The 137,902-nt window shown below is 33.2% G+C and overlaps 10 protein-coding genes, 2 long non-coding RNA genes and 1 other non-coding gene across 29 annotated transcripts in view; 6 read left to right on the top strand and 7 right to left on the bottom strand.

Moving 5' to 3' along the window:
• Window positions 1-7,446, top strand: part of LOC146914106 (uncharacterized) — an 11,621-nt gene extending 4,175 nt beyond the window's left edge. For all 4 annotated transcript variants that reach the window (XM_085717017.1, XM_085717019.1, XM_085717018.1 and 1 more), the window contains exons 5-6: window positions 1-125; window positions 4,939-7,446. The exon at window positions 1-125 is cut by the window's left edge. In XM_085717017.1, the coding sequence (XP_085573143.1) occupies window positions 1-125; window positions 4,939-7,232 (2,419 nt within the window). In that variant the 3' untranslated portion in view covers window positions 7,233-7,446. The remainder of the gene's footprint in view (window positions 126-4,938) is intronic.
• A 21,465-nt stretch (window positions 7,447-28,911) lies between these two features.
• Window positions 28,912-32,847, bottom strand: LOC146914107 (uncharacterized). Its single transcript, XM_085717021.1, has 6 exons — window positions 32,557-32,847; window positions 31,694-31,802; window positions 30,706-30,836; window positions 30,532-30,609; window positions 29,962-30,111; window positions 28,912-29,435 (listed from the first exon to the last, which is right to left on the bottom strand). The coding sequence occupies exons 1-6, from the start codon at window positions 32,803-32,805 to the stop codon at window positions 29,331-29,333; spliced, it is 822 nt and encodes a 273-aa protein (XP_085573147.1). The 5' UTR covers window positions 32,806-32,847; the 3' UTR covers window positions 28,912-29,330.
• A 1,479-nt stretch (window positions 32,848-34,326) lies between these two features.
• GTE6 (general transcription factor group E6) lies at window positions 34,327-40,579 on the bottom strand. The gene is made up of 8 exons (XM_085717022.1): window positions 40,426-40,579; window positions 38,279-38,494; window positions 36,950-37,027; window positions 35,788-36,012; window positions 35,513-35,611; window positions 35,370-35,428; window positions 34,932-35,082; window positions 34,327-34,797 (listed from the first exon to the last, which is right to left on the bottom strand). Exons 1-8 carry the CDS (start codon window positions 40,480-40,482, stop codon window positions 34,627-34,629), a joined length of 1,056 nt encoding a protein of 351 aa, XP_085573148.1. The 5' UTR covers window positions 40,483-40,579; the 3' UTR covers window positions 34,327-34,626.
• A 22,889-nt stretch (window positions 40,580-63,468) lies between these two features.
• Window positions 63,469-63,540, bottom strand: TRNAP-AGG (transfer RNA proline (anticodon AGG)). The gene has a single exon. It is a non-coding gene; the product is annotated as a tRNA-Pro (tRNA).
• A 104-nt stretch (window positions 63,541-63,644) lies between these two features.
• Window positions 63,645-68,655, top strand: LOC146914110 (uncharacterized). The gene is made up of 2 exons (XM_085717023.1): window positions 63,645-63,745; window positions 67,708-68,655. Exons 1-2 carry the CDS (start codon window positions 63,676-63,678, stop codon window positions 68,388-68,390), a joined length of 753 nt encoding a protein of 250 aa, XP_085573149.1. The 5' UTR covers window positions 63,645-63,675; the 3' UTR covers window positions 68,391-68,655.
• A 2,472-nt stretch (window positions 68,656-71,127) lies between these two features.
• Window positions 71,128-78,088, bottom strand: RBL (Noc2p family). Its single transcript, XM_085717024.1, has 12 exons — window positions 77,884-78,088; window positions 77,616-77,788; window positions 76,758-76,815; window positions 76,566-76,660; window positions 76,379-76,450; window positions 74,873-75,379; window positions 74,291-74,575; window positions 73,870-74,199; window positions 73,552-73,758; window positions 72,314-72,403; window positions 72,094-72,189; window positions 71,128-71,625 (listed from the first exon to the last, which is right to left on the bottom strand). The coding sequence occupies exons 1-12, from the start codon at window positions 77,990-77,992 to the stop codon at window positions 71,482-71,484; spliced, it is 2,166 nt and encodes a 721-aa protein (XP_085573150.1). The 5' UTR covers window positions 77,993-78,088; the 3' UTR covers window positions 71,128-71,481.
• Window positions 78,089-79,413: 1,325 nt separating this feature from the next.
• On the bottom strand, window positions 79,414-82,968 carry LOC146914112 (protein IQ-DOMAIN 3-like). 7 transcript variants are annotated; one of them, XM_085717029.1, is made up of 6 exons: window positions 82,772-82,968; window positions 81,929-82,012; window positions 81,176-81,469; window positions 80,630-80,857; window positions 80,435-80,554; window positions 79,414-80,356 (listed from the first exon to the last, which is right to left on the bottom strand). In XM_085717029.1, the coding sequence occupies exons 2-6, from the start codon at window positions 81,995-81,997 to the stop codon at window positions 79,784-79,786; spliced, it is 1,284 nt and encodes a 427-aa protein (XP_085573155.1). In that variant the 5' UTR covers window positions 81,998-82,012; window positions 82,772-82,968; the 3' UTR covers window positions 79,414-79,783. The 7 variants fall into 7 exon arrangements, with proteins under 7 accessions (XP_085573155.1, XP_085573156.1, XP_085573157.1 ...); XM_085717030.1 differs by having other exon boundaries at window positions 81,929-82,006; window positions 82,772-82,887; XM_085717031.1 differs by lacking the exon at window positions 82,772-82,968 and adding an exon at window positions 82,100-82,761.
• A 9,491-nt stretch (window positions 82,969-92,459) lies between these two features.
• Window positions 92,460-96,010, bottom strand: LOC146914113 (uncharacterized). Of its 4 annotated transcripts, XM_085717035.1 has the most exons (5): window positions 95,412-96,009; window positions 94,884-95,001; window positions 94,182-94,250; window positions 93,423-93,579; window positions 92,460-93,303 (listed from the first exon to the last, which is right to left on the bottom strand). In XM_085717035.1, the coding sequence occupies exons 1-4, from the start codon at window positions 95,650-95,652 to the stop codon at window positions 93,573-93,575; spliced, it is 435 nt and encodes a 144-aa protein (XP_085573161.1). In that variant the 5' UTR covers window positions 95,653-96,009; the 3' UTR covers window positions 92,460-93,303; window positions 93,423-93,572. The 4 variants fall into 4 exon arrangements, with proteins under 4 accessions (XP_085573161.1, XP_085573158.1, XP_085573159.1 ...); XM_085717032.1 differs by lacking the exon at window positions 94,884-95,001 and having other exon boundaries at window positions 92,460-92,881; window positions 95,412-96,010; XM_085717033.1 differs by lacking the exon at window positions 94,884-95,001.
• A 6,869-nt stretch (window positions 96,011-102,879) lies between these two features.
• On the top strand, window positions 102,880-103,418 carry LOC146914114 (uncharacterized). The gene is made up of 2 exons (XM_085721002.1): window positions 102,880-103,255; window positions 103,411-103,418. Exons 1-2 carry the CDS (start codon window positions 102,880-102,882, stop codon window positions 103,416-103,418), a joined length of 384 nt encoding a protein of 127 aa, XP_085577128.1.
• Window positions 103,419-107,040: 3,622 nt separating this feature from the next.
• LOC146914115 (uncharacterized) lies at window positions 107,041-112,744 on the bottom strand. Its single transcript, XM_085721003.1, has 9 exons — window positions 112,711-112,744; window positions 112,549-112,582; window positions 110,068-110,133; window positions 109,900-109,961; window positions 109,725-109,785; window positions 108,439-108,843; window positions 108,009-108,119; window positions 107,843-107,908; window positions 107,041-107,739 (listed from the first exon to the last, which is right to left on the bottom strand). The coding sequence occupies exons 1-9, from the start codon at window positions 112,742-112,744 to the stop codon at window positions 107,358-107,360; spliced, it is 1,221 nt and encodes a 406-aa protein (XP_085577129.1). The 3' UTR covers window positions 107,041-107,357.
• Window positions 112,745-114,340: 1,596 nt separating this feature from the next.
• On the top strand, window positions 114,341-116,630 carry LOC146914116 (uncharacterized). Its single transcript, XM_085717036.1, has 4 exons — window positions 114,341-114,599; window positions 114,707-114,796; window positions 115,534-115,536; window positions 116,236-116,630. The coding sequence occupies exons 1-4, from the start codon at window positions 114,450-114,452 to the stop codon at window positions 116,566-116,568; spliced, it is 576 nt and encodes a 191-aa protein (XP_085573162.1). The 5' UTR covers window positions 114,341-114,449; the 3' UTR covers window positions 116,569-116,630.
• A 247-nt stretch (window positions 116,631-116,877) lies between these two features.
• LOC146914117 (uncharacterized) lies at window positions 116,878-121,433 on the top strand. 5 transcript variants are annotated; one of them, XR_015013905.1, is made up of 6 exons: window positions 116,896-117,212; window positions 117,641-117,741; window positions 118,421-118,452; window positions 119,675-119,826; window positions 120,945-121,047; window positions 121,162-121,433. It is a non-coding gene; the product is annotated as an uncharacterized LOC146914117 (long non-coding RNA). The 5 variants fall into 5 exon arrangements; XR_015013906.1 differs by lacking the exon at window positions 117,641-117,741; XR_015013904.1 differs by lacking the exons at window positions 117,641-117,741; window positions 118,421-118,452 and having other exon boundaries at window positions 116,878-117,212.
• Window positions 121,434-132,228: 10,795 nt separating this feature from the next.
• On the top strand, window positions 132,229-136,555 carry LOC146914118 (uncharacterized). The gene is made up of 3 exons (XR_015016459.1): window positions 132,229-132,610; window positions 133,089-133,132; window positions 136,234-136,555. It is a non-coding gene; the product is annotated as an uncharacterized LOC146914118 (long non-coding RNA).
• Window positions 136,556-137,902: the final 1,347 nt, after the last annotated feature.

The following is a 137,902-nucleotide window of genomic DNA, read 5'->3' on the forward strand; positions in this document are numbered from 1 at the left end:
AGACACAAGCTTACTGTCTACTAGGAAACACCGCCCAAAATCTCACAAGAAACTTGAATCAGATCTACGCACCACCAATAATAGTCATCAGAAGAAGCGGTCTTCTTTTCGTTTTCCTTCCCCTGGTATGGACACTTCTTAATAATTGTCACATTTACATTGATTTTGCTATGTTTTTTATTACATGGATTTGTTGTTGTTATGGACAGAACTTAATGCCATTATTTAATTCATGTAACCCATCATAGTTAGTGGGAAACAACTTCAATTGTCACTGTTGCTATTTTATTTAATCATATATTCAGACAATTACGACATTATGCTTTACCTTGGTTTCATAAGGCCTTTGGTGCTTTGTATGGCTTGATTGTTAATTCTTTGATGATGGTGATATGTTTTGGCGCTTCATATCTGTATACTCTGTGTGGTCTATTAACCTTCTGGTGACATCAACAAGACATATTTAGGACTGTGTAGAATAACAATCTAATATATTTCATTTTTAGTTTACTTAATTTTGTATTAGGTGTCAACCTTGCTAAGTAAGTGACATGCTTGTAAATTATTAGGTCATCATATAAATACCATGTAATGAATGAAATCCTAGGTCTTGCAGCATTGCACTGATGTTTATGTCTATTAGGCAGTAGTTTTAGAATTTACGTGTTTAATATGGACAAGAACAATTGAAATAATGGCTTGATAATAATTAGTGTTAATAAAGTTAATAAAGTAGTTTGTTGATGTAAAGTTGTGTGTACTTTACTCCCTAAGCCAGAGAACGTAATTTTCCAGAACCCTTTTGAAAGTTTTTCGTGTTAATTTAGAATCTTGGAGAATCAATAATTAGCTCCTTGAGTTACTATAAGATAAAAATGTTTTTTAACGTCCCATTTTGTGAACTACATGGATTTATCGCTCATTAATTTCACACATCCTTTTCATCAACAAAATTTATTCTTTTATGAGATATGTGAGAGACCGGTAAAATAAAGAAAAGAAGACAGCGCAGCTTATGCGAGTGTGTACTGTTTCTCTAGTGCTTTACCCTTGTTTGTACTAATTGAAAAGACCCACATCCCACATCGAATAGAGAAATGACCTCTAAAGAGGTTATTATAAAGAGAGACAACCTTCACCTCACAAGCCTGTTTTATAAGAATGCGTTAGACCCAATATAAAACCTAGCATAGTATCAAATTCTATCTTGGGCCGCCTACCATTTATATCACATAACAAACACAATAGTGTTAGGCATGGGGTTGTGTTGTTAATAATGGCGCAATTGCGGTGCGGAAAGGACCTATGGTGTGATGCTTTTTACTAGATATATGCGTTCAACGGTTGTGGTGTTTGCAGCCATGAATTGCAGAAAAATCACAGTCGAATAGCCCTTTCTCAGCCGCATCTTCATTAGGGAGGCCACAATCTTCCATTTTCACTTTCCTGGCCACAATCATCCGTTTTCCAGCTATTAGCCTCACATGTCGAGAAGAAATAAAAAAGACACATGAAAGAAAAAAAAAGAAGATATAGGAAGAGAGAAAGGCTGATGACTAAAAGATGCAGTGCGCGGCAGAAACAATTGGGTGGCAGCAGAGAAGAGGCTGCATACCTTTTGGAGAAGATGAGTTTCGCTTTAGGGTTTAGGGAGTGGACATCTCAGTTTTAGGGTTTGTTTCACATAATGGGTCTACAATAAACCAAACAATGGGCCGTATATTTCCTAATATCTAAAAATATTCCCATGGGGGTATAAAAGTGTAAAAACGTAGGTAGCCAATCCCGGATAGCGGCGCGAAGAGGCTGACCCCGAAAGTGGGATATCGGGATGACCACTATGATAATTTTTTGGACAAATTGCATGAATAAGACTATAAATATAGATTCAATGTAAAATTAAACAAATTACTCAAAACTTACGAAACATTTATAAATAGAAATAAAAATCCACGAGTCTTGGTCAAAACATACATTAAATACCAACAAAACTTAAATGAATGTTCTAGCATGGGAATAGAAAAAGAGGAAACAGAAGAAGAAATAGAACAAATGGAGGGAATGAAACAATATCATAACAGAGTACAAACAACAAAGTAAAGAAAAAAATGAAAGGAGGAAACAGTAGATGGTGGGCTGCGCGGCGGCTGGTTAGCAGAGCTGGCTTGCAGATTATGGAAGAGAAGTCTGGAAAATATGATGTTCTTGCACTGAAAGAGTTCACAGGAAAAGGAAGATAAGAAAAGGAGTTCTCATGTCTAAAAAAATTAATAGTACTCTGGGGTTTTCTTAACAAAATCACTTCCACATTTCAAAAGCACAACGCACTCAGCGTTCCGGGGACCCGCAGACACAAAACAGCCGCGACCTTAATAGGCGCTGCACCAGACCCTATCGCTGCAGCCAGTCAGTGCGCTGCCATGCTCCGGCGTGATTGCGCTGTGAACTGCTGCTATTGACTACCTAGATGAAAACCCAATGATATATGGGCCAACCAATTGGACAGACATTTCCCGACTAAAACAGTGTAGAAAAAACTGCAAATTAAATCAGAGACAAAAATACTTTCAAAATACCAACATATCTAATCTAATAAATATAAAACTGAAATGAGAAAAAAATAATTCTATACATATACAGTAAAGATGACTTAGAATATAACATTTAGTATATTTAGTAGTAATTATTAATGAATATAAAAATATATCAGAATAGCAGCTTTCCCGCTTTCCGATTAACGGCTATCCCAGTTTTAGCGTCGGCCAATCCATGCCGCTATATGAAATTAACACATAGAAACTGTTTTGTTCAGTTTCTCTTCATTTGGGCTTTGCTCTTATTACTGTGTTCTATCTCAGTGTGTATCCAAGCTCGTGTTGCTGCAACTTCTGCATTATGCTCAGCTATTTCTCTTTTGTGGTTCACATTTCTTCTCCTGCTTTTGGTCTTCCTTGTTCCGGATCATGTGCCCTTAGCGATATATGTACAGTGCCACTGGTGCCATCTTACTGGTCATACCTTCTTGGGATCCTGAATTCTAGATTCACAAAAACATCTCACAACATTAAGCTCGGTAATGATTTTAAAGGGAAATTAATTTAAATTAACAAGGTATGAGTGGTGGTGTTAAGAAGATGGTGATGATTTTTTCCTTAATATCATTCTGCTGTGGTTGTGTGGACAACTAAAGTGATGAATCATACATTTAGATGACGTAACAGATTTGAATGAGTTAGAAAAATATTCCTTACGTTATTACTCAAAATGAATCAAGATGCCAAACTTGGTAGAAATTTCATTGTAAAAATTCTTAAATATTTCAAACAATTAAGATCGATTTTTCATTAAATAGAGTTAAGTGCATCTTGAAAAGTCATAAATGAAGATTATTATGAAATAACAAAATCCTAGGATTGAACTGATACAACTAGGACTCAAATTGTAGTTAACAGAACAAATTATAGTGAACGGAACAAATTATGATGGTTACCAGAAAAGTTGCGGGAAAATTCTGATGGTGGCAGAGAAAGTTCCTGAACTTCTGATGTTGATCCCTTTTCCGTTTTCTATGCTATCCGACATAACCATAGCTTGGTCCCGGAGAGAACCAGACCTATCAGAACTGTACTAGACACCTACATTACCATCCCTGCCCAGTTTAAACTCACCACCAATCACAGATGCATTAGAAACTATATTTACATCTTCATGATCTACTTTCCCATTAATTTCCTCTGATTCATCTAAGTCAGCTGACAGATTCCTGGCTTCCATAGGCATAGAGTCATCATGATACAAGTTCTTATCAGATGCTGGCTGGTCCACATCTGTTTTAGTGCCTGATGTATCAGAGTCATTAACTGAACCTGTCTCTGCAATGCATGCATTATCTGCGTCGCTCCTGCCACCATCCACATCATCATCCCCCGGTAATCCAACAATTTCTGCCCTTTGACCTATGAGATCCATTCTAATGTGTTTGTGAGTCTTGCTAAAAAATCCTCTGCATTGGTATTGGGATCTTGTTCCAACATACTGTGCAATCATTGCAAAATCCTTACCATAAGATGATAAAGCATGAAGGAATGCTGCCTTCTCCACATCTGTCCGATCAGTAACCTCCATTTCACCGCAGCTCTCGTCGGAACAAATTTCAGGATCAATACTTTGAGTCATGACTGGCATCGGAGGTTGATTGCATATGGCCCTCGCTTTCACCGACTTCCTGACCCTTTTGCCTTTCACAGGATCAGCTGAACTAGTTATGGAGGAACTCACTGCCTCGGGTAAAAGAAAACCACCACATATACTAGCCAATGCATCAGCAGCTGCATTAGTCTTTCTTTCATCTTAAATACTGGCATGACCGTTTGACTTCTATGTAATGATGCTGACCCCCTTTGACATGGCCTTATTATCATATCCCCTCCATAGGGCACGTCCTGAACACATTTTCCGATTACATGCAATGTCATATGCCATCACTGAGCTGCACTCAAAATATCAAGTGAAGAAGTGTTCGCTACAGAATTCCATTTTATACCCGACACCATCAAGTCAGTTTTCGCTTTCAAAAACTTCCCTAGTTTGTTATCTTTTTTCTTAATTTTCTCAAAACAATCAAACTTGCGATTTTTGTAGTAGAATTCAACACAGTCCGCTGTTGTCTTGTGGTCAAGGAAAGTAGAACATTTATAGAACTACAGTGCTACTATAACTGCTGTTTAATAACTTCATTTTAGGAGGAACATTAATTCTAAATCTAGGTTTCACAGTAGCTATGTCCTAATTTAGGTTTGTTTTGTGCTGCTCTTTGCTGGGTTCTGCTATTGACTACTTGTTTATTTGATGAATTGAGACATTTACATTTCATAGTAGCTATGTTCTAATTTAGGTTTGTTTTGTGCTGATAAATGTACTCTTTTGTCTATTTTGCAGCTGCAAACAAACTAAGATTGGTTCCAACATCTGAGATGATCAAGTATACAAGCCAACTACTCTCAGAATCCAAACATGACATTCACAGAAGCACCTTGAAGATGCCAGCATTAATTTTGGATCAAAAAGAAAAAATGAATTCAATGTTTTTATCTAGTAATGGGCTGGTTGATGATCCTCTGGCTATTGAGAAAGAAAGGGCCATGATTAACCCTTGGACTTCAGAAGAGAAAGAGGTTTTCTTGGAGAAATTTGCTGCCTTTGGAAAAGATTTTCGAAAGATTTCTACTTTCCTTGACCACAAGACAACAGCGGATTGTGTTGAATTCTACTACAAAAATCACAAGTCTGTTTGTTTTGAGAAAATCAAGAAAAAGGACGACGACAAGCTAGGGAAGTTTTTTAACGCGAAAACTGACCTGATACCGTCAAGTATGAAATGGAATTCTGAAGCGAACACTTCTTCGCTTGAGGTTTTGAGAGCAGCTTCAGTGACGGCAGATGGCATTGCGCTTAATCGGAAAATGCGTTCAGGACGTTCCCTATGGAGGGGTTATGATAAGAAGGCCATGTCAAAGGGAGACAAAATCATTGCAGAGAAGCCAAACAGTCATGCCGTTATTCAAGAGGAAAGAGAGACTAATGCAGCTGCTGATACATTGGCTAGTATATGCGGTGCTTTTCATTTACCTGAGGCAGCGAGTTCCTCCATAACTAGTTCAGCTGATCCTGTGAAAGGCAAAAGGGTCAGGAAGTCGGGGAAAGCGAGGGCCATATGCAAGCAACCTCCGATGCCAGTCATGACTCAAAGTATTGATCCTGAAAGTTGTTCCGACGAGAGCTGCGGTGAAATGGAGCTTACCGATTGGACAGATGTGGAGAAGGCAGCATTTCTTCATGCTCTATCATCTTTCGGTAAGGATTTTGCGATGATTGCTCAGTGTGTTGGAACAAGATCCCAATTCCAATGCAGAGCGTTTTTTTGCAAGACTCACAAACGCATTGGAATGGATCTCATGGGTGAAATAGCTGGAGTCGTCGGATCACCGGGGGATGATGTGGATGGTGGCAGGAGTGATGCAGATAATGCATGCATTCCAGAAACAGGTTCAGCCAATGGCTCTGATACGTCAGGCTCCAAAACAGCTGTTGACCAGCCTGCATCTGATAAGAAGCTGTATCAGGAGGAATCTAATCCTGTGGAAGCCAGGAACCTGTCAGCTGACTCAGATGAATCGGAGAAAATTAACAGGAAAGTAGAGAATGAAGATGTAAATAATTTCTCCTATGCATCTGGGAATGGTGGCAAATCTAAACTGGCCACGGATGATAATGTTGGCGTGTTGTATAGTTCTGACAGGACAGGTTCTGTCCGGCACCAGAGTGCTATAGTTATCTCGGATAGCACAGAAATTGGAAAAGATAAGCCGAGTGAAGGTGGAGGTGCTGTTACAGAATTGGTGTCTGATATGGGGACAATTGAACCATGCTACTCTAATTCTGCTGCTGCGGATAGACTGGTTTCTGATGGTTCTTCTGGCCTTCAGGGAAATGAATTGGAGGCTTCAACTGTATGTCGAGTTGATAGAGATGAAGCTGGTACAGATGTTGTAATTGAATTGGAAGACAACGTCCAAGATTCAAGAACTTCGATGAATACTTCACTATCACCCTTGGAAGCATCTTGTTCAAGATTGAGTGCTGATGCTGAAAATGAGCCCGAACCATGCCTTGAAAAACCTCAATTCTCAGGTTTGTCAGAGGGTCCTGTCAATGTGAATATGAGCTGCAGCAGTTCAGCAACTGAGTTGCCGCTTTTGTCACAAAAGGTTGAACAACACGATCATCACAAAAGCCTGCAGTGTTTGCCAAATTCAGAAGAAACACCCAATGTGAAAATATTCGGGAAGGTACTAACCATTCCTTCATCCACTCAGAAGCCTAATTCAAGTGCCAAGAGAAATGAAGAAAATGGTACCCATGACAATGCTGGAACAAAATCAGCGAAGCTGAAGGTTTATGACAATGATTTCCGGGGCATTGATTTCAATGCCCCCATCATGAGTTCTAGTCATGGGAGCACAGTACAGCCTGCATTCTCACCACTTCCAGATTTCAATGTTCCCTATACGGGTGATGGGAACACAATACAGTCTGGTTTCTCATCACTTCCTGCTTCTTCCATTTTGCTCGCAAAGTATCCTGCTGCATTTGGTCTGAATGCGCAGCCATTTATAGATGACGACATGCGGAGAGCAAATGGTTCAGAAGAGAAAAAGGATCCGAGTAGTTAGATGTGTTCGGAGGCAACAACTCATTGTAATATAGCTTTTCTTTATCCTGATTTATTTTTTTAGATTATGTAATTGGTGACTGGTAATAATTTAAATATGGCAGCAGCCATGTCATTGTTGTATTTTATAGGAATTCTTGAATAATTTTTGAAGATATTTAAGGGCAATTGCCCATTTTGGGTCCCTTAACCCTATACACTGCCCATTTCTACAATGGTTTTGCTGTTTTGATACTATTTACTGTTTTTTATAACTTCTTGATCAGATGAATATGTTTTGATAGGGATGGCCAATTTGACTTTTGGTTCAGTGGATTTTACCTTAAAATGGAGGGTTTTAACCTTAAAATCTGCCCTCTGAATGGAGGATTAGTGGACTTCTTGAAAAACCACCTTCTTGTGGGCCACCCCATCAAATCCATCCAGCAAGTGAAAAACTGGTTAATGGATTGGATTCAATCCATCCGATTTATTGTTTGTTTGTTTCAGATTAAAAAAAAAAAGAATGTGTTAAAAAAAATTTGTAGATTTTTTTACTAGAGATTTTTAAAAAAATTTGAAACTAGTCCTATTTGTTTATTACCCATAAAAATAACTTTTATAATTTTTTTTTTTACTAGTTCATGTGTATTATTTTTAAGTCATAATGATTATACTACAATGTTTAAGTTATAATTTTTTTTTTACTAGTCCTATTAGTTTCATTTTTTTGATCAAATGACTTTTTTTAAAAATTCTAAAAAACACTTTAAAATGACAAAATTGGTCCTTTTTTTTTATAATTTTTTCCTTAAAAAATCTAAAATACATGCACCCTTATTTTAAATTTAGGCTTAAATATGTAAATCGTTCATGTAAGTTTTTATTTTCCTCCATGTATCTTTTTTTTGTTCTAAAACAACCTCTGTAAGTTATAAACGTTTTGGTTTTGGTCTCTACCGTCATCTATTACAAAACGTCTATGTGGCAAATAGAGGATGACGTGCCACACAGTTAAAGGGACCAAATTCAAAAAATAAAATTTGCAGAGGGACCAAACTTAAAAATTTATAGAAAACTTCAACTTCTTCCTTTATTTCCTCTTCTTCATGATCTATGGGTTGTCATCCTCATCATCATATACATCCCACACTTGGTTATAACCAGGTGTGCGCTGTATATGATGATGACGATGACATTCCATAGATCATGAAGAAGAGGAAATGAAACAAGAAGATGAAGTTTTCTATGCATTTTTGGGTTTGGTCCTTCTGTGAATTTTGTTTTTTGATTTTGGTCCCTCTAACTTTGTCCCTTTAACATGTCTGCTGCCATACTAAAATCATTATTACAATCACCTATTACATAATTTCAAAAAATAAATCAGGCTTAAGAAAAGCTATAATACCGTGTATTGTTGCCATTGAACACATCTAACTTTCCAAATCCTCTTTCGCTCCCAAAGATTCAACCTCTTCCATTTTCTTCGTTTCCCTTAAATAAGCAACACTCATGCAATTCCTGCAAGAAAAAAAATGGTGTTTTATAATCATGTTGATGAATCTTCTTGAGAATGGCATTATGGTTTAATAGTGGATGTGTATTTATAAAATGTTAAATAAGTTTTTGTCCATAAAAAAAATTAAATTTATTTTTTCGTACTCATAAAAAAAGTGACATGTTTGCTTGCATCTTACAAAGTTTTCAAGCACACGGTTTTAGATCTAGCCAACTTCAAATTAGTTTAATTATCCTTAAACTTTTCAATTTTTATCTTGATATTTTGGTATTTTAAAAATTCATATTTGATACATTCCATGTTAAAAAATTATAATTTTTTTGTAAAAGTTATTTTTATATTATTCTAAACATGTTTAGGAAAAGATTTTCAAAATTTTTAAATCTTTTAAAAAATTAAACAAATTTGAATTTAGTGGAGACTAAAATTGTGTTATTGAAAATTGTATAGAGAAATAACATGTCACTTTTTTTCGTACTACAAATGAAATTTGGTAAAGTTTTAGGGAAAAAACTTATTTAAGCCTTTTATAAATTCAAATGGTTCGAAACTCTTACAATGAAGTCAAAATTATGAATTTTGAATTCATTTACATTGGGCTATCTATCAAGAAACATTCACAAATCTAGGTTGCATGCAGTCTAATTAGCTTGAAGTCATGCAATCAAAACTGATTTGGCTGTTCGATTAAGATTAGATAGTCGAGATTTAAAACAGTTTAAATCAAGAAAAATATTCCTTAAACATGAATTGTCCAATCTTAATTGGATGACCAGATCTGCACTGAAATTGCACAAGAGATCGATGCTAACATTTGGATCTAATAAACTTTTCAAAACTGCTTAAAATCAGGAAATCAAAGTAGATCTGGACGTCTGATTGAGATTAGACAATCTATATTTAAAGCAGATTAAATAAAGAAAAATCATGCTTTAAATCTGAATTGTCTGATCATAGTCAGATGTCCATATTTGCTTTGGAATTTCACAAGCGATCAATGCTAACATTTGGATCTAATAAACTTTGCAAAACGGCTTGAAGTCATGCAATCAAAGTAGATCTGGCCTTTTGATTAAGATTAGACGGTCTTGATTCAAAGCGGTTTAAATAAAGAAAAATCATGCTTTGGATCTAAATTGTCCGATCTTAATTAGATGTTCAGATCTGCTTTGGAATTGCATAAGAAATTGATGCTAACATTTGGATCTTATGCGTAATTACAACCATAGTGATTCATCGAGGATCCAAACACATAAATCTATGGTGATATCATTAATTGGGAATATTTGAATTTTAAAGCTCTATTAAATTTCAATTAAATAAGTGTAAACATATCGAATTTAATAAAGATTTTATTGTGCATACCTAAAGCTTGATATAATTCGTACAAGTAGCGTTGGAAGCGACGATTTAGACAAGGCAGCCGATGTGTCATACAATACAAAATTTGTCAAGATCTGGCCGATGGAAGACTGTAGAGGAGTTAAAACGATTAACATTAGGGTAGGTAGTTGAGAGTGGTGCCGAAGAACATGAGCGGTGGCCGAAGAAGGATGGATGGTCGATTTGAATTTAAGTTGGGGTGGGAAGGGTTTAGGGTGAGCGGCGTGAAAAGGCGAAGGGGATGAGTTAGGGTGACAAAGGGATCTAGGGTTTGAAGCAAAATATGACAAAGGTCTAGGATTATGCAAGTTATGATAACATATAAATGAGGCGTAAACGGTAAAAAATTGAGTGTCTATGCGCCTACAAATATTTTTTTTTACTTATCTATCATGTAACTCTTCAAAGATAATTTTTTTTATGGATTCGCATAATATTAAATTATTGAATTTGATGGCAAAATATGAAATCAATTAAACAAAAAAAAAACATATAAAAGGAAATTGCAACCAAATTTTTAGATCGATAAGATAATAATTTTAACCGATTTAGGTTGGTATATTGGTATTGATTTGAGACCTTAAAGTGTGCCCCTCTCAAAGTCTTAGGTTCGATTTCCCACGATGTTAATTTCAATTGGTAAGTCCATACAAAGTTTTATCCCGGCTTTAAATGAGGCTACCCACAAATGGACGGTGGGATTGGACCCCTTAGTTTAGTCCGTCCTTAAGCTGAATATTGTTTTTCTTTTATTTTTTTTAAAAGGATATAGTTTATGCAAATGAGGAAAAGGGTCAAAACAAGGCACCCGACCCAACCAGGCAGGGTTAAAATTTGAATTAAATTTGGACTTTAAATTTGGTACCCAACCCCAATGACACTTGACCGATTGGACCGTCTCGAAAATAGGTAACTTGACCCTAACCGCGATCTGCCGGTAGAACCAAAGTTATCAAATAAGGAACTTGACCCTAACCGCGACATGTCGGTAGAACCAAAGTTATCAAACAAAGTGCGACCCTAACCGCGACCTGCCGGTAGAACCAACACTATAAAAGTTCTTATCCCAAGAACAAAGGAAAAGTTCTCAAATTAGAGAAAACTCAAATATATTAATCTTCAAATTGTGATTTGAGAAGTACATGAGCTTCTTATTTATAGCCTGGTTTGAAATACTAGTAATAAATTCTCACTACCAAGCATTTATCAAATACAATGATAAGTGCATGTTTATTACCTAGAAAATAGACACTAACATGATTAAAATTTCCACTAGCCACTATAATGACTTAGAACACTACTTTGAGGCATTTGAAGAGGCTAGGAGTATACAAAAGACCATCTAAAAATTCACCCAAAATAAAAAACGAAAATTGCTTATTAAAATGATGAAAATTGGATTTTTAATGTTTCTTGTCATGTGAATTTTTTATAGGTTTCCTTCCACATGCTTAGTGAACTCTTGATCTCATCATTCTCCCCCTCTTCAAGAGGATTTGTCCTCAAATCCAAACCAGTATAAAATGGAAGTGAATTATGTGGAAATTGTTCTCCTTTTGATTCTTGGACATAAGCATATTTCCAAATCTCATAATTGTTTCCTATACTTTGAGGAAGTTCTTCTTCATTCACTTGATTGCCTTCATGACTTAGAGAAGAAAGGTTAGTATATTGAAAATTACCAGAAGAATTCCAACACTTAACCACACAAAACAATCTAGATGAAGGTACAAGTGTAATAGTAGGCCAAAAATTTCCAACATTTTTATCTCTCTTTTCATTCACCTTATTCTCTTCATTTTCCAAACAATCTTTTTTCCCCTCTACTTTTTTCTCTTCATGAATTTCTTTTTTCTCTTTTTTGTTATCGCTCTCTTTTTTCTCGATCACTCTCTCTTGCTTTTCCTCATTGACCAAACTCTCAACCATTTCTTTCTTGGTCTCTCTTTTCATGATTTGATCTTGTTTCGTCACGAGAACATCGACCATATCTTTAAACTCCGGATCCTCAAGACTATAAAGAATATATGGTTTTGGATGCTCAAGTATCGGAAGTTTGCACTTCTCCACCATAGTTGCACTTGCCATGTTAATCCAATATTTTCTATCAATGTGCAAACCACAAACTTTATCATTCACAAGACATCTTGTAAAGAAAATACCTTTCTTTTGATTGGCTTCCATGAAATAGCACTAAGAAAATAAAAATTGAAAATTTTGATTTTTTCCCCTCTTTTTTTATTTTTTTGCGTAAAGCTTCTTTTTCCTTTTATTTTTTTTATCTTTTTCTTTCAATTGTTTTTCTTTTTGGGTATAAAAAGATTAGGCAAAATAAATTGATTCTAGATAGTACAATTGAGAAAATAGTGTTGACACTTGACACAATAAACATAACAAGAAAGACAGCACGATATTAAAAGAACAGGAACAGGAATCACAAACAACAATAAACAAATTCTTTAATTTTTTTTTTTTAAGCTTTTAGGAAAGAAGACGCAATATATATAAAGCAACAGCGGAACAGAGACCTCTTTTTTTTTTTTAACAAGATAAAGTGATAGATGGTAGGATAACACCTGATTTCAAGAGCCGAAGCTCTGATACCAACTGATACGTGACCGTTAGGACCGTCTTGAAAAAAGGTAACTTGACCCTAACCGCGACTTGCCGGTAGAACCAAAGTTATCAAATAAAGTGTGACCCCAACCGCGACCTGCCGGTAGAACCAACACTATAAAAGTTCTTGACCCAAGAACAAAGGAAAAGTTCTCACAATAGAGAAAACTCAAATTGATTAATCTTCAAATTGTGTTTTGTGAATTACATGAGCTTCTTATTTATAGTCTAGGATTGAAATACTAGAGAATTCCCACTACCATGCATTTATCAAATACATTGATAAGTGCATGTTTATTACCTAGAAAATAGGCACCAACATGATTAAAATTCCCACTAGCCACTGTAATAACTTAGAGCACTACTTTGAAGCATTTGGAGAGGCTTGGAGAATACAAAACACCATCTAAAAATTCACCCAAAAATAAAAACGAAAATTACTTATTAAATGGAGAAACAAGGGTCTTTGTGTCCAAATGAAAAGGCGCTGGTTGCTAAAATAGACCTTCATGAAAATGAATGGGTCTATTGTAACAAACCCCATATATATATATATATATATATATATATATATATATATATATATATAATATTTAAATTATTGAGAAATTTACATGAAAACAAAAATAAATTAAACCTAAATGTGTCTGCGTAATTAAATTTTTGTGATACCGATAAACTATACTTAATAAGTAGAAGTGCAAATAAAGATATGACAAAATTACACAATTCGTCATTCAACTTAATTTTAGATAACACTCTCATCCTTTATTATTTTTTCCCAATTCAATTCTCTATGTTATAGAATGTCAACATTGTTATCCTTTTTAAAAAAAAAAATCTAAAATCCATAAAATTCATCAAAAATACAGAAAATTAATCACAAAACTCATAACTTCATAAAAATGCGCATAATTTTCTGAAAACATTATTTTATTCATTTGCTCCCTCAACAACCAACCTAACAGTCCAACAACATAAACAAATCATCGTCTCTTTTCAGCCTTTCTTCAATTTTTCTTTTGTTTCTTTTGTTTGGTACTAAGTTGGAATTTGGTTAAGATTTTTTTGCTTGTTTTGGTTATGGTTGATTATTTTGATGAGTGCGAAAAAGATGATTAACGTTATGTAGAAAAATGAATTTATGGGTTTTTGGGTTTATGAGATTTTTTTAATGAAATATGGATTTCTAAGGTTGTATAACGAAGATCTGCGTTTGTTTGAGTTTGATGAGTTTTTGATTTCTTTTAACAAAAAGGATTTTTTTTGACAAGTTTTAATAAAAAGGATAACGACCTTGACATTTTATAATTTAAAGGATTAAATAAAAAATAAAGATAAAAGATGAAAGTGTTATATGAAATTAAGCTGGGCGCATGCGATTAGTGGATTTTTGCTAGGATAGATTAAAGTTGATCCACATGGACTGGTTTATCAGGTTGTATTTGTTGGAACAAAGTGTATTTAACATTACCACCTTAACTTTTGATGATAACAAAATATTAAAATGCCAATTGGATATGCTAATATTTGTTCAAGTGTCCAGGACCATAGATAAAAATTGATAAGTCAATCATTGGTTCTTAAAGAACAAAAGAGAGCAAAGGAATTCACAAAGGAATCTTATGTTCCAAGACAGAATCTGAAAACAAAGAGAGTCTGAAGACCATCAGAAGCTGACGTCATCGGAGTGTCTGAAGATCCTCAGAAGCTGAAGTTCATCAGAGTCTGAAGACTGGAAGCTGCAGTTAGTTAAAATTTGTTATTCTGAAGACATATCATTGCAGAAGGAATAGAAGCCTGGAGCAACGACTATTTCAGAGGAATTAGAAGGCATTGGATGCTCATCCATTGAAGAGCGCGGGAAAAAGGGCATAGTACAATTGTACAACCACTACTCCACTCTTCATGTATGCAATAGTACAAGCAACAACTATGTCTACGCTGGTTATTCTCTATTCAAGGAATGAATTTGAAATTGTTCCCTCCTAGGACAATAACCAAATCAAGCAACAAATCATTGGTGATGATCAAACTTCAACAACGACTCCTTTTGATGTGCTCGCAATCAACAACGTCTCTTTCACACCTCTATATAAAGGAGTGAAGACTTGAAGATTGTAAGAGACTCACAACAATTTTACTAGTGTCAAAACTCTGCTGAAATTGTTTAACATCAAAGTTCACTTAGAATTTCTTAACAACTTTCATATCTTAGAAATTATAGAGTCTTAAGAGTCTGTATTTGATTTGTATTGTGAACACCATTGATTGTATATCAAGTGTTCAACCTCAAATATTTTTCTGTGTAATTCTGTTTGATTAGAAGTCTCTTGCTTTTGTGCTTGAGCATAGGAAGTCTCTTGCGTGTGTGCTTGAGCATAGGAAATCTCTTGCTTTTGTGCAGTAGTTTGAAGTCTTTTGCTTTTGTGTTTGAGTATTTGTAATCAGATATTGATTTTAATGAACTTTCTTTGGAAGTGCAAGGGGGACAGGACTACTTACAGATTGTGGAAAGAACCTGTATAATTGCTTTGTGTCTTTCTCTTCTTTCTCTCTATTTACTTTATCCGTTGCATAAGACTCTGAACGATGTTCCAGACTCTGAACTCTATCAGACCCTGAACACTGGATTTAGTTTTAAAAAGGAGAAAAAAACTAACACAATTCAACCCCCCTTATTTTTTTGCTTTGCCTAAAAAAAAAAGTTAAAGGACGAATCATGTAATTTTTCCTAAATAACGCCTGCGATTAATGTATTTTTCCTAGGATAGATTAGAGTTGATCCACTTGGACTGATTTATCACATTGTAATTTTTCCTAAAGTTGTAAATATCAATAAATAATCAATAAAATTACTATTCAATTTGTAATAACTATTATTTAATGGTTGTTTAAATAAATATTTAATTTGTTAATATAAAAATGAAGATAAATATATGAAAGTTTATTGAATTTTACATTATTTGATTTTCGTTAATATCTTTTGCTATACTTAATTGAATTTTTATTATTTAGAGATTTTAATTTATCTATTTTCAAAATATGAAAGTATTTTTTTTTAGACAAAATTAAATATGAAAGTTAATTACCACCAAAAAGAACCCATGACTGTAGGATTGAGAAAATACGAGAAGTAAATAAGTGAGATGTCTGGGTCCAAATGTTGATCCCTATATGCATCATCGCTTCCAAGTGACCTTTATATTACCATTTTCTATGTTATCTAATAGAACAAAACCTATCTTGAAATGTGTCATTTTCCAAACCCTAGCTAAGATTCACCGTCTTCATCTTTCACACCACCTGATGAACGTCTGCATAAATGGTTAAGGAAGAAGCATTTTCATATTTACTTGAAGAATGTTGGGAATGCGTCTTCAGATTCATCATCAACAAGAGTGAAGAAAACTTGAGTTCTCTCTCCCTCGTCTCAAACTCCCAGATCGATGTTGCTTTCCAGAACATGGGTTGCAAGCTTTTGCGGCGTGGATGCCGACTTTGCTAGTATTATGAAATATTTATGCACAAGTTTCAACACTGTAAGTTCTTTTTATTTTAAGATTTACCTCTCTGAGAAATTTCATTTTTAAAATGTCATCGTACAAATTCGCATTGTATTCACTAAGTGATAGTGTAACATGTTTGTATAATGTACAATGTAAAACAAATAGTTGGCTGCAGCGTTGTTAAATGGCTACGCCATGGCGGAGTGACAGATCTTTATCAACCATTGTAGTCAGTTTGTAAAGGAATGCCGATGCCCGCCATGTCGGCGCCATAAGTCACATTTCATCTGTCAAACTTAATATATATTTTGATTCAACTTGCAAGCTAATATGAAGTAAATAAGGCATATAGTTTATGAATCGAATAATGATAAGTGTTTGAAGTATAATAACTTGATAATATGTGTACCTACGTGTGTTTTGTATGGTTTTGTTCTGCATAACTTGCTATTGTAGTCATTAAGATTTATATTTTGAAGACAATGCATATAAAAATATCAGAAACATATTTTTGTGTGTGGTAATATGTTTGGGATCGACATAACTTATTTTAGCATCAATTAGTGTGAATTCAATGAATTTATCTTTAATCCGAGTGTTCTGTTTTGACTTTTGAACAATTGCTTCTCCAATTGAATTAAGAAAATAAGAAATAATAAGAGTGAATCTCTCCTTCAAATTTCTACTCTATTCAAAGCTCAACCTCCTAAGTACCTGGACTACTCTAATACCTGAAGGAAAATGCCTAGACATTCTAATGGAGTGATTGCATATGAGCTGCTATACACTGATATGTGCCACTAATTTTTTGTTTTGTTTCATGATTTGTGAATGTGAAAATGAGGAGTTTATTGGGGATTGAAAAGATAATAATCGTCATTGAGACTGTACTTGCAAAAGTACAATAATCAAAATCAGGGTTTAGTATTGTATTGGTTATGCCTTGAGCAGGCTCTCAAGGGTCGTATTTATAGCCCTCTATGGGCCTGATTTATCATGACTTAAGCCATAAGTAATGAGGGTAGTTAGTGTTGAAACAAAATTTTTTTGACGAATGTTTTAATGATAACAAACCTTATGGAAATAAACAATAAGTTTTATGAATTGTGATCTACTGATATTTGCACTTAAGTCTTTTCACAGAAGTTGACAAGAAAGAAGTCTCTTACAAGTGCATATATATACTCATTGAAAGAATACCAAAACAGTAGTATCACAAGCTCAAAAAGTTTGGCAAAGATTGCGCCATGTTTTTTTGGGGAAGGTGGTGATATTAACCACATAGATGCAATATTCGTAAGGCTTGATCCGACACATGGCTTCATGTTGGAAAAATGAAGTCTTCAAGATAAAAGATCTGATTCCTCATTCGGGAAGAATGCTCAGGACGATGATCATGTCTGAGTAAAATACTTGAGACAAGATTACGACTCACTTAGCCGAAAAGAAGTGTTAGAAGCTAAGTTCCAAACAAAGATGGTTATGCGAACCATTTAAAAGATGTTGTCAAGGCATTTGGTAAAAACCAAAAGGAATAATGGTTGAAAGACCAAACAACTCGATTACACATGTGTGATTCAAACACGAGTTGGTCTCAGAATGTATAATTTCTGAACGGAGACTACAGGATTAGAGATGAGTTGGTTCGCACTGGGTGATTTCAAACGAAACAGTTAGTGTCAAGGCCTGTGGGGCAGAAGATGTTCGCAAAGTGCTCAAATGCTTCAAATCCTAGTGAGCCATCTTTTATATCATGTTTATTTGTATCTCAAAGTCTTGATCGTCCCAAGTGGTATATATTTTGAGACTTCTCATGTGCTAAAACGTTCAAATTTTTTTCCTTTACCAATTTGTCAAAGGAATCATCTTTATGACAATACAATGTCTTAACATAAAAACGGCAAAAGTTTGAGAAATGCAAGTTTGTTGCGAAACAAATAAAACGATGAAAGAGTAATCTTTTATCGAGAATCAAAACTTGGTGTTAAATTTAAAATTAATGCTGAGAAACAAATTGCTAAATCATTAGTGATTATCTAAAGTATTACAAAATGATACTTCATCATTAATATTGAAATCCAACCAACGGGCCAAGTTACAAAGTGTCGGAACATGGGTGCATCCATTTAAACTATTACCACATTATGAGAATAATTTTGGCCCTAGGAAGAGGGTGAAACTCAATACCCCACTTTTTCTATGAAACGGAAACGGACGAGAAACCAAGTGATTTCAATGTCGAGACGACAAAGGAGACAAAGATTTGTCGTTGAATATTCTTCGTCCGCTCCCGGAAGTGGCCAAACAATGTATAGAATCTGATGGCAAAATATGAAATCAATTAAACAAAAAAGAAACATATAAAAGGAAATTGCAACCAAATTTTTGGATCAATAAGATAATAATTTTAACCCATTTAGGTTGGTATATTGGTATTGGTTTGAGACCTTGAAGTGTGATCCTCTCAAGATCTTAGGTTCGATTTCCCACGCTGCTAATTTCGATGGATTAGTCCATACATCGTTTTATTCCGCCTTTAAATGAGGCTACCCACAAATGGATGGTGGGATTGGACCCCTTAAATTAGTCCGTCATTAAACTGGATATTTTTTTTTCTTTTCTTTTATTACAAGGAAAATAGTTTATGCAAATGAGGCAGAGGGTCAAAACAAGGCACCCGACCCAACCAGGTAGGGCTAAAATTCGAATTAAATCTGGACTTTAACTTTGGTGCCCAACGCCAACCATACGCCATCTACCGACCTTTTGAATGGGTTGCATTTTTAACTTATATTTTTTTAAATTATTTAGAAATATACATAATTCCTCATTATTTGAATTTTCACTGAACAAAACTTACATGAAAACAAAAATAAATTAAACCTAAATGTGTCTACGTAATTAAATTTAAAGTTGTGATACAGATAATCTAGACTTAATAAGTAGAGGTGCAAATAAAGACATGACAAAATTACATAATTCGTCCCTCAACTTAATTTTAGATAACACTTTCGTTCTTTATTTATTTCCCGATCCAATTATCTAAGTTATAAAATGTCAACATCGTTATCCTTTAAAAAAAAAATTCCATAAAATTCATCAAAAATACAGAAAATTAATCACAAAACTCTTAACATTCTTAAAAATGCGCATAATTTTATGAAAACATCATTTTCTTCATTTGCTCCCTCATCAACCAACCTAACACTCCAACAACATAAACAAATCTTCGTCTCTTTTCAGCCTTTCTTCAATTTTTCTTTTGTTTTTTTTTTTGTTTGGGTACTAAGTTGGAATTTGGTTATGATTTTTTTGTTTGTTTTGGTTATGGTTGATAACAATAAACCTATCCATGTCAATTCAATTCACTCTCTGTTATCCAAGTGTCCATGTATAAAACTTGGAGGAAATGCACACAATTAGAAAATACCATAATATGCCATTTGTATGTTCTTTGTTCATCTACAGAATATTTGTTTGACACTAACAGTCTAACATATGTTTGTCATTTATGATACAGTTTAAGATGTTAAAAAAGCAGATAAATTAGTTGGAGAACACTAGAGGGGAGGAAGATGACATACATCATTGGAGGAAGATATGCAGAAGAGATTAGAGACTCATCGAAGAACTATTGTCGAGTTTTGTTTAGGATATGAAACTATGAAAGTCAAAATTATTTAGGTCTTTGGCTCTTTCGAGTTAGGAAAAGATATCTTCTGCCTTATATGTATTTTGGAGGAAAGAAGTTTTATCCGTTTAAAAGAATTGCCTTAGTCTTGAATTAAACAATGCAAAACTGAAGTTTTATCATGAGAATTAACCAGTACGGTTATTGAATTATGGATAAACTAATAATACACGGATACACAGATTTCTAGCTAATACAACAATTTTGTACAAATATAGGAGTTTTTCGATAACCCTATTACATCATATATATATATATATATATGCTCGAATCCTATGTGAATGTCCTACAAAACTGAAGTCAGATATAGTGATCCGGAAATTAGATGGTTGCAAATGTGATGATGGCTGCATGAATGAATATTCCTCCAGCATTTGTGATGCTTTCTATACATGATTAGCCGAAAGCAAATATATTACTCAAATCTTACACTTTTGACACGGGGAGTAGATTTTTCTTATCTGCTAAAATAGTTTTCTCCATCACGGCCAAACCTTCTCCACTTCTCAGAGAAATCATAGAATAGCATAGTTTCAAAATCTTGGATACAAAAACACAAGTAAACGACAACTGTAGTTGTAGTTTGTACAAACACATTAAGTGCAGCAAGAGATTAACCTTTAAAAAATGCAAAGCAGTTCCAATGTACGACAATATCACAAAAGATTTTGGGTTGATTTGGAAAGTCAGACGGAAATGATGTTCCGAGAACTCAAATTTCTCTTGGTGGAGATATAACATTCCGAGTCCTTACCATGCGTTATAGTGCCTTGAGATCCAAAAATATTGTATTAGTCTCATTTTGTACTTTCTATAGTATAGTTGTTCTTCTTTTCCATTGATACTACGGTTCTATTGATAATATTCCTGTTCATTTCATCCAGTTTCTATCATAATACTTGACAGATTAGTTACATTTCGGAAAATGTTCAAAAATTTCAAACGAATAAGCACAATTTGACCCTAACATTACCATTTTCTATGCTATCCGACATAACCGTAGCTTACTTGTCAAGGACAGAACGAAACCTATCACAATTGTACAAGACACCTACATTAACAAACCTATGAGTGGCGTCAAGAAGATGATGTTGATTTTTTTCTTCAATATCATTCAATTGTGGTTGTGTGGACAACTGAAGTGATGAACCATACATTAAGATGACATAACAGATTCGAATGAGTTAGAAAAATATTGCTCAAAAATGAATTAAGAGACCAAACTAGATAGAATTTTCAATGTAAAAATTCTTAAATATTTCAAAACAAACTATCGATTTACATTAAATAGATTTAAGTGCTTATTGCAAAGTCATCAATGAATATATTATGAAATAACAAAAGTCAAGAATAGAACTGATATGGCTAGGACTCAAATTGTAGTTAACAGAACAAATTATGATGGTCGCCATAAAAGTTGCGGGAGAATTCTGATGGTGACAGAGAAAGTTCCTGAACTTCCGATGTTGATCCCTTTTCCGTTTTCTATGCTATCCGACATAACCATAGCTTGGTCCCGAAGAGAACCAGACCTATCAGGATTGTACAAGACACCTATATTACCATTCGTGCTCAGTTTAAACTCACCACCTATCAAAGATGCATTAGAAACCATATATACATTTTCATGATCTACTTTCCATTAATTTCCTCTGATTCATCGAAGTCAGCTGACAGATTCCTAGCTTCCACAAGAATAGATTCATCATGATACAAGTTCTTATCAGACGCTGGCTGGTCCATACATGTTTTGGTGCCCAATTATCCAACACTTTCACCTCTTTGACCCATAAGCTCCATTCCAATGCGTTTGTGAGTCTTGCTAAAAAAATACTCTTCACTGGTATTAGGATCTTCATTCAAAGAAAATAGAAAGCATACAAAAAAGAAAAGTGGGATATACCCCAAACCTTTTCAAAAGGTAATGAACCTAAAGTTGGGGAGACCCAACATTGTTGCTAATTCGATGAAAAACTCACACCAATAACAACTTGATGTGTGGAGTAAGGGATAATTAAGCAACCAAAATCAAAGTGTATGGAACAGTTATAATCACAAGCCAAAATTAGAAAACAACAGCGAGAGAAAAGGAAAGAGAGAACACAAAAGAATCTGTTTACCCAGTTCGGTCCAAATTGACTGGGGGAGAGAGCAGCCCTCCGTTCCACTATATGATGAGTAACGTTACAAAGAGGTATTGAGTTACAAGAATCAGTCTCCCGCCTAATTCTACCCAAATCCCAGCCTCTTCCCGTAACCAAGAGACTCAATCCTAATAGTGTTTCCCAAGGTGAATCAACCCTCAAGCCCTAGTGTTTGTTCCAAAGAGACAAACTCTATACAAACCCTAGTTTGATTTCTAAACCCTTGTTTCAGCCCCCTCTATCTCAAGGTTTACACTGATACAACGCCTATATTTATAGTAAAAGTAACTCCCATAAAATTGGAACAAATCTGGCCCAAAAATACGTTTCCAAAAAAAATCTTCACGCAAAATCGGGCCCCGATTTTTACCATTCGGGCGCCGATTTTTCCAGCACCAAACTGCTCCCAAAGACAGCCAAAATCGGGCCCCGATTTTGCCATTCGGACCCCGATTTGTACTTTCAGCAAACATCAATTTTGGCCTCCAAACTCCAATTTTGAGTCACTTTCACAACAAACATATTACTGATAGTGGCCTGTCTAATACAACTAGGAGCATCCTGCCACCAAACAAAACCGGAAATATCTAACCCTAGATTGGCCAAACCGTCAGCGCAAACATTTCCCTCCCTAAGAATATGATTCTCCACATGGCTCCTTGGCACACGGGTGATAACATCAATTTTTGGCTAGACTCTTGGTGTGGCGAACCTCTGGCCAATAGACTCAATCTTCCAGCAAATGCAACTTTGCATCTTTCTGCTAATGTCAAAGACTTCATTGCTGACTTCAACTGGTGTATCCCTCCCTCGGTTCAGATGATGTTTCCTCAATTGCAGAGCATTCTAATGACAACAACCATTCCTAGGGTTCATATGGAAGATAAATTGGTCTGGAAAAATTCTACCACTGGTGGTCTATCTCTAAAAGATGCTTATGCCCACAAATCTAATCCTGGTAACAACTTGCATTGGGCAAAGAAGATTTGGAGTCCGGACATCCCCCCTTCCAAATCTTTGCTAGCTTGGAGAATTATGCACGACAGAATGCCAACGGATGAGAAATTGATGGACAGAGGTTGTCAAATGGCCTCAGTCTGTAGTAATTGTTTCTCCACCGCTGAATCCACTTTTCATCTCTATTTTCAGTGCAGTTTTGCTAACAGTATTTGGTCTTGGCTCTTCTCTATTCTTAACATCAACTTGCAGATTAATGATATTAATGAGATTTGGAATATTTGTGATAGAGGATGGACTCCTCAATGCAAAGTTGCGATCACTGCTTCCTATGTCTAATTGGTGGAAGGTCAACACTGATGGCTCTCTTGTTAAGAACCCACAAAAGTCAGCTTGTGGTGGTATTTTCAGAAATTCCCATGGATTTACTGTTGGCTGTTTTGCCCAAAGCTTGTGGTGCATTTTGGACCTTTTACCTGTCATAGGAACACCTGAGCTAGTTATGTTGGAACTTGTTGCCTTGGACAAAAGACAACCACCATATATACCAGTGAATACACCAACTACAATCGCCTTTTCGTTTCGAATAATGTCAAAATTGTTTTCCTTCTTTGTAATGATGTTGAACACATTTTTTTATTATGTGCAATTTCATCCACCATCACTAAAGCTGCACTCAAAATATGAGGATGCTCCCTTTGGAGAGGATATGATAATGAAGTCAAGTCAAAGGGGGACATCATCATTACAAAGAAGCCAAACAGTTTTTGACATTATTCAAGATGAAGGAGAGACTTTTGCAGATGGTGTATTGACAAGTATATGAGGTGGTTGTCCTTTGTTCGAGGCAGCAAGTTCCAGCATAACTACCTTAGCTGATCCTATGAAAGGTAAAAGAGTCGGGAAATATGTGAAAGCAAGGTCTGTTTGGAACAACCTTTGATTTCAATCATTACATAGGATATTAACCAAAGAAACTTGTTCAAATGAGAGTTGTGGAGAAATGGAGCTTATTGATTGGTTAGATGTGGAGAAGGCAGCATTTCTTCATGCTTTGTCATATTTCAGTAAGGATTTTGCAATGATTGCACAGTTTGTCGGAACAAGATCCCAATTCCAATGCAGAATATTATTTTTTGCAAGACTCACAAACACATTGGAATGAATTTCATGGGTCAAAAAGCTAAAATTGTTGGATCACTACGAGATGATGATGTGGATGATGGCAGGAGCGATGCAGATAATGCTTGCATCGTAGAGACAGGTTCAACCAATGGCTCTGATACGTCAGGCTCTAAAACATATGTTGACCAACTTGCATCTGATAAAAATTTGTATTAGGTTGAATCTAATCATGTGAAATTTAGGAGCCTATCAGCCGAGTAAGATGAACTAAAGGATATTAACGGGAAAGCAGATCATGAAGATGTAAATATAGTTTCTATTGCATCCGCGAGTGGCGGTGAATCTAAACTGGACAAGGATGGTAATGAAGGTGCCTTGTACAGTTCTGATAGGTCTGGTATTGTCTTGGACCAGAGTTCTATAGTTATCTCGGATAGCATTGAAATTGGAAAAGATAAGCCAGAGCACTTTTGGTCCGTTTACGTTTGATTTTCGACAGAATTTCGTTTGTTAATTTTGAGAAGTTGTTTCTTTCGCTTCTTCCTTCACCTTCATGACCATGTTGAGTATCCATGTTAGAACGCTTCATACTTCTGCCTTTAGTGTTAAGTGAGTCAAAAACATACGTTACCTATCCTTCTCAAGCGTAATTGTATTTCACACAACACACATCTACATGTGATAAAAGGATAAAAGCCAAACAATAATAGAAAGAAAAGTAGTTAGATTTGGATAGAGGTATTATGGCTTTTCTTAAGCTTGTGAAAAGAAATCACTTTGTCATTGGTCAAGACAACACATACCTCTTTTTTATTAGCCAAGACATTCATGCCTCTTTTCTATTGGTCAAGACAACATATGTCTCTTTCTCGTTGGCGACACCGCATCATCTACCTCTTTCTTTCACAAAAGTAGTTCTATAAATTTACTTTCCATCAAACCGATATCACTCAGATGTTTCTCTCCACACACTCTTAAACCCATACCACTTTCACCATCACTACCATATGAACAAGATGATGGTAGTGATGGTGAAAGTGGTAATGGTTTGAGTGTGTGTGGAGAGAAACATTTGAGTGATATCGGTTTGATGGAAAGTAAATTTATAGAACTACTTTTGTGAAAGAAAGAGGTAGATGATGCGGTGTCGCCAACGAGAAAGAGACATATGTTGTCTTGATCAATAGAAAAGAGGCATGAATTGTCTTGGCTAATGAAAAAGAGGTATGTGTTGTCTTGACCAATGACAAAGTGATTTATTTTCTTAGGCATAAGAAAATCCATAATACCTCTATCCAAATCTAACTACTTTTGTTTATATTATTGTTGCCGCTTAACACATCTAACTATTCAAATCCTCTTTTGCTCCCAAAGATTTAACCTCGTTCATTTTCTTCATTTCCCTTAAATAAAGCAACACTCTTGTGATTGCAATGTAGAGAGTAGAATCTGAAGCAATGCCTGCAAGAAAAACAATGGTGTTTTATAGTCGTGTCGTTGAATCTTATTGGGAATTGCATTATGGTTTTACAGTGGATGTGTATTTATAAAGGGTTAAATAAGTTTTTCGTCCACAAAAAAAAAAAACTTAAATTCCGTTTATCGTACTCATAAAAAAAGTGGCATGTTTGCATCCATACAAAGTTTTCCAGCATGCAGTTTTAGTTCCTGCCAAATTCAAATTAGCTTAATTATCCTTAAACTTTTCAATTTATTTTGAAATTTTTGTATTTTAAAAAATTCATATTTGATACATTCCATGTTAAAAAATTATAATTTTTTCGTAAAAGGTATTTTTATAATATTCTAAACATGCTTAGGAAAAATCATTTAAAAATTTAAAATTTCAAGAAAAATTAAACAAATTTGAAGTTAGTGGAGACTAAATCTTTGTTATGAAAAATTGCAAAGGGAGATAGCATGGCACTTTTTTTTAGTACTACAAATGAAATTCAGTAATTGTTTAAGGACATATACTTATTTAACCCTTTTAAAAATTAAATGGTTCGAAACTATTACAATGAAGTCAAAAATTATGATTTTCAATTTCATTTAAAGTGGGATATCTATCAAGAAACATTCACAAATCTAAGTTACATGCACTCAAAATAGCTTGAAGTTGTGCAATCAAAACATATTTGGTTGTCTGATTAAGATTAGACGGTCTAGATTTGAAACAGTTTAAATAAAGAAAAATATTCTTTAAATATGAATTGTCCGATCTTAATTGGATGACTAGATCTACACTGAAATTGCACAAGAGATCGATGCTACCATTTGGATCCAATAAACTTTTCAAAACATTCGGATCCAATAAACTTTTCAAAACTGCTGAAGTTAGGAAATTAAAGTAGATCTGGACTTCGCATTAAGATTAGATGGTCTATATTTAAAGCAGATTAAATAAAGAAAAATCATGCTTTAAATCTGAATTGTCTTATCATAATCAGATGTCCCGATTTGCTTTGGAATTGCACAAGAGATCGATGCTAGCATTTGGATCTAGTAAACTTTTCAAAACTGCTTGAAGTCATACAATCAAAGTAGATCTGGCCTTTTGATTAAGATTAGATGGTCTTGATTCAAAGTGGTTTAAATAAAGAAAATCATGCGTTGGATTTGAATTATCCAATCTTAATCAGATGTCCAGATCTGCTTGGGAATTGCACAAGAGATTGATGCTAATATCTATGTGTAACTACATCCGTAGTGATCCGTTGACGATCCAAACATATAGACCTAGATTTCATTAATTGGGAATATTTGGATTGTAAAGCTCTATTAAAATTCAATTATATCGGTGTAAACATAATGAATTAAATAAAGATTTTGTTGTGCATACCTAAAGTATGATATTATTCGCACAAGTAGCGTTGGAGGTGATGATTTGGACAAGGCAGTCGATGCGTCATACAATGCAAAAGCTTGTTAAGATATGGCCGATGGAAGACTGTAGAGGAGTTAAAACGAATAACATTAGGGTTGGTAGTTGAGAGTGATGCCGAACAACATGAGCGGTGGCCGAAGAAGGATGGATGATCGAGTTGAATTTAAGTGGGGTGGGAAGGGTTTAGGGTGAGCGGCGTGGAAAGGCGTATGGGATGAGGTAGGGTGACAAAGGGATCTAGGGTTTGAAGAAAAATATGACAGGGGTCTAGGATTATGCAAGTTATGACAACATATAAATGAGACGTAAACGGTAAAAAATCGAGTGATTGTATATGTATATATATTTTTGTTTACTTTTCTATCAAATAACTCCTCAAATGTAATTTTTTTTGTGGGGTTGCATAATATTAAATTATGGAATCTGATAGCAAAATAAGAAATCAATTAAAAAAAAAAGAAACATATAGAAGAAAATTACAACGAAATTTATAGCTCTGTAGATCAATATTATAATAATTTTAACCCATTTGGGTTGGTATGTTGTTGTTAGTTTGAGACCTTGAAGAGTGATCCTCTCAAGGTCTTAGGTTCGATTTCCCATGATGGTAATTTCATGGACTGGTCTATATAAAGTTTTCTTCCGGCTTAAAATGAGGCTCCCCACAGATGGACGGTGGGATTGAACCCCTTAAATTACTTCGTCCATAAGCTGGATACCCTTTTTCTTTTATTTTCTTAAAAGGAAAATAGTTTATGCAAAGGGGTACAACAAGCTATCCGACCCAACCAAGTAGGGCTAAAATTCGAATTAAATTTGGAATTTAAATTTGGTGTCCAACCCCCAACCATATGCCATCTACTGACCTTTTGGATGAGTTGCATTTTTTATTTTTATATTTTTTAAAAAATTATTGAAATTATTTAGAAATTTACATAATTCCCCATCATTTGAATTTTCACTAAACAAAACTTAAATGAAAACAAAAATAAACTAAACCTGCGTAATTAAATTTAGTTGTGATACAAATAATCTAGAATTTATAAGTGGAAGTGCAAATAAACGTCCTCGTGAGCTTAGCTCAGTTGGTTGGACAATGCATAAAATATGCAAGGTCCGGGGTTCAAACTTAATTTTAGGTAACACTTTTGTTCTTTATTTTTTTTCCCCAATTCAATTCTCTATTTTATAAAATGTCAACATCATTATCAATTTTTAATAAAAAAATCCAAAATCAATAAAATTCATCAAAAATCCATAAAATTCATTACAAAACTCATAACTTCATAAAAAAAAGAGCATAATTGTTTCACTTGAAGGGAATGGAAAAATGTATTAAGAATTTCATATGCAGTGGGGACATCTAAAAGAGAAAACTTGTAATTGTTTCTTGGAAAAACTATGTAACCCTTATAAGGAGGGATGGTTAGGTTTAAGATCTCTAATTAGCTTGAATGAAGCTTTTAATCTGAAATTATGCTGAAATATGTTGCATTTTGATGAAGTTTGGGCACTAATTCTCAAAAGCATCGCTATTAAGAATAAAGAAGAAATCAATCATCAAATTTTCTCATCCATATGGAGCAGCATTAAGTCAGAATACATGGTGATTGTGGAAAACTTAAACTGGCTGGTTGGAAATGGCTGCTAGAAACCTTGAATATCAATATCAATGAGGCAAAAACTTTCCCAAATCTGTTAGTGATTTCATTCTTAATTTCCATTGGAATTTCCCTAAGAATTTAATTATTCTATTCCACGCTTTGAGGTTACTTGTCAGACAAGTAACTATCCATGTTAAAGACTTCCTAGCATGAAGACACACTACATATTTAAAACTCAATAAATACAAACTATGAAACAAATCAGATGGCTGAGATCATCCTGCAGGGAATCCTACATGCTAATATTCCTTTTCATTTCGTTCATTTCATCCAGTGTCTATCAAAATACTAGACAAAGATTATTTACATTTGGGAAAATGTTCAAACTTCCAAATGAAATAAGCACGATTTAACCCTTTTTCTTGTACAACTTGCCACCTTCATTTTTATCAACTAAGATAGAAAGGATGCAAATAATGAAGTTGCAAAATCGGCAAATCCAACATTATGTGATGAAATCGGCAAATCCAACATTATGTGATGATACAGTCATTAAAAACATCAGTTAGTAAAAATGATTTGAAAACATAGACCAATAAAATGCACGCTGCTTCATTTCGCAACTCGAGCAAAGTAAATGAAAAAATGATTTGAATTAGTATTTGATGAGCATTTGTATTTGCAGCTAATCGCCAGTTTTTCTGTATTCAGGTTTCAGCTCATAGGTGCCTTGATTAGTTCCTTTGTTATTGTAAACACAAAGATCTTTCAGTATATCTTTCAGAAATTGCTGCACAGAAAAGTATAATCCGTTAGATGTAACACATTACTAGTTAAACACAGGCACAGCTGAATATATACAAACAAATGTTCAATAACCAAGTATGTAATACAGTAAGGTATATACATATATGTATAAACTATAATAGCCATCATCATATCATACTAGTTGAAAATCTCCCAAAAATTCTCTGAATGATAGATTGCATAAATATAATCAAATAGGTCTATGAGCGTTAACCATAGATTCATGTTTACGTATACTTGAAGCAATTGGAGTCTATGAAGCACTAACACAGACATAGATACCGAAATGTTGACACCAACAATAATTTGAGAAAATGAAAGTGATTTATGTAACAACGATATTTTTTAGAGTCATGCCGGTGACGGACACCGAACACACCTTTGATCTGAAGTGTCGATGCTACATAGATTAAAATTCATTTTGTAATTTAAATGCTCAATGACCACATAATTAAACTAAAGCTGGATTTTGAGAGAAAGATATTAGTCAACGCAGTAGAAGCACTTACTTCAGGTTGGTCAGTTTCTTGTATGAGGTTTCTCAAACTCCAATTTTGCTTTTCTTCAAATTTCTTAAACAGAGACTCTTCTACTTCTCCACGGTTTCCTCTTGTTCTCTTCGTATCTGTTCCTCGCCCTTGAGGTTTCTTCTTATTATCCTAATGCAATAAATCTACTTCTTTTACATCTCAAGCATAAAAAAAGATAACATAATTAAGCTATTTATTGTCTTTTTATCTCATTATCAAAGTTTAAAATTGTTATCCGCAACCACAATTGCAACCGCAATATAAAGGTTTTAGAGATCTCCGCAAGGAAATCGCTGCAATTGCGGCCATATTTGCGTGCATTTTGTCGCAATATCAAAGTTCACAGAGGAACAACAACTGCAGCCAAAATTTAGAAGCATGCTCATTATTAAACTGAAAACAATGATATGATGGTAAGTTATAAAACTGCTCAAGAGAAGCACATGATGATGCCAAAAGAAGGAAAGTTTCTTTTGGCATGCAAATGCAATCATCGAGACAGAAATCAGTCACAATAGGAAGACGAAGAAGAATAAGGAATTTATTTACCTTAGTAGGTCCAGAAGAAACTGAAAAAGTGATCCCTGGCATTGGTCTCATATGAGCTCCATTATCATTGCCAATAACCTGAAAATAGAGTTCAGGTGAAGTCAAAGGTAAATAAAATGTTAGCCAAAATCATTGGATCAAATCATATAAAGAGAATGAAAGCCATCCGAAAACCTGTATCTGTCTGTTTTTGACCATGTACTTTTTTGTCCTTTCACGACAAAGTTTCCCGTAGACTTCAAGGTTTTGATCATGTGGCTTCATGTCAAACTTGTTCACTATTTTCCCCTCCACAGATACCTTTCCTACAATATGCCAAATATCTTAGCGGCTTCATTTACGTTTTTCTTAATTAGAGACTTCCTATCCAGTTATATCCCTATTATGGTTTACTATGTAAAAATCAAAGATCAAATATCATTAAAAAAAACAATAAAATATGAAAGGAACACAGAAATAAATCGATAAAATAAAAAGGATAGCTTCTTGTATAGTAAAGTAAGTCTATCTACAATAGACCCTTAAAGGATTCGACCCTTCCCTTGACTTTGTGGTGAAGAGAGGTTCACAACTCCAGGATGCTGATAGGAAACTTGTTCAATAATTTTAGGTTATGTGTTAATGAGCTTGAGTTAAGGTTGAATTGATCGAGAGTATCCGAGTTTGACTTTGGACCGAAACAATATTTTGTCACACTTTACTTATCTTCCGACTTAACTCCAAATTACCAAGGCCATTTCCCCTAACAACTGGGGGGTTAAGACCGAAATGAAAAACAGTTAGCGTATACTGTACATTGTACATAAATAACAGGAAGGAATGAGACGGGAGCTAGCTAGTCATCTGGGATAGTACATTGTCAGAACTGGTATAACATAATTAATAAAAACTACATAAATAATTCTTTTATTGATGAATTACAAGGAACACTGCCATAGAACTATTGAACAAAACATTAAAACAGAGAGTCCTCTGTTTCATTTAGAATAATAAAATAACTTTTGCTCACATTCAATCTGTCCTTTTCATCTTAAACTCTAAACTCAGAATCTCTCATTTGTTTGGATCGTTGATTGTTGAAGTCTGATATTATCAATTCATATAAAACAAAATTCACCACATGTAATAATTGAAAAGAAGGAAAATATATTGAGGTAAGTACCTTGCGTTGAGTCGGAAAAGACAGACATAGGAACGAAGGCTGTGGACATATCCATATCAAAGCATCTTGGTGCATCTCCAACTTGATTTCCACCCAACTCCATTGTAAACTGCCCAGTAATTTAGCTCATAAGAGGAGTGCTAATACACACAGAAACACACACATTTCAACACAATATCTTTTTTCGATTAAGACCCTGTTTGGATAAACAACTTATTTGATGCTCATAGAAAAAACGCTTATCATGATGAACACTTAAGTATAAGTGATGCTCATAGCAAAAACGCTTATCATGATGAACACTTAAGTATAAGCTATTTCTAAAGCAAAAGATAAAATAAAGTCAAATTGTTTTCGTATAAGCTATACGTTTTTCATAAGTTATCTCAAAGAACTTATGAAACTAAGTTGTTTTCATGAGTTATCCAAAACAGTCTCTCAAACCTTATGCTAGTATATAAACCTCAGTTTGTAGCTCAGTGACATTTGGTCTGTTGGGGTGTGGGTTTGAACCCTCAATATATATGTGTATGTATAATTCTCGCCACCAAACTATTATTTTCATGGGATAGCCTAGTGGCTAAACTCACACACTATATAAGTGTGGAGAAGTAAGGAATTTAGGGTTCGAACCCAACCTCTGCGTAATAATGTTCATGTAGCTACAGGCTACAGGACAATGCTGACATTATTCTTAACCCTAAAAATTAACAATTTTGATATGATATGATATATTATGAAACACCCTTTTGATATTAAAAGGGAACAAGTGATGAATCATGAATGTAACAATACAAGAAAAAACACGTGCATGCATGAAAATTGAAAACAACGACGACGATGACGATGAAGAAAATGCGAACCTCGGGATGAGAATCCTTGAGAGGATCAATGGAGACGACGACCTTAGCAACAGGAAGAGAAGAGTCAGACGATTGTTGACCCCGTAAAGATTGAGCCACAACCGGCGGACATTTCATCAACCAAACCGGTGCATCTGCCTTTGAAGTGTCGACGTAACCACCGACACGTCCACCACCACCACCACCGCCGCCGTTGTTGTTCTTCTCTTTGGTTCCGCCGTATTCGTCCACATGTTCCTCTTTTATCATTGTCGCAAAATTCGTTCTTGTTTGTTCTTCTCGTTACTGTAATATTCAGAAAAGATGCTAAGCCTTCAGTCCCTCGGGTATTTTTATATAGGGAAAAGGACAAATTAGTCCTTCACCGAATCGTTATTTTTGTCCGACGCAGAGCAAAAATAACGATTCAGACTCGGTTGAGTTTATTTTTCGTCATGACTAAATTAGATTTAAGGATAATTGTGACGGACCAAATTAGGTTTTTATTTTTATTTTTATTTATATTATATTAATACTTTGAAAATTGAGTTACTCTGTGAGACTTTGAATCGTGTTTTTTTTTTTTGTTAACTATGTGATTACTAGGAACTTTTTTTTTTAAAGGAATGTGATTACTAGGGATTTGGGTATTGCTTTGACTAATATCTTTCTTTCAAAATCCAGCTTCAGTTTTATTATGTAGTCATTGAACAATTAAATTACAAAATAAATTTTAATCTATATAGCACCAACACTTCTAGATTAAAGATGTGTTCGGTGTCTGATAGTAATATGACTCTAACAAATATGTTCTGTTACATCTATTAATTTCATTTTTTCAAATTATTGTTGGTGTCAACATAGCAATATTTGTGTTTGTGTCGATGCTTCATTGATTCTAATTGCTTTAAGTAGATGTAGACATGAATATATCTTTAATGTTTATAGACTCATTTAATTATATTTTTCCAATTGAACTATTATATACAAAATGGGTCTATCCTTCGGAGAAATTTTGGGTGATTTTAAACTATTATGATATTGATTATGCCTATATTGTATACATGATAATGGGTGGTGGTGCAAACTCGTCGCAACCGAACGTTGCTCATTCGTCAAAAAATGGGTTTGGAATTAACTGGGTTTGAAGAAAGAGGCAATATCAAAAAATATATCTTTCTCCATGGGATTTAAGCTCTCATAGCTAGGTTTGGAATTAACTCCAGCTATAATAAGCATGTGTCATGTGGGACCCACTCAAAAAAAATTTAAGAATCCAAAATAAGGAGCAATGTATTGGAGATGCTCTTAGCCTTATTGCATGTGAGACAAATGGAAGTTGCATGTGCTTAAAGTGACGAGTAACATTAAGGATTGTTGCATGCAATACACTTGTCTTCTTGCATATGCATGTAACCATTTTGGCAGTCTTTCACCTATAAATAAGGTTCATGTCAATGTATTCAACCACCATTCAAGTAGGACACTTGTTAAGGATTCAAAAACGGAAACAATTCACAAGTTTTAGATAGAAAAAGTTGCTTACCATTTCCAAAATAAAATTTCTATTTTCGACTTTTTAACAGTTCCCTTAAATCAAAGTTTGTGTTTACCATTAATAGAAAAATAATGCTTAGGGAAAAAAAACATTTCTTGATTAATTTTTTTTTTTTACTGTTCTTTGTTTTTATCCCTGTGTCTAGTTTCTTGTTTGGTTTGTTGTTACTGTTTGATTTTATCTAACAGCATTGTTATACAAGTAGGTCTTTATGAAATACTTACAAAATTGGGTGAGATTATTAATTGTGTAATAGAAACAAAATACCAAAATGTAATACTACACTTTTATCAGTCAAACATTGGAAATGATCAAATGAATAATACATGATCAAGGAGAACCAAAGGACAACAAAAACAAGGTCTTCAAAATCAAAACTAGGTTACATTTCAAGGATTTCTTTGAAAGCAAAAATGAGCCACCTTAAAAAAAAAACTATGTTTGACATAAGGATGTCTTCATCAAACAAGGTGGTTGGCTATCATCACTAACTCAAGACAACCTAAGAGTAGCATGTTATCTCCAAATGACCTTCAAGTAGGCTTCTTGGTCTTCTTCTTCGAAACATTTGCAACAGCATCGCATAATTCTTTTTTTCGTTTGTTGTTCAGGTTTTCATCGCCATCCATACTTTCTGAATTCTTGCTCTGGACTTCAAGAGCATCCCTGACAAAAAAGTTTAATCTCCACAAGGTAGACTCACTCTGCATAGAAAACCAATATACTCGTTAGCATATGGATTATATATCCATTATACAAACCGAAGTAATTCAACCCAAGGAACAACAATTCTATTTGTGTTACGACACTTTGAATGAATGAAATATATTCTAATGACCTGAGCATCGATGTCAAGATCCACCTCGTCAGCATTTGCTTGGAAGTTTGGATTAGTTTGGGCAACAATATCCAATGCTCTTCTAAGATCGTCAGGAGACAGTTTCGTGAGAGCAATTCCAAGATTTCTCTTTTCTTCAGTTGACATTTTTCTGCAACAAGTTTTCTCAAATTTAGCTTTGTGGGAGTGACGGTATTTTAGATGATGAGACAGGGGCACTGAGGAATGTACAAAATGAAGGGCAAAACTATTCGAAAAGTTAATTGTGTTTAGTGATTAGACTTTAAACCTAGTAAATATTAGTCAAGTATTAAGATTCAAGTAAAATATAACGTGTCTCCTAGAACAATAAAACATCCCTCTAAGAACAGAAAAATGTATAGGCAAAAATATATGATAGGTTTTTTATTAATAGGAAAGACATATGTAACTGCTAACCTGCATTTTTTAACAACCATCTCCCGGAGCTCTTCTAAATGTACATCAACTTCATCCAGCTGAAAAAATCAATAGATTTTTTATCAAATTCACATGGCCCCATATTGAACAGCTCAATGAAGTTGTAAATCCCTAATGAATACCTCATTACTCAAGTCTCTAGCCATTTTAGCATGAACTGCTTCTTGAGCAAATTGCATGGCTAACCGTGCTTCAGCTTCTTCCTCTTCTCGTCTAGTTTCCTACAATTCAATAACCCCAGATGATAACAAGTAAGTGCCAAGAGGTTGTTTTTAAGACAATATTTAAGAAATTTTGAACATGAAATAAGACCACAATATTGATCAATTTGTAATCAAATTCCATCCAACAGAACGAACAATTGGTCAAAGGAAACAAATAGTTGGAATTAAGTTACCTCTTCAGCAACTCTAGGCAGAAATTGCAACCATTTCTCCTCAAACTTTTCCAGTAAAGTTTTTGCCATCACATGAACATCACTTCTTTCGTCATTATATTTCATAGCATTTTTGAAAACCAACCTCACATCAGCATAAGCTTCCCGAACATGCTTATATCCAGTTCCGTCGTTAGCCTCTATTTGGTTCTTAATGGTATTGAAGTCCATGGGCTTGTCAATGATCTAGCATGCATCATATTACAACAGATCAGTCAAAAATCGAAAGATTCAGTCACTTAATGAAGGGCATGTTTTTTACACACAAAAAAAATTATTAGAGCTTTTAATTGCCTTTCAGTTTTATAAACAGAACAGCACAAAGAGACCGTAAGTGTCTATTAATTGAGTAATGATATTTTGACATCCATTTGATGACAACTTTGTTGACAACCTTGTTTTTCTCACTTCTTATTGGTCAAAAACAATGGAGAGAGAAAAAGGAAGAGAGAGAATAACAACATCATGTGAGTATGAGAGAAAAAGTTGTCCAAAAGTTGTCAAAAAGTGGTTGTCAAAATATCATTTCTCCTATTAATTAATCCAATACAAAAAATATATGCCAATTGTTTCAAAAAATTTACTTTCTTTCATTAGTATTTATTAGGAGAAGAGAGTGAGTTTCATGACAAGATAAAAATAGAAGAAAAGAGAAGCAAAGGTTCTTGTTGAGAGTCTCGCATTAGATGTGACATGGCCTAAAAAAGGTGGGCATCCTACAACTTAAAAGCCAGTTTTGTAATGATGAGTTGGGCCCAACCCAAATTCTAAGATGGTACAGGCCAAACCACTAGGCAGAATATGGCTGCCCAAAAGAAAAGACGGACATTATCGAATGGAAAAGTCATGAGCTATTTTGCATATTTCAAACTGATCCTGGTAGCAGGCATTGTCCACGAGGTTGTCTCAAGAAGTTTCTATCAATCCACATTGTTTTCTTCTATGTTCCGACCTAGAACTTACCATAAGGTCATTACTAATGTAAATGTAACATTGGAAAACTTGCATGCATATATCAACCATAACTCATAATAATCATGTAAGCTAATCAAATGCCTCAACGAAGTTCATTAACAATGCAAAGCCTAACATTGGAGAACTTGCATGCATATATGAACCATACCTCATAATAATCATTTAAGCCGAGGCCCTCTACATCCACTGGTTGCATAAAAGGCCAAGCCCATTTGTGTTGTGTCATCTGACAGAAAAAGAGCATTAGAGATTTAGTTTATAATTCAAAAACATACAGAGCTATTCACTATCGTAACCTCATCTGTCATATCTACAACTCGGACAACTTTCACCTAATGGGCTCAATCAATGTACAAAGGGTACATAAAAAAAATATTTAGATTTAAATCAGGAGGGAAAATGCAAGTAATCACAGCATGTGACGTGACGAAATGAAATATTAACAATATTTTATGATGATTGTTCTAGCGGCCGAAATTTTCTTAAATAGAAGTTCGTCGCGGATGAATGTTTTTTTAACAAATGATTCAAAATAGAAGCACAATAAAATTCAGTTATCCATCTTATCAGCCAAAAATACAGAACGAAATTGAAGTCAACAAGCACTTCATTTTGAATATTTATCACATAATTCCAAATGAGGGCAATCGCCAGCATCAGTGTGGAAAAAGAAAAAAAAAACTTGAAAGTTGGTTTGGTAATGAGGCTCTTGTTTACAGACGAACAAGATCCTTCATACAAACATTCAACTATTTGAGTATCCCCAATCAAAATTTAATGGAATCCCCTGAAGATATTTTATAATCCATTCAATAATACCTATGTCACTACTCCGACTTGTCCTATAGCAAGCTTCTCATTTTTCTGTGATCCATTTATCTATAACTGCTATACTTCTTTCAACAACAAAAAAAACTGCTATACTTGGTTCTAAACCCCTTTCATGAATATAAATAAGGCACTTGCAGCTATCTATATCTTTCAAATAATGAAAGTTATTAATACAAATAGCATTTTGAAAATATCAGGGTAAAAGGAATTGCCACTTCACAAAGTACTTATGCAAGGAATTGTCCATGCTACATAGTACATATCATTGTATTGTTATCTGCGCTAAAAGTTCTTACAAAGAACAGAAAGGGAAATAAAAACACAAAAAAAAAAAAAAAAAAAAAAAAATTTAAACGAAAAGAAAAAGATTAAAAGCTAGAACATGAAGGAAAGAGAAACAGTTTATAATCATAGACTGGTCATTGAAACTTCTATTATCATGAACAGAAATAGATGGTGCAAAACCAATTCAAAATTACATGACCATGTGTAAAAGGAACAAAGGTTATATATTACTCGAAATAAGCAAAACACATATTCAAACAAATAGACGATTAACACATTGGTAATGGTGCACACAGATGTCATATTTTCCACGACCAATGCACACCCCCACAAACAAAAACAATAAATGAAAAATAGCTACCTGGCGTAATATTGGGCCAAACTGGCGTATAAGATCTTGCATTCTTTTCTGAGCAGCCGCTTCTTTACGTGATGCATCCTGCTGTAGCTTCTTAATACTTGGAACATGTTTCTCCTTATCTTTGTCCTTCGAAGTTGAGTTACCTTTTGACGTGCCAGTATGCTTTTTATTCGTGCTGGAGAAAAAACTATCTATCTCATTCCCTTTCTGCTCAAGCTGCAGGAAAAGAAGCATATTACATATTTGAGATAACTTCTTGGGCTGTAAAATTAAAGAAGAGAAATCATAAACAGACACACAAACGAAGCAGCAATGATTGTCCATACAAAATAAAACAATCGTAAAAGCCTCTTAAAAGCTAAAACCACACAGACAAGTTGATATGATATATGTCCTTGCTGCTAGCAATAATTGCAAAATTTCAGTGAACAATCTTTTGCAATACGGCCAAATCTTTTACAGCTATAACATTGCACAGCACGCATATCTCAGCAAGTGTTCCGAACTTGAGCAGAATAAGCCAAATCAACAGGACAACAGGAATGCTTGTATTAGCTTTATGTTCCATTGCTGCTTAAGTAGTCATGTGTTGATCTTCTCAGATTTTCACTTAAGCAAGTGTCCAGAGAAGCTACAGGGACACGGTTCGTCAGACGAGCATGATTAGTCTCAAACGCATATCGCAATTTCAACAAGAACGGATCTATTCTGCTGGTTTCATGGACCTTGTTGTTGACAGCTGAGAGTGCTTCTTTAGGAACATCAGCAGTAGCAATGTCAGAGTATTCAGTCCATAGGCTTTGAAAACCAGATCTGTTATCCTCAATTAAGAGATTCCCTTGTGTTAAATTACCCAATTCCTACTCAAGCAGAAATCTCTTTGCGATATTGTCTTAATTGTAGTATACCTTTTTCAAAAAACTGCAAACAATAAATATGAAGACAAGAAGGCTACCGAGATCAAGAACCCACCAAGAGCAAGAAATCAAGTGCACAAAACGAATCCACAGGTTCATAGTTGAGACTCTGATAAAATGTCGAATATCAAAAGAGACTCTGATACTCTGTATGGCTCTATGTAGTCCTTTCCTTTCTTAAATAGAACGAAATTTACAGTTAAACCAACAAGACCTAGAGACCGGCATGCGATGTTATGGTTGTTCAAATTCCGCTACGCTATAGTGCTATAGCGCTGTTGCATTGCCTATTTGACAATACTTAAAACTAAATTGTATATATCAAAACTATATAACATCAACTAAGCCTTATCCCATTAAGTGTTAAATTCTACTACACTACAGCGCCGCTATAGCTTCGATTTGACAACACTAACAATATCATAAACGGCTATAAATAAACACGATAAACATGTGATAAAATCATAATTACATCCGGCAACAAACTCGCATAAGAATGTTGCAAAAGCAAAATCACAACATTACATCCAGCAACAAATCGACACAACACAGTTCCATGAACTCGTGTCATATGGCATTGATTGACTTATTTAAGCTTATCCCCCGGCATAACCACTTGCGAGACTGTTTGAAAAAACTTATGAAAACAACTAATTGCAAATTCATAACCTGTTTTCAGCTTATTACCATAAACTATCCAAGATAACCTATGAAAACAGTTTACAGCTTATCCGAAAACACTCTAGCTTTATTTTTTCTTTTGTTATAAAAATAGCTTATATATAATAAGGGTACAAATTAAGTTGTTTATCCTAATAGTATTTGAAACTATGAAACACTCACACAGACACCAAACACATGTGTCAGGTGTGGAATTGTATCAGCTGTGTTCCACACTAGACACGCATTCAATCAGAAGTGTTGGTGTTACATAGTCACGTACACGAAGCACATGTGTCGGTGTCGGTGTTGTGTCAGGTGTGGGACACTGAACACGCATTCAATCAGAAGTGTGGGTGTTACAAAATCACACATGTAATGTAAGACACGCGTGTCAGTGTGTGTTCCACACCGAATACGCTTTCAATCACAAATGTCAGTGTTACAAAGTCACAGACACCAGACACATGTGTCAGTGTTGTGTCAGGTGTGGGACAACGAACACGCATTCGATCAGACGTGTCGGTGTTACAGAGATAGTAGAATTGAGTAGTAATAAAGAAAACTTGCCTGATCAACTTTTGAAACTAACTCATCAACACGATGCTTGAAGTTGAAACTCTCCATTAACACGGCTGGAAGGGAAAGGCGGACCTACGAGTTTCTAAAACGTTTGTGACGGCGGATGTGTTGGGTTTAATGGAAGTTTCTCAACTTGTTCATTCTCTCTCTCATACACATTTTAGGTTGTAATTATTAACGACGATGATCAACGTTGAAATAAAAAAAATTGTTAGATAATTTCATGTTTATTCTGTTTTATTTTGGTTACTTTAACTTATAAATATTAGATATTTTGATATTTAATTTACAAAATTTAAACATTTTAGATTTTTTTTTGTCAAGTAGTCTTTAATTCACAAAATTTAAACATTTTAGTTTTTTTTGTCAAGTAGTCTAGTGGTTAAAGCTCGCACAATTTAATTGTGAAGAAGTAAAGTGTCCGGGGTTCGAACCCCGGCCCCTGCATATAAAATGCAACTGCATATAAAATGTAATATCCCTATCAACTGAGCTAAACTCATGGGATCATTTTAGTTCTTTCAATCAGAGATCAAAAAGAATTGATAATTGTAATTTAAAAGATCAAAATGTTAAATGTTTATATTATTATTTTTATTTTTTTTTGAAATAGTCTAAACGTTCGTAATTTAAAAGTCAAAAATATAACCCAAAAAAAACTTTATTAAATTTGTAAAATATTTGTAATCTAAAGGACAAAAATGAAATGTAACGAATTTGAGAGATCCAAATGAAATTTAAAAATAATTTAACGGGACAAGTGCAATTTTGCCTTTCTTTTAATAAGAGAACAAAATTAAAAAAAAAAAAAAAAGACTAAGGAATAATCTGGAGATACTACTTTCCATTACATCAAAGTAAAGCTTGAGGGTTAAAGAAGAACAGGGAGATTGAAGAATCGTCAAAGAGAAAGAATCATGGTGACCCAAGTTGGTAAGAAAATCTACGCAAACGTTGACATTCCAGTAAATATGCTTCATCGAGAAGAATATCAGGTGAATAAAAGGAGCTAAAGAGCCGCAATATAAGTTGAAGTGCTCTGAACAATCTGAATAACAGATTGAGAATCACATTCCACAAGAAGAGCAATAATATCATGATCATGTGCGAGCTTAAAAACCAAGAAACGACCTCCAAATTAATGTTTAGCGAAAATACCAATAGAGGTTTCAATATTACAAGGAAATCCTCTTATGAAATTGTCAAACAGATATCAAATTAAACAAATGCAAGGCATGGAACACTACGAGATGTGTTTTGCATAATAAGATGAACCATATTATTTATGGATTCAAGAAGACTGCTATCAATAATAGCTTTACTCTAAAAAAAAAAATAAGATTGTTTATGTCGTTCAACAAATTCCAAACTATATCAGCAAAGAAAATAATTTATCTAGCTAGTTATAGAAACATTGTATCATTTAAGGAGAGATTCCAATGTAACTAATCATAGAGACGTAGGCTAAAGAATTTAGCTCAATGCTCCTCTTTAATAAGTTTCTAAAATTCTAAATAAACATGAAATAGATGATTTAGGCCATGCAATCACTCAATACATTATAAAATTAGGGGGAGAAGAACAAGGTAATAACGAATTTTTTCTTGGTTATCATATACATAATTTCTTGATCATGTGATGTATGTTGAGGATTTGGGAGATTTTTCCCTGCATAGTATCAAGATAGCATTTGGATACATGAGATAATATTTCACCATATGTACATTTTGCCTAGACCTGAAGGAGATCCACCAAGGCCACTTGTATAGGAGGCCATTAATGAGATTATTGTTGAAGAGCAGGGGGACATGACCTCATTGTTAAGGATGATGGTCGGTGGCCAAGTAAAGCGGGGCAACGGGAGGATGATACCTAGTAGTCGTGTTTATGTGTTGTTTCGTTAGGATATTATGTTTTTAAATTATGTTTTTTGGATATTGGTTACTTGATGTTATAATAGTAGGCTTCCATTATATTTGTGCTTATAAATTTGTTTTGATTCATGTTACAAGCAATCTGTTAATTTGTAAAAAAAAAAAGTGTTAACTTATGAATACAAGCAATGTTTGTGCTGATACATTTCTAGTTATATAATCTAAACATGTTTTTACGAGTTCAAATTATATATCTTAATTGTGTCAACTTATGAACTACAATTGGTCTTTGAAACTAATCTGATGTGGTTTGACAAAGTTCAAATTATATAATCTGAATTATTAACATTTTTTATTATATATTTTGAAGCGTATTGAAAAGAACTAGGACAATTTGTAGATGTTTTCTAACTTTTTAGGAGTTTCATATTATATAATCAAATAGTCGTAAAAATAATTTGGATTATATAAACAAGACGGGGTAAAATGGAAAAATTGGAAGGCGAGCGAGAAGCTGGTAGGTGGAAAAAGAAAATCTCTCCAAAATATTAGCAGAATTTTTAGACACTTCTAGCAATTAATGAAGAATGTCACTGTGATAGCTAAAACCCAAACATAAATTAACAGAAGATCTAAATTTTCCTCCATTATAGCTCTAATTGTCTGGCACAGTCTTTGTTACTATTTGTTTCCATTTTCTACTATCACATAATTTTGTGTCACAGTTTCTACAAACCACTATTTCCAAATATGGTAAAGAGTCTTAAATATGACCAGGACCGTCCCAATAAAACTGGAGGCTCGGCTCTCGTAGTAAAAATAGGCCCCTAATAAAAAAACGCACAATTTTTTTAAAAGATTAATCTTCTACTACCTCCGTCCCTAATTATAGGGCCCTTTTGAAAAAATAACGGGAATTAAGATAGTGGATATTTGTATTAAATATGTTTGTAATTACTATTGTTTTTACAATTTTATCCTTTAAGAGAGAGGGTTGGTTTATGTTTTCAACATGTTATTTATTGCTGATGGAAGAAAAATATGTATAATAAATAGGGACATGTATGTAAAGAAATAATTAATGTAGTTGGAAATAGCAAAGGGGTCTTATAAAAAGGGACAAAAAAAAATTTCAAAAGGGTCTTATAATTAGGGACGGAGGTAGTATTTAAATTGAAAATAACACTCGTATAATGGTTATTAGCCACCGAAATTAAAATTAGCAATTATTTTTACTAAAGACGTGCTTGTTAATGGAAATAGATGATAAAAAATTCAAGATATATAGTAGTTTTCTACATTTATAGATAACTCTGAAATGCATTTTAAATTGTAATGGCCTAGTAGTTGTGAATGTAACCGAGACTTTTATATTTGGTTCAAATTCACACAAATGCTCGGGTTGAACCTCAAGACCGATGACTCAAATGCATTTTATTTTACTACTAAACTATTCCAAGATATCTATTGATTTTTTATATTTTATTTTATATACCTAACACTTTTGAGTGCTATATTAATTTTCTTTTTTGAGGCTCCTAAGATTCAGAGGCCCGGCACCGTAGCTCACCTTGCACATGCCAAGGGCCGGGCCTGAATATGACCACTTAGTTTTGTGCCAGAGTTTCTGTCAATTAAGACCTCTAAAAGTGTCGCATTGCATCCTTCTTTCTTTCATTCTCTCAAACCACACAACATAACATCACAGAGAAAAAAGGAAGAATTACAATGTTGTCCTTAACAACATCATCAACATTGCCTCTCAAATCTCACATATCTCAATCATAGGATCAATTTCTTCATTCCTCTTACATGGTGCGTGTAATGTTATTATACTAGTAGTTTAAGTTTCAATTATTTACTTTATTTTATTTGTTATGATAAGGTTTAGTATTAGAGATGATACTCGATTCACAAAGAAACAAAATTATGATTTTTAATCATAGAGGGTCAAAAGTACATTTAATTGATAAGCCAACGTAAATTGCAGAAACTTCAATCGAGATCCACCAAAGATTGGATCGTCTTTCAAAACCAGGACCTGGACCAGCTTGAAGCTGTTGGATATCCATTGCAACTCGCAGTACACACACATAGGGGTGTACATGGATCAGTTTGGGTTGGGTTTGTCCTAACCCAAAACCTAAACTATATAGGGTACTTCAGTTTGGATGAGGTAAAATAACCACTTGTTATACCATTGGATGAGTTTGGGAAAACCCGCTAATTTTTGGGTTGGGTTGGATTGGGTAATGGGTTACCCAACTTATTTTTCTATTTCTTTAATATTAATGATTAAATGACAAGTACTCGTAATTTTTCTTAAATATTACTCTACTTTTTAATTTTCTTAAAAAATATTGGTTATCTTATTTTTACGATAATTTTATGCATCATAGAATAATAAATTATAATATCAAATAATAAACTTCATCATAAAATACTTGCAACAAACTAAAATTCCATGACATAAAATTGCATTAGTATTAAAATAATCAAAAAGAGCAACATCTCGATTTGTAACTCTAGCATGTTTTGATTTTCATTATATAAGGTACAATATGTATGTTTTGGAAATATTAATTGGTTTATGACCATAATCTTTAGGATTTTTCTTCTACCCTATGAAAATAAAGATAAAAAAATTGATATTATTGGCTAAGTGGGTTTTTTGGGTTTGGGTATAGTTTTACCCAAAACCCATTTATTTTTATGGGTTTTCCATTTTTAAAAATCATACTCACCCAATTACCCGGCCCAACCTATTTTTTTAAGTGGTTTGACCGGGTTTTCTGGGTTGACCAAACCCATGTACACCCTTGCACACACAATAAATGAAAAAATTAATAAATTTATTAATACTCAAAAGGAACAAAATTTAAAAATAATAAATATTTCATTAAAGATAAAGAACGTAGAAGAAAATAAAAATATTTTCTTGGAAGTGAGATAATTTTTTTTAATAAGAGAGTAATAGTTATTGCATTTGAAAAAGTTTCTTTTATTTTGTGTTCGTTTGCAAAAAGAAGAAAGCAATGGAAAAAATACAAAGATATAGATGAATAGTAATCAAATACCAATAATTAACATTATTGACGCTCCTTTCCAATTTTAAAGTAATAATAATTAATATAGTATATAATTTGTACATAAAGTAACATAAAACTAAAACAAAATATGCGATTATTTAACGAAAAAATCAAGTATTGTACATATTGTAGATATATAGTACATAAATGTGATAAAAGTTAAAATTTGTAATCACTACGTATTTATAATATATATATATATATATATATATATATATATAATATTAATTCTTAGATGACATGCATGACTCATAGTTATGTTTATTACATGAAAAGTGAACAACATATATGTATTTTTTGCAAGATATATTTGCGGTTTTTATGCTTGGTTTGTGTTATTATTTGTGATTGAAATGCATGACTCCAAAAGTCATGTTTAATTCATGAGAATTGGAGAAAATCAATTATGTGTGATTCATCTATTATTCAAAACAGAATTTTTAATTTAAAATTGATGATATATGAATTGTGGCATTTTATCTTTTATCTAATTAATCAATCATGTAATCACCAAAATTCGGTAGTTTTATAAAAGGTTTCATTATGTTAATCGATCAGAGAAAGTTGTGACTCAATTCACAACAACATTAAATAGTGTAATAGATATTGGCTAATATCGTAGCTTAATTTAAATATTTTTTAGGTCATCCCATAACAACAAATAATATATTTAGTTTCCCTTTTAAAGGGAATAATATATTTAGTTGTTTATTGAGGCTGAAGTTTGATTAGTTTTGAGAAAAGAAAATAGTTGGTGGTGATCGTGTATATTGTTTGTTATGATTATTCTTAGGTTTATTTATTTATTTTTTTGAAAGTACTCTTAGGTTTATTTGTCTAGTATGCAATGAAGTGTATTTTTTTTTATTTTGATAGGATGTACATATAACTCTACTATGGCTATTGATAAAAACAATTCTATCGTGAAGTAAAAACATTGATCTACACAAACTTTGTTCGAGTACCAATTCCTTTTAATATTTTGATTATGTAAAGAATGGTTGTTGGAGAGATAGTTTATGATTGACAATTATAATATTAAAAACGTCTTAAGATTATGGTTCATTGTAATGATAGAATTTGTAACTCTGATTCCTCTTGTATGTCATGAAAATCAAACTTTTAAAGATGAGCTATGAAAGGGATTTTCCAAAATATGTTTGGAAGGTTGAAATGACACAAAGTGTTGCTTAGAATAACAATTGTGTCTGCCTGAAACGTTGCAAACTTGCTAACCAGCAAGCTAGCATGTTGCTTTTGTCTTTTGATGAGAGTTGATTCTCTACAGTGACTGCAGAGTGAAGTGGAATATGAACCGCTCATTTGATTTTTCTAGACACACTAAAAAATTATTAAAAAAATAATTGAATGATTGATATGGTCACCGAACCAAGTCCACTGGAAAATCACGGGAGAGAATCTTGATTCGTCTTTTGATGGACGTGATGTTTAGTTGAAGCGTTCTCGTTTACATTGCAGAAATTATTTTCATTAGTTATATCCCTTTTTCAAGTGTCATTATTTTGCAAGAAATTAATTCTAAATCATTTTTTCTCTAGTGTATGATAGTAAATTATAGAACTTTATTCAGAGTACTATCATTGATTGATACATTTGGTTTAAATATGCAAGTCACGTCAACGATTCCAAACTATTTTCAAGGGGATTCACCCATATGCCCATTTGGATCTGGTTGACATAAAGTTGGTGAATATGAGTTCCAGACAACTGCATAATTAAAAACTTTAACATGAAAAACCAGTGAGGTGAAACTAGTGTAGTAAGACAACACAAGCAACTTGCAAACTTATAAAACAATAATCCCACCAATAACGAAGGTAAAATCCAAAAGCTAACAAAGTTATCCCAAACAAAAATTAAAAAGACGAAGTCTATTACGAAAAAAGTCAATTTTTTTTTATAATTTAAAAAAAAAAAGTCATCTTTATTTAATAAAAGAAGGAATGACATTCCACTAAGCAAAGACTCAATCGAAAAATATAGTCAACAAGTTTATTCGTGCAATGATTTCCTTCGTGATAGATATAAGACACAACAAAAGAGAAATTAATATTTAAATTATAACGTCAATGATTTCTCAAATGCCAAAGAATAACAATGTGAGGAGACTTGAAAGCCGAAGTGCCCAATTGAGAGTCACGTTCTAGTCAGAAATGATACCAATCCTTAAAGACTTGAAAGCTAAAACAACCAATTGAGAGTCATGTACTTGTTAGAAATGATACTAACATTTAGAATAAGCAATTTCAGTGGACTTAATAACACCAATAAGTTCAACATTTTTTAGACAGGACAAATATGTTCAACATGAAAAGCAAAACAATATACTCTTTCAACCCAAACAATATGTCACATTGATAATCTCACACAAACTAATAAATATTAAAAGTATAATAGCAAAAGAAGATACTCAACATCAATACATAAAAACATTCGTCACACGAACCTACCACGACTCTTCCTCTTCCTCTTCCTCTTCCTCTTCGTCTTCTCTCTCTCTATCTGTAACACCCCGTTTTCCCAACATAAAAATTTCATTTAAAATCAGAGTATTTTGATCACAACGGAATGTCACATACTTCATTTAAATCATAAAATGGATAATAATAATTATCCTTCAAATTCAACATCATGAAAAATCTTAAAATATTGCAGCGGAAAATAGTTCAACATTTAAAAGTCTTGGCACACAGGCCTTATTGAAAAATCTCATAAATTAGTTCATAAAAGAGACACGTAAGGAATAGAAGTAAAAGCAAGCCCCCATCCCGTTACGTATCAGAGCACCTAGACACCAACTGAGAGTCCACTCATGAACGCCTCTAATCTTTATTACCTGCACATTACCCACGGTCGAGGCAACATATACGCAGAAGGGGTGAGATTTCATAATCAATACATTAAGCATATAATCCAATAAAATGCATTTAACAACTTAAACATTAATAACATATCAACAATTAGCAATTAACATATTTTTCATTACATAACAAATACAATCATCAAATACCATTACTAATTTTCATCACAAATCATAATCAACTTAACACTCAACTTGACGACACAACTCATCCTTGACCATGCAACTCTATCAACTCAACAACAACCTAACAACACGACTCATCTTTGACCATGCAACTCTATCAACTCGACAACAACTCGACAACTTAAACATCATGAACTTCTTGATATGCAAATGCATGTGGTACCAATCAGCAACAAAATGAGCATAATAGGCTCTTCAACGTGTGAGCACAAAGGCTGCCGGGCCTAAAGCCCCCAACTTTAATGAGCACAAAGGCTGCCGGGCCTAAAGCCCCCAACTTTAATGAGCACAAAGGCTGCCGGGCCTAAAGCCCCCAACTTTAATGAGCATGCAATGAACTCAAACTTCCAATGACTTAGACGACGACGTGAACAACTCATACGACTCATAATCATGGACAACTTCTTAAAATTCCAACAACATAGACCGACTCATGCAACTTCAAGACACTAACAGTCAACAGCAGCAACCAGCAACATTTACATCGTAAAACAGTGTTTAAATAACATAACAACATTAAAGGGAATGAATCATAACCACTTATCATCATAAAGCATCTTAAATAATTCTTATACAACATCACTACTAATCTCCGTCACCTAAACAGACTTCTGGGACTTCTGAAAGCATCCTAAACAACCTTCTTTCTTACTTCTAAGATCAACTCATGACTACACGTGCGAAAGGATCGCATCGGGACAGTTTTGGGCAACTAACAGCCTAACTCGCAGTGGCGAGTAACTTCACTCGCAATGGCGAGCAAAGTGTGCATTCTGAGTTCCTACGTATTTACTCGCAGTGGCGAGTTATTCTGCTCGCGGTTGCGAGCTCACAGGTCACTCGCAGTTGCGAGTTGCATTGCTCGCAGTTGCGAGTTCTGGGTTCTAGCTCGCAGATGCGAGTGTTCTTGCTCGCAGGTGCGAGCGATGAATGTCAGTACGGCCAGAAACCTAAAAATTCCAACTTTTCACTTAATCTCCTAATTCTAACCTCAATTCAACATCTAATTATCATCTTATGGTGTATCTAAGTTCTGTTCACTAATTTAACATCAACCTAACATCTTTTCATGAATCAATCATCATATTCGGTCTTAAACCAAATTCCCAATTCTCACCAAAACCTAATCTAATCATGCTAAATTCATCCTATAGAATCATATTCTTAATAATAATGAAAATTAGTCTCACCCTTACCTTGTAATTGCAGAATCGATAGCCTCTCCCTCTGGTTCTCCTCTTCTGACTTTTCTCCCTTTTCTCCAAAAGCGTTTCACGTAAAAAACGTTTCCCACTTATATCTGTATTATTTATTTACTCTTATTACTCATCTCACCTATAAACTTACTCTTTCCACCTCACAACCCAACTTCTAATATTTTTATTTTATTTTCTAATATCTTATTTTATTTAATAATAAAATAAGTCACACCAACATAACAACTTCTCAACATCATATACTCCACATAATTTATTCATGAATCATATAACTTACTCAAATCATAAATCATATAAATTACTCAAATCATAAATCATATAAGCATATATTTATAAATATATTCTAAACTTCATCAAATTAATTAAATAGTTAAGACGGGCGTTACAACTCTCCCCAACTTATAGAATTTTCGTCCTCGAAAATTTACCTCAAGAAAACAACTCTGGATAAGACTCCATCATCTTACTCTCTAGCTCCCATGTCAGGCTTTCACCAGTCGCTCCACTCCAAACAACTCTCACTAGAGGAATCTCCTTGCCTCTCAACGTCTTCATCTTGCGATCATCAATCCTCAAGGGTAAGGTCTCTACCGTAAGGTTGTCTCTAACTTGCACATCATCACTCTGAATCACATGGGACGGGTCTGGAATATACTTCCTCAATTGCGACACATGGAACACATCATGCAAATTTGATAAATGCGGTGGTAAGCCAACTCTGTAAGCCACCGTGCCAATTCTCTCTGATATCTGATAAGGACCAATAAACTTTGGAGTCAACTTCTTTGACTTTAATGCACGGCCAACCCCGGTCGTTGGAGTAACCCTCAAGAACACATGGTCTCCCTCTTGAAACTCAAGGTCTTTCTTACGCTTATCATGGTAACTCTTCTGTCGACTCTGCGACGCTTTCATCTTCTCTTGAATCATTTTCACCTTCTCGGTAGTCTGTTGAACAATTTCTGGTCCTAGAACCACACTTTCACCTGTCTCAAACCAACACAACGGAGTCCTACACCTCCGACCATACAAAGCCTCGAAAGGTGCCATCCCAATACTGGAATGATAGCTATTGTTATAAGTGAACTCTATCAACGGAAGATGACTATCCCAAGTTCCACCTTGTTCAAGCACACATACTCTCAACAAATCCTCAAGTGACTGAATCGTTCTTTCCGACTGACCATCTGTTTAAGAATGATAAGCCGAACTCAATCTCAACTTAGAGCCCTAAGCCTCTTGCAAACTCTTCCAAAATCTCGAAGTAAATCTTGGTTCTCTATTTGACACAATGCTTGAAGGAACACCATGCAACTTCACAATATCTCGAATATAAATTTCCGTCAACTGAGCTATAGGAAAACTAATATTGATCGGAATGAAGTGTGCCGACTTCGTCAATCTATCAACAATCACCCAAATAGCGTCATTCCCTTTCGGAGTATTCGGCAAGCTCGTCACAAAATCCATGGATATACTATCCCATTTCCATTCTGGTACATCTAACGATGTCATCAACCCAGCAGGTTTCTGATGCTCTACCTTCGACTTCTGACAAATCAAACAAGAGTACACAAATTGTGCCACATCACGTTTCAATCCTGACCACCAAAACAGCTTCTTTAAATCATGATACATCTTTGTAGCTCCCGGATGAATGCTTAAGCTACTTCTGTGACTTTCTTCAAGAATCATCTTTTTCATCTCATCATTGTCTGGAATACAAATTCTACCTCGAAACCTCAACACACCTTGATCATCGACCTTAAAGTCATTATCTTCGTTCTGATTATCAGCAACCAACAAGTCCACAAATTTAACATCAACTTTCTGCGCCTCTTTAATATTCTTCAAGAATTCACTATCAATCTTCAACATTCCTAACTTAACACTCCGAGATGACATTTCACAAACTAAGCTCAAATCTCTGAACTGTTCAAGCAATTCAAACTCTCTAACCATCATAGCAGACATATGTAAAGTCTTCCTACTTAAGGCATCTGCAACAACATTAGCTTTACCCGGATGATAATTCAAACTAAAGTCATAATCTTTCAACAATTCGAGCCACCTTCGTTGTCTCATATTCAATTCCTTCTGATCAAACAAATACTTCAAGCTCTTGTGATCACTAAACACCTCGAATCTCGAACCATACAAGTAATGTCTCCAAATCTTGAGCACAAATACAACTGCAGCCAATTCAAGATCATGTGTAGGATAATTTCGTTCATGAATTCTCAACTGTCTTGATGCATAAGCAACCAATTTACCATCTTTCATAAGTACACCGCCTAAACCCAACTTGGACGCATCACAATACACCACAAAAGGTTCATCAGGTTTCGGCAAAATCAAAACTGGAGCCGTCGTCAACCTCTTCTTCAATTCATTAAAACTGTTCTCACAATGAACATCCCACACAAAGGTTTTACCTTTACACGTCAACTGCGTTAACGGAAGTGCTAACTTAGAAAATCCTTCTATAAATCTTCGGTAGTAACCTGCTAAACCCAAGAAGCTTCTAACTTCAGTAACTGACTTTGGAGTCTCCCATAGTGATACTGCTTCAACTTTAGATGGATCGACTGCAATACCACTACCAGAAATAACATGGCCCAGAAAACTTACCTCGTTCAACCAGAATTCACACTTAGACAATTTAGCATACAACTTCTTCTCTTTCAGCACTTGCAAAATGATTTTCAAATGTTCTGCATGTTCTTCTTCTGTCTTAGAGTAAATCAAAATATCATCGATGAACACAACCACAAAGCGATCCAAAAATGCATGGAAAATGCGATTCATATACTCCATAAACACGCCAGGCGCGTTACTCACACCAAAAGGCATCACCCTATATTCATAATGACCATATCGCGTCCTAAAGGCCGTCTTCTGCATATCTTCATCTTTTACTTTAATCTGATGATAACCCGACCTTAAATCAATCTTGCTGAACACACGTGCACCCACCAGCTGGTCCATCAAATCATCAATTCTAGGAAGTGGATATCTATTCTTTATAGTTACTTTATTCAGTTGTCGATAATCAATGCACAACCTCATACTTCCATCTTTCTTCTTAACCAACAATACCGGCGCTCCCCAAGGTGAAACACTCGGTCTAATGAACTTCTTATCTAGCAATTCCTCCAACTGTTTCTTCAACTCAGCCAACTCAGAAGCTGACATACGGTAAGGTGTCATAGACACAGGCTTCGTTCCCGAAACAAGATCAATAGAAAATTCAACTTCTCTTTCCGGTGGTAGACACTTCCTGATGTGCCGGTAAGATCACACCACAATCTCTTCAGGAAAACTTCAGGAAATCTTCACACATTTTGCAACTTATCCCTCACTGCTTGATTCTCATTAGACAGTGACGCCATCAACGAAAACATCAAAATTCCATCACGTGCTAACTGCTTCAGCTGCTTAGTAGACAAAACTCTGCTTCACTTTCTTCTTCGGCGGAGGAAAAGTACACCGACTTACTAAACAATTAATACGAACATGGTTGTACTCCAACCAGTTCATACCAGGTATTGGTTCTCTACATAACAATCAACAATAAGTACAACTTAAATACAGTACAAAACTGTAAAACGACACAACGCGACTCAACTACTTGGCCGGACGGACCGACCTGCTCTGATACCAATTGTAACACCCCGTTTTCCCAACATAAAAATTTCATTTAAATCAGAGTATTTTGATCACAACGGAATGTCACATACTTCATTTAAATCATAAAATGGATAATAATAATTATCCTTCAAATTCAACATCATGAAAAATCTTAAAATATTGCAGCGGAAAATAGTTCAACATTTAAAAGTCTTGGCACACAGGCCTTATTGAAAAATCTCATAAATTAGTTCATAAAAGAGACACGTAAGGAATAGAAGTAAAAGCAAGCCCCCATCCCGTTACGTATCAGAGCACCTAGACACCAACTGAGAGTCCACTCATGAACGCCTCTAATCTTTATTACCTGCACATTACCCACGGTCGAGGCAACATATACGCAGAAGGGGTGAGATTTCATAATCAATACATTAAGCATATAATCCAATAAAATGCATTTAACAACTTAAACATTAATAACATATCAACAATTAGCAATTAACATATTTTTCATTACATAACAAATACAATCATCAAATACCATTACTAATTTTCATCACAAATCATAATCAACTTAACACTCAACTTGACGACACAACTCATCCTTGACCATGCAACTCTATCAACTCAACAACAACCTAACAACACGACTCATCTTTGACCATGCAACTCTATCAACTCGACAACAACTCGACAACTTAAACATCATGAACTTCTTGATATGCAAATGCATGTGGTACCAATCAGCAACAAAATGAGCATAATAGGCTCTTCAACGTGTGAGCACAAAGGCTGCCGGGCCTAAAGCCCCCAACTTTAATGAGCACAAAGGCTGCCGGGCCTAAAGCCCCCAACTTTAATGAGCACAAAGGCTGCCGAGCCTAAAGCCCCCAACTTTAATGAGCACAAAGGCTGCCGGGCCTAAAGCCCCCAACTTTAATGAGCATGCAATGAACTCAAACTTCCAATGACTTAGACGACGACGTGAACAACTCATACGACTCATAATCATGGACAACTTCTTAAAATTCCAACAACATAGACCGACTCATGCAACTTCAAGACACTAACAGTCAACAGCAGCAACCAGCAACATTTACATCGTAAAACAGTGTTTAAATAACATAACAACATTAAAGGGAATGAATCATAACCACTTATCATCATAAAGCATCTTAAATAATTCTTATACAACATCACTACTAATCTCAGTCACCTAAACAGACTTCTGGGACTTCTGAAAGCATCCTAAACAACCTTCTTTCTTACTTCTAAGATCAACTCATGACTACACGTGCGAAAGGATCGCATCGGGACAGTTTTGGGCAACTAACAGCCTAACTCGCAGTGGCGAGTAACTTCACTCGCAATGGCGAGCAAAGTGTGCATTCTGAGTTCCTACGTATTTACTCGCAGTGGCGAGTTATTCTGCTCGCGGTTGCGAGCTCACAGGTCACTCGCAGTTGCGAGTTGCATTGCTCGCAGTTGCGAGTTCTGGGTTCTAGCTCGCAGATGCGAGTGTTCTTGCTCGCAGGTGCGAGCGATGAATGTCAGTACGGCCAGAAACCTAAAAATTCCAACTTTTCACTTAATCTCCTAATTCTAACCTCAATTCAACATCTAATTATCATCTTATGGTGTATCTAAGTTCTGTTCACTAATTTAACATCAACCTAACATCTTTTCATGAATCAATCATCATATTCGGTCTTAAACCAAATTCCCAATTCTCACCAAAACCTAATCTAATCATGCTAAATTCATCCTATAGAATCATATTCTTAATAATAATGAAAATTAGTCTCACCCTTACCTTGTAATTGCAGAATCGATAGCCTCTCCCTCTGGTTCTCCTCTTCTGACTTTTCTCCCTTTTCTCCAAAAGCGTTTCACGTAAAAAACGTTTCCCACTTATGTCTGTATTATTTATTTACTCTTATTACTCATCTCACCTATAAACTTACTCTTTCCACCTCACAGCCCAACTTCTAATATTTTTATTTTATTTTCTAATATCTTATTTTATTTAATAATAAAATAAGTCACACCAACATAACAACTTCTCAACATCATATACTCCACATAATTTATTCATGAATCATATAACTTACTCAAATCATAAATCATATAAATTACTCAAATCATAAATCATATAAGCATATATTTATAAATATATTCTAAACTTCATCAAATTAATTAAATAGTTAAGACGGGCGTTACACTATCTCTCTCTCACTAACCGCCTAACTAGGGTTTATCTCTCTGCATTAAATTTGAGTGTGAAAATCATGTTTTAAGCCAGAAGTTAGAAATCCTAGCTTTAAGTTAGACTCAATTTTAGATGAAAAATCGACTATAGTCGATGTCGCCCAAACATGTTAAAATCAATTTTACATCTTAAGAATTAGTCTTTGGGTCCTTCGAAAGTGGAACCAAACATACATGGGGTCTGTAGTTATAGATGGCCTTCGAGTATATTTTATAATTAGGACTCGTTTGGTACGGATTATAAAAATGTGATTTTGATGCTCGATAATCTAGAGATTTTTTTTTAAGAAAAATCATAAGTTGGTTTGTGTTTGTTTACCAGAACAAAAATCACTTTTTAGATTATCTCCAAAAGTTCTCTATGATAGCTTATGACAACTGCTTACAACTATAGCCTTATACAAAAGTAATTTGACTTTATTTTATCTTTTGTCTTATAAATGCTTTATATATAACAACTTATATGATAAGCGCTTATCCTATAAGCTACAAATTAAGCCGTTAACACAAACAAAAGCCCACCAATAAAGAAGGTAAAACCCAAAGCCTAACAAAAACCAAAACCTAACAAAATTATACCAAACGAAAGTTAGAAAGCTTGTCTATTACACTAAAAGTACTAATTAAAAAAAAACAGTCATTAATAAAAGAAGGAATCTCATTCCACTAAAAAAATTGTTGCTAAAATGACATAAAATTTAAAATGGATGAATTCAACGGCTCTGGTTTTTTTTTTTTTTTTGCTAGCAAAAATTTAGGGTGAAAAGACGGTGTTATAGGCACATAGATCTTCAAATTAAATTGTAACCAAAAAAAAAAGATCTTCAAATTAAATATGTCACTGGACCAATACCAAAATGAGAAATGCTAGGGACACACCCACTAACACTCTCTTTTAACACACCCAATGAAAATTAGCCATGTGTCTCACTTTTTTAATTCAATTAACTTGTAACCCTTTCTGCCATTTAGTGTTGGAAATTACTCATTTATTTATTTATTATTAAATTAGGTTTTTACTTTTCATCTCCTTTGCTCAATCTCCCCAAACACAATCTTTTCACGCCATGTTCTCCTTTGTCAAAGACAGTGGCTTTTCCAACTCCAACTATAATTGAATCAGCTAAGAGCTAAGAAATCCCATTAAGATTACATTGACAGGAAGGAAACCTAACAAAATTTTGGTGGTCATCATCTATTAAAATCCATGATACTGCAAAAAAGAAGCAATCCTTTATATCAATGTTATATAAAAACTTCAAATGGGATTGTATGCTTTTCCATTGCTTGTCCCACATTGAGTTTCTGGAACGCCTCATCCAGGCTTGCAAACAAAGAGAGAGACGATACCAAGGGATGGAACAAACGCGTCGTGGAGAGAGAAAGAAAAAAAAACAGAGTTCCTCAGCTCAGGGACAATATCAAAAACGAAGACTTGCCTCAGATCCAAACCTCAATATCAACACTCTTCTCTCTCTTCATTTTCTTCTTCTCTTTCTCTCTCCAGTTGTTAAATTATTAAGAAAAAAAAAATCAAATGTATAGAAACAGGAACAACCGGTAACAAGTTAGATGAATTAAAAAAATTGGACACATGACTAATTTTCATTGGGTGTGTTAAAAGAGAGTGTTAGTAGGTGTGTTCCTAGCATTTCTCATACCAAAATATGGTGAAAGTGCATGAACCAATGATATGTCTCTTAAGGCACACCTTGAACATGTGGAATAATTTGCATTCATTTTGTATGTAAAAATGAGTATGTAAAAGAAATTGGGGAATTCCAGAAATTGGGGAATTCCCAATTCCAGAAATTGGGGAATTCCCAAAATTGAACTCGGGACCTCTCGCACCCTAAGCAAGAATCATACCACTAGACCAAATGCCCTTTGAGATGCTTCTCATCCTCAACGTTATTATAAAACAATACTCATTCCATTCGTCTGAATCAATACACTATATATCTTCTTCACAGAGAGAGAGAGAGAGAGAGAGAGAGAGAGAGAGAGAGAGAGATGATAGCAGCAATGAGTTTGATTCAGTTGCTCCGATCACAGACCCGCCACCATTTATCTTCTTCAGGTTTTCTCTCAACAAAGCCACCTAATTAGGGTTGTTTTTTAGGGTTTTTCATTTTTTTATTTATTTATCATTTTATGTTTTCGATGATGATACAATGATTAATGAAACTGTTATTGTTTATTATCTTAACTTACCTTAAATATCCATTCTGCTTGTTTTCTCAATGTTCATTTTTTTAATGATTTTTCTGAAAAATGGCTTTTTTGTTGTTGTTTCGTATTGTTTGTGAATTTGGGTCTGTTTGGATTGGTTGTTTGAGTTGGCATAAACACTTTCTTAGGATATTTCTAGATCTTGGCACAATAGCTTGAGTCACGACCAACTCAATATCCTTGCGATCAACACCGGTCTCATCTACATCCTCATCTTTCGGAGCAATGCCAGAGGATTTTGGCTCTGCACCCGCATTGGCCAAATTAGGAGCCTTGAACTACTCTACAGGCATGAGTTTGTAGTTGTGAGCTCTAGTCTTCAATCAATCTTGAAAAATCTGGTTTTGAGACGACATACAAGATTCAATGAACAAATAGAAATCCAATATTAAATATAGACAAATTCTAGTATTGATACAACCGTAAAATCATTTGAAAATTGTGTGAAGTTGTATCGATAGTGATCTCTAAATCTAAACAATAAAAAAGAAATAATCTCAAAGTTGAAATTTTTAAACAAGTTTATTGCTTCACAAATTATCGCTTAGTTAACCAAAAACGAAGGTAAAACTCCAAAACCTAACAAAAATATCCCAAACAAAAATTAGAAAGAGTGAATCTATTAAAAAAGTCACATATTTTTTTTTATATTAAAAAAGTCATCTTTAATAAAAGAAGGATCATTCCACTAAGCAAAGACTTGCACTTAAAAAGTATGGTGAGATTTAGTATGGGAAAGGGAAGTTCTTTCCCACCATGGGAAAATAAATTTTAACCATTAGATAAATGAGAAACATTGATCTTATCATGGTCTCTCCACACTATATTTTTTAATTTTTTTTCTATCTTCAACCATGAAACAACCCAGACAAAGCTTTAATTAATCCATGAATCACAAGAAAAATTAACATTCAATTCAAGCAACACACAAATCAAAGCCATGAAACTCTTCCATTAACACATTTTGGGCTTCTCTTTCACTGAATCTATTTCAATTGGTTTTTTTTTCCTTCACGAATTAATCGATTTTTTTTAAGAAGATTATTTGTTATCACGGTTAGTTTTTAAAAATTTGTATATCTTCATCTTTGATTTTTTTGACATATTTTGGGTTTTTTGTTTTCCTTCATGTTTAATCATATCACCATGAATGGTAATTGGATCTGATTTTTTTATTTTATTTTATCATTAGGAACACGTTGAAAGATAGAAAGAAAAGTGAAAATGATTTTGGTTATGAAAATGGTTGAAATAAATGAATCAATTTGAAACCCCAATATTCAATTAAAATTGTGCAACACGTTGTTAAACAAAAGAAAGAGGTGGAAGCAAAACAAAAAGGTATCCCAAATTCTGGAATGAAAATGAGAAGATACACGTTGTTGAAGATGAACAGTATGGATCTCATAGTTTGGTGGTGGTGGACAATGAGGAAGATGAATTGTAGAGGTTGAAGATAAAGTGACAAAAATAAAAAAATCAAGTGTAGAGAGACTATGATAAGATCAATGTTACTCATTTATCTAATGGTTAAAATTTACTTTCCCATGGTGGGAAAGAACTTCCCTTTCCCATACTAAATCTCACCAAAAAGTATGGTCAACAAGTTTATTCGCGCAATGATTTTCTTCCTAATAGATATGGGACACAATAAGAGAGAAATTAATATTTAAAGTATAAAGTCAATAATTTCTCAAATGCAAAAGAACAACAATGTGAGGAAACTTGAAAGCTGAAACAACCAATTTAGAGTCATGTTCTAGTCAGAAATGATACCGTCCTTTAAAATAAGCAATCCCAGTGGACTTAATAACGCCAATAAATTCAACATTTTTTTTTTGACAAAACAAATAAGTTCAACATTAAAAATAAAAGAAGATACTCTTATCCTTCAAAAAAAAAAAAGAAGATACTCTTTTGACCCAAATTATATGTCACATTGATAATTTCACACAAACTAAGAAATATTAAAATATATAATAGCAAAAGCAATACCAACGTTTCATTAACATTATAATTTTACATAAAAAATGATACAATTTTTGTTACTAAAATCACATAATTTGAGATGAATGAATTCAACAAACTATTAAGATATTCTTTCATTATTTTTTCTTTTTGCTAAAAGAAGCACATACAAAAGTATTTACATTCACTTTCCTATAAAAGTATCACTAGCATGACTTCTTGTGAAATAAAAACAAAAATAAAAAATTTCTGGTGCTCGAACTCGTGAAGTAAAAACAAAAACAAATTTTTTTATTTACTTTTCCTTTAAAGATATTAACAGTGCTCAAACTCGTGAAATAAAAACAAGAATATTTTTCTACTTCAGCTTTTACATATTTCTTTGTTGAAAAAATAATAATATAACTTTGCCCTTTACTTATTTAAAAATAAAAAAAACAAATGAAGCATTAGAAAAGGAGTTGGGGGGCATTCCGAAATAAAAACAAGAATATTTTTCTACTTCAGCTTTTACATATTTCTTTGTTGAAAAAATAATAATATAACTTTGCCCTTTACTTATTTAAAAATAAAAAAAAAAACAAATGAAGCATTAGAAAAGGAGTTGGGGGGCATTCCGAGTGAAGCATTAGAAAAGGAGTTGGGGGGCATTCCGAGTTCCAAGAATTGAACTCAGGACCTCTCGCATCCTAAGCGAGAATCATACCACTAGACCAAATGCCCTTTTTGCTATTTCTCATCCTCAACATTATTATATTTCGTGGCAGAGTATAATTTGGACCACCAACTCTTTGGGTCCAACTTGGACCACCTCAATATTGGCCATTGATTTATTACTAAAATATTTGAATGGACCAGATTTATGGTTGGCAACCCTTCAAGCAAGTTTACTCCAATTCCAAGCTTACAATGATCATGCTACAGCTGATTATTTCCAACTCCAACTCCAATTCCAATTCCAGCGGCTTCAATTTTTGGGCTCTCCTTGTTATCGACGCCACCCCGCCACCGTTCTCCACTGCATCTTACCTTCACCGGAATGTGTCGACCAGGCTCGTTACCGCTGCCACTGAACACTGTTCTAATTCTGTGAATATTTCCTCCGTGTTACCTTCTTAAATCTCACTGAACATTTCCCCTTTCTTAAAATTTAGGAATCGACTGTCAATTAAAACATAAATTATTTGGTGGTTGTAATCAATTGAAGATTGCTAGTACTGCATCAATTGAATTCAAGAAATAGTGTAGAATTTTATTTGCAATGTTCTTGCTCACTGTTGCAGATTTCATGCATAAATCATGTTGAAATTTAATTTTTATATGCAATCAATTCAAGAACAAATATACATTAGCAGCAATTCGAGGAGGAGCGATGGGCCTTTCCGGCGGCGGTGAGGCAGCGCGACGGAAACAAGATGGTGAGTCAACGTAAGCAGGAAACGTGAGAAGGGAAGAAGAGAAGATTGTATGTATGGTTGAGAAGAAGAGGAACAGTAAAGAGATATCTTTCAATTTTAATCTCATCCGTTAAATTCTTTTTCACCCACGTGTCAGACACCACATGCATAGAAAATGAAGGAAATTGATACACTGTGTCATTGCTTATGGTGTTGTTTGAGTCTTGACTGGATCCTTTACCTGCCATTGTAAGTCATTTAGGTGGTCCAAGTTGGACCCAAAGAGTTGGTGGTCCAAGTTAAATGGACCCATATTTCGTTGAATTGATACACTATACAGAAAATAGTGAGAGATTCTTTCCTTCAGAAGCATAACAACGAGTCTAATTCAATTCCTCCGATCGCAAACCCGCCATCGCTTATCTTCTTAAGTCTCTCTCTCTCTCTCTCTCTCTCTCTCTCTCTCTCTCTCTCTCTCTCTCTCTCTCTCTCTCTCTCTCTCTCTCTCTCTCTCCCTCTCTCTCTCTCTCTCCCCCCCCCCCAAAAACCACCTAACTAGGTTTTATCCCTCTGCAAAATCGATAACAGCCGGTGTCACTCAAACATGTTAATATCAATTTTACATATTTAGAATTAGTTTTGGGTCCTTCAAAATTAGAACCAAAACATACACAAAGTTTGTAGTTGTAGATGACCTTTGAGTATAATTTATAGTTTAGGGCTCGTTTGGTACAAATTATAAAAAATGTGAATTTGATACTCACTTAAGAAAAATCACAAGTTGTTTTGTGTTTGTTAACTAGAACGAAAATCACTTTTTAACTTATTTCCATAAGTTCTCCAGGATAGCTCATGACAACTGCTTATAACTTATAGCCTTATACGAAAACAAATTGACTTTATTTTATCTTTATTATAGAAATACTTTATACATAACATCTAATGCTATAAGCTACAAATTAAGCCGTTAACACAAACAAAGCTCATCAACAACGAAGGTAAAATCCAAAACCTAGCAAAATTTTCCCAAATAAAAGTTAGAAAGATTGAATCTATTAAAAAAAGTCAACTTTTTTTTTATAATTAAAAAAAAATCTTTAATAAAAGAAGGAATGTCATTCCACGAATTAGGAAAGCCTTGCACTCGAAAAGTACAGTTAGCAAGTTTATTCGCACAATGATTTCCTTTTTGTAGATACAAAGACACAATTAAAGGGTACTCATTAATAATATTTAAACTATAAAGCCAACGATTTCTCAAATGCTAACGAAAAACAGTGTGAAAATACTTGAAATCTGAAACAAACGATTGCGAGTCACTTTCCACTGAGAAATGATGCCAACCTCAAAAATAAACATTTTCAATGGGCATAATACACCAATAAATTTAACGTGATAGGCAAAAGAAGACACTTTTTCAACTCAAATTATAAGTCACTTTGACAATTTTACACAAATTAAGAAACATTAAAGGTATAATAGAAAAGGAAACATTAATGCTTCATTGACATTATAAAACGACATATAAAATGATATAATTTGAAACGACATTATAAAACTTTCGTGCCTTTGATTCACTTTTTGGTTGTTAAAATGAGATATAATTTGAAACGGATGGATTCAACGAACAAATTAAGATACTCACTATCTCTCTGTTTTTTTTTTAAAACATTATGGGAAGCTTTTCACGAAATTTTCACGGCAGTAGAAAACTGCTTACAATACAAGGGCAATGTGGTAAAATAGGAAATATGTGATGGTTAGATTAGCGATTGCAAATAAAGGGCAGTGTGTTTCTTGCTTTTCCGTGAAATTTTCTCCGTACTAAACAACATTAGTCTTAGGATAAAGGGGCGATGCTGCAATCCAAGGCACGAAAGACCTTCAAATTAAAAGAGCGGTTACAAAGAAAAATATTTACATCTACCTCTCTCCTAAGATACTAACGAGGCTTGAACCAGTGAACTAAATTTTTTTTCATCTTCAATTTTTTGCACCTTTCTTTCTTAACAAAGTATTATTTTTGTACCTAATTACTTATTTTTATACTTAAATTAAAAATATCAAAAGTAAATTGTCAATAAAATGAGGTATAATTTAAGACGGATGAATCCAAAAATATTTACATTTACCTCCATCCAAAACAAAAGCACTAACGAAGCTCGAAACAATAAAAACAAAAATATTTCTGTTTGTAAAAAAAAAATACTTATATTTTTTGCAAAAAAATAAAAAGAAATGAAGCAAGCATTCAGTTTGTAAGTAAAAAACGAGCTGTAAAAGGGAAAGGGGGCATTCCGAGAATTGAACTCGGGACCTCTCGCACCCTAAGCGAGAATCATACCACTAGACCAAATGCCCTTTTCGATGCTTCTCACCCTCAACGTTGATACATAACAACACACTTGTTACATTTCGTTGAGTCAATATACACTATATACATCTCACAAACAACACACAGAAAGAAAGAGAGATTGAGTTGATAGCAGCATAACAATGAGTTTGATTCAGTTGCTCCGATCACAAACCCGCAACCGTTTATCTTCTTCCTTATCATCTCCTTCAGGTTCCAATCTCACTCTCTCTCTCTTCAGCATTTTAGGGTTTTTCATTTTTTATTTATTTATCTTTTTATGTTTTTGATGATGATACAATGATTAATGAAACTGTTGTTGTTCTATATATCCATTCTGTTTTGTTTTTGTTTAAATTTTTTCATTTTTTTTTTAATAATGTTTCTCTGAAAAATCACATTTTTTATTAGTTTCTTACTGTTTGTGAATTTGGGTCTGTTTGGATTGGTTGTTTGAGTTGTCATAAGCATTTTTGAGACAGTTTGGAAGAATTCTTGAAACAACATATGACATGTTCTTAGTTTGTTTATGTGTCCGTTTTGAATTCACTTATTTTGAGCTTATGAAAAATAACTTATTCAAATGAATAAGCTTTTATGTTAATGCATAAGTTTTCACTAACGATAGTTGTATCTTTGATAAACTACCTTGACAAGCTTATGACTAGTACGTTCCTCAAAAAAAAAGCTTATGACTAGTACATAAAAGCTTATTTATTTGCATAAGTTAAAAAATAAGCCAATCCAAACGTTGATTTTGAATAAACTGACTTTTTTTTAGGTGGGTTGAATGTAAAATGGTTTATGTTTGGATACATTTACGTATGTTTGGTTCTACATTGACAAAAATTGATTTTGAATGAATTGATTTTGCAAAATTGATTATGGCTAAAAGTGCGTTGAATGTAAAGTGGTTTATATTTTGATACATTCCCGTAAAAGTGAGTTGGATACTAAGTTTGAGTGTGAAAATCATTTTTGCAATCAAAAGCTACAAATCCTAGCTTTAAGTTAGAATCAGTTCTAAATAGGTTATAGTTGGTATCACTCAAGTATGTTAAACTCAATTTTACATCATTAGACTTAGTTTTGTCTCCTTCAAAAGAGGAACTAAACATACATGGAGTCGTAGATCGCCTTTGAGTACATTTTATAACTTAGGGCTCGTTTGTTACAGATTGTAACAAATGTGATTTTGATACTTGTAATTTAGCGATTTTTTTAAAAAAAGAATGAGTTGTTTTGTGTTTGTTTAACGAAAATATCAAAAATGATTTTCTGGAGAAGCTACTAATAACAGCTTCTCATTTGGTGCAGTTTTTAGAATGTTTTTTTTTTCTAGATTTTCGTTCTTTTGAAAATCAAAATCTGTAACAAACAAATGATACTTTAAAAAGTTGATTATTTTGTTTAAACAATGCCTTTTTCCACAGAAATAAAACCCAACAACAATAGGATTTTATATAAACTTTTAAATTTGGCATTGGAATATGGGAAGGAAATGAATGATACAAATACAAGTTTGTTTTCATCCATGTCAATTATCTTGATGAAGATATTTTTATTAGAAATGAAAAGTTTTGTCAAATAGTGGCTTTCGAGCATGTTTAGATTGACATATTTGAGCTTATCTACATAAGTACTTGTGAGACTGGGAGACTGTTTGAGAGAACTTATGAAAACAACTTATGAAATTTTCAAAAGATGTTTTTTTTAATATATCTCCACAAGTTCTCCAGGATAGCTTATGACAACTGCTTATAGCTTTTACGCAAACAATTTTTCTTTATTTTATATTTTATTACAGAAATACCTTATGCGTAAGAGCTTATATGATAAGCGTTTATGCTATAAGCTACAAATTAAGCTGTTTACACAAACAAGGCCTTTATTTTCTACATACTGAGCTAAAGCAAGGAGTCTGCAGTTGTAGATTAGCTTTTAGTGCATGTTATAATATATATGAACTTTTAAATTTGATCTTGGACTATGACAAGAAAATGGGTGATGTTTTCATCCATATCAATTATCTTTGATAAATGTGATTTTATTATAAAGTAGTTTTCTCCGAATCCCGCTAGCGCTGTTGCAACCGCCATATGATAACACTGATAGCAGCTATAGTGCTGTTACAACAGCCATATGACAACACTGATAGTAGCTTTAACACTTTGACATATTGGGATTTGAACTAATTACTATTTTCTGCAACATGCAATTGATCACACTGAAAAGAAGTGATCCGAAATGCCGTAATTTGAGGTAGAGAAATCCTCCTGTGGACAAGAAGAGTTAAGTGCAATTTTTTTTTTCTTCCAATGGCTAGGCAAGGCTGAAATTGCAACTCTTTTTGAACAATGAACGTCAAGGAAGTAGAAAAACATAGTGTTATCCTAAGCTAAATTTGAGGGAAGAGAACTGGCCTAAAATATTGAGCTTTTATAGACTCCTCAGTAGTCACTTCCCCAATTTTTTCCCTGATTTTTCAACACTGTTGAACTTAATCAATTTTGAAAGTAGGAGGGCAAACAGTTAGACAAATTGTGAAGGACTTCAACTAGATTGTCTTATCAGTTACTTTAATGAGAATAAGAAGTTTTAGTTTGTGCGGAATCTAAGCTCCAAGAACTTAGTGTCGTATATACTGTGATCTTTGCTGACTTGATGTGTAGTCCTTTGTTACTAAAAATTAGCCTCTTTTCTTCTAAAATGTCCTTTATGGGGAAAAACTCAGAATGTCTACCTCTTTAGTTGGATGCCTACTACTGATTATATTTTCTGTCATTGTGTGCTTCCCTTTGTGCTTTACTTAGTTGATATGATGGTAATGTATTGATTCAGAGACTTCTAATAATATATGTTTGTTTTGTTCATGCCAATTTTTTAACACAATATAAGCTTTGGCTGTAATGAAATGGAAGCAACGATATCATATCTGTTACCGTTTCTTGTACGAAAGTGTAAAACTTTGAAAATTGAAAATTGAAAATAAAGTCAAAACAATGTGATGTTTTCAAAATAAAGCTGAAAAAGAGAACTGGAACATTATGTTTTCTGAAACCAAACAAAGCCGTATTGTTGTGAAGGAGTTTTATTTACAAAAATGTCGCATCGCTTTAATTTTGTTCTTTCTTTCAAATTCTTACACACAAAAATGTGAAATCAAGTTATTTCACACCAATTATGGACTCTGATGTATACTTTTTTTTTTTTTTGAATAGCACATATTATTTAAATTTCCCAACCTCATAAGAAAAGAGGAAAGGGCTATAACAAAAACACCAGTACAATCCAAATCCCCAGCGTATAAGCCTACAGGGCAAAAACCAAGAGAACTAGGAAGAAAAACACCAGTACCCTGATGTATACTGCCAGTGACAGAATCTTAAGAAAGATATCTTACCTGTTTTTTGTCACAAAAAACCTCATTTGCTTTACAATTTTCCTATTTCTAATTTATTTATCCCAGTTCTTCAATGATCCAGAGAGGTGTTCATCACCCTAGTTGGCTTTAATTTCTGCCATAATAAACCATGAACGACAGAATGTTGTGGAATTGAGTAAAGTGAATCATGGGTCCTGGTTTGATTTGCTTTCATAATGTTTCGGTTCAGGCCAAATGCTAATAGATAGTCTCTATACTATCGAACTACATATCATGAACACATCAAAAGACACAAAAATTCACCACAGGACTTCAAATTAAGTTGTAAATGTAACAAACAGCTTTAGTTATGAACAACCTATAAAACACATAATTTGAAGTTAAAAAATGTTAGTGTTATGCTTGTGTTAAAAACAATGATCACTCATGTACTGTTTTTAATGGTTACTCACATGTAAATGCAATGTTCTCTTGAGGAAACACCTTTTTATCATGTTTCGTATATTCTGAAAATTTTAATTGGTAGTTCACCATTTTCTTCTTTTGATGTATTACTCTTTTTTCTACTTGGTATTTGAGTTTGAATTATGACATATCTTATGATTCTAAGTTAGCAAAGCTGAGTAGTTTATGTTCCTGAACTGAATTTATATAGACCTCTGTTTCGAATGTTGTTTCTGAAATGATGGTGATTAGAATGCAACATAATTTTTTTCCTTTAATTTTACTTTATTTTTAATAATATGACCATTAATGTTTTTATTTTGATGCATTTGTTTCTATTGTTCAGTGTACCAGTGTTTTAGGTCCTCCACATCCGGACGCCCGGTTACTACTAATCCAACAATCAAACCGTGGAGCAATGCAAATCCAGCATATAAGCCGTCTTCCCAATTTACTGCATCTCAAATGAGATGGGCATCAAAAGGCACAACAACAGAGGAAGACAAGATCAGCATTGGACCTGCCAGTGGAGTACAACAATCCGAGGAAGGAAAGAAGGACACCGCAGTTTACTACTACGGTCCGATCTCAAGTACCATAAAAAAAGTAAAACTTCTATCTCTCTCAACTTGCTGCCTCTCGGTATCTCTCGGTCCAGTCATAACCTTCATGACATCCCCCGACAGTAATGTCATCCTTAAGGGTGCAGTGGCATCGTCTGTGATATTCTTTAGTGCTTCTACAACCGCTATCCTTCACTGGTTCGTCAGTCCGTATGTTCACAAACTCCGGTGGGAACCTGGTTCAGACAGCTTCGAGGTTGAGATGTTGTCATGGTTGGCAACACATATCCCAAAGACTATCAAGTTTTCGGATATTCGTCCAGCTGACACCAATAGGCCTTATGTGACATTTAAGGCTAATGGAAATTTCTATTTTGTGGACACAGAACACTGTCACAATAAGGCACTTCTTGCTAGACTCACCCCACAAAAGGAAACTCATGATTCTGCTTTCAAGAACTTGTGATTTGAAAAATGTTGCTGACATGAGTAGAGTAAGCTTTAGCCATGTGTAGATGTGGTTGGACTTGGAATTTTACTCTCTGAGATTTTATAAATTTTGTTCTGATGATAGCATGAACCCTTTAGGTTTTATTAATAAAGTTGTGTGATTTTTTGTAACTTCAATTATGGGGATTTTTTAAATCCTTCAAAATTATTAGTGATTTCTGTGTACTCTTCTTTGCAAAACAATTATTGAAGTTTACTGTGGTTATAAATATTATTCTCTATTTTATTTTGTCTATATTAGTGTATGAATGAAACAGCTTAAAGAATTTTGCAGTTGATTTTTTATTAATTTTTTATATTCTATAAGTGCAAATAAAAGATTAATTAAAAGTAATACTTATACAACTAAAATTGAAAAAAGAAAATTTAGTCTTTTCTTTCAAATCGAGCATGTCTTTAAACTAGTGTGCGACTCGTGCGCGGATGCACGGGTAAATTTATCTTCGCACAACACATGTCACAACAACGAACAATCGTACCTCAATGTTCGTATAACACATGTCTTGTATACGACGTATGTAACACCCACGTCGTGGCTTTCGATATCCCGCTAGGTGGATACGAAAGGTTCCCGACCTAAGGGGAACGGTTTAAGCCGCAAGGGACCCCCACGACAATAGTAGGAACCGAAACACATCGGAATGAGAGGGATCCGGAGGCCGTGTAGGTATGGGACTACATGGTTGAAGGAAGGCTTATAAGAATTGTTAGGTACTACCCATATCAACAAGATGCATCTTCTTTTCGGGAGCTCAATCCATAGGAACTCCACAGTTAAGCGTGCATGGCTTGGAGTAGTACTAGGATGGGTGACCTACCGGGAAGTTTCCCGGTAAGCATGTGAGTGAGGACAAAGCATGCTGAAAAGACTCGTGTTGGTTTGTGGGGTTAGTCGGCAATCCTGTAAGCAGTCTGGGATGTTACACTTGGTATCAGAGCAGACCTCTCCCAGTACGGTGTGGTTCGGGGACGAACCAGGCGGAAGCTGGTGGGCATGTAACACCCACGTCGTGGCTTTCGTATCCCACGAAAGGTTCCCGACCTAAGGGGAACGGTTTAAGCCGCAAGGGACCCCCACGACAATAGTAGGATCCGAAACACATCGGAATGAGAGGGATCCGGAGGCCGTGTAGGTATGGGACTACATGGTTGAAGGAAGGCTTATAAGAATTGTTAGGTACTACCCATATCAACAAGATGCATCTTCTTTTCGGGAGCTCAATCCATAGGAACTCCACAGTTAAGCGTGCACGGCTTGGAGTAGTACTAGGATGGGTGACCTACCGGGAAGTTTCCCGGTAAGCATGTGAGTGAGGACAAAGCATGCTGAAAAGACTCGTGTTGGTTTGTGGGGTTAGTCGGCAATCCTGTAAGCAGTCTGGGATGTTACAACGTACATTACACATGACCACTGATCAACATTATGTTCATTTCATCCAACGACATGCACGTACTACATGACACGCACACAACACAGACACAATAGGTAGAAAAAAAATACTAGCAAATTTTCTAGAAAAAAAAAATATTGGGACCACTCTCAACTCCAACCATGCAAATGTATCTCATAAATGGTAATTTTTGTCATTACATGTTCCCTCAGTGGCCAACAGGTAGGAGAAGCAAAAACAGCAAAAGCTGAAGGAACATCATTGCCAAAGACCACTAAAGATGTTGATCAGTTGACCAACGACCATGAACAGTAATTCAAACAATACCAAAATGGTAACATTATGAAGTATAGCAACAACATTAATCAGTACTTTGCACAATACCTCCTATAAATACACCACCTTCTTCAACAATCATATGAAGTAATACTTACACAACTAAAATTGAAAACAAGAAAATTTAATTTTTTTTCTTTCAAATCGAGCATGTCTTTAAATATTGTTTCCTACGGTGTAAGTGTTACCATGACTTTTGTCTGTAGTGATTAGACATAGCTTTTGTTATTTTATTTTAATTTTTTTTAGTTAAACTAATCCACTGAAATTGACAAAAAAAAAAAAAAAAATCAAACCTGAGACTTTGATAATAACAAACCTTCTAAACTAGTCCAACATCACCATTTATTTTGATTATCAAATCATATTCTCAGTCATATGGCGTTTTAATAATAACAAACCTTCTAATAGTGATTAAGACTTCTGATCATTTATCCATTGATGGAATCAGATTCTCATATAAAACAAAAACGTGATTGAGAATTATTGTTAAAAGCTTACATCGATTGTTAACATTGTCAATGAATCTCAAGAAGCTTAAAGAATAAATAATTGCAAAAGTTCATTGCTTAAGGAGGATGGACGTTTTGCCACTTGATGAAATCTAATTATTACATATGTTTCAAATTTAACATAGAACTAAGATGATCCAAACGAAACTATTTCTTGTTTTAATCTTTTAATCAAATGTCATTTTAATATATAGCAGATTTGCTAACATGAATACTACAACTAACAAACTTTTAACAATTTAAAATTAATATTTTATTAACAATTGAAATGATGAACTTATAGTGGATTTTCAAGTTCACTTATTTGAGCAATGTTAATAATAGTTTGAAATATTTTTCTTTTAAAGTGCATCAAATTTAAATCATTTCTAATACTTAACTGAATGGTGACCTCCATTGCACTTTGGAGGGTTCCTGCCTATGGTATTCTAATGTAGAACCTACATCATAATTATTTCTATATAAAAAAAAAATCTTTAAACATAATTGATTTGCACTTAATCTTTTACAACCAAAAACTGAAGTGAATGCAAACATTTTGTCAAACATTTCCTTGCACTGATCAGCGTCTCCAAAAAGTTGCAAAATCTTGACCTCTTGAATTACATTCCCTTTCAAACCTAAGGACTTACATAAAACTCTAGAATAAATATTTCAAAATTGATGCTCATCAGGTCCAATGAACGAAACAAAGTTCGTCTTCAACGCCGTTAAATTTCAAAACCTAAAGTAAGGTACAACAAAGTGTACAAGAAAATAACATGTTTTCTTCAACCTGAGAAGAACCAAATCACGAAAGCAAAAAGTGTTAATTCTTTCTAGAATCAGTAGGGTTGTCATCAACAACGCCATTGGGAGGTTGCGTTTTCTTTTTCTTTCCGGAATCAGTAGGATTGCCATCAACAACGCCATTTGGATGCTGCTTTCTCTTCTTCTTTCCTTTGCCCGGAGACTGCAGCATAGATTATGGAGACATGGATGATGTCAGAAACACAACATTTATAGGATATAAAATTAAGAACTTTATATTTTCATACGTGTCTTTGATTCCTCTCGAGAAAATTGATGACCAGAGAAATGAATCTTTTGTGTACCCTCAAATTTTACATGGTTCAGCATCTATACTTTATATAATGGCAACTCCAAAGTTAACTAACTACTTTATATAAATTCAACGAAATACAATTGAAAAATGCAGATACATGAGCACATGCCTGCCTTTCCGCTAGTTATTCATAAATGTAACTGTTGAAAACTACAATTCTTCAATGTGAATAAATTTTCATTCATCGAAACGTAGGACGACGGAGGATTTTGTGAATGCTTATTCTACTATGGTGGTATTCGCAACAAGGGAAAATAGCACGAGCAACCCACGCAAACAGAAACAGAAAGAGGAAAGATATAAATACAACCAGACCTTCTTCCTCTTTGTAATCGCTTTCCTGGAAGCAGCCTTGCGCATGATGCTTTTGTAGTATTGCATAAATGAATTATTACCACTACGTTTCTCCGCCTGTCAAATCGAACCGATAAATTAGTCTAGCGACATCAAGGACTGGAACCATGATTCAAGGGGCATTGATCCTCTCCTGTGAGAAATTCAATGGAGGAAGTACAGGGGAGAAAAGTAGGATTACCTGAAGAAACGTTTCGACAGACTGCTGATCCTTCGGCGAGAAAGGCACATCATCTCTTTTCTTTTGCACAAAGTCAACATTCAACTCCACCTAAATTCCCACGTAAAGGGAAAAACCAGAAAAAAGAGTTGGGTGAGATGTTAATTATCCATTGTTGCTTCATAAAAGAACAAAAAACAAAAAAAGTTTTTGGCAATATCAACTATTAAATGATTAAGTCAAATCGTCTTCTATCTCTGGTAACACGTTGAACCAGTGGATCATGGCCTCTTCCATGCCTTAGTCTGACCAGTTTGATTTAACTTACTCAGATGTGTTGTTCAACACTTCGTAAATCTCAACCTGGTTAGACACCGACATAGGATGCGATGTTCTTTTGAATAGTTATCGGATGCAAACCTCTCTATAGCACTGACACATCTGATTGAAGGGTCCAATGTCCGACACTGACATGACATCGACACATGTGATAACAATGAATTATGTCATTTTCGCAAATTATTATCAGTGTCAATGTGTCAGTGTCTGTGCTTCATAGATGCAAACAAGGACCCATCAACTGCTGGGTCATGATACAAATTTTCCTCTCACTTCCCAAGCATCTTGCTTATTTGAAAGCAACGAATGCTAATGTCTCCTACACTATAGTACTAACCAAAACCTCTCCTTCGGGAATCCAGTAGGTCAGCCAAAAAGATAACAGAACGATAAAAAAAACACCATTTTTAACAGGTAAACTCAGTAGAAGGCCTATATCACCAGAATGGAAATACTACAAGTATGGAGTATGGTGCCACAACTAAGAGTCTACAACTTCCCAAAGCCCTCTTATTCTTTCTCCTTAAATAAACTTACCAAAAAGTAGGGTTTTTGCTGTGCTAACTTGCATTTTTTCATTGCAAGCCCCATCACAGTTCACATTCATTTCAATGTTGAAATTCCTGGTGGTTTGTAATCAACACAAAAACACTCCTTAAAAAAAATGTAGAGACAAAAACACATATTCGCCGCCCTTAAAATACCTGAAAACTTGCCTATAACATTAACATTTGACGGCAATTCTAGAATTTCCACCCGATTTAGAATAACAGTTCAAAAGCATGCGAGATACGGCGTTTTACATCATTATAGCAGAACAAATGTAACAAAATAGACGGCACTGTTGGATGTTAATCATGCAGAAAAAAAACATTGTTGTTGGGTGCTAATCATAGAAAAAGTATAGTTGGAACTTGTACCTGATCAATGAAACGCTTGATAACTCGTTTGAAACTTTCATTAGAGGTCTTTTCAACTATTTTCTTAAGGTAGACAAGTGGAGCTGTTGCCAGTTCGGGAAAAGATACATGGTAACTCCATTGTGAAAAATGCTCTGAAAGAAGTTCAATGGTAGATGAGACACACTCTTCTTGGAATTCACGTGATTTTAACCAATGTTTTGGAAGCTGCAAAAATTACCAAGAGTCAATTGATCGGACAAGAAATATTAGATAAATGAAAATTCTAGAAATAATCTAAAATGTACGAGAAAAAATATGCCGTCATTTTCATCTTACCTTAATGGCAGACAAAGGTTCAAATTCAAAACCTTTTCCAGGTTTCCCACCATCCTTGGTAATATTGTATTCGAGAAAATCAAGCACGAATGATGTAACAGGGATGAAGATCCCACTGGAACCGGCAAGACGATTAAGCCATTGGATACATCTGACTCTCAGTGGCAAATATCTAGGCCCGGGAAAGAGGAGAGCAACTCCATTTATAATTTGAGCAATCATATACAGCAATGGCTGAAGATCATAGTCATGTATGTTTTCCGATATAAATGCAACCCAAAGATCAATACAATTGATGTACTGCCAACTACAAATTTTATTAACCACCTCCTGCTCATAAGATAAAAGGAAAAATATCAGCAATATTACCTTACATGAAAAATAAAAAGCAATAAAAATATTAACATTGTTTAAAGCTTACCTTCTTTTTCGTTAGCCACCCCTTCAGCAATATGTCACCAAGACGTCTTATGCATGTCATTGCTTTGTTTGACGACTTCTGCACGTCTAAAGAGCATAGCTCCACAAAAGAGTTCCTTAGAAAATTTGTATGTGCAGATTGAGAGCGACCGATGAAGGCCTTGTATGTTTTGACAAAACAGATGTCTAACCACTTAGAGCTACACATAGATGCTATATCTCGAATCATAAGAAACGAGTGTGATGACAGAGATCTATCACCTGTTACCCAGAGATCAACACAAATCTGCAATAAAGTCGAGTGCAAGGTAAGGAATATTTTACATGGCACAAAACTGACAATTGCATTATACAAGGCTGGAGGTTGATACATATGTTTAAGAATCTAATTTCCAAATGGAAGATACTTCATGCCAGCAACGAGTAGCTAACGAAAATACGTAATACTGGAAATCCAAGCTACTATTACTTTGGAACGTCAAAATATGAAATTTTCTCTCTTAAGCCATCTACACCAGCATCTGTAAAACATAGCATATGATGAATTTCAAGTATATTTTACTACTGTGAAGTTAAAGAATACCTTGAGAAGCTTGTGCAGTAAAGATGGAAATGCAGCCAGAAAGATCATTGAAGCTCTGAGTCGACAGATTGAGAAGGCTAGTATCTCGGAGTCGGTGATCTGGTTCAAGAGAAATACAGTATTCCTTAAGTATGACTTAATAAGAGGTCTAAGCGATAACCATTTAGCTTTATTCTTTAGATCCAAAACAGCTTCCTTCTTTGAACTCGAGCTTGGAATTGAGAGTAACATCCTAAACATATTATCAGCCTCATTCAGCATGAACATTAATATCGTGCAGAACTTTTCACTCGTCTGAATGCCGTTGGATAAGACACTGCCACTGACACTGGTTGTTTCAGAATCACTGCGGCATGCAGCTCTATAAGCATTTATGAGACAAGTAAGGGCAGGTAAACTCTGTTGTTCTTTGACCAGTTTACACAAAGAATCAACAGATGCACTTGTCAACGTTTTACCCACCCGAGTATGTGCATTTTCATCATTCATTGTTTCATCATCTGAACCCTGAACCACGTAAGAAAAAATGTGTCAATTTGCATTAACGTAAGTGCTAGTCAGGTTGAAAGTTCAAAGCTACATGTTGGAGTCTTAAGACATAGAGAACACGAAGAAAATTGTATGTAATAAACCAAAGAGAAATTGAGGAGTCAAGCCTCAAGAGGTTCAAGGTAACCGCAATCTAACTAACAACAGAATATCCGGATTCAGTATATTCCGTTGCAACACAATAATTAACTGCAAAGCAGATACGTATGCATCTATTCCCCACCCCCGTCGTAAATCAAACATGGAAACTAGTTATAGAGAAATACATGATGAGTGAGTCTGCCAGTTGGTTGATCCAAACACAGGCAGAAACATAAACGAACTTCCAAAGAGTAAAGTGATTAATAATCAAAGTAAGCTGAAATGGATTTTGATCCCCAATGATGCACATAAGAAAGCTCCAACTACTGGATTACAGAAAGGAAAACAGAAAAACACAAATATGTGTTGCTCAATTAACTATTATAGTATCCTATTATGTCTTTGAGATGGAAAAAAATAGAGGTTTAATAGGATATGAATCACATTCAAAAGACGAACTTGTGACATACCCTCATAATGTTTCATCCTATTCAATCTTTTTTATCTTGTCAACCAAACAAGCACATACTCTATCGTCATCTTGTCCTAATCATCAAATAAGCTCTAAAAAGAAAATAATATTGAAATGCAATGGAACAATCCATAGCATAAAGCATAGTACATTATAAAGTACCAAGCAGATTGGAATTCAACAAAGTAGACTTTTAAAAAAAATATTAAGTTACACTCTCTTCCTTAAGAGATGCGTAAAATACACAACCCTCAGACTATGTAGGATAATTATATCCACTTAGCAAACATTTTGAAGCTATGTTAAACCAAGTATATGTGCCATTCTAATACGAACTATTAGAAGATGTCAATCAATTATTCACCGGGAATTCTAACATGTAAATATCTATGTACTATACTCACAGTTTCTTCATCTGAAGATAGTCCAGTGTCTTCATCATCATAACTTGCCAGAAATTTAGAAAACCCAGGAAACTGTAGATTTCAAGAAGAGAAGTCAGATATTTGTGAAGAATATAAAATAACATTATGTGCTAAATAAGATTCTGGTGGAAACCAACCAAGAAAACATAGGACACAAAGGAACTACCTTTTCTTTCAATTTGTTCAACTTCTTTTCTTTCTTCAAAAGTTCTGCAAACATTTCACTGTTTTTCGCTGATAATGAACTACCACCATTGCCATCTGCAAAAGCCTTGCATCAGAATCAAATCTGATAAAACACATGCAACAGCGAGATGTTGCAATTTAGTTTAAACTGGAAAGTTCGAAATGTCCTTACTTTCAATTTCAATATTATTTTCATCATCACTTCCGGTAACATCGGCAAAGCTAGAGTCCTGTCCATATAGTCAAAAATCAATATACTGAATATAGAATAACTAAACCTAATGAAAAATTAGAGAGTAAAGGAAACACTCATTTAGGTTCCTAAATGCCTGAGTCAGTGTCACTATAATCCCTGAATATATCAAAATTACAAAAACATCCTCGAGTGTGTTTGTTAGTAATTTGATGGAGTAAACTGGCCAATCGGAGACACGTTCAATGACCAAGCTAACGAAGAACACATACGATGATGTTTTTCTGATTGTGGTTAATATAGGGAGAATAGTGATATCACCTTACACATTCAAACACCAAAAACCAAAATGACCATTTACGCAAAACCAATATCAATAAGACATTTAGCAATAAATTAAAGAGTCAAATCTATTTTAGTCCCTATAAACTTCACATCATTTCAAGTTCAGTCCTACATTAACTATTTCTTTTTCATCTATACACAGAGTGACAATCACCACTTGAACCTCACACACACAACTGCAAGGTCCCAGGTCAAACCCAGGTGAACGTATCCAGCCTAACAATATTAGCATTTGCTAGATGAGCTAGGCCTTACCGACATCCAACATAAATTTTGTTCATTTTTAATTCTAATTTTAACCGGGCTAAATAGAACACTAAAAACACAAAGATATAACTAAAATCAATAAAAAAAATCTAAAAATCAATAAAAATGCAGCTAAAATTAATAAAAAAAATAAAAAAATAATACAACAGTACTTAAAAACGGTATTTTGACGCGACTAAAAACATATTTAACTCTAAATTAAAAAAAATAATAAAAAATTCAAACCTCTTCAAGAAAGCCATCACTATCAGAATCATCACCACCAAGCACTTCAGTTTCATCATTATCACTAAAAACAGCATCAAGTGAAACATCTTGAATCTCTTCAACAACAGTTTTTGAAGGATTTGTCATAACAGCATCAGTTTCTTCAATTTCTTCAACTTCATGACCATCACCTGTTACATTCAACAACAAAAATTCAAACCCATTTTCAAAAAAAAAAAATTAATAATAAAAATTTGCAATAAGAAGAAGAAGAAATTGTGGGTACCTTTAGAAGCTTTTCGTTTGAATTTGGATTTTAATTTTCTTTGGTTTCTTTCAACTGATTGAAGATTTTTTTTTGCGAATTTTCGTGCGTTCTTCCCTAATTTTCCCATTCGGGGAATTTAAGGTTTTGATTGAAGTTCTGATAGAACGAGGTATGTTGTCGTGTTCAGTGTGACTGCTACAATCTTGTGTTGCAAAGACAATGCATTTTTGTTGTTCAGGGTTTTAGGGTTTTAAACAAATAAAATAAAATATTTTTTTTTACAAAGAAAAAAATACTAACTTTTTTAGTAAAGAAAAAAAATGTTTATTTTTTGGGTTGACTCAAAAAAATATTTGATTGGGCTTGGTATTAGAATCTCATTTTTTGGAAAATTGCTTTTTAGGCACCTAGGTTTGCTCACAAGCACCTCGAAGATCTAAAATTACCCTAACAATGGCGAACGGTAGTTGACATGTGACCCTTACACTTTCAAACTCAAGTAAACACAAACCATACACTTTACTTTCCCTTCTTACACCAGCAAATCAAAATTGTTCAAGGATGTGAGCAATCACTCGAATGCATCAGCAGTATCTAGATGGTAGTTGACATGTAATCTTCGTCACATCATCTGGTCTGGTTAAGTTTTCAATTTTCAATGCACTAATTACATGAAATTTCATAAAATTTTACTAACTAAAATCCTTAACTAGTGCCCCCTAACTCAACTTTTTTTCGAAAACAAAAAAACAAAAGTGTCCCATCAAGTTATGTTGTGTCCGAAAACTAGAGAACACGAAAAGGTTTTGATTCATACAACAAGCAAACACACATTCATTACTTGTTTTGTTTATTTTCATCATCGATCACTCATTACTTGTAATGGCACAAAGAAGAAGAAGAGTTAAAAAAAGGGTTTGCGTTATTCGTCGTGTTCGTGCTCCTGATGGAAGTGCCTTATTCAAATGGTATATATATGCATTCAATTCAATGATCCTTTTCTACTTTCTTTCATTTTTAGTTTTTTTTTTTTTTTTTTTTGCTTAATATGATTAAATTGAATGTGTATGTATGTAGGCAGTGGAATGTCAAGGACGCCGCCTGCTTACTATGACACTATTCAATTAAATTAATTCAAGCATATGTACAACTTTGACTAAGCGATGACATAAGGAAACCAGCAACTTCCATTTGCCGGTTGGTGAACGTAATACTAAAATATAACCCTTAAAAAAAATACTAAAATATACATGCAATATACTATACTTTTTTTTCAGGTGTATACAGTATACTATACATAATATTATGTTAAATCAAATAGTATACACGTTTGTTCTTGACTTGTTTAACTCATTCATCCTGATTTCTTGTTGTCATGCCCATTTTTTTTTTTTTACTTTTTTTAAAAGTCTTAAAATTACAACTAACAATTGTGTGATTTTATAAAAATTAAGATAGAATACAACTGATTTGGTCACAGTTTGAACCTACAAATTAAAAATTAGAAAAACATACAAAGAGCATAACCATGAAAATGGTAATGACAAATTAAACACAAACCTGAGTTTTTCATTAAACAAACTAGTGTTACTCCTAAACTAGTTGTGAGAAATGTTAAAGATGCCTCACATTGATTATGAAGAGAACTAGCTGTATGAACAGTGAGAAGCCAATTTTTATTGTTCTATACTTTTACTCCTTAATACACAAACAATATCAAGACTTAAAAACAAAATGAAAAACAACTATCAAAGCCTATAATTTACTAAATTTTAATTGATAATTCAAAGAGACTTATTGTCAACTATGAAGTATTGACACTGACACGGACACCAAACATGAAACTAACATGTGTCGGTGTCTGACACCACCAGATACATCTTCAATCTGAAGTCTCGGTTGCTACACTTGCTAACTCTTATATTTCCACCTTAGGTGGACCAGAGTGCCTTCTTGAACCAACTGGAGAAGCAGGGAAAGAAAGCCTCTTCCTTGCAGAAATTGAAGATGGTGATGGTGAGGTTTTTTGCATTACTCTAGACTTTGCCTTTGCTGAACTAGTGAGTGCCATGTAACTAGGAAACACCGGCGAGCTTTCAACGCTTGCATCGTCTCTAACCGATGATCCTGCAATGCTACTATATCTTCGATACCGTTCAGATTGAGCGCTAAACATGCTTCTCGAATCATCAATACTACTTTCACCCTTTGAGTTTGATGGTCTTGCCTTTGAGGAAGTTGGAGGAGAATTGTGAATGGTTTGCCTTCTTGATTTTTGGCTAACCGGGGAAGGTTTGGTATCATAATGAAGAATATAATTAGGCTTCGATGAACACTTAACAGATGTATGATCATTGTGATTCATAATGATATTTTCGGCTTCCCATGGTCGAGTCGCCATCCATCTCTCTAACCAACTCCATCCCCAATGAGGATTGTTTGGATCCATAAATGTTTGGTTTGCAGATTTTGAAGAATTCTTCCATGTTTGCTGTTAGTGTAAACATTATAGTTATTTACACATTCAAAATCACTTATATTGAACCAAAATTTGAGGTAGCATTGGTACCTGATGTGAGAATGAATAAGCCAAAGCCCTCTCTCTTTTGAAGGCAGCTTCTTGCCTTTGCAACAGTTTTGCTTCGATTTGTTCCTTCGACTGCAAGCTTGCATCCCAATCTTCTCCAACCTGTTGTACAAATTTTATATCAGACAAATTCGCAACATGCATTGTAGAAAAGGAAAATATACAAAAAATGCTTACAGCAGCTTGCAATTTCACAAGTTCTTTTTCGTGTTTCTGTTGTAGTTGGCGTTGAAGAGCTTGATTATCCTCGGACATTCGAATTCGCCTTTGGCGAACCTGTGACTGCAATCTTGCTAGAGTTTGCATGCATCTTAAGGTGCTGTCTGCTTGCCGTTTTACAGATTGTCCTTGTACCATTGTCTTCAATCTCACCAAACCTCTCAATGCGCGCAATGCTCTTCTCGCCTGAAAACCGTTATATATGCTTACAGGCAGTTGGAAACAACTATATATACATACAATCTATATTCAGAATAAAATATACTTCCTTCTGAAATTTTCTGAAACCTTTGAAAGGCTACACGAACACTACACCGACACTGACATGTCTCATGTAATAATTCAAAAAGATGATATAATTGAATTTAACCACGTGTGTCCGACACCAAATACACCTTCAGTATGACGTGTAAGTGCTACATGAAAAAGGGCATGATTTGATTCATGTAAGTAATAGTTTGAATGACATTAGGCCATAATAAATAAAAAACAAGACAATCATACCAAATATCCGCGGAACGCTGTCTGAATCTTGATAGCTGCCAATTCTTCCTTAGTCTTTGTAGGGTAATGAGGCATACTCGTGAGACGAACAACCTCGAAAGCAGCCTGAGCCGCAGCAACAGCAGCCCCTGCCGCCGCAGCAGTCGCAAAAGCAAGAGACATTGCTTGTTTATTTTGTTCATTCTCTGCCTCAGTCAATTTAACATCTTCTATTGGTGGAACAGCAACTTGTACTTCTTCTGTTTCCACTTCTAAGTCCTTTTCCGTACTTTTTTTCTTAGATTTCTTGCTTTTCTGTTTTTTTCCCAATGAACACACATAAATGGTTTAAATTAGAGACTGCTATGATTTAAAATCAATTGAAAATTTAGATTTAATTTATATACACAGCCAGTGTAATTGTTTTTTTACACTATCAACCAATCATTACCTATGAAACACGAACACGACACAGACGCCGTCACCGATAATAATTTGAGTAAAATGACATAATTCAGTGTAATCATCGATGTCTGACACCGACGCGTGTCCGACACAAGGACACACCTAATTCGAGGAGTGTTCGTGCTTCATAGATAACCATCAGATCATAACAATCGATTGACTTTAATCATAACTATTTTAAAATTAACAAATATGAATGATTGTGATTTGTTGACAGTGTAAACAAATCAAAATTTCTAAACAATTTTACATGTATCAAAATTAAACACTAAAAAATAATATTTTTGTAGCATATAATAATTAAAAAACCTTGTCTTTTCTGGAATCATGACTAAAAACTTTCTTCACTGCAGAAAACCAACTCCCTTTCTTTCCCATTTGTAATTCCTGTTACTTTGAAAGGCAAAACAAGAACAAGGAAATTAGATCTTAATATAAAACCAACTATCATCCATAAAAAAAAGGATTAAAAGTAATTACATTAACACATTTAAAAACCTCATATTTCAACAAATGCAAATTGTAGTTACTACAAGTAACTGTTAAAAAAAAAAACATAATCAATTCATGTAATTAGTAAAAAAAGAAACTGCCACAAAAACTGCAACATAGCCTCAAAACAGAAACCATAAACACAAGAAACAGATCTATAATCAAATTATTTACTAAAAAATCAGTAACAGTTTTATTAATGAAAAGAATTAGAAACTGAAATTAAAAAGCATACAAAAAAATTGCATAATTTCAGAAAATATAGTAATTAAGTCAACAATGATAAAAACCATGTAAAAATCTCCAATCTTTGAAGCCTTGTAATTATAACAAGAAAAATAAATAATTTTTTTTTGGCAAATGCCATGAGAAAATGAAGAGGAAACCAAATATCATAATCCAAAAGTCCATCAAATCCATATAGTAAAAATCTCTAAAATTAAAGTTACAACAAAAGAATGCAAATTTAGCATGCAATTCCAATATTCAATGGAGAAATGTAGACGAACCAAGATAATAAAATCCAAAATAGTAAAAAATAAATAAAATGAAAATGTGAAAACTAATACTAAACTATAAATAACAAGAGAAATATTTGTCAAATAAAAAAAAACAACAAAAATGATATGTAAAACATTGCAAAAAAATGTAACAAAATACCTTTGCATGAAAATGGTACTAAGATTAGATCTCTGAAAAATGTGAAGTAAGTAAGTTACTTGGTGTGACAAAACAGAATGGGACCCACAAAATGGAAGTGCAATGCAATGACAGAGAGGACAGATCTTGGCTTTGAAGGAAACTTCAATAAGGGAAGAAAAAATGAGACAACTTGTCAATATGAGAAAGTGGGGCCCACAACCGTTGTGATTTTATGTTAGTTAAATAACAGTCAGACCAAACATGACGGACACTCAACAGTTTGATAATGTTAATGTAATCCAACAGCACTAAAATCAATAACGGTTTTTTTTTTTCAGTTTAAAAATTTTAAAAATCAAATTCAAAATTATTTTTCTTAAATATATTTTGAATTTTTGTGTTCACAACTCATGTATTTCAGGTTACACATAAATTTACTTAAAATTTTATTTTTTGAAAGTACTAAAATTGTTCTTTTATATAAATTTTCGAAAAACTTTCATTCATTGCCACTCTAAAATTTCACCATTTTCACCCACAAAAAATCATGAATGTTCAATTAATCTATATAGAAGATTAAAGAGTGAATCAAAACATATTTCATCCACACTCTATTGCATATAAGTAAGTGAATTTCTTTTAATGATGCTGGAGTTTCTATTTTTTTCTTATTGTTCAACATTGATATATTATGCACTCTACAACGACGGATATTTGATGGTGCAACACGCACACGTTAAAGTTAATTCAAATTGTTGAGGTTAATTTAAATTCAGTTTAAGTAAGTATATGTAAACTTAGTTTACATAACATACTTAAACAGTTTACATCTACATACTTAAAATAAGATTACCTAGAATCATTAAACAAGGTTGAAGAGGTTAAAGCAAAATTTAACTTTTAGTATGTACACTTAAACTCAGTTTACATGACCTACTTAAATTGAGTTTAAGATTAAATTATAGCAGAATCAAGTCTTCTCCACCATTTAGCTCAATTTCAAAAGTTGTTTTCTTTCTCTTTTCATTAAATGGACATCATTTAGCAATGACGTGGAACTTGAAAACGCACAATTAGCAGATTCAACAAGTGTATTTACCACCGATGAAGTGTTTGCTACCCGTGCTGATGTATTAAAATGGGTTAAAAAAGTTCGAAAGGAAAATGGTGTTGTTGTTGTCATTTATTGAAATTTGGAGAAGAATGGTTTTGAAAGAGGAAAGAAGAAGAGGCGTTTTTTGGGTATTAGAAAAGGAAGAACGATGCAACGGGTTTGGATGAATTTAAAAAGGATAATTTTGTCATTTTGAGGTATAACAAGAATTAAACAGGATGTAACTAGAAAAATTCATGTATTTTTTTTACTATTTTTGTTTCTTTTTTAAAATATTAGGATATAATGTTTAATAGAGATGCATGCATTGACGATGTAAAACAATTAATAAGAATCTATCATAATGTCGTATAAGTCTATATTAACCGTTTTTTAAAAGTAATTATAGAATACTTAATTCTTATCGAGGTTTAGATCAAATGACATGTCTAAAAATTTACAATAATTTGTAAGTTCTTTGAAAACTAAAAGGAGTATGATGTTCGCTTCAAAGTGAAAATTATGTTTTTTTTCCTCCAAAAATTTAGTTAGGGTTTATTGATACACAACCTTCAATTGTTATTTGAAAAGAAATTGAGTTTATGTGTATCGAAAAAGAGCGGTTGTGGAATATTTGTGGAGGATAATGTTTTGAGTTTAAGTATGAATAACTTTCAACTCTTACGTATGTATACACATAGAGAGAAAACTGATACAAGCACAAAAGAAAGGAGAAGCTTCTCTGAAGAGAAGTTACAGGGAGAATATCTATTAAAAAATAAAGAGCAAGAAAAGTCACTTACAAATCTAAACAGAAGTTACTAACAAATTATTCACAAGAAAATAAAGAGCAAACAAAAAATCTGCATTGGAACTGTCATATATCAATGAAAAAACAAATTTTATAACTAGCCACCGCTAAATTTGTAAACCGTGATGACAATTCGAAGATAATTTGATTTCAAAGGAGAAATTCCATCACTTATAGCTAAATTTGATTTTGATTTCTTAATTGTAATGAAGGTGATAAAACACATTGACAATTGACAACAACTAATGCGTAATGTCAGAAAGATAATTGTTGTGTATTGGAAGATTGATGTGTGCTGCTGTGGAGAGAGGAAAACACCCCACCTTAACAATTAAATTGAATCAATCATAGCCATTAATTATAATTAAAATGATTGGTCATGATTTGGAGTAAGTGTTTAGACTTACTCTTGGAGTCAATGAATCCATATATATATATATATATATATATATATATATATATATATATATATATATATATATATATATATATATATATATATATTTATAGGGCTGCTAACTTACTCCCACTAAAAAACATGAAGGAGTAAGTGAGAAAGCCTACTCCCACTTGCTTTTGACCAATAACCCAAATCTTCATTTTCAAATTAGTTCAAATTAAAGGGTAATACAGTACTTTACTTATTTAAAACATAATTAATTTTCTTTTGTTTTATGGGTTCATGCTTATGTTATTTTTTGAAAAGGAAAACAATAGAAAGTACATATAACCCCACTTGTTTTTTAACCATGGAATTAAACCGGCTTGAACGCAGACTTCATTAAAACTACCAACGAAGCTAGTCATGAATATGTGTCCAGGCTTACGTTCTTGATTGATTTTTTTTCAACAAAATCAATGTTACGTGATCCATCGTTAGATGAGAATAATGTAGTTTTTTTTCTTCTTTTAACAATAATGTGTTTTTAGTAAAGAAAAAATTGATGCAAAACTTAATTCATAATTGAAAAGAAAATATTTTTCCTGTTTGCATCATGTATCATGGATCGTAACGAACTCTAATTGGTATAGTAATTGGTACAGTTAAGCTGGAGATGAAAACAAGGCAACAACGTCCAATTCATGCAGTAAATTGAATTAAAAAAAATTATGTATGTTTAAAAACAAATTTACAAAACTAACCTTTAGTTAATAGTAGATCAAAATGGTAGAGTATGGTTTTTTTGTCAATAGCAAGTGGAAGTAGAGTTGCTAACTTACTCCTTCATGTTTTTGAGTGGGGGTAAGTTAGCATCCCCATATATATATATATATATATATATATATATATATATATATATATATATATATATATATACACTGTGAGAACAAGTTGATACTACAAAACGAAAACATGTATGCAACCAACACAATTATAGTATAAATAATTTACTACTGTGAAAATAATTTGCTACTACAAAACGAAAACATGTATGCAATCCATAATATGTTTGTATCAACATACATAAATACATATTTATATATGGAGATACTACTGCAAAACAAAAATATATATGCAATCGTAATAACCAAACAAAAAAAAAGGAAAATACCGTCATATTTCCCCTACTCTTAATATGAAAATAAAATACAAGAAGTAAGAGTGTATAGTACATATTCAACATAAATCAATAAGTATATGAGTTAACTAATCGTTTGGTTATACAAATTTATGCCTTGGGTGTATAATAGTAGAATTTCGTATCTATTCTCAACCAAATGTGTACATCATAATCATATGTTTTTAGTATACGTAACATTAACTGGTGCTCCTACCTAGAAGCTGAAATTCAAAACAAAAACTAATACACTTAAATCCTCAAAAAACAAAATAGTTGAGGGAATAATTAATTACCTGGTTTAAAATAAAAGTTTTACCCTGTTGAGATTAACCACAAACTGAAACAACAACAATATGTTCCTTAATTTCATGAAGCATAACATTGCTGTCAAGATCCTTACAATGACTGTTTTATTGTCTACATAATATCAGAGATGAGTAATTTGACAAGAGAAATCAAAATTTTCTTATCAAACCATTGAATTTTAAATCCCAAATTCCAAGTTGAAAAAGTTGCCTCTAAAAAATATATGATATTTAACTATACTTTAACCAACATACATGTACACACATACATACATACATATATGAAGAGATTTGTGAGAACTATTTGTTGTATGAAAACAAAAACGTTTCGCAATCTCTAATATGCTAATACTAATATATATATATATGGAGAGACTACGTACTTTGAGAACAATTTACTACTGCAAAACTAAAACATGGATGCAATCCCTAACATGTTTTTTTTTTTTTGACAAGAATCCCTAACATGCTTATATATATATATATATATGATATTACAAAACGAAAACATTTATAATATAAACAATTTACTCCGGTAAAAACAATTTGATACTACAAAATGAAAACATATACTCAATCCATAATATGTTTATATCAACATTCATACATACATGTTTATATATGAAAATACCACTATTAGTCTATTAGAATATTTTACTGCTGCAAAACAAACATATATATGCAATCCCTAATATGCTTATACCAACATTTTGTTGTATGAAAACAAAAACGTTTCGCAATCTCTAATATGCTAATACTAATATATATATATATATATATATATATATATATATATATATATATGGAGAGACTACGTACTTTGAGAACAATTTACTACTGCAAAACTAAAACATGGATGCAATCCCTAACATCCTTATATATATATATATTGTTGTGAGAACAAATTGATATTACAAAACGAAAACATTTATAGTATAAACAATTTACTACAGTAAAAACAATTTGATACTACAAAATGAAAACATATACTCAATCCATAATATGTTTATATCAACATTCATACATACATGTTTATATATGGAAATACCATTATTAGTCTATTAGAACATTTTACTGCTGCAAAACAAACATATATATGCAATCCCTAATATGCTTATACCAATATATATATATATATATATATATATATATATGACTCTTGCAAGATCCTCCATGCAAATTTTTACTGTAAGAGCTTAAGAGATTTCCCTTTTTTTGATTTTTATTGAGAACTTTAAAGAGGGGAGACTCACTACAAAAAAAAACGATGCTTATGTTCCTCAATGCTTACATGCAGCACACTACACAAAGAGCAAGAATAAACTTCTCATAAAGAGCAAGGATATTTTTTTTGAAAGGTCTCTTTTGCTTGCAAACCGGATCATTACCATGGTTATGTTCTACGAGAATTCTCTTGAGCTTCCTGATCTTAAACTTTTTATAATCTTCATTAGGTTGCTGATTAGGACTAGCTGTCCTCTTACCTCTTTTAGTCTGCGTTATAGGACTCATATCCATGTATTGTCCAGATTGTGCCGATCTCTGCATCTCACTCTTCTCTTTCTGACTCACATCTTCTTCAGTCTGTGCTCTATCAGCCAATTCAATCTCCCTTGCAGTTTCTTCAACCATAGGCTTTTTTGACACAGATTGGGCCTTGGCGTTTTCAGATGCTAACTTGCCAGCAACATCCTGCATGTACAAGCACAAGAAGTAAAAGTGTATAGTACATATTCAACATAAATTGATAAGTATATAAGTTAACTAATCGTTTGGTTATACAAATTTATGCCTTGGGTGTTTAATAGTAGAATTTTGTATCCATTCTCAACCAAATGTGTACATCATAATCATATGTTTTTAGTATACGTAACATTAAACAGTGCTCCTACCTAGAAGCTGAAATTCAAAACAAAAACTAAATACATTTAAATCCTCAAAAAACAAAATAGTTGAGGGAATAATTAATTACTTGGTTTAAAATAAAAGTTTTACCCTATTGAGATTAACCACAAAGTGAAACAACAACGATATGTTTTTTAATTTCATGAAGCATAGCATTGCGTTCAAGACCCTTACATACATACATATATGAAGAGACTTGTAAGAACTATTTGTTGTATGAAAACAAAAACGTTTCGCAATCTCTAATATGCTAATACTAATACACATTTATATATATATAAACATGGATGCAAAACAACATTCTTATATATAAACTACGTACTTTGAGAACAATTTACTACTGCAAAACTAAAACATGGATGCAATTCCTAACATGCTTATATATATATATATATATATATATATATATATATATATATATATATATATATTGTTGTTAGAACAAATTGATACTACAAAACGAAAATATTTATAGTATAAACAATTTGCTACTACAAAATTATAACATATACTCTCAATTTACCAAACATAACTTTCTTCCAGTAAGATAACAACAACACCAACCACGTACCAGAAACAACACAATCCAACAACTAGTTCAGAAAAAACCAACAACAACAATAACATCAAATTCGGCCATAACATTGCTAAAAGACCAACCAATTATAGTATAAACAATTTACTACTGTGAAAACCATTTGCTACTACAAAACGAAAACATGTATGTAATCCATAATATGTTTGTATCAACATACATACATACATATTTATATATGGAGATACTACTGCAAAACAAAAATATATATGCAATCCCAAATATGCTATTACCAACATATAATATATATATATATATATATATTGATACAAAAACTTAAGACAGTTAAACCATAAAAAACAAAACTAGATTAAAGAATAATTAATTATCTGGTTTAAAATAAAAGTTTTACCATGTTGAGATTGACTGCAAACTAAAACAACACTGATATGTTCCTTCATTTCATGAAGAATAACAATGCCTTCAAGATCCTTACAATGAATGTTTAGTTATTTACCTAATATTCGAGATGAAGAGTTTGACAAGAGATATCAAAATTTTCTTCTCAAAACATGGCATGGAATTTCAAATTCCAAATTCCAAGTTTAAAAAGTTTTTCCTAAAAAATACATGGTATTTAAATACACTTTAACTAACATAGATACACACATACATCCAACATACATATAGACACACACATAAATTACATATATATATAGACACACACACACACAGACATATACACATGGATTGTGGTGTTTGTGGTACGTGGTTAGTGTTGTTGAGATGTTATTGGAAGAAAGTTTGTTTTGTGATGATGTTTGGTAAATTGTGAATTTAGGGTTTCTGCACTTTGCCAAAAAATTTCTCCCCCATACTGATGAATTATGTGTGTTTATATATGGACTCAATTCTGGACATTTGTGGTTAAGTTTGTACTGAAAATTTTAGGGTTTTTAATGTTGGCCATTTCTGAAAAAACTAGGTACAAATTGAAAAAAAGACCAAAATGCCCTTAAATGGGTATCCTATGATGATTTTCTGGATATATTTTGGACTTTGGACAGAATGGACTAAAAAAAAAGGATAATTAAAACTGAAAAAAAAGAAATCAAAAATTTTAAAAAATAAATAAAAAAACAGAATTAATAAAACATAATAAATAAAACTAAATAATAATAAAAAAATAAAATTATAATAAAAAATTAATAAAAAACTGTTGCCTTCAGAACCAATAATGAGGTATTTTAAAATACCTCTCTTCCGAAATTTCGTCTGAAACCACGAAAAATCCCGGCTTAAAAGGCGAGTAAAAACGGGTAAAAAAAAATGGGGTAGGACAACCTCGTTAAAGCAAATTGGAGAATGGTTTTGAGACTAAAATTGTGCAAATAGAGAGTGGTAGTGGTTCTAAGAAAGCTCTAATTAAATTTCAAACCCCTCAAAATGCTAAAAGTTTTAATGCATTTGAAGAAGAATCACTCCATTTACAGGTTATGAAAAGTTGTAAAATGACGCGTGCTACGTCATTTCAAAGTCCTTTAGTTCGTAGATTGAAGAGTGGCTTTGAGAATATAATTGTGCAACCAGATGGTGGCCGGTAGTGGTACTAAGCAAGCTCAAATTAAATTACAAACTTGGGGGGGGGGGGGGGGGGGGGGGGGTTCATTATCCATTTCCAGTGATGCCTTAAATTGTGTTAGGAGACTTCTTGGTGACAATAATTTGGGAGATTTCTTTGAAGGAGAGGATTCAAGTTCTCGTCTTTGGATATGAGATAAACTAGCACACTCACTTCCTTTGTTGAAAGAAGGGAGAGTAATAATGATCCTTATACTCCTTTGGTCCATCAAATGACACCAGAAAGCAATCAAAATCACATTACAAATAGTTTCACATACCCTTTGTAGCCTTCTAGACAAATAAAATTTTCAAATAAGCTACGTCACCATGAAGCTAATGAGAATAATTTAATCACGAAATTTGATGATGTTGTAAATGAAAGTGATTGTGGATGAATGAAATTTAATAGTTATTTTATTCTTTAATTAAGATTAATTTATTTATTTATTTTGTCGAAAAGCTAGGTCTAACTCAATCAGAAAAATATCAAAATTATTTATTTGGTTTAGTGATTTCAGAAACTATGATATGATGAATCTATTATTCAGCTAAAATATTTTGCGGGAAAACTAGAAAATATAATGAATGAAAAAAAAAAGAAAGAAAAAAAAATGGGAGCTGAACAAACGGGTCAAAGAAATCAAGCGTGAAACCCCTCCCATTTACGAAGAAGAAATGACGACATGGGAGATATTCTCCGATGCCGATGCCAACGTCGATGATAAAAATTACAAGTGGTGGAAAATCAACACTTCAAATGATGTTATTAAACCTTTAACCCCTCCCATCACCTCCCCATTTCCTTCTATGATCTTCTCCTACACGCTTCGACCTCACACCTTTTCCAACCTCAAGGTACTCCCATTCTCATTCTTGAATTCATTAAGCATATAATTTAATTTATTTTTTATTTCTTCATTTTATAATGATCATGATAACAATTGATTAGTATTAACAAATGTTATTCTTTGTGTTACCGCAATGGCCCCAAATATGTTATTTTATAATGATTTTGATTTCGATTATGAACATGACAATGATTAATAAATGGATGTTGGTACTAGTGTAAAATACTGCTACTATATGTCCTAGTTGATAAATACATGTATAACTAATGGTCCATTTGGATTAGGTTTATTTTGAGCTTATACAAATAAATAAATTTTTATATTATTTTATATGTTTTCACTAACAAAAATTGTTTCTTTATAATCTGTTTTTTCATAAACTATGTTTACAAATTTATGAATAATACATAAAAGTTTATTTATTTGCATGAGCTGTTTTGCATAAGCTCAAAATAAGCCTAATCCAATCGGACTCTAATTGTAGTTTGGTTTGAAATTTTTAATGGTTTAAATTTTCTTTTCACTTCAGGTTGTATCAAAACAAATTATAACTCACTTTTTACACATTTTTTTATGTTGAAGGCAATCTACATTTAAACTGAGTCAACTTGAACCTGGTTTATGAATCAAAGAAGTTGAAGTTGAGCTAAAAATTAAGTTTGTTTACTAAAATGAGTTGATCCTGAGCTATATAAAGTTCGACTTGTTTGCTTTATAACCAGATTCAATTGTACATAATACTTACTTATGTGATTTGAGCTCACGAATTGAACCTAACAAGTTGAACTGAGTTGTTGGAGAACTTAAAATGACTCGACTGATGTGAGATCGACTCCAATCATTTTAAGTCATAATTTTCTTATAACATAAAAAATTTGGGATCATGTGCAGTAACATACCCTAAACAACATCCTCAACGCCCTAAAATAAAATAATATATTAACTAGACTCTTGACCCGCGCTATCGCGCGGATCTGTTATATACTATTGATCAATATATTTTGACTACAATCAAATCAATAAATTTGAAAAATAAATTATTCTATAATATTATGCATCATTGATCAATGCAGCAAACATGAATTTTTATATAAGAAAATCAACTATTACAACAGTAAAGGCCATTACAAATATAAATTAAACTATATTGTGTTTCAAAATGCAACCTAAAAAAAGTCCTCTAATAGTTACTTTTACCGATACACGTCAAATAAATTATTCTCTTTGCCTTGACCGAAAGAAAAAAAGTTATTTATGCCACATTTTTGCCTCTGAATGCTTAACTGCTCCAAATTGCACCATGAGACTAAAAAACCAATAAGATTTCAGTATAGTTTTGAATTAGTCCCCCACTCAAGCTTACAACTCCACTTTTTTTTCCATGTGCATCAGCCAATCTTAAATCAGAGCATGTGCGCGAGAGGGCTGCTTGACAGAAATTGAACACTACAAAGATCAAACAATAAAAACATCATGGATGATACATGTTATGCATGATACCAGAATGTTTAGTGATACATCAAAAGAAGTCGATGTCTTTGAGCAAATTAACAAATGAAGAAAAATTCCTTCTACATGTTTTTCTTTTGCTTTCATCCTAAACATAAAAAAAAATGCTAATTTGGCACATCATTGTCTGCTAGATTAAGTTTCAAATTTCAATGCAAATAGTGGATACCTACTTTCAACTCCAAATCTATCCCTAGCTAACTTTTATAATCAACCTGTTGGAGCTTAAAAAAACCATGGTAAAATGAGTTTATAGTGAGCTCCAAAGTAAGATTCTTGTCCATCCTAGCTTGTATTATAGCATTCTTTGAGTTCAGTTGATACACAATCATGTGCATACAAAATTCTAGCCACATCATCTATTTCAAGAACATGTAAAATAGATTAAAATCATAGAAAGAAAGTTACAGAGTAAAGAAAACCATGTTAAGCCATGGTTTCTTTAGATTGAAATGAATAATATAGCAAGGTAAGGTACCTCAAAAACAAAGTTATGTGATATATCCTTACTCCAGCACCAGCAAGGTAACATTGAGTTGCATTGATGTCTCTATAAGGAATGACCCTTTTATTCGCACACCAATCAACAACAATGTCATTCACATCAGAACGATGATCACCATCAACATCAGAACCTGATATTACATGAACAAATGGAACATGAGTTTACTTGGCGTAATCAAAATCCAAGACTTGCCTCATCTGTAAAGGCTTTTCAACCAATGGATTAAGGCCATAGTCATTGCAATTTCATAATAGAAATATTTTAGGAAAACAATGAGAGTAATAATCTCCTATTGTGACTTTTGAAGAGACGTTCACTCAACAAACAAAAATTGTGAGTTACAATAGATTGGTGTTTATTCTGAATAATGAGTGTGACAATTTTCTCTTGTCTGTCACTATCCAATTAATCAGGAAATCAATTGTCTAGCAAAAATTTAGAGCATAAATTAAAATGAGCTTATCAAATACTAAAACATTGATTTAGAGATTTAGCATTAAAAAAAATTAGAATTCGAGCTTGACAGAGCATAATCAGAGAAGTCCATTGAAGCAGTAGACACAACAAAAACAACACAGCTGTATAAAAAACAACATGAATACTGAGTCATTGAGCCACTCGGAGAATATAACATTGAGCCTTGACATATGATAAAAACATAATATAGCACCAAAAACTAATTTTTATTCAGTAACATGATCATAAAAATTTGCTTCCTACAGACTACATTACCTATGATCGAGCAACCTCGATGCCACCTCTTCCGTTGCACAGTTACTACCCTCCTTATGCAAAAGTAGACTATGTTGCATGAAGAACAACCACAGAAATAAAAAACAGTTAAGGCATAATGAAATAACAAAACGCATAATTACTTATTTTCATTTAATTATTAAAAAAATCTAGACTAAAGCCATCACCAATAAAAAGCTCAATCTATTGAGATCCCAAATAGGCAGCCACCACCAAATTACTCCACAAAAAAAGTACAAAGGAGAATTACAAAAGAAGCTTCAAGAAAGTAAATACAGACTCACAAACAAAACACATTAGAATCGAACGGAAACATAATTTCAAAAAGAATTCCATTTAGAAATATTTCAATATAGTTGTATCATATTATAAGAACTGATCAATGGTACCACAAAACATAATCCTTCAAAACACCATATTCTTTAATATTTATGGAAAGGTCCAATTCCTTTAATATGATTCCACAAACTAAATACTTCTTTAGGTTTCATGTTATGAAATTCCCAATGAATGAGTTCAATTAGGCCAACTCCAAAATTAGAATTTCAACAAACTGAAGTACACTAAATAAGTTATTTCTAATATATAAGCTATGAGCTGTTTTGATAAGCTGTCATGCATGTAATTAAACTGAGTTGAAATCCAAACAGAGGGTAAATGAATCGATTTAGAGAAACTGACCATTGATAATCAGCATGTTTCACACCATTTATTGTAACATAAGGTTCAGTGAGAACATTAGCTTTGAGAGATTCCCTGAACAACTTGGTCAATTGCTTCCTGACACTCGCATGAGCATCTAATTTCAATATACACAGAAACAAAAATCACCATCATTTATTTCATTTTACAGAAATAAAAAATAATCGAAACCCAAAACAAAAATATTTGATTAAATTTGGGAGTTGTAAATTGATGAACTTACTTATCATATTGTATCTCTCGTTCAGGAATACCTGAAAAAACGCTTGTAAAACTGTTTGACAAAGCTTATAAAAACAACTTACAATGTGTCCATAAGCTGTTTTCAGCTTATTTCATAAGTAATTCATTAAATCTTTATCCAAACAGAATTAATAACAATTTGTCTCCACTTGGGCATTTCATCAAACATCTTACAAACAAAACGGCTCATGATCATAACATACCAAGAACATATAATCAATTAAACAGGAATGAATATGAGAATCGAAAGAGATGGTTATGTACCCAAAAATGGTGGAGAAGGAACCATCGATTTCCCTCTTATGTCAGATTCACGATCCAAACTTGGTGAGAGGGAAAGTGGGAGAGAGAGCTTCTCCGTCGGATCCAATCCCCACCTTTTCATCGCCGCAATAAACTCCTCCATCTTTGCATTCCCCTCAAACTCATCCCTAAATTCCTCCACCACAACCGTATTCACCGCTGCACTTGCCACCGCCGTCGAAATCGCAAGCGTCTTCTCCATCTTATTAATCTTAATACTCCAATCCCTCTGTTTCGGACCAAAAATCACAACGACGACGCCTGAGGTGGAAGGAGAGGTGGATTTGACGTCGAGAGTTGATTCGCCTATTTTTTCGCCGGAGAAGGAGACGAGTGGAAGGGTGGCGAGTGTGCCGAAAGTGAATTTGAATGTTAGTTTGAATTTGGAGTGAATTTGAAAATTGGATTAGAGATGAAAGTTGGGGAAGGGTGCAGAGGAATTGTAATACCAAGATGAAAATTTGAAAATTGAGTGTGTGGCAGACAATTCAGTTGAAGGAGAAAGGAAGAAAAGAAGAAAAGGTACAAAGGAAGCAGAGAGGAAACGTGTGAGAAGAAAAGGTTCTGAGATTTTGACTTTTGTGCACCGTCCACTTTATCAATTGAAGGGCAATGATGTCATTTTGGCATTTTCAAACTCTAAAGTTTTGGCTCCAAAAGGGCTTGCAGGTTAAAATGTGAAGGCTTGGAATAGGGTTTGGCTAGGGTTTGCTAGCAGACCTGCATTCCATTTATAATATTAAGATGAATTTGAGAAAGAAGTACTGTTGAAAAAGGTGTGATGAAGAAGCATGTAGGAGAAGGTTGTACATAGAAGAAAGTGGAGCGGTGAAAATAGGAATGAGATGGGGTAAAGGTTTAATAACATAATTTGAAGTGTTGATTTGATGCCACTTGTAATTGTTATCATTTGGGTCGGCGTTAGAGAATATCTCCCGACTCCCATGTCTTTATTTCTTCTTCATTATTTCTCGAATACGAGCCTTTGGTTCTATGAACACGTTTATGTTCGGGTTATTGGCTATCTTTCTCGAATATGAGCCTTTGGGTCCTTGAATTCTGCTCTTCTCCCAACAAGTTTTGTTCGCGCACAACTGAAATGCCGAAAATACCTTTGCGTTAGTTAACTAACGCAAGTATTTAATTCTGCGCAACTTAACCAACGATGCGTTAGTTAAGTAAAACAAGTGTTAAATTTATTGTAATTAATTTGTTCACTTTTATTCAAATTTATTTATTTACTTATTCTAATTAATTTATTTACTTTATTAAAATTAATTAATTTACTTTATTCTAATTTATTTGTTCACTTCATTCTAATTTATTTATTTATGTTATTCTAATTTATTTATTTACATAAAATAAATATTTATTCAAATTTATTCAATAAATAAATGTAAAAATAAAATAAAGAAAAAGAAATTAACTAAATTAATATTTATTCGAATTTATTCATTAAATACAAAATTAGAAAATAAAAGCAAATATAAATAAAATGAAGGGTTAATTATGTTTTTGGTCCCTACAAAATTGCGACTTTGTAAGTTTAGTCCTTACTTAATTTTAATAGCATTTTTAATCCCTACAAAAAATTTCTGCACTCAATATTAGTCCTTACTCAATCCAAATTTGTTTAATTTATGCTTAAACTCTTAAGTTTTTCAACAATTTTTTACAGGCGTGTTAAGAACGTTATTAAAAGGTCCTCCGAAAAATATCGCAAAAATTTGATTTCTACGTCCATATTTTTGTTACTTATATCTTAAACTTTTGTCTTTTTAAAAAATTCATATTTAATTTATTTCATGTTAAAAAATTATAGATTTTAGTAAATGAACCTTTCATAGTGTTCTAAACTTGTATAAGAAGAATCGTTAAAAAATTTAAGAGTTTAAGGATAATTAAACAAAATTTATTTTAGCAGGGACTAAAATTATAAGTAAATTTTTTTTTTGTAAGGATTAAAAAAGCTATTAAAATTAAGTAAGGACTAAATTTAGAAGGTCGCCATTTTATAGGGACCAAAAACATATTTAACCCTAAAATGAAATGAACAAAATTAATACATATAACAACAATAATTGATACATTTATTCGAATTCACTAAATCTACTTATTTTCTTTTTACCCTTTTCGGCTAAAAAGTTCTTTTTACCCTCTTGCGGTAAAAAGTGATCAACCTTGGGGTAAATAGTGAGCAGCCTTCTTGGGGAAAATACATCATCAACCCATGGGCTAAATCTCAATCGGGCTCTTTTTATACCCCAAGAAGATTCTTTTTACCCACGGTAAAAAGTTTTTGAGGGTGAAAAGAATCAAATATAATTTTATCCCATGGGTTGATCACTTCCCCCAAGTCGGCTACTCACCATTTACCTCAAAACGGACCACTTTATACCTCAAAGGGGTAAAAAGTAACTAGAGACTATTGAAAAAAAAAGAAGAGAAATAGAGGGAGAGAAAGTGATATGGTGTGAGGAAACAGGTAAGTATGGAGGGGTATTTATATGTGGGAATGGTAGTATAGATTATAACAACCATAAATGTGGTCAAAAAAACGTGTAAACTTGGTAAAAAAACGTGTAGATTGAAGGTTGAAAAGCTGACCAAAGTCCAAAAAACGTGTGTTTTTGAGCTCTGAACAACCGGCCAACATGATGGGAAATTAACATAAATATGGTAACACACCAATGTGCAGCGGAAATAGAATTCCCCAAACTTGCAAGAATCTATGAGGAGCAACAACAAATAAATGGTAGCAGTGAAAGGTAAATAAAAAACGCAAGTGAACACCGATATTTTAACGTGGAAAACCCCTCAATGTAAGGGTAAAAAACCACGAGTCGTCCAGACCAATGAAATAGCTCCACTATAATCAAATATGGGTACAAGAGAGTCTCAAAAGTGATGCACAAACAGTGCCAACAACTAGCCAAAACAACAAAGCTTACAAAAGAGAACAAAAAGATGAAAATACCCTAAAATTCTGCTTCAGTGCCTGGCCGATTTCTCTCAGCTCGGACCTTGTTTCGACGATCCGAACGATGAAAAGGTAGACCCAGGTGTTGTGAACCTTGTATCCAAAAATCAGCCCGATCCGACCGTTAACGAGTGAGAAATCGTTGTTTTACTGAGACAGATTTCAGAAAAAACGGGAATTGCTTTCTCTCTTCTTTTCTCTCTTTTTGGTGGCTATATTTCTCACAAAGACACTCTCTTCACAACCCTAATATGACATCTCTCCACTTATATAAGTGAGACATAATGGGCTAACATATTTGGGCTTTTCTCCACATAGGAAGGGAGCCCAATACCCAACACAACATGCGTGAGTTAACTCGCGCCCATGTCAGTGGTGCGTGACTTAAGTCACGCAGAGCTATAAGGTGTGTGAGTTAAGTCACGCGGCGCGACTTAACTAACGCAGTGGTAAAATTGGCAAATCAACTGAGCACGAGTGAATTTTGTTGGGAGAAGAGTAGAATTCTGGGTCCTTTTATCTTGTTAAAAAAAAACAAATGAGCCTTTGGGTTATATGTGGCAACACAAATTTTTGGTGGTTTAAACGTGGCAACACAACTTTTTGCATTTTTGTAATTAAAAGATCAAGTAAATTACCTTGTGTGAGAATAGGATGATCCGCCAGTTTTGACTGGTATTTCAGTTTCTTCTTGACCTTAATTGTTGGTTATCTTCTTGAAATAGATGAAATGCAGGTTCAGTTCCTGGTTCAACGTCAAGAAGTCCAGTCCGGTTTTTCTGCACTCAATTCTCAGACCCCTTAAAAAAAAATAATCTCTACTACTAATTTGTTGGTTTATGAAAGAAATATGAGAGAAAAAAAGTAATGAAAACGAATAATTTGTTGGTTTATGAAAGAAATATGAGAGAAAAAAAGTAATGAAAACGAATATATTGGAAGAAAGAAATATGTTTATGACATCACACTCACTTACAAACACTTCACTGCTCTATAAACAGGGCTAAAACATAACTGAAAATAAAAAAGAAACTTTCTAAAATTAATGCCCTTGAAAACAAATCATAAATGAAAACAACTCAATAATGTCTCTTAAAAAACTTATTAGTAATATCATAACTGAAAATACTAAGGCAGTCTCTGCATGTATGATAGGAAAAAAAAACATTAATGATACATTTGTATCGTAAAGTGATTTATAAGAAAAGACAATTTTTTTTTAAAAGGGACTTATTATAAAATACATAGGGATTATTTCCCAATAGGTTGAAGTAGAATGATTTGGCTATTATCTGCCCCTTAATCAAGTGATTTTGGAACCGATTGTTGCTAACTCGACAAATAGCTGGTGCAAAATAAATTGATAGTTTAATCAACCCTCGACTGGTGATTGAACAAGGCTACCATTTCCAAATGGGCTTGGAGGCTGTTATAGGACCTATAGGAAGTATTCGACTACCAATTATGTCATAATCAGCTGACCTGTTGACCACTCGGTGAACGACTATATCAGTCCTTGACTAGTGGTTAAATCAGAACTCGGCTGACGACTAGGGATAAAGAAAGATCAGGTCAACCTACAAGAGCCTACGACCTAGCCTACGACAGGCCAGACCAGACAAGTTCTTTCACTTAAATAGAAAAGACCTAGGATTTTTTTATAAGCCTATTTAGCTTAAAAGGCTACGCCACATGCCATTAGAAAAACCTCTTAGGCCTATTAGGCCAACCTCTTTAAATAAATATGAATAATATTATTTATTATTATATTATATTTTGTACTTTGAATTCAATTATAAATTTGTTAACATATTCAGTAATTTAAGCTTATTAACATATATTAATTTTTCGCACATTTAAATGTATTATTATAAACTATAATAGAAATATGATGTAGTATTTAGTCAAGTTATCTATAAATTCATGTTAAATACCAAAAGAGAGTTTATCTCATGGACATATTAGTTCACTAGTCTATTTACACTTAGAGCACATTACTTCTTTATAAATGTTGATATGAAATAGGTTTTTAAACAGGTTAGTAGACCGCACAAGCTTTCAGAAGGTCAGACCCAGGCCTAAAAAGTAAGTCTATGACAGACCACGGGCTAGTCTTAGGCCTTAAAATTTTCAACATGTTAGATTTATATCTTGCAAAGCCTAACTCGATCTAGCCTATTCCCACCTATACTGACGACTAAACATGGCTACCAAGTCCAAATGGTCTTGGATGTTGTTTTTAGGTCTTATAAGGTCGTGGTAATGTTTTATGAGAGTCTAAGAGGCTGCAACATAGATTTGACAATGTCCAAAGGCCTCATAGCCACTTTCCTTCATATGTGGCATGATAAAGGAAATGGTTAAAGAGAAAGGAAAAGAGATAAAGATGACTCCATTGTTAATTTGAATGGAAAAAGATGGTAAAACATCCTCCCTAAAAAATAGAATGATGGAGAACATGAGTGGATGTCAAAAGAGAACTCATCTATAAAATTAAAAATTTACCCTTAATTCGGTCGTGTGAGCAAGATATCAGCTGCTTAAGTCCATAACATTCACGAAGAGTTATTCCCTTAATAATAGGATGATGGAAAAGATGGATAACTAATACAACTCTGCCAACAAAGTGGTTTTAGGCTGTAGCTCATCTTACAGGGTAATTACTTACATTAGTGATGTTAACCATACATGATATAAAATGGTAGTCTGTGGACCAAAAACATGGTAAGCAATGCTAGTGTTGATTGCTTAGTTATTCTAGGTCTATAAATATCCCATTGTAAAGATGATTCAAGTTACACACATCAAATAAAAAAAAGTCCTTACATATCTTTATCGTTTTCCTTTAACGCTTTTCTTTACTTTATTTTTACTAGCGAAAAGATGAACACTCACATGTCTGTCTTTCCGCTCTTTTTACTGCGTTAATGTTTGAAAATTATGAACTGTGTTTTTTTTTTTTTATGAAATTTTGATTTTGATTGAAACTAAAAATATGGATGTTTGTTGCTTTCAAGTTATAACAAAACAAACTAACCATGATTATCTATCTCAATGATAACAACAATATAACAAAAAAATATAATCTAAATTCTTTTTTTTAATGACGTCAACAACAATCTTTATTATAGAAAAAGTTGTTTAAAAGTATAATTGAGATAATAAAAAAGTAGAGATAAATATATGCATCTAGTTTGTTACACTTTTTAAATGATAAAGGAAAAAAAAATCATCAGACATACATATATTCATATAGTGTTTATTACATTTTTTTAATATTAAATTTATTCTTATCTATTTGTTACATGTGTTATTTGTAGTGAAAATTGATGACATTTTTGAAAAGAAAAAAAATCAATCCAAAAGAGCTGAAATAAATTATTTTCTTTATATATAGTATAAATGTCTTCTTAGATATCATAGTTCACTCTTTTGGAGTAGTCTAGGAACATGCAGCTAACAAACAGAGTCCCTTTCTCCACGTCATCGCTTGATCTAACAATGGGATGAACAATCAACCTACATATTATTTTATCAACTAAGGTGGAACCATAAATCAACCAATTTTGCACAATGACAATAGTTTGTGATGATAATGGGTATCTTGCAAATCACATCCTTCCTCGGAGAAGTTATAACATGGGCAGATGCACCATAAAGCTTGGCGTGGCTATAGCCATACCAATTTTTTTTTTCTTCTAAGTTTGTTTATGTATGAAGAATGTCTACAAGAATGAAGTATTAGAAGAATCTTACAACTTATTTTTTTTTATCAAATAGCAATTATTAGGGTTACAAATGGACTTTGGTTGATAAAATTAGTTCAAATATAACTACTAAAACTATAATTTTGGGTGAAATAGTACATAATATTTAATTTTATTGGACAAATGTTTTAACACTATTAGTTTATTTTATTAGTGAATATGAAAACACGTATTGTCATATTCATTAATTGAGGCGACGACATTGATGGGTAAAAAAATATACACCAACATATACTAATTAAAGTAAAAAAATATACTAAGTAGTGATCCAATACACATCCACCTTTCTTGGATGATTCTACATGAAAAACTACCAGTGAAAAATGAACTTTTTAAAAAAGGAATAAGTAGTGATCCATTGTGTGTTCTTTGTGGGCAACATAATGAAACAATTTCACACTTTTTTTATGGAGTGTCATTTATCAAAGCAGATATGGTTTGCCTCCTCTTTAGGTGTGATATTTAATTCACATGATTCCAGGTACGTACCTTTTCGTAAGTGGCGGAGGAAAATATTATTGATGTTGATGAGGATATTATAGTACATGTTTTAGCCTTGTCTTATGAGATATGGTATGCTAGAAATAAGAAATGTTTTGAGGAGAATAATGTTGATGTGACTACCACTGTTCAAAAGACACAACGATCTATTTTGAATTTTAAGAGTGCAAGTACGGTGTTGATGGAAACACTAAGTGGAGGTCCAATTTTGCCAATATCTGATGTTCATTGGACACCTCCTCCGTTTAGTGGTTTTTATAAGCTTAATGTTGATGCAGCAGGTCCGATAGAAGGTGATAAGTGGGGTATTGATGTTGTTGTGAGAGATAATGAAGGTGTTGTCGTGGGTGCTAGTTCCTGGCAAGTCTCTTCATTACCAGATTCAGAGGTTGTAGAAGCTTTAGCTATGCGGAAGGGTTTGAAATTTGTGAAAGACATGTCTTTTCTGAATCTTATAGCAGAATCGGATGCTTCTAACGTGGTTTTAGCGTTGAATGCTCACCAACAATCTCCTAACTATGTTGGCTCTATTATTCGAGATTGTATTAGTTTGAAGGGTAGTTTTCGTAGTTTAAATTTTTTGCATGTTAGGCGTGAAACCAACCAAGCTGCTCATTATTTAGCTAAATATGCTCTTAAGAATTTAGATTGCATATGGATCGAAGAAAATCCACCTTGTATTATGCAGTCTTGACTTTTGATTTATTGCCAGACTTATGAATTTGCTTTAACGTCAAAAAAAAATAAGTAGAAAAATATACTAATTATTATTTTTTGGTTAAAAAAAATATACTAATTAAAGTCAAAATTATATCATACGGTATTTTAAGCAACTCGGAAAACGAATGAACATAAAGAAAATTGATTTTCTTTTTCTACTCAAAACCCTAACTTGTTGTTTATATAAAGCTGAGAGGAGTAACCAAAAAAAAAAAAAGCTGAGAGGTAAAATCTGCTTCGTCTCCATTCGTCCGAACCCTAATCTGTAACTAGCCAAGTTCCACTGATTTCATCAATGGCTTCTCATCTTCTTCGTTGTATCATCTACACCCCGGTTCCTAAAAAAATGACTCAAATCTGAAACCAATCAACAAACCACCGTTGATATCTGCAGCTCTGCATCACTCTCCTCTCAATCACGTCATGAAACAAAAATGGAGGTGGATTTGTTTCATGACATGGAATTTGAGAGCGATCGTTTTTATTATTTGGTTGATTGTTTTTGCCGGATTGAGGATTTTGAAACTGCTTTAAATTATGCAATGGACATGATTGGTGAGGATTTTTGGATCCCCCCTTCTGTTACTACAATGAAAAACCTTGTGAATGGGCTTGTTTCTATTTCAAAGGTTAAGGATGCTAAAAAGCTGGTTGAAAAACTCAAGAACAGGTTTCCTAATAACAGTGACAAGTGGAGTGAACTTGAACTTTGAAGAAGGGTTGCCTCAGGAATCTTGAAGATTGTTGTTTACTCTCGTTGTGTAATTTATTTGTCATTAGGTATTTTTTCTGAGGAATGACACCAACTTATAAATACTGTACGTCTTTCTCTTGTTTTGCCACCATTTTGCAGACCTAAATAATTTGAGAAATTCTAACCAACCCTTAGAGCATTGTTTAAGAAACAAAAAGTGGTAGTTTTTGCATTGAAAGTTGTTTAATTATTACTTTTACATGTGTCTCATTTATATTTTTAAGATAAAATTTCTTATATTAGTGAATTTCTTAAACAATGTTAGGGCACTTGTTATTACTGTTTACCATTTTGTTAGATGGTTTTGCATCTGTTTGAGGTATTAAAAAATGGCTGATAGAATAAAAAAACCTAATGAGAAGAAGTTATTGATTTTTGTTTTGAGAGTTTCATGTCATATTGATTTGTATGTGCAAAAGTTGTTGATGCATAAATGAATGATATTACACGTTCCCATTGCAACCAAATTGTTTACAAGGAATTAGACTGAGTTAGTTATTACATATATGCTTACCACCACGAAATTGCAAAATCTACCTCTAGTTGGAATTTGTCCTTCTAAGTGATTACGCACGACTTTGAATTTTGAATGTGGTTGCTCAATTTTAGTCATAATTTTATACTTTGATTTTTCTTTTAGAGTGTTGCCATATTGCTATCACGATAGTGTGCCTACTATTTTTTGGTAGATAGACGAAATAACAAGTCATTTGAAATTTTGATCGGTACCAATAGCATCCGACTAGATTCTTGATTGTTTTTCATTTGCCCTTATCAGTATACTGACACATGATAATAACATCTTCACTTCTTCTGCCTTGAAGTTGCATATATTCCTGATATTTGTTTTTATAATTTTGAGTTTTCCGTTTCTACACTCAACGAAGAATTTTGGGTAATTAAAACATGTTATCTATGTTATATCATATATGCAATGAGTGGATATTACCTTCTTTATCATTGTCCTTTATCATGTAACTAACTCGGCATTCACAGTGATACTTGAAGTAGGTTTTAGGATCTTTAACGACCACATATTGGACTTATATATAAAAACACTTCGTATTGAAGTCATGTTTGTTGTCCGACACGTGTAACACCAACACACGTGTCACATGTGGTTAAAATCAATTTTTCTATTTTCTTAAATAATTGTATATGTCAATGTCGTACTCGATGTTTGTGTCTATGGCAGTATTTCAAGAATTTTAAGACATGACTTTTTACATATAACATTGTATTAAGTTCAACAAATAACCATTTTTGTCAAAATTTATGTGTATCGAAAAATAGAGTTAATAAGTTCAGGACAACATTTGTTGTTGTTCCTTAAATAAAAACAACTTCTTAGAATTGAGCTAGCTTCCAGTACCAGTTCTTTGACTAATCCTTGGACATAATCAATATTTTGTTATAAAGTGAGTGCAATGAAGCTTATGAATGATGCTGGAAAAAACCTAAATAAAGAAGATGCAAATATGCAAAAGAATAAGTAGATAGTTCAAATGATTCTTATATCAGCTATGAAGATGGTCAATATGTCATAAAAGAATGGGTACGACTTTTCACATATGTTTAACAGTTTGCACTTGAAAATCCATGGAGTTCACTTTCATTATGCAACCTTTTTGGGTAAAAAAATTTCATCACCATGTGTAATATTTGTATTTATTATGCACCTACTAAAAAAATATAGTTTTGTAAAAGTTGTTATAGATAGTGTAGTCATATGTGACCTAATATACTCACACCGGAAAATACTTGTGTGGACCAGAGACCAAACCCCATTGTGTGGTCACAACCAAAGAAATGGGAGAGAAGAGAGAGAAGAGAGAAGAGAGAGAAAATAGAAAAAGTAAAGAAAGAAAGAAAAAACTATGTGTGTGACCAAACCCAATTGTGTGGTCCTGGTCAAGTCTTTCTCTACTCACACCTTATCTTGTGCCACATGCAAATTAATAAATTCAAAGGTATAAATGTTAGACTTGAAAAAAAAGTTGATTTAATAGGATTAACATCAAACTTTCTTGTTCACGTTTCTTAAGTGATATCTGACTTTCCATATGTTTTATGCTTATTAAAGGTTCACACGAATTTTGATTACTATTTCTATTTAACGATTAAATCAATCCACTTTTACATAGATAATTTTTAATATATTTTATGATTAATAGTTCATATTACCTACACACTTCATCATACAATCAATAAATAAATAATAAATTGTTCTTTTGGTTTGTTATCTAAATTGTTGAGATACACTTGTTTAGTACCTATTCGGAAACAAGCAAACATATACCGATGATGAAGACAATCAAAATCCACACACTTAATTAAGCCATTGTTAAAGAGGGTCTAAATAAAGATTAATCAAAATTATATGATGATGAAGACAATCAAGATTCTTTCTTACTTACAGATTTAATTACAACATAATATATCCCTTTTTCATCTCTATTTCATTTTTTTAAAGTGTTAAATTTGCACTTTATATTACACAAACACCTATATGAAGGATCAAAGCTAAACATAGTTGCCATGAGAACAAATTCTAGACCGAACCGATCAGCTAAGAAGGGCGGTTCTTAGGCCGAATTGTGATTCTAGACCGATTTAACGTGGCTAGGACGCTTAGACCGGTGGCTAATTGGCTGATTAAGAGTGGGATACCTCGTTGTAGATACTAATTATCACAAACAAGCATTCGATCGTATCACAAATAAGCATTCGATCACAAATAAGTCATATCCATCATTCCACTAGCAGCAAAATAACAAGATCAGACCAAAATCATTTGTAATGCAGCTCAATATCAGTAACAAGATCTAACAATGAGAATAATAAGAACATTCTCCAACATCAGTAAGCTGACACCAAAAAGCACCTTTGATATATATTTATGTTGCTTCTTCATAATTTGCAAATTAGAGCTAGCTGAAAGATCTATAATTATCACACAAAGAGTAGTAAAGCGTTCACACACAGTAATAAGTTGCAAAGACAAGGAGCATTAAAATCATAGACTAGTCCATAATAAAGTAATAAACACTAAAGAGTACTATAGTCTTCATCGACTCGCAACACCGCCGACAATATTCTTGAATTCTAAATCATTGTTGAGGAGAATCTGCAATGGAATCCAAGGGTCTTGCCATAAAGCTGCCCATCATATCTACAATGGATCTCTAAAGACGACCAATCCCAGCATATTCTATATAATCGCACATTGTGTTATAATTGGAAGGGCAGTCCTCTAGCGGCGGTAGACAGATCTCGGCTACCCAATAACGACCGATAGCCTTGTAAACCATTTTTATCTTCTCTAGGGTGTGACATTTAACGATCGGTTGCGAGCAGTCATCGGCACTTGGACGTTCAATTTTGTCACGTCGAACCTCGTTTGAGTTGCTATCGATTAGTAACTTAAAAATTGCAAGATAGGATTCTGGATCCACGTCGTTGGATACATTGAAAGAGACTGGTACAGCTTTTTGAGTTACATACTTTTCAAGCAAACTCCGAAATTCTGTGTAGCTTGCAACATCCACACGAATTTGGTGCACCTCCCTACATAAATTATGAAACCAAATGAAAACAAAAACAAGAAAAAGGTATTAATGGATAAATAGAGAGACAAACTAAGCAAGAAAGTAAGAGAGGACAGACTTACACTCTCTCCCTGGACGGCTTCTTAATCTTCTTCTTCCATTTGTAGACTTTGCTTTTGTTCGAAACCCTAGACAGAGTGAGAAAAAAGAAGAAGAATGTAATATATGGATGTATCTATCTAATGAAATAATAAAGAAAGAATTTCTGGATTTTGAAGAGGATTTTACCTTTTCTTCCTGGAAGAGACTGATGCAGCATTCTTATGTACATACGCCTCAAGCAAACCTCTAAAACCTGCAGCAGTCTTATGTATATACGTCTCCGTCTTTGTCTTTCTCCTGCATAAATTTGAAAACAAATTAAATGGACGCAGTGAGGTGAAAAGAAACAGAATCATACTATATGAAAACTAGGGGTGTTCGTGGTTCATAATTCGTCATGTTAATTTTCTCAAACCATTCAGCTCGAAACAAGTTTAGAACTAGTTTATAGTTTAAAACTGGTTTACTACAACTTAACCGTATTTAAAACAGTTATTTTTTTTTGTTAAAACCAAATAATGTCTTTACCATTTTTCGCTGCATTTTTTCAAAACCATTTTTTAGTTTTTTTTTTAAAGAAAAATTGGATTTAAGGAAAGAATTTCAGGATACTTACCTTTTCTTATCGAACAGCTGATTGGTATGAATACCAATCCCAGTCTTTAACAGAAATTTGCTCATCTCAGCCAATACTTTCGCAGTCTTGCAATCCCCGTAAGCTGGTCGTGGACGAATAAAGACATCCCAATGACGGCCAAGAACATTGTAATTAGCTTTCATATCCTCTACGGAGTCACAAACAATCGGTTCTCGGCAGTGATTGCGTCTTGGATGTGTAATTTTGTCACGTCGACCTGACAATGAGTTGCTCTGGCGTAGATCATTCACAATTTGATCGTAGTCCACTTTATCCACGCAGACGAGTACATTGAAAGAGACTGGCGCAGAATTTAGAGTTACATACTTCCAAAGCAAATCCTTAAATTCTGGGTAGCTTCGAACAACAACATCCACACACTGCCTACATAAAGTATGAAAACAAATAAAGAAGGGATTCAAAAGCATGGCTGTTCAAAACCGAACCAATCCAAAAGAAAAACCTCAAAAACATTTGATTTGAATGTATTCAGATCATTTGTTAACTCAACCACATGGTTTGGGTTCGGTTTGCAGATTTTGTTTTACAAGCCGAATCAAACAAAACCAAACCGCAACATAAGAAAACGAATACTTATAGAAACTTAATCGAAACTTTTATAAATTGATATATTTGTTTCCTCTTGTTAAGTTTCTTATTTTATTTTTATTTCAAAATTGTATTTGTGTTACTTGAACTTTTAGAGAATGATAAAAATTTGGCAAAATTACATTATTAGTCCTTTATCTTAATTTTTCCATTTTAATCCTTTTTTTTGTAAAATAGGTTACACCTCATTTAAAAAAACGCTTATGTTGTTGATGTGTTGGTGTTAGTATTAGTATTATGTGGCAAAACTAAGAAAGCATTCAGTAAAAACAACATTTTGCTTGGTTTGGTTTGGCAAAACTAAGAAAGTATTAGTGTTAGTGTTAGTATTAGTAATATGATTACTTTTTTGTCCCTGTTCTTAATTTGCTCTATGTAGTTGTGGACATTGTTGGATAAAAATGAAATTGTAATGTTAGATAAAATTTAAAAAATTGTTGAAAACATTGCTGAATTGAAAACATTGTTGAAAATATGTGTTTTACCTTTTTGTTTGAAACAAAAAGTTGTATTATTTCGAAAGAATGACACCAACTGATCCAATCCAAACCGCATTGGTTTGGTTTGGTTCGGCCACAATCACCTCTACTCAAAAGGGAACACAAAAAAAAAAAATGTATAAATGGATAAATAGAGAGACAAAAGAGAGGACTTACCTGGACGGCTTCTTCTTGTTAACCAATAAAGAAGGAAGACGATTCACCTTCAAGCTAAAAACTACACCAATAATCAAACGAAGAAAAAAAAAATTAAAACCGAATCTTCTTAAACCTAATCATCATCTTGCACACAAATGATCGCATTCAACTCGTTTTCAATACAAAAATATACCTGGAGATCTATATAAATGGCGGCGACTATGAGAAGAGAGTTTGGTTCTTTTGCTGGACAACCTAGGTAGAGAGAGAACAATCAATTCATATTCAAAGAAAAAAAAAAAGAAGAAGAATGAAATATATGGATGTATCTATAATCAAAGGATTTTGAAGATGATTTTACCTTCTCTTCCTGGAAGGCTGAGCGGTAACTGGAAAAAATAGAGAAAGGAAACATTTATGGTCACAACTACCACCAATAATCAAAGGAATAAATTAAAAACCAATCTTCTTAAACCCTAATCATCATAAACCCTAATCATCATCATAAAAACATACCTGGAGTTGAGTGTGAGATGAGGGTTTGTTTCATAGTCACCAAATACGCAATTCGTCGGTACGTGGTACGAGTACGCGGTACGCGGTTAGCACTATGTCAAGAATTCGGTACGTGAGGGGTATACAGAGTCGGTTCGCTTGGGTTCGTATTATACATGTTGATATCCTAGTAATTATACTATCAACAAATTTTGGTCAAATTTTAAAAATAAAAATACAAATTTTGGTCTAATTAAAATATAAAATTAAATAGTCGCCTTTTTTATATCAAAATATGAAGGAAAAAAAATAACATTAGAAATTAGATTTGGAGAGTTGTGTATCTAATAAGGTCACGTGGGGGATAATTTGCTTCACCAATACCCAATTTTTTAATTGTTTTTTTCATAGAAAAAAGAAAAAGAAGAAAAGCCTGACACCGTTTTGTTTTCTCTTTCCATGTTCCCAAAGCCAAAACTTCATCTTTCCCTTCCGCTGTTTTCAAAACCGCTCCATCTTCTTCTTCTTCTTCTTCCCTGTTTTCTCTTTCTGGTGGCTGCTCCGATCTTCTTCCTCACCGGTTCGTCCCTTTCAACGTACTAGAAAACGAATTGGCACGAATTGGTACGGAAAAGAACCGCGAACCGGTACGCACGAATTGGTTCGCGGTTCTCATGTGGATCGACGAATTCTGTGACTATGGACTTTGTTTCATTTGGATATCTCAATCGATGCTAGTTAAAAAGTGGAGGAGAAATCGAAGGAAAAAGAAAGGAGAAAAAAACCCTAGGGTTGTTGAAGGGAAAAAAAAATAAGAAAACGGATTATATCCCGTGTGATTTAATTATCTCGAGTTTTCTCCTGTAACAGATCTAAGCCGTTCATTTATTTTAATGACAGATCAATGGATAGGATGAATATTGGTAAACTAGGGTTAGGTGACACTAGTAGAATTGTTTTAAGTTGCAGTGGCTTTTTTTTGACAAATAAGTTACAGTAGCTTTAAACTCAAAAGAATTGTAGTATTTATTTTATTTAGTTATTTTTCTTTCAATTGATTCAATTGCTGCACCAGAAACCTTGTCCAAGGATATTGAATGAGTTGCAACCTCATATAGGAAAACTATTTGATTTTTGGAATGATTAGGATCAAAAAATTGGATTTGATGTTCGAAGGCAATATTTTAACAAAAGCAAAAGCAAAGATGGAATGGTTTTGTCTACAAGATATGTGTGTAGTAAGTAAAGAAGCTTTTCGTAAACCTGAGATTTTGTTTCATATCAGTTGCTAATTTACCATAAGTATTGTATATTTAGCTTTCAATGTTCTAATGATGTTGATGATAACAATAATTATGTGTTATCATCATTGAAATGATGATTGCAATTAGTACCATGAGGTGAGCCAAATAAGAAGTGACTAATTTTATGGCATTAATTAATTGGCTAATTTGCCAAAATGTTGTGTATTTTGTTTTTGTCTCAAACTTTTCATCTCAGACATAGATTCTCAGTGGCTAATTTACCAAAATATGTGTATTTAGCTTTTGTGTGTATTTGGCTTTTGTGAAAAACTTTTCATATCAGTGATCAATTCAACAGAACATTTTGTATTTGTGCATTTGGTTTTGTGTGTATTTGCCTTTTGTGACAAACTTTTCATATCAGTTAAACCCATATTTTGAAATGCAGTTAAATAATCCATATCCATCATTCCACTGGCAGTTAAATAATAAGATCAGACCAAAATTATTTGTAATGCAGCTCAATATTAGTAACAAGATCTAACAATGAGAATAATTGAACATTGCCCAACATCAGTAAGCTGACACCAAAAAGAACCTTTGATATATATATATATATATATATATATATATATATATATATATATATATATATATATATATATTTATTTATGTTGCTTCTTCAGCAAGTAAAAGGAATAATATGTGTAAATATCAAACAACTACAAGACATTATAGGATTATTATAATTTAGTTGAAACATTAATTAACTTATGCTATCATAATTTGTAAATTAGAGCTAGTTGAAAGATCTATAATTATCACGCAAAGAGTGCTAAAGCGTTCACACATAGTAATAATTAAGTTGCAAAGACAAGGAGCGTTAAAATCAAAGAGTAGTCCAGAATAAAGTAATAAACACCAAAATGAAAAGAAACTAAGTAGTACTATAGTCTTTAAACAAGGCCACTTCATCGACTCGCAATATTCTAGAATTCTAAATCACTGCTGAGGAGAATCTGGAATCCTATGTCCAACCAATATAGTTGTTCGTCATTTCCATATATGCATAAATGTTGTTATCCTTAATCCCAGCCACTGACCTTCTCTTCCTGGACGGCTGAGCCTGAGCTGTAACTGAAACAATAGAGAAAGAAAACATATATGGTCACAACTACCACCAATAATAATCAAAGGAAAAAAAATAAAAAACCAATATTCTCAAACCCTAATCATCATAAACCCTAATCATCATAAAAACATACCTGGAGACGGGTGTGAGATGAGGGTTTGTTTCATTTGGATACTTCTTAGGATAATCAATGCTATGCTAGTTAAAAAAGTGGAGGAGAAAATAAAATCGTGGAAGGAAAAATGTATCTATTTCACATAGCAGAATTTTCAATATATACACAGTACATCAGTTTCTGTTGTGTCTCAGAATCCGTAAATAATTGCCTATTTTATCTCCTTAAACTATGCCTACAATAAGTTGGTCAATGGTATAGCAAATCACCTAATTAATACAATATTGACAGCTATCAATCTTTTATCCTTTATTATAAAAGCTAGACTTGTTTAGCTAGCATGTTTGCCCTAATCCTCCCTATTTTGCCCTAATTCCCTAGCTTTTTTCCCTCCTAAACATGTAGTAATTGCTCGAGTAATCTCATCCGTTCAAGCATTTGATCACATCCGTTTATTCGACCTTGAAAAAAGTTCTCTCACTTCGTTAATGCAATTGAATACCTATTAAAGCCTAATCAAGTCGAAACATGTACTAATCACTCTACCAATTACTGCCAATTGAATACCTATTAATGCTCACTTATAATGGCAATTAAGAACGTAGTTAATGGCTTGAAAACGTCGTTAATGGCCATTAAAAATGTTTCACGCATACACATAAACATCCTAAGTTTATGGCAATTGAACCGTTCAAGCATTTGATCACATCCGTTTATTCGACCTTAAAAAAAGTTCTCTCACTTCGTTAATGCAATTGAATACCTATTAAAGCCTAATCAAGTCGAAACATGTACTAATCACTCTACCAATTACTGCCAATTGAATACCTATTAATGCTCACTTATATTGGCAATTAAGAACGTAGTTAATGGCTTGAAAACGTCGTTAATGGCCATTAAAAATGTTTCACGCATACACATAAACATCCCTAAGTTTATGGCAATTGAAGATGTTTCGCGCATACATTTTTTAGGCCTTGCTGTTTCACGCATACACTCCTTGCTGTTTCACGCATACACTAATTCCTGTCGCATTAGGCTACTGACATTTCAATGTACATGGATTATTTACACCATACTGTGCTATCTGATACAGAGTGGTAGGAGGATATGTGTTTCAAGGTGAAATTTCCATCGATTTTTACCACTAAAATATGCACTAATCACTCTACCAATTACTACCTATTAAAATTAATTATGACGTACTTATTTCAAAAAATAACACATATCATGGTTGATCCGATTTTGAATAGTAATTATTGCGTACTGTTAATGGCAATTAAGAACGCAATTAATGGCTTGAAAACGCCGTTAATGGCCATTAAAAACGTCGTTAACGTCCTTTTAATCCACGGTACTCCACGCTTTTAGTTGATTTTATGCATTATGCACTAACCACTCTACCAATTACTACCTATTAAATACAATTATGACATACTTATTTCAAAAAATTATTGTTGTTTAAAGGTTGATTCGATTTTTTTTTGAGGGAAGGTTGATTCGATTTTGAATAGTAATTATGACGTAGTGTTAATGACAATTAGAAACGTAGTTAATGGCTTTAAAACGTCGTTAATGGCAATTAAAAACTTTTGAATAGTAATTATTACCTTCAGAACACTACGATTATTCACATTTGAAACTGACGAAGAGAATTGCCAATTACCTATTTAAATACCACTTAGTTGTGCTATTACAACCATTCTCTACTTTAAGCAAATATATATCAAATATAACTCTTTCTTGCACTTGCTAATATGGCAAACACTTTCACCCCCATCTCAGCTGTGACAGGTGGAAGGAGGGATTTGAAGTTGATTGTCCGTGTGGCCCATATATGGCTGATCCGTGATAAGGAAAATCCAGACGATGTTATCTTCATGAACATGATATTGGTTGATGAGAAGGTATATTATATGTTTCGATTGTATAAATAAATGATCCTTTTTTCAAGTTGCCACTATGATAACATATACTATGGTTTATTTTTGATGACATGTTATTTTTTGTTTAGCGAGGAAGGATCCATCCCACTGTTCGTAAGTTCCTGGTGCCAACGATTCAAGGAATGATTGAAGAAGGAGGAACATATAAGTTAGAGAATGTCATGGTAGGATTTAATGAGGGACCTTACAAACTCTTGCCACACAAGCACAAACTTAACATGGCGGCAAATGCGAGATTTACTAAGGTGAATGCAGGCAATTTACCTCGGAACGTGTTTGAATTCATTTCTTTCAAAGACATTTTGATCTCTCCGTCAGAGGACGTGGTTGCTGGTATGAAATCCTACCTTTTTTTTGTGAATTTGTTACTAGCTGTAATGTTAATGCATATTTTTTTTGTTGTAGATGTCATTGGTCATGTAATTGAGAAGGATGGTGTACGTGAAACCGAAAAGAATGGAAGAAAAAGCAAAGTCATTGATCTTACACTCGAGGATTTAGAGTAAGATGCGCAATATATAACTTATCGGTTTATTTCAATTGATGACTTTATTCTCATGATCGAGTTGATTGTGTTATTTGGTGTTTCAGGAACACCAGGATTCGTTGCTCTCTTTGGGGTGAATTTGCAACTGATATTGAAAACTACTTTGCAACCCATGACAACACTAAGTCTGTTGTGCTGATTGTACAATTTGGCAGATTGAGGAAGTATATGGGTAAATATTTTAATATGACTTAGTGTTGTGTTCAGTGTACTCACTGTACTTATGAATTTAATACTGATTTAACTAATATTTACCCAATAAACAGGTGCAATGGGCGTGGCGAATTCGTTTTTCGGGTCCAAGGTTATCATGGATGGTGATCTTCCTGAAGTTGAAGATTATAAAAGAGGGTAAATATTAGTTAAATTAATAGTCACGACAATATTATTATGTTAGTTAGAAATTTGTGAATAGGTTCTTAATGTAAATGATGCCCGTTAACAGGATGAAAAATGGTTATGTTGACCTAACGCAAGGTGTTAGTCAGATGTCCTCATGTATTGCACGCCCTATATCTGAGGAGTTGCTTGACACCTCCATAATGACTATTGAGGATCTTATTGAGGCGAGATCGGTACTAAACATATCTTATTTCAATATATTGCATAATGTATTTTTTGGTTTCTGCTATGATGGATTAAAATAAAGTTTTGTAATCACGTCCAATCTATTGTTGATAGCACTTATCCAAACCTGTTAGATGGTATGACTGATATATCATATTTCAGGACAAAGCAATACTTGCTCCAACAAATGCAATAGTGGATCAGATCAACGATTACATGTTAGATTTGATTCCTGGTGAAGAGAAAACATATTTGAGCTATGATACTCCATTGACACAGAATGGAAATTGTGATGTTGTTGATGATGTCCACACTCCAGAGTTTCTCAACACAATAAATGCTTCAAGACTCCCACATCACAAGATAAGATTGAAGATTGGAGTTCCAATTATGCTTTTGAGAAATATTAATCTAAAGTTAGGATTATGCAATGGAACAAGGTTAACCATAACCAGAATGGGAAAATTTGTACTTGAAGCAAAGGTTATATCTGGAAGTAACATCGGCGAAAAAATTTTCATACCCAGGTTATCTCTTGAACCGTCTGATATTAAATTTCCATTCAAATTTCAGAGAAGACAATTTCCAATATCTGTTTCATTTGCCATGACAATCAACAAGAGTCAAGGGCAATCACTTAAAAATGTTGGTATTTATTTGCCGAGTCCTGTATTCTCGCATGGTCAGTTGTACGTTGCAATATCCAGAGTCACTTCAAAACAAGGTTTGAAAATACTAATCGTTGATGGAGATGGAGAGAGCACTGATATGACCTCAAATGTTGTTTATCACGAAGTCTTTCGTAATGTATCTTGATGGTTAATGTTCAAACCTATTTGTTATGTATGCTACCATTTCATTTTGTTATGTATGATACAAAACTTCTATCGGCAATGTATGGTTACATTATTTTTCATTGATTCGATTAACTTCTATGTAGTAGGACCCGTGCGGTAGCACGGGTCAATGGTCTAGTTATATCTAATCCTAGCAAACATGCTAACCCTAAGTGCCAAACCCTAATCCTAACATTTTGGCTCCAAATCATTTCAACCGTTAGATGAATCTATTTTGCTTAATGTCGATTTTAAACTTAGTGGCGCCAGGCATTTCAAATTGTAAATATTGGGCTTCTCACTGACAATCAATATAGGCTGAAAAACTAAACACAACACACGTGTTCCTCTTTCCCAAAACAAGCTCACGCGTTTTCTTCTTCCTCTTATCATCATCACCACCGCCAACCCTCTCTCCCCATCCATCGGTGGCGACCACCAAACCTCTCCCTCAATCCACCGATGTTCTCCCCCTTCTATTCCATGTCTTTCCCACTTCCACCGTCGTAATTCTCCTCTCATACCTCGCCGTCGTCGACTCCACCGCCACTTTCTCTCCATCGCCACGGGAATAATGAGATTAAGCGTGAAAGTGATCGACCTAAACTTATTCCCTTTCTCCAGGTACTCAATCTGTTAACTTTTTTAGGTTAATTAAGTGTAATTTCTTTGTTTTATTTTTAATTTGTATGCTATTTTTTTTAATTTTACAATAAAAAAAAATCTGGGTTTGAATCAGTTTCATTGACATTTATGTTTAAATAGTTATTTATATCTCCGAAAGATGATTTTATTGAAGAAATTGGGGTTTGTTCAGGACATTAACAAGTCTGGGTTTGGCTATGTTTCATTTACATCAACGGAAATTACTATTTTTTATGGGTAAAAGATGATGATGATGTTAAAAGGTCTTGGTTTTGTTTCAGTTTTTTTATTTTTTTTGTAATTATAAATTGTTGTGTGGTAAATATATTGGGGGCTTTGCAAGGATTGTGAATGATAAATGGTAGTATAGAATTAGCTTGATGTAGTAAACTTGCTGGTTGGAACAGGGTGATGCTCATGGATGATAGCTAACTGTAACCTTTGAGCTGTGTACTCTTCAGGCACCAAAGTTGTTTTCAGTCTGCTAACACCCAACCCCTCTTTCTCTGTAGTGTTTTTATTTCCTTTTAAGTTTTATTTTAAGTTCTTGCTCTTATAGATTATTTTGTGAATAATTCCACTAAGTTTTTTCATGTGCTAAATGCTAATTGCCCAATCTTTCTATATGGCAGTTGCAAGGATGATTGTGTAACCTTTCGTCTTTACATCAACTCCATTTTTCACATGTTAATTACATAATTTTTCTCAATTTCATCTAAATGAATGATTTGTTTCAACGTTTATCTTTGTTTTGAACTTTAAAAGCAATACAAGCACCTAATGTATTTCAGAATTGTGAATTTCCTAAAAGAACAATGGATATGTACCTTTTTATGAACAATAAGGTTGTTTTTAAGATTGGGATAAAATATCTTATACTCAACGAAAAACAAGATGCACTCGAAATATTTCCAAATGGTTCTAACTTGAAAAGGATTTACGTGCTCTAATTGTTGTGATACAGTGTAAGTCATTTTACTTTATCTCTCAGGACCAGTTTTAACTCATTGCACAGTGTAAATCTTTTTACTTTTTACTTTCCAATTGCAAATGATAGCTTCATATAAAAAAGAAGTTTGGTTCCACATTGTTTTAAGTTTTGTAGTTTTTGTTTTAACATTGTTCTTTTTAAAATGAATCTTTTTATTGGTAAGAAGAACATTCTAATTGTTTTTTGATCAATCTAGGGATTTTCATATTGGTGATTTCACAAATGAAGGTATTTTGTTTTTCATTTAACGCTGCCTAATTTCATGACATCGTCTGTCTAATTTATTTTAAGAAAAGGATAATATTTTACTCTAATTTATTTTAACCATTATTGTTTTAATTGTTGAACACTAATGCATCGACCACTTTGCTCTTTTTATAGATTAGATAAGCTCTTATAGTAAGCATCATGAATTCTAATACATTCCCTTAAAAATAATTGAATTCTTCATATAAAGTGATGTGACCATATTTTGGCTCCAAATCATTTCAACCGTTAGATGAATCTATTTTGCTTAATGTCGATTTTAAAGTTAGTGGCGCCAGGCATTTCAAATTGTAAATATTGGGCTTCTCACTGACAATTAATGTTGGTATATTTTCCATGTACATAGTTCTATGTAATATAGGTTATATTCAATATAGGCTGAAAAACTAAACACAACACACGCGTTCCTCTTTCCCAAAACAAGCTCACGCGTTTTCTTCTTCCTCTTATCATCATCACCACCGCCAACCCTCTCTCCCCATTCAATATTGGGCTTTCTTTTTATTTCAATTTTCTAAGATTCTGTATTTTATCTTTACTCTCAGCACATGTTTCTCAAGCATTCAGCAGTATGTGCTTAATATGTCCTGTTACTGCATATGTTCTATCATCACCTTTTTTTTTTTGAGGAAATGTTCTATCATTACTATTGCTTAACATCAGAGGTTTGGTGACAGCCTGTAAATAAAATTGAGGAACTTCTTATGCAAACAAGCCTTTAAAAAAATATAGAAAATAAACATAGGTATTGGATGTAATCTTCTAGCCATCTGTCATAACTATGTGAACATATTTGAAGGTAGTAATTGTTGAATCTGTGTTATTAAGGGTGTTCTTGAATCAATTATTGATGCAGGTAAACTCTTCTTACTTGGCTTCATTTTATATTTAACTCTAATGATTATTGTCTATGATGAAGTCTTAAGACAGAGTCTTAGTTTCCAATTAATCATGTATCAATGGAGAATTTCCTTAAAGCAAGGCAATAAAGAAAAATCATTTAAGATTGTACTTTTATCCATCAAAATAAGCATTGCAAGAAGCTTAGGCCATTTCTTATTTAAGAGCTATACTGCCTGCTGCAAGTTTAAGAACTGTACTGCCTGATGTCCGTTTCTTATTTTTATCCATTTTAATATAAGTCATTCCTGGTGGACTCATTTTCTGTTCTGATTCAAAACAGGTAAGCTTAGGCCAACTCTAGGAGCAGAAATGTTGGCCTTCAATTCTTTGTTAGCAATATCAACCGGTTTCTTAAAGCCAACAAATAAGTTAAGGCCGTCAGTGATGGTGCTCCTATTTACCTTTTAATCATCTAAGTATCTTGCCGCTAAGGTAATCGTCGGTCTCCGTTCACATTCATCTGCAATTCATTTGCCTCCCATTCACATATTTGACATGTATGTGTACCATTCTTTGATTATTTAGCTTCACTTCATAGTCAATTTTTCACATGCTAATTAAAAAGATCGAGGTCTGTACATTATTATTTTTTTGTTTATAGTTGCATAAACATGATATATGTAATGGGCTCTATACTGAGTTCGTTTTCGTTAATGCATCTGTAGCAGAAGATAGATCTAAACTTATGTGGATTGTAAAAGTACAATTATTTAACTTAGTCCAATAAATGTTCTTCATATATGATTGAATGGTAGTAGTTAATAATTTGTGCAAGGACAAACCATTGCATACCACTGCTATGACATCATAGTTTCAGTTTCAGTTAGGTTCTTTATCTTATTTTTAGTTTCAATTTGGTCATAATGTGGTCTCTCTTTACATTCAGTATAGAAGTGATTGTTACACAAATTATAGCTAACAAACAGGTAGGTAGAGTTCTTCAATTTGGCTAGGTGTATGCTTATTTCTACCTCTAATTCTTTTATTATTTTAAAGCTATTTTACTATTATATATCATATGATCATTTGCAAGTAACAATATATTGCAATATTTAATTAATCCCTTTTTCACGCAGGTTTGATTTGTAGTTTCTAGAATACATCAATATAAGTGTTATTGCAATTTTTGTATTAGGTTTTGTTAGGATGGTACTATGGCAAGAATAATCCTAAGTTTTTAAAGTTTCATTTGAAGTTTTAATTCTGCTTGAATATTGCATGTCTTAACATTTGAAAAATAGGCATAGGTGTACCTTGATTGCTTAAACTTTTGTAAACAAATTCTTTAGAAAAGTCGATTGAATGGAAAGTTAAGATTCGAAAAGATTTGCACATCCTATCAATGATGTGAACTCTGTCGTTACAATTGGCGGGGATGAAACTCTTCAGCGGGCCATCGTTTTAATACATGACAATTCCCGTTCTTAAAGTGAAATTGGATTCTACTCATATCTGAGTTTTATGTGCATGTAGTCTTGGTTTTAACATTGATGTCTTGACTTTTACAATTTAGCAATTTATGCAATCTTTTGGATTATGTTATGGTACAGGCCATGTACGCTTCATAGAAAAACCAGGTGGCATTGCAGAAACGTTGATGATGTTTTAATCCTGCTAGATCGTTAGGTAACTTGAAAGGAATAATGTTTATAGGTATGTTCTTATTATGCATATTTCATCAACCTGCCATTTGACATCTTTATTTATACAAGTTAACAGAAACAACATTGATACTAAAACTGTCTGTTATTTTGAATATGAAAACAGGTTAACAGGGAACTAAGTCAGCAGTTTTGATAAGTTGTTTCAGCGCCCATCCTTGAGTTAATTTGAAATTCCAAGTCTATTGACGCAACATTGTTAATGCAAAGTATTCTACATAATGCAATAGGGCACATGTTTAGCGTTTTGAATTGCGTATTGAGTTATTGTATTTTCTAAAGATACTTTATTTAAAAGTTGTGTATCCAATACTGTTGTGTCGTGAGTGTACTTTTATCAAACTCATATTAACTTAATCGTGTTCTGTTATCAAATAACTTTTACGGTGCCTTATATTTCGTCAAGTTACGTGTTTTACTATATATGACCCGTGCGGCAGCACGGGTAGACGATCTAGTACACTTAATATGAAACATATTTTATCAGTTTCTTATTAAAGGAAAAAAAAAACTAGGGTTGCTGAAGGGAAAAATAATGGGTGCTTTATATATAGGATAGGATGGGATGGGATGGGATTGAATTGAATGGGATCACTTGACCATTTATTGACCCTCGATATATAAGTATTTTATTTGAAGGGCAGAGATCTTATAAAATTTAAATACCTAGTTCTATTTGGTTTCTCATGAAGAAAAAAAAAAAGTGAAGGATTTTTTTTCACTCTATCCGGATAACATGTTTGTGGATTATATGGAAGCTACTTAATCAACTTATTTTTTATGATCAAGATATTTTGTAGATTTAATACTACCTCTGTCTCTAATTATAAAACCTTTTTGAAAAGAAAAAAAAAATTGTCATACCTTTTAAACAAATTATTAAATTGTTTCAGATGCTCTTGTATGTGTCCATAATCTTGTTCTCTCATAACCATTCTTTGAGTTTAACTTTAATTCTGTGGTCCTACACAATTAAACATATATTAACATATCCAATTGTTCTTTTATATTTTGTTATCATCAAAACTTCAGAGGCATGGTATAAAACTCATTTTGGTTTAATAATAACCCTTTTTTAGGATGACAAACCTAAGCATTTAAGAACAATTGTTGTTAATTAATTAACTTGTTGACTTAAGGGTCTAAGGTTTATAAGCTCCCCTCAGTCATAGTAAGGTTAATTAATTCTATTAAGCACATTTTTGAAGTATAAAACTTTTTAGAGCCAGGTTAAGAACTAGGTTTTTATAATCAACGCAAAAATTACTTAACTCATAAGCAATTTAAATTAAACTAGGTTCTTTGCGTTTTAGACTCATAGTTAAATACTTATATCTTTTACTCCCCTTTTGTCATCAACAAGAAAAAATATGTAAGAAACGATAATTGGCAAAAACAAACATTCATTCAGAACCAATAGATAGTTATTCAAAGCATAATTAGAGTTTGTTACAAGTAAAAAATTAAAATACGTGCAAAACAAAGAGGGATAAGATGTTATGGTTTGTTCTTCAAGAACTCCATAATTGCCTTGATATATATCACACCCCATTTCATCTTGCTTTTCAGACCCATTTCATCTTGCTTCTAATTGACATTGACCATCTGAGCTTGCATAACTTCCCGAGCAGCAACAATGTTTCCCATTTGAGCTTGCTTATGCCTCTGAGCAGTCATTTCACTTTTGACCTCAGGCTTGAAGGCCTCAAGGGCTGGAGTTTCATAGATAGCTCTGCTTATCATCAGATGTTCAGGCTGAAGGCTAAGACGTTCAGAAATAAACTAAGGCAGAGCTAGAAAGACATTGACTTCTCTTATGTCATCAACCATTGTGGGAGGTCTAAGGGCTTACTGCTGCCTACTAGGGTTGCGTATGAGCTTAACTAAGTCGATATGATGAAGAATTTCAGTGAACGAAGCTTTCGGAGTTTCTCTATTTGCCCCCCAACAGACTCAGTTTCTGCTTCCTTTTGACTTTCTAAAGCTTGACCAACCTTGCCTTCAACCTATGCCATTTGGAAGCATAATCCTCAATACCGAAGGTTGTTAGCCTTTCAGCAAACAAAAGAGGCGAGTATATGTATATATGTATATATATATATATATATATATATATATATATATATATATATATATATATATATACATATATATATATATACATATATATATATATATATATATATATATACATATATATATATATATATACATATATATACATATATATATATATATACATATATATATATATATATATACATATATATATATATATATACATATATATATATATATATATAGATATATACATATATATACATATATATATATACATATATATATATACATATATATATATATATATAACAAATATGAGATATTTGTTTTTGGTTTTGTTTTAACTCTTCGATTCTGAAAGGAAAGGAGTTATGGTAGTAAGATGTATACTACCATATAAGGCAAGATGGTTACTTTTAAAGTGTTTGAATGTCATCATGATCAGGGGCGGATCTGGGATTAAATTATTAGCGGGGCTAATTTTTTTAAAAAAAAAGTAAGACTAAAATTTTGACGAAATAAATTATACAAATAATAACATTTGTATCAATCATAACGAATTGTCAATTATTTTGTTCCTTATATAGTAAAGTTGTTTATATTTTAGTGAACTTAACTTTTTAATTATAATTTAAATGACATCATAAAAATGATATAATAATTTAAATGAATGTTAAATTCGGAGTAGAAAATCTCAATCCAAAAATGAATCTCCCCTTTATATATATATATATATATATATAGATTAGATAATGCATGACATAAGTTGCAAAATCTTAATATATATTCATATATAATTTATGTTGTTTATATTATTATCTGAAAAAATTAAGAAAATTGCAAGCAACTTGAAAAAATTAAGAAAAAAATGCAGAAAGTGAGTATATATTATTTTTTTATAGATTAGATTGTTGCAAAATCTTAATATATATTCATATATAATTTATGTTGTTTATATTATTATCTGAAAAAATTAAGAAAATTGCAAGCAACTTGAAAAAATTAAGAAAAAAATGCAGAAAGTGAGGAAAGTGAGAAGTGAGATTAAGAAAAAAATGCAGAAAGTGAGAAGTGAGAGTTGAACCTGGGACATCACAGTCTACACTAAAAAACTCAACCCACGCCACCAAGCCAACGCTGCAGATCTATTAATATTACGGAATAGAGAATATATATAACTTAAGATAGGCTTTGTATAAAAAAAATGGGTATGGGCTGGGCTGGTGTGGCTATTGCCACACCCTGCCCTGCTCAGATCCGCCCCTGATCATGATATAAACGATGATTCTGAACTCATGGAGATTCCTGACAATCAAAAACTATGTAAAGAAAAAGGTGAAGATATAACTAGCACTTATCTCAAGGAAAGTCCGAAGAATGTTGAGAAGGAAAGATCAAATTGTAAGAGATTTTCCTTCATAAAATATGGATCCAAAGCTGAGAGTGACAAGATTTAAGTGATGTGTGATGGATGCAATAAGCTGGGGAATTACAAGAATAAATTGTAATGTACCTAAAAACTAAGTAGAATCTTTAAGCTGTTTTATTGAATTGATGAAGTAAAATAAGTTTCAAAGCTACTTGAATGATTACAATAAAGAAGGAAGAATCAGAGAGAAGAGAGTTCAGATAGAAAAGAAGATTTTGACATCACAATTTCCATGCCTTTTTCCCTTTGACCTTCTCTTATTTATAAGAATCCACATTCACATTTCCCATATTGCCCCTTTCAACTATTTGACTCATTACATAAATGTCCTTGAGTAAGCAGAAGAAACATACTTTCAAAAGGAAGTCTATGCTAGCTACATGAGATGATATTGATGAACTAGAACATGATCAAGAAGAAGAAGCAAACATGTGCCTCAATGCTATATCTTATGATGAAATGGCTCTAGAGGGGTGTTCGCGGTGCGGTTTGGTTCGATTTTGAGCAAAAAAGTCATCCAAACCGCGAGATAAAAAAGCATGCGGTTTGGTTTGGTTCGGTTGAATTTTAAAAAGTCATCCAAACCAAACCAAACCAAACCAATGCGGTTTGGATTGGTTCGGTTTGTGCGGTTTATCGCGAGATAAAAAAATATTACATTAACTCTAATATTGCCAACTTGTTACAAAATAACATAGGACATTTTATTTTGATGTTTATATGATAAAATATTAGGTAAACCTTATATCAAAATAGGTAAAATTAAGAAGAAACATAAGCATGAAACAAATTATTGGGAAGTAAAGAAAACAAATTCATCACAGGAAATGAATTGAAAGAGATGGAAAAGAATTATAATCGAACATGATGGTGCAACGATGGAAAAATCGAATCAAAAGAGATTATTCTTGAGCTATGTAATTGGGCTAGTACATATTTAAGTAATATTTATTATTCTTGCGGTTTGGTTTGGTTTGGTTCGGTTACTGAGATGCAAACCGCAAACCGAACCGAACCGCGCGGTTCAGTGTAAAAGTCACCCAAATTCATCCGAACCTAGTGCGGTTTTTTGCGGTTTCGGTTTGGATTGGTATGGTTTGCGGTTTTTCTATTGGGTTGGTTCTGTTGGTGATTTCCAAAATAATGGAATCACTTTAAATCAAAAGTTGTAACTCTTCATGGGAATCATTCATATACATTGGAACTTTTCGCAAAGAGATGCTTAATGAACATTTGCATTGATTCAAATGTATATGATTATAACCTTTGGCAAAAGGGTGCTTAATGAACCTTTGCATTGATTCAAGTGTATATGATTATAACCTTTGACAAAGGGATGTTTAATGAACCATAACATTGTTTCAAATCAAAGGGGTGTTTTCTCTCATATGAAGGGTCATATAATGCACTATAAATGCTTGGCATTTGGGCATTAGTTGGACACACAACAGAACAACAACACACAACTTTGGACAGAATTTTGTTGCATTAACAACATAATTCTCTCTCATTCTCTTACTCTAAATCATCCATCAATTCTCTAATGCATGAGTGAATTGCTGGAACCATAAATCTGTAAAATACTGTTAGGAGATACGCTTGGTGTGGTTGTGCAATACACGTCAAGGAACTCATAGTATCCTGAAGGGGATTCGCCAGTCATTCCTTATTGCATCCAATATACAATTATTGGTGGGGGCGAATCGAACCTAAAGGTTAGTATGGCAACCCCATACGCTTTGAGTTTACATGCATAACTATTAAACTTTTCAGGTTTCGAGTGCAGCAGCATCTTCCCAACAATCAAGATATACAACAATCTTTGGAATTTATGTGCACACTTCATCGTATTCATCTTCATCATCTTCTTGGTCAAGTTATTGCAGCAGACCCCCAACACAAGTTACAACAATCTTTAGGTTCGATTTATGATTTACTTGTGATTAATGGCTGCAATTTTGGGTGAGATGAAAGCTTACATTTTCATTCATGACTACGGTGAACGGTAAACAAATTCCTTTTATGAATATATGTTATGGAAATTTATGGATAAATATTTCATATGTGATGTGTTTATGTTAAATTTACATGTGGTTGTAGATAATATATGCATGATAAATTTTGATATGTATAAAATTTATCGTTTGAAATCTGTTTAATGTTAATTTGAACATGAGATAATATCCATATAAGTGATGACGTATTATGAAATATTTAGTGTTCTAAATGCATGTGTATAGTATCTAAGTAAAATATGAATATGTTAGATTTAACATGTGGTGACATATATATGCATGATTTAGAAATTGTTCAAGTATATGAATTTTGATGAGTATAGTAATACGTTAAGAATGTTTAAACACTATTTATTTATGAAAGTAGTGTAGATAAATTGCCAAAATATCAAGTGGTTGCTTTAATGATATTATTTACTTTGTGTAAGAGATTATTATCATTAGTATTGTGTTGATATTATATGTACATGATAATATAAAAAGTAATGGTTAATTTCTTGTTTATCATGATGTTAAAATAATTTGGGTATGTTTTGAATTATTGTAAGTTGATATATGTTCATGGAAGAAAGTCATAGAAAATATTAATGATTTTGATTCATTGTTTATTCTTCTATGTCATTGTTATTGAAATTTAGTATTGAACATATTTAAACATAAACTTGAATTTAACACAATGAATTTATGATATATGTATTAGTTATATGATAACTAAAATCAAAATGTTTGTGTTATATTTAATTTTATGTGGAGTATATAACTTGCATGTTTAATCCCAGCTTATGAAGTTTGATTATGACATTTTTTATGATCAAGTTTTATTTTGCTATGTATGTTTAATGCATTCAATGTATGATATATCTTGGCTAGATATAAAAGAAAAGTTGAAGTTGGAATTGAAATGCATGTTAAATATTTTTATAGCAAAGGTGTAATGACATAAAAGTTTGTGTATTATTACAATATACTCAATTGACAAAAGTGTGTCATGGTTTGATGATAGTTGGTGAATACTATCAAGAGTATATAAGTTGATCCATAGACATAGCTATGAGAATACAAAATCTATGTGAAGAATTGAATATTCAAAGTTTATAAAAGTTAAAAGAAAATCTTGCAATTATTTGACGAAATGATTGACAATGAATGATGTCTTTGGAAATGATGTTGAATACATTGAAGACATTATTAGGGATGTGGTACAAACCCAAATCTAATTGATTACCAATGGTGGAAACTCAACCCACACTTGAGTAGCATCAAGTCTTGGGTTCAATGGTGAAAGTACACTATTAGAGTAATTGAAGTACTTGACAATAGATAACACCCCAATGGGCAAAAGTACTTGGACCATAAGAAGAAAAAGGGTAGGATGAGGTTTTCCTCTTAATGGACATATAGTATATATTTGCTGGAATGCATACTTATGGGGCATTTCCGATATAGTCTACCTATGTGAGAATGAAGTTTGGCCGCTTCACGGAGTTCAAGGGTTTGCTCTTAAATTCTCATGAAAAGGGATATATGACACAAGGCCTTCTTAATGTGTCATCTTACAAGTCTCTTTATCAATGGTACCGAGATTCTATGTGTAAGTTATGCACACTTGTTCTAATGAATAGTTGGTTCAAAGCTTGCCTACCATACTATTTGGGAATGAGCGAAAACTTAACTTACTAAGTAATGGTTCAAATCGCGAGATACCATTATCTGAAGGCATGGAATTTCCGGATTTATGTGATTTAGTATTTTGAAAATGGTGGGGGAATGTTGGTGATTTCCAAAATAATGGAATCACTTTAAATCAAAAGTTGTAACTCTTCATGGGAATCATTCATATACATTGGAACTTTTCGCAAAGAGATGCTTAATGAACATTTGCATTGATTCAAATGTATATGATTATAACCTTTGGCAAAAGGGTGCTTAATGAACCTTTGCATTGATTCAAGTGTATATGATTATAACCTTTGACAAAGGGATGTTTAATGAACCATAACATTGTTTCAAATCAAAGGGGTGTTTTCTCTCATATGAAGGGTCATATAATGCACTATAAATGCTTGGCATTTGGGCATTAGTTGGACACACAACAGAACAACAACACACAACTTTGGACAGAATTTTGTTGCATTAACAACATAATTCTCTCTCATTCTCTTACTCTAAATCATCCATCAATTCTCTAATGCATGAGTGAATTGCTGGAACCATAAATCTGTAAAATACTGTTAGGAGATACGCTTGGTGTGGTTGTGCAATACACGTCAAGGAACTCATAGTATCCTGAAGGGGATTCGCCGGTCATTCCTTATTGCATCCAATATACAATTATTGGTGGGGGCGAATCGAACCTAAAGGTTAGTATGGCAACCCCATACGCTTTGAGTTTACATGCATAACTATTAAACTTTTCAGGTTTCGAGTGCAGCAGCATCTTCCCAACAATCAAGATATACAACAATCTTTGGAATTTATGTGCACACTTCATCGTATTCATCTTCATCATCTTCTTGGTCAAGTTATTGCAGCAGACCCCCAACACAAGTTCCAACAGGTTCGGTTTTGAACACCCCTAAGGTAAGTAATCTGAAATGTTGTACTTTTCATGAGACACTTGATAATGATTTTGAAAATCTCATAAATGAGGAGAGATTTTTAACCAACAAGTGTTTTTATTTGAACATCTCATAAAGGAAATGATGATATAAAGAGAGAAAAAGAAAATCGCCAAACCTTCCTTGCATGACATTTCAAAGAATCTTTTTTTAAGTTTACAAGATTCTTTTTTCAACTTAATTGAGAATCAGAAAGAACTTTGTAAGATTCAACCAATAAGGTAACTTTGAAAAATCTCTCATTTACAAAAGGAAAATACACTTTTAAAAAAGGAGGTTAAGAATTTAAAAGGTAACCTTAAAAGTTTTGTAAAGTTAAGATATACTTTTAAAAATATCGTTGGATCTCAATCAAGAGTGATTAATAAAACTGGTATTGGTTTTGCCAAATGGAGAGGATCTTAACCCTTTTGATTTATCCTAAAAAAATAGTTGTATGAAAAAAAATTGCAACAAGTACAGACATCTTGAATCTGTCTCCTTTTTTAGAACAAGAGGTCATAGGATAAAAAAATTACAGTCAATCTTAACCTACTCATCAGATTAGAACATACCTTTCTAAATTAAAAAGAAAATGTTCTTTATGCAAAAGAATTTGACATGTTTATATATATATACTAAGTGAATTCATACTAAGTATTAGGAGAGTGGTTGTTCCATACATATAACTCGTGATAAGGTGCGCTTCTTATTATTTGGGAAGAAGAATGGAGGATATGTCACCTTTGGAAACAATAACAAGGCACATGTAAAGGTAAAGGTGAGTTTAGTAAGCATAACTCAGCAAAAATACAAGATGTGCAATATCTTGAAGGTTTGAAACATAACTTGTTAAGCATTAGCCAACTTTGTGCAAAATCCTGATTTTATTTTATTTTTTTGGTACAAATATCTTCAGTTTTTTATTTGTTTAATTATTATTATTTATTATTATTATTATTATTATTATTATTATTATTATTATTATTATTATTATTATTATTATTATTATTATTATTATTATTATTATTATTATTATTATTATTATGTCAATATTTATAGATGTGGATTCTATTATAAATTGCTAAAATTAAATATTAGTAACTTCAAAAGCACCCAACACAAATACAAATTTTCACTCTAACTTTAATAACTCTTAACAAGATAGTCAGGGAAGCCATGGACTCCTTCCTCCCTCAAACACCTCTGCCATTCAACAAGATAGTGCGGTAGATAGTTACAGAGTGTGAATTGAGTTGTTTTATCTTGAAGGTGACGTGATTGATAGTCTGTCTTGCACAACTTTAAGCAGTGCCGAAAATCGTCTTAAAAAAAGCAATCTGGTCGTGACTCAACTTGGTAATATCTTTTATGGTAAAATTTTTCTAAGGTGTTTTTCGAATCTCAAAACCAACACAACCCTTTGTCATATCTTATGTTAAGATGAGCATCTCAACATTCTTGGTATTGGATCTCATTTTTGGTCCAGTTATGTGCTTTTAAAGTGGGATTTTTTTTTTGAATTTTGCTCTCCGCCCTGCATTTTTCGCTCGCGCCCTGCGGCCATTCCGAAAATACGCCTGCGCTAGTTAACTAGCGCAAGTGTAAAAAAAAAGGACTTAATTTTTACACATGTGTGACTTAAGTCACGCTGCGTGAGTTAACTCACGCAGAAATTAACACTTACGTGAGTTAACTCACACAGAAATTAACACTTACGTGAGTTAACTCACGTAGGTATTGTTTTTCATATTCAGTAACCATCATCTTCTTCATCTTGTTTTATTTGTTTTTCTTCATCTTCTTCCCTCATATCTTTATCTTCTTCATGAACCAACTGCTCAATCAATGAATTGAGGGCTGAAACATGAGGTGCCTCCAGGTACTTCTAAATTGGAAAAATAAAATAAAATTTCCACAAGCTCACATACGTATCTTTAAGGAAAATGTATGAATTTATTTTTTCTTTCTGATATCCAAAAGTAACTATGTAAAAGCCCATGCTTAACATTTCATAACTATTTAGTAAATATACATTTCAACTCCTTTTTTTTGTGACAATTCAATTCTAATACTCTACTATTTTCCTTTTTGAGATAAATATTTGTTGATTGCTTTCTTTCTCTTTTGTGTGGATATTTGCTAAATAGATATGAGGGAAGAAGATAAAGAAGATATGAGGGAAGAAGATGAAGAAAAACAAATAAAACAAGATGAAGAAGATGATGGTTACTATGTGAATATGCTAAATACCTACGTGAGTTAACTCACGTAAGTGTTAATTTCTGCGTGAGTTAACTCACGCAGCGTGATTTAAGTCACGCATGTGTAAAAATTAAGTCATGTTTTTTTACACTTGCGCTAGTTAACTAGCGTATGGGTATTTTCAGAATTACTGCAGGGCGCGAGCGAAAAGTGCAGGGCGGAGAGCAAAATTCTTTTTTTTCTTTCTAGACATTCCAAAATATAATTTGGCTGGACTATTTAGGCTCAAACCATTAGACTACGTCAATTTAGTTTACACTCACCTTTGTCAATGGAATTAAGAAACAAGACAACGAACACAAAACACACATTATAGAAACTTGCTTGCTTCAAAAAATAAAATCGATTTGAAGAAACCTAGAATGAAAGAAACTATAAACAAACAAGAACATATTTTACTAACCTTGTTTGCTTTGCAATATCTGGCAAATAAATGAGTAATTGTGATGTGAAATGCGGATGATGAATTGTTTTGAATGAGAAGAGAATAAACATAGGAGGTGTTCTGAGATAAAATATAAGAGAGAGGTTAATGGGTTAAATTGGAAATAAGTTTTCATTTAATGGTATTTTGGTCATTTCAGGATGTAATCAAATCTATAAGGGGTGTGAATAGAAAATTTCTTTTAACAATGATAGATCTGATTTAGCTTGAAAATTTCCCTTTAGTTATGATGGATCTAATCCTCCGTGGCCCAAACCCGTAACACTAACCCTAAAACTACTCCTCTTCTTTTGCTACTCGTTCTATAAATATGGCTGTGACATTTCATTTTCCCCAATTTTTCTTCCTCTTCTACATTTTCTTCTTTGTATTCTTCTTTTCAAGGCTTACTACTCATTATCTTGTTTTCATTTCATTATTTATTTTGTTGCTTCTTCATACATAGTTTGGTTTTCCTCTCTTTTAACTTTTGGGTTTTTATATTTTCAACAGTTTTATAAATTCTTGTTTTCATTGTAAATTTGACATCGATAGCTTTTGTGATTCTATCTGCATCTTTGCAAGTCAAACATGATTTGGATTTAATGGTTTAATTTGATTTAAAATCAACTTGACCATGTACGCTGTTAGATCTGTCTGATAGCTTTCTGGATCTAAACATGACCATACCACCTATGTGGTTGAATCGGCCCATTGTTGTTCTTATAACAGTGGATGAAGATGACATCGATGAAGTACCAAAGGTATGCCATAAATATCAAATCTTCTAATTTATTATTACATTTTTTTTATATGCATATGTTCTTAGATCTACACTAATTTTCTTATATCATTTATACCATACACATTTCTTTTCATATAAAAACATATCATTTTCTTAGATCTACACTAATTATAATCAAGTTATTGAAATCAAATGGTTAACGAGCTCCCCTTCTCCTTATGGGAACGATTCTTGGTCATACGTTACTTTCGTCTTGGTCAAAATTTGGATTACTTAGGTCCAATTTTCCCCAATAATCGGAGGGTTAAAACCCAAAAAGGATCGACACTATTTATTTATTGTTGAGTTTTAGTTTGCCCTTTTGCCAATGATCATAGTTTTTTTCTTCATTAGCTATTGCTAAAAGTTTGAACTGTCAAATTTAACGAAACAAACATGTACTCTTTTTTATGTTTTCTCCTTTGAAAACTTATTTCATTTTTATTATAATTGTGTAGGTGAAGATCCAAAAGACTTTCAAAGTCAAGAAATTTTATTGAAGGTATGATATCAGTTTCCTCTATTTATTTAAGACTTTCTCTACTCATTGCATGGGCGGATCCTATGATTACCAGGTTCCTATGATCACCCCCAACGTGGAAGCCCTCCATATTTTAAATCTCAATTTGTTCAATCTCTTAAAAAATGTCTTCATAAAGTCTAGGAGCCATTAGATCTTTACTACGGTAATATGTGAGATCAAACTCTACAACATTTTCTTCATTCCCTAAGTAAGCATTGGAAGCGGTAACATAATGCATTAGAGTTCCAATGCATTGTTCAATTCCACATAAACCTTTTGGCTCTAATTGAACTAGTTTTGGTATATCTTCAATAAAGTTTATCACTTTAGATAAGCTAATTGTGAATGATGTATGATGGCTTTCCATCATACATCATTAATGATTTACACCTGAAAACTCTTGCAGCCAGTTGAATAGAACCATGGGAAGCTTCTCCAAATATGTGTCCATGTGTGCATAAATATTGACTTCTTTAAGAGAAGAGAGATTACTTCGACCTATTTTCAGATGTGGAATCCCGAAAAAAGTAAACGTACAAAGGATTGGAGTGGATAGCTCAATTTTGGCAATTTTTTATGAACTATAATGCATAGCAAAATTGACAAGTGTCTCACTTGATATGTTGATGATTTGTGTGTCTATTACCTTACAACCACAAATGATCAAACTCTTCAATTTGGTAAAGGCCGAAAAGGGCTCAGCATAGCCATTTTCACCACTGTAAAAGGTGAAATTACTTAGATCCAACATTTTTAATATTGGTAAATTAAATTCAAGGATTTAGGAAATATTGTCTTACAACAAAATCTCATTCTAGGGTAAATCGAAAGTTACAGAGATGTAAGATACTGACATGAAGAAACACATTGCATAATGATAATGGTCTCATTATGCAATGTGTTTCTTCATGTCAGTATCTTACATCTCAGCAACTTTCGATTTACCCTAGAATGAGTTTTTGTTGTAAGACAATATTTCCTAGATCCTTGAATTTACCAGCATTAAAAATGTTGGATCTAAGTAATTTCACCTTTTACGGTGGTAAAAACTGCTACGCTGAGCCCTTCTCCACCTTTACCAAATTGAAGAGTTTAATCATTTGTGGTTGTAAGGTAATGGACACACAGATCATCAACATATCAAGTGAGACACTTGTCAATTTTACTATGTATTATAGTTCATCTAAAATTGCCAAAATTGAGCGATCCACTCCAAGCCTTTGTACGTTTACTTTTTACGGGATTCCACATCAGAAAATAGGTGGAAGTAATCTCTCTTATGTTAAAGAAGTCAATCTTTATGGACACATATTTGGAGAAGCTTCCCATGGTTCTATTCAACTGGCTGCAAGAGCTTTCAGGTGTAAAATCATTAAGATGTATGATGGCTTTCCATCATACATCACAGGGTCGGCCCTTGGCATAGGCCGGGGGTGCGACGGCCTAGGGCCCATTCCTGTAGTGGGCCCTAAAAAAATTTTAAGGTGGGGGTGTATGTAGAAATATTTTATTTTTAGGGGGTGTATATAGAAAAGTTCACTGAAAGGCCCAAACATTGTCATGATGAAAGGCTGGACTGAAGCTTGTTAAAGTTTTTGGCCCTTGTTTCATAATTTATTATATATACACCCGTATTTACAAAGATTTCTATATACACTCTCCTTATAATTTTTTTTCCTTAATAATGTGCCTAAAAAATTATTCTCGAAGAAATTTGTGATATTTTTTGGGCCCTTTTTACCTAATAATGTGTCTCACTAATATTAAAAATATTGGTAATTTTTATTATCCAAAAAATTGGGACAATTTTATAACTAAACAAATTAAATTTTAGTTGAAAGTTGGCCTAAATTGGGACAATTTTATAACTAAACAAATTAAATTTTAGTTGAAAGTTGGTCTACTAGAGAAATTAATCTAAATGAGAAAAAAAAAGAGAAATTAATCTAAATGTTGTTTTTCAAAGGTTCCAAAAAATTAAATTATATCATTATAGTAATGTCAACTTTCTTGAATTGATTAAAAAGATTGTAAAATTGAATTTGATAATGCAAAATCATGCAAGACACGTTTATGATCATGAAACCGAAGTGAGACGCACTTAGGATCATGTGGCTCACTCATTTTTTTTTTCTTTTTTGTTATTAAAAAGCGGAAAAAAAACAAAATGAAGACATAAAATCACAACAATGAGCTAAAAAAATTATGATGTATTACATAAGGGGCCCTTTTCCATTTTATGCCTAAGGCCTGTAAAACTCTTGGAATGGCCCTGATACATCATTAAGATTTAGCTTATGTAAAGTGAAAAACTATTTAAGATATACCAAAACTAGTTCACTTAGAGCCAAAAGGTTTATGTGGAATTGAACAATACATTGAAACTCTAAAGCATCATGTTACCGCTTCCAATGCTTACTTAGGGAACCAAGAAAATGCTAGAGAGTTTGATTTCACATATTACCGTAGCAAAGATCGGCTGGCTCCTAGACTTTATGAAGACATTTTTAAAGAGATTGAACAAATTGGGATATAAAATATGGAGGGCTGCCACATTGGGGTAATCATAGGAACATGGTATTTGAAGAAGTTTTCAAGAATTAAGAATGAGCTTCTAATGCTTTATCTAGCCTTTGCTTTCATTGGACAATTAGGTAATATTACGGACTACAATAAGAGATTTCGAATACGGTTAGAACTGAATCTAAACAAAAACAAACAAAACTTCCAAAGACTAAAAGAAAAAATGTTATAATTACATGGATTAAAGTCATATTTAAATTCACTGGTATATATAATTATGGATTTAATCAGTATGCTTTGTTGATTTAAATATTTTTCATATATATTGAAAAGTTCGTTAAAATTATTTTAAAAATTACGCATAGGTATAATTGTAATAATTTTACAGTGTAAAAAGTTTTATGTTGAAAATGTATCAAAATTAAATCAATATATTATATACAAACATTTCTTTTTCGGGTACAATACATACATTTTTTTAAAATTGATTGTGTATGAGTAAGTCAACCATCTACATTTTAATGCTATTAATATATTTTTTTCAATTTTCTTTTTAGGATTTTCTTAGGAGGTGAAGCTGGAGAACAAGGGATACGAACTTCAGACATACATGTGTTACATGAAAATTTCGATTAGAGTGTTTTCGTTTTGAATGAGTAGCATACACAACATCAATACTTTGAAGTTCAGTTTTTGACTCAGGAGTATCTTTTTACGGGGTCAAAAGAGTATTAATTTGATGACTAAAGTTGAAAGAAATTCAGAGTACGGAGTTTAGAGTTACTAAAAAATTTAAAATATAATATCAAAATGGAAATAAGTAGTTATTGGTTTTCTAGCACCAAGAATTAAAAAACAAAAGAGAGACATACTGCATTAGGCTCTTGATAGTTAGAACACTCGTGACATCCATCACATTCATGCATGTTTATAGTTAGTATATTTTCTTGTCTAAAAATTGTAGAGTCAGACTCCATAAAACTACACCTATTAGATAAATATGTTTTCACATGATAACACATATACATTATTGAAAATGTTGAAAGAACAATGTATGAAAATCACTCATTTATATTATTTTGTGAACGTGAAGCTTCAAGTCCGAGAAAATACGTCAAAGTACCCAGAATTTTTATGCCAAATGCATCTTGTAAGGCTAATATGATTAATTAAAGAGTTTCTTGCAAGGAGTATATCATTGACTTACACCAAGATCACAATGTAATTATTCCCTGCCTTCTTGGTGATGAGAGTATGATCGGAATGAGCTTTAATATAACCTTAGAGAGCTAAAAATTGATATTGTTTATCATACCATTTTCTGCTAGCTTGCTTGAGGCTCTAGAGAGACTTGACTGGTTTGATGACTTTCTAAGGAGGCACACCTAGCATGCCTTGGGGAACACTCGTATACACATCCTCATCTAATTCCCCATGGAGAAAGACACTGTCTACATCAAGCTAATGGCCAAATCACTTATGGATGGAAGCAGGGGCGGAGCCAACCTCAGCTTGCCTGGGCACTAGTCCGGGCTCAACTTCTACTTTCTTTGTAGCAAGCCCAACCCAATAGCCCTTTTCCTACTTAAAAAAATATGACAGAATTGTTTCTATTTTTCAGGCGCGTACAAAAATTGAGAAGTCTTCTCCTTCTCTAACTCATGACTCTTCCTCTCTCAATCTCTGTTTCACTTTCATTTGTCTCTCCCTCTCTCAACTTGCGCCTCTCCCTCTCTCAACTCTCAGTCTGTAGGTATTACCTATAAGCAATGTGTGTTCAGTTTTCCTATAACTAAGGATCTATGATGACATGCACTATTTGATAATTAATTTTTTTAAAATATATACGTGTCAATACTTTCTGACTTGAGTGATAATTTGATCAAGAATTTGTAGTATGAGGCTTTGAACTTGAAAGCTAACTTTGTAGTATAAGTTTTATTTTATAGCAACTGGTAAGTTGCATAGCATTGACAATTTTTTATTCTTATGCCCTTAGAACAAGTATACCTCTATAAAACATGTGTACCTCTGGAAACATTCAATTTTGTTATTGAGAGTATTCATAATTTTAGAACAAGTATTTCTTCCAAATTTTTTAATGATTTGAAAGAGGTCGCAGAAAGGGAATTTACCTCATAATTTTATTTAGCACACTATTGTCAGGTTATATTTCATCTCTCTTATTTCAAATTGTACTTTTGTTGAAAAAATGACGAATCTCTT

Source organism: Medicago sativa, chromosome 6, assembly GCF_051527215.1.
Source record: "Medicago sativa cultivar Bolivia chromosome 6, Bolivia_mono, whole genome shotgun sequence".
Lineage (NCBI taxonomy): Eukaryota > Viridiplantae > Streptophyta > Magnoliopsida > Fabales > Fabaceae > Medicago > Medicago sativa.

Bases quoted from the DNA above. Each gene is read 5' to 3' on its own strand.
- LOC146914107 (XM_085717021.1), bottom strand. From the start codon at position 32,805: ATGATAAAAGAGGAACATGTGGACGAATACGGCGGAACCAAAGAGAAG. The intron at 31,803-32,556 runs GTTCGCATTTTC...ATTACTGGGCAG, and splicing joins TCAAGGATTCTCATCCCGAG to TTTACAATGGAGTTGGGTGG. The intron at 30,112-30,531 runs GTAAATAAATTC...TTATTGCATTAG, and splicing joins TTTCTTCTGGACCTACTAAG to GATAATAAGAAGAAACCTCA.
- GTE6 (XM_085717022.1), bottom strand. From the start codon at position 40,482: ATGGAGAGTTTCAACTTCAAGCATCGTGTTGATGAGTTAGTTTCAAAA. The intron at 37,028-38,278 runs GTAGCTATTTTT...TTTTTCTGTCAG, and splicing joins TTGGCCCAATATTACGCCAG to ATGACACAACACAAATGGGC. The intron at 35,083-35,369 runs GTTAGCAGTTAC...AACTTGTTGCAG, and splicing joins ATGGTTGTTAAAAAATGCAG to AAAAATGTCAACTGAAGAAA.
- LOC146914110 (XM_085717023.1), top strand. From the start codon at position 63,676: ATGAGTTTGATTCAGTTGCTCCGATCACAAACCCGCAACCGTTTATCT. The intron at 63,746-67,707 runs GTTCCAATCTCA...TCTATTGTTCAG, and splicing joins TTCCTTATCATCTCCTTCAG to TGTACCAGTGTTTTAGGTCC.
- RBL (XM_085717024.1), bottom strand. From the start codon at position 77,992: ATGGGAAAATTAGGGAAGAACGCACGAAAATTCGCAAAAAAAAATCTT. The intron at 74,200-74,290 runs GTAAGCTTTAAA...TCTTATGAGCAG, and splicing joins GGTGGCTAACGAAAAAGAAG to GAGGTGGTTAATAAAATTTG. The intron at 72,404-73,551 runs GTACAAGTTCCA...GTGGGAATTTAG, and splicing joins TCAAGCGTTTCATTGATCAG to GTGGAGTTGAATGTTGACTT.
- LOC146914112 (XM_085717026.1), bottom strand. From the start codon at position 81,997: ATGGGAAAGAAAGGGAGTTGGTTTTCTGCAGTGAAGAAAGTTTTTAGT. The intron at 81,470-81,928 runs GTTTTTTAATTA...GGAAAAAAACAG, and splicing joins ATGATTCCAGAAAAGACAAG to AAAAGCAAGAAATCTAAGAA. The intron at 80,858-81,175 runs GTATGATTGTCT...AACGGTTTTCAG, and splicing joins CAGCGTTCCGCGGATATTTG to GCGAGAAGAGCATTGCGCGC.
- LOC146914113 (XM_085717032.1), bottom strand. From the start codon at position 95,652: ATGGAGAAGACGCTTGCGATTTCGACGGCGGTGGCAAGTGCAGCGGTG. The intron at 94,251-95,411 runs GTACATAACCAT...CATGCAACATAG, and splicing joins TCCTTCTCCACCATTTTTGG to TCTACTTTTGCATAAGGAGG. The intron at 92,882-93,422 runs GTACCTTACCTT...TGATCTTTGTAG, and splicing joins CACATAACTTTGTTTTTGAG to TGTTCAATTTCTGTCAAGCA.
- LOC146914114 (XM_085721002.1), top strand. From the start codon at position 102,880: ATGGAAACACTAAGTGGAGGTCCAATTTTGCCAATATCTGATGTTCAT.
- LOC146914115 (XM_085721003.1), bottom strand. From the start codon at position 112,744: ATGAAACAAACCCTCATCTCACACCCGTCTCCAG. The intron at 109,786-109,899 runs GTATATTTTTGT...TTATTGGTGTAG, and splicing joins CCATTTATATAGATCTCCAG to TTTTTAGCTTGAAGGTGAAT. The intron at 107,909-108,008 runs GTAAAATCCTCT...CACTCTGTCTAG, and splicing joins GTCTCTTCCAGGAAGAAAAG to GGTTTCGAACAAAAGCAAAG.
- LOC146914116 (XM_085717036.1), top strand. From the start codon at position 114,450: ATGGCAAACACTTTCACCCCCATCTCAGCTGTGACAGGTGGAAGGAGG. The intron at 114,600-114,706 runs GTATATTATATG...TTTTTTGTTTAG, and splicing joins TGATATTGGTTGATGAGAAG to CGAGGAAGGATCCATCCCAC.